We start from the raw sequence: 144,179 nt of genomic DNA on the forward strand, positions 1-144,179 counted from the left end.
GGAAGTCGGCTTGCAGAGAGTTGAATCAGGGCCAGAAGCTTTGACTGACAGCATCTTCAAAAGGGGAACAAATACATCACTTTGAAGAGGTGAAATGAGAAGCAGGAAGAAGTTTCTAGGAAGTTTGCATAGCAACTTTCTGCAATATTCATCAGCATTGGCAAAAGGAAACTATTTCTATCTTTCCCCATCCATCTATCAAACTTCCATGCTGGCTACAGGTTACTGGAGCTGGTGATCCAACCAAACTGAAGAACGCTATGTTTGATGGAGAAATAAATGTCCAGGGTTTGTTCCGTGCATTGGGACCTAATTTTCATTGCCTCCAATAACACTCTGCCATTTCTCCTCTCCTTTTTCACATAAAGCATACACCATGTTAGAAAAAAGCAAACAAAATCCATAGTGGAAATGCCCTTTGATAAGGGTCCTCATAGTGGAACATTTGAAGATGGGGAGTAGCCAACATCCCATCATGACTTCTCACAAGCAACTAGGATGTCACTAAAGCTTTGAGCTATAGTCTCACTTCACAGGCTTGATCAGAAAATATAGTGCAAAACAGAACTACTAATTGTCAAAATCTAAAAGCTAGAAATGCAGGAAGTTCATACTTGAATATCAGCGTAAGCCAGAACCTGAGGAGTGATATGATTGAGGAATCCTATATCGCTGTCTGCTATTTAGCTATGACCTCATCAGATGCTGTTGATCTGAATGCTCAGCATCCCTCACTGTATATTATGCATGCTGGGGCTTCTGGGCATGGTAGTTTAGCAATATCCAGAGGGCCACAAGTTGTGACACCACTTCAAAAGACCCCTGCACTCCCTCTATCTCTATGGTATCTAAAAATGAGCTGGTGGATGTCCCTTCTGCATCTCTCAAATTCTGGTGGCATTTTGCCCCTGTTCCTCATGTTTTCCCTTCAGATATACTGTATGTTTCTTTGGGGCATTATGATGTCACTACCACTATCATTCCTGTTTGTTTAATGTAGTGCAGTGCAGTGCAGTGCAGTGCAGTGCAGTGCAGTGCAGTGCAGTGCAGTGCAATAAAATAAAATAAAATAAAATAAAATAAAATAAAATAAAATAAAATAAAATAAAATAAAATAAAATAAAATAAAATAAAATAAAATAAAATAATAAAATAAAATAAAATGGCAGATGCCAAGGGCCTCTTTATTCCAGCTGTATTCCTTTTGCTTCTGCTGCAGTCATAGGCTAGCTACAGCAATTAAAGGGGGTGTGATACTTATTACTGATTTCTTTTTTAAGATTCAAATTATCAGGCAAACCAAATTTACTGGCAGCCCTACAAATCAGAGAAGCGCATGGCAAAGCAGAACACCCAGCTCTATTTCTCACCCCCTTTTTCTTTTCTTTTTTTCTGAAGAAAAGAAATTACTCCAAGCTTATTTGATTTCCAGGACAAAAAAAAAAGAATTGGAGGCTATTTTCGTGCAGCTATTTTTTGTTTTAATTTAAATAAATCTGAAGGGGCTTTTTTTTTCTTTTTAATCAAGATAGGGAAATGCCAGAAAAAATTTTCCTCAAGAAACCCTTTTTTAACCCCTTGACTGGCAGAGCACGTATCTGAAATAGCCCAATATATATCTCCATCTCAGTAATCTCTAGACTTCCTTAAATAAGTTGGGGGCAGAAAAACAGGAAGGGGGGGAAGGGGGAGCTAATGACAAAATATCATGTCAAATCAAATCTACCATTGACAGTGCTTATCCCCAAATCAGTTCTGTTTCAATCTGCCCCTCTCTTTTTACAAAATTTTTCTTTACAGAGGTCAAAAGAGAGCCATTTTGTCTTTAGGAGAGGGCAAACTCACAACCACGTATGTGCATATTTAAGGAGGCAGTAAAGTAAACACTGATCTGTTTGCACAATGACTTGATCAGCGACATTATTCCTTTTAGCCTGCAACCCCAAAACTCGCGTTTAACAGGATAAAACCCCATGAACACCACAGTCTTATTTCAGAGTAGGTATGGATAGCAGCCTTCTTGCTCTTCGCCTGTGTTCTCTATTCCACTATTCTCAAACTGCAGGTATAAAATGTAATTAATGCTGAAGCTCAAAAGAAGGCCAATGTGCAAATACACTTGCACACAAACACACAGAATATATTCATTTTTGGTTCTCCTATTAACAAGGGGATCATTCTGGAAATTGTTCTCCTTTTCCAATGGCTATTTTGTTCCCTAAATCCTCAACCTGATGCAGGATGAATGGATTGTCTGAAACGTTTACAATATGTGCAATGGGCATTTTAATGGCCTGTATTGATGGTTGCCCTGGTGCAATCAGCTTTTCCTGAGGACAGACATCTGTAACTCATACTTCCAGCTTTGACTGAATCAGCCAGCCTCTACTAGGGCTGGGAACGGACCAAACTGCCTTCTTTCTGAGGATGTTCCTTGCTTTTATTTCTTCAAAAATTACTAATCTGTAGTTGTTTGTTTCTAATTTGGACAGATGCAGTGAAGGCTGGTGAGACTTTTTCCTTTCTTTTACATCCTCTCAAACTCCACCAGCAGGAATCCAGGGGGTAATCTGAGAGAGGCATCTGAAGGTTAGAAAAATCTGAAGGTTAGAAAAGAGCAAGAGAGATGTGTTTCTGAAGCCACTGGAAACAATTCACTAGTAATTAAGCCAATGCTTGCAAAAAAATAATTCAGATCTCTCATCTTCCTCCACTATGGACATTCTGAAGAAATGGAGGGCCATCAGAACTGGACCCACACAAGTACAACTGGGTGAAGTTGATGGGGGAACAACACATTTCAGCAAAGCACCTGCAAAAACTACAATGGCCTTGTCCGTGCAAGCAATCCAAACTCGCTACCCTTCCTAACTTGTTAGAATGCCAGTGGTACAGTTAGTGCCAGGCATAGATAGGAACCTTTTTTTTTTTTTTTTACTACTACTTCTCATTCAGCTTGATGAAAAAGACTTTGATTTCAAAGGTGAAGAGAATTTTGGAGAACTCCCATGGGTGAAGTGGGATGTCCTTGCACAGATTTCATTACAAAGTGGCAGAAGGATGTGTGTGAACATCCAACCACATTCCACAATCATCCCACTAGTGCTTTACAGCCTACCAGGTGTCTTACACTTCCATTAAATTTACAGGGAAGCTGGCAGGAAGGAAATACTCTCCTTGAACTTTTCAAACAGGAAGTGTGGTTAGACAGGGAGGCTTCAGTGTGATGGAAGGAGGTGTCATAGAAAATAACAGCGTTAACAATAACATCCTCTACCATCTCCACAAGAAAGCTGGCTCAAAAACACCACCAAGAGAAATTCTCAAGCACCCTGAGAATAAGATAGAAAAACAGAAGTGACTTTTGCAAAGAAAGAGCACTTCTGAGAAATTGCAAGGCAGATTTCAGCCCAGCATTAAGTACAACAATCTGGGCCACCGGGCTACCAATGCTACATACAAACAACACAATACATGTAGTTAGTGCATTACTTATAATGGGATATTCATGGAATGCTTACCTGTGGTATGTTGGACTTACTTATTAGGCTATGAGCTAAGTTCATTGCACTGGGTTCTAAATAGCAAAATAAGTCATAAATAGGCAAAGTCAACACCTGGAAATCAAAGTTTGAGAGAAATGACACCATATAGTTCCTTGAGATTGTGAGAAAAAAAAAAGAAAGAAGTTGACCTCATAAAAATTTCAGCACATTGCACCTTTGCAAACGAGATACAGAAACAGAAGAAAAACCGCACAGTGGTCGAGAAAGGAAGAATGTAGAAGAATCACCTGGCAAAATGATCAGAAATCGGGACAGGACTCACTCTAAATTTTGCAGGTTCCCCAAGTTTTAGATTGTTGTTCATAGAACACAACCACAACCACAACTACAACAAGAGAAAAGAACCCAAAAACTTGAAAAGCCGTTTTTCCCAACACTCGACACACAGGAGTTTGCAATATCAAATACGATAATAGTACAGAGAAGCATGTGGCAGCAGAAAGCTCTCCAGATTTAGGGGTCGTTCATAGCAAAAGAGCACCATCTTAGAATATAAATTCAGCTCTGGATGCATGGCAGATTAGGAGCTCCTAGGATTGGATGTACACCTAGAAATGGTTTTATTCCCACACTGAGCCCACTAGAAGAGGGAGGCACTTTGCCCACATCAGGAGATCCCGAATGAGCAAAACCAAGTTCCTAGTGTGCAGATGCCTCCTGTCTAAATCAGAGGCACCACATTGTCAATATTAGAGATCGCCTAAGATGGAATTGGAGGGTGGGTTTTTCAAAATTCATTGGAGACCCAATTGTCAGCACATTTCTTGCTAAGGTTGGTTGATCTGGAAAAACACAGAAATTCAAAATACTTTGTGGATAATACTTCCGTCAACCAAAGGGCCCTACATCACTTTATCCCTGCTACAGAAGGAATAGGGGAGAAGGAAAATAAAATGGTGTTCATTTTGCTTCGATAGCCCCCCCGATGAACCATATGGGATTGTCACATTAACAACCGCTTCATTTAATAAACAATACATTTAAGGAAAGCTTCTAAATACAGCAACTTGGCCTGGTGAACCATCAGTAAGCTCTTAAAAACCATGGAACATGTTTGGTGATGCCGTTTCCTTCCATTTAGAGTACAATATCCTTTAGCCTCTTCATGCCAGGTGAGTCTTTCTCCCTACATTCTTGTAGAAGAGGGTTAACTTCACGCATGGTGTTCTCACTGTCTGCGCCCCTCGGCTCTGCTTCCATAGGCCTGGAGGGACCGTTGCTTACAAACGGCTCTAAGTTGCGATTGGACGGGCAGTGAAATATGCTGTAGGACACCGATGGTTTGCTAGATGAGGGACTCTTCAAGTGGACAGGCGATGTAATGGGACTGATAGCTTCACAACCATTCCCTGCCTCCCGGATGGCCCCATTGACCTTTGGGCTACAGATGGGTGGATCCAATGTCCTTTTACCTTTTGCACTGATCGGTCCCCGTTCCTCAGAAACAGGTTCACTCCTGTCTTTGCCAAATGTTGCAAAAGTTCTCTTTGCAGTAGAGTCTTCGTAAAGCTCTGTATCCACAGTGGAAGCTTCTATAGAGAGGGACATGACGTTCCTTCCGTGTTCAGGAGATTTGGCTCGGGCGGGGACAGGATTCCGGGGCATCCAGCACCGGTCAGAATGGCCAAGGATCCGACACTCTTCCCGACAGTGGAATCCTTCACTCTGATCTAAGGTCAGGAGACAAAAGAAGAAAAGAATGTTATTAGGCCGGGTGAAGAAAATGGAAATGGGATTGTTTCATATGTGAAACAAAGAGATCATGTCTCAGCAGCTCAGTCACACTTTTCTGGTGCCCTGTGGCTCAGCAAAACCAGAAGGTAGGACATTTTTTCTGCTCCAGGATTTGGCTGAGACAAAATCTGGAGGGTCTTATTGGGTATATAGAGCAAGGCTGGTGCCCTTTGCCCCTCTCTCCTTCCCTCCCCTGGACGACCTGGGTACCAACCCATCCAACAGTCTTTTCAGTGTCTTCTTCGCCCCACTACCCACTCAGTCATCACTGCCAATGTCCCAGTCTTCCAGAGCAGCAAATCCAATTAGCCCACCCATCTTCACCCATCTTCCCAGTGCCCTCCTCTCCCTACCTCTTCTTAGGGAAGATCACATTCCAGCCCACACAAAGATCACCTAGAATATTCTTCCTCGTTCTTAACCATTTTCCATCCTGGTACTAACTCAACCCTGAGTCTGTAGAGTTGACCTTCAAAAAAGGGTTACTATGTTATGTGCTTAAGCAATGCCTTGGAAACATTATATTTGCTCCATTAACTCAAGCCAGTTTAAGAGGCATGTTTCTCCCCACAAGGAATCCTAGGAATTGTACTTCTCCATAGAAGAACAGGATGGTTAATCAAACAGTTTGGCACACGGTGTCCTAGATGTACTGGAAGATTGGTATTCCAGTAAGCTAATTATTTGAAGCTGCAACTCCAACACAGACTGAAATGATTCCACAGCCCTGTCTTCCCCCTAACTATGTCATGGAAGTAGATTTCTAGAAGGCAGATGTGGGTGGGTTCTAGCCCCAGTCCAAACAGCCAGTGGAGGGGAATGATGGAATCTGTGGTCCAACAAGACCTGAAAGTTGCAGGTGCCCAGCTGTGCCATAAGAGTGCAGTGGGCTTTGAGAATAACCTTGGGAGACAGGAGGAGGAGGAATTGCAGCCAGTCAGAGAAGAGACATCTCAGCCCACAGAAGGAATGGGAGTGTGGAAAGCATCTCAGAAGGGACCCTCCCTAGTTCTCTGGAAAGTAAAGCCAGGGGAAGGGGAAGTGCTTTCAGACTTGCAAGGTTCTGTGACTGTAGTATTGAAGGTAGTGTTAGTACTCAGTTTTGGCTTCTTGTCTGGACTACCTCAAAGGGCTGACAGAGAGGCATCAAGATTTCTAAGAAATCATTATTCATATTAAAGTAGCGTTTTCAAGCTTCTTGGGGGAGGACTCCGCAAAATTGTACTGTAAATTTGCCTAGAGAACAGAGGAGTTGCCACTTGTTAAATCTCATATATAAATGCCCCCCCGTTTTCTGTAACAAGCTGTAGACATTTGTGAAATGACATTTTAAAGGGTTGTTTTTAATCCTAATGGCTCCCCCTTCTCTCCCCCTTCTTTTAACAAGCCAAAGTTCAACTTCCAACAGACTACGGTGTCAGCTGGCATTTCTACTGCTGTTGCTGTGGCTGTCAGAAAAGAAAAGCTGCAGGGAAACAAGTTACAATGTGAAATAAATTAAGCTTGTGTTTGTGAAGTCAGCATTTTCCCCCTTCCTGATGCCAGGGCTAAAAGGCATGGTGCTTTAAACCTTGCCTGATGTGAGAGATCCAGATATAAACTCCACACTAGGCAATTATGTTTACAGATTCTCACTCCTCCCTGCCCAATATTTTAGTTGATTTCTTCTTGAATTAGTACAAATTGTTTGCAGGTCTCTGGCTGCCTATTTTCACTGCAAGTGGCAGAACCTAGCCAACCTCGGTTGATCTGGAAAAGCTAAGGAGAGCCAGACCTGGTTCGTACTTGGATGGAAGATCAATAAGAAATCCTATGACTGTTGGTTGGGCCGGAAAATCAAAAAATCGTCCCAGAAGGTGGCTGTGCCTTACTCTTTCCATACTGCAGTCAAGAAAATGATATGGGCAGGTCCATAAAGTCATCAAGAGTCAAGCTCAACCCAAGGAAGTCTTTATCTTTGCCTTTTTAGCCACCTACTAGGTCTTTAGAAATCAGGCCAAATCCTATGCATGCCGTTGGTGTGACTGGAAAGAATTATCTGTTTTGAATGGTTGAACTCAATCATCAAATCAGATTCACTCAGTTGATTAAGCAATTGACTTTTTCCAAACCAGTTCAGAAAAAAAGCAGTGTATCTGCACATGCACAGAAGCATCCAGAGTGATTCAGGGCATCCAAATCAACAACCAGAATGGACTCTCCCATTTGATTCAGAAAAGCAATTGACTTCACAGGTTTTAACCATGGAACCCCATCTCCAAATTAAGTATCTGCACAGCCCTAGAGCCTACGCAGTATTTCTTAAATAGATTGCACAGAGGTGCCCACAGGATATGGTTAAAAAAGAAAGAAAAGTCAAGACAGTGGCTACAAGGATGCAACTGGAGCATTGCCCATTTTATATAAGACATTTAAAACATAAAAAACAGGTAGAGCTTTGATTGTATCGTCATGGCCACCATCTTGACTTTGTTGACCATACCCTGCAGGCACCCTGATAAAGGATATAGGCAGATGTTCATCCACGTAGTTGGTGGGTTGCAACAAGGAAGAGGACAACCAGGGTGACTGTTGTTCCCCTGACAATGCATACAATCCAGTGTATGTCTTCTCAAAAATACACCCCTTTGGACCCTTAAATGGGGCTTATGCTAGGCTAACCTGCAGAGGGTTGCAACCTATTTGTTAAACATATCCTCTTGCTTTCCATCCTTTCAGTTCTACAAGGGGGCAGAAGTGTGCCAGGCAAGGATGTAAAATGGATTAGGTAAAGGGACAGGGCAAAAGAGGGCATGGAAGTGATTAATTATGCACCAAATCAGATGCCACCTTAAAAGGCAGTTTAAATTCCATTAAAGGGAAAACCAGCAAATGTCCATTAGAATAGAGTAGAGTGGCTTTGCGTTCTACATTCCAGAAGTAAAGTGGCTGCATCACTCCTGTTGTCACACAACAGTACTCAGTTGTAAGAGCTGAACTCGGCCTGAAGGGTTGAGTGGCACCACCTAAGAAGCCATCCTAGAAAAAAGGTCCATGTTTCAGCAGCACTATAGTCTTCTCTAATCTGGTCCCCATCCTATTCATTTGAGCCATGCACATAATTTTCCAACCAGGGCTTTAAACTAGGAAAGGATAGTTTAAGACCCCTGCAATTGCTAGTATAATCTGTTCAACCATAGTCATGGTGCTTGTACACATTCTAGCAAATTGGGCATGGAGCCAATGTTTTCATGTGACCCCTACTGGAACTCTCCAGTGGGCTCCTGCAGACAACCACGTGGGTCTGCATTAGGCCAAGATCAAGAAGTGATATCCATGGAATTGCCGTTCCAGGAGGCAAACATAACAGGCAAAAGATCTAGAGCAGGGCTCCCCAACGTGGTCAGTATCGACCCCCAAGGGTCAATGAGACTATCCAAGGGGTTGATGTTATTCATAGTACTATTAATTAAAGTAGCATTTATTATTTTCATATAATAAATGTTTGCGGGGGAGGGGGTCAATGAACAATCTGAAACTTCATGAAGGGGTCAATGAACTGAAGAGTTTGGGGATTCCTGATCTAGAGGTATTGCTACAACTCCACCAACTTGGACATGAACAGAATCGTTGGCCCTTCAGAAGTCACTGAGTCACAACTTGCAGCAAGCAGCTCTACTTTCAGCATACCCATTAGGAAAGAAAAAGAATGGCTTCCCTTTTTCTTGCTCTAGAGGAAAAGCCAAAACAGCTCCTTGGGTGATTTTGGTCCCACCCAACTCCATCTCTCTCAGCCCATCATATGCCACAGGGTTGTTGTTGTGGGGGAAAATGCCTAGGTAGAAGGGGGACTTCTACATACTGTACAGTACCTTCTGCTCCCTGTGGGATATAAAGGTGGGACATAAATCTAGCAACTAAATAAACACTTCTGTAAATATGTAGCAACCAACAGATGTTGACTGTGAAGAGAATGGAATGGCTTACACTTGGGGGTTTGCTTGCCCTTCCATCTCAACCCCAGAGCAATTTTAAAAGATTCTTTTAAAAAGAAAACACAAGTAAAACACACATACACACACACATACACACACTTGTTTGAACAAAAGGTAGGCAATTGACCTGGGTCATCCGTTTTAGTATTGCTGGATGAAACAGCATTTATCTATGTTCAAACTACAAAGCCTGGAGAAAGTTGGATATTCTGGGAGGGGCCCGCGTGAATTTTTTTTTTTTGATACTTTATCTCCATCCTAAAGATAATCCTCTTCACTTCAGGTTGGATCACATGCAGAGGTCAACCTCAAAGGAAACAGCACATGATGGGACCCATTTCTGCATGAGGTTCCGAAAAGCCACTGTCAATAGTGGGATGACTGACCAATAGTCTAGCCCTCTCTAGGCACTTTCTGATGCAGCTGAAATAGAACATTTCCTCCTGGGCCATAGTAATGTTGGCATGCACTTTCCTCTTTTGGAATTCAGCCAAATCTTTTAAGAAAAGCTCTTTTCTTTAATGGGCCACTTCCTAGCTCCACTTCACCCTCCTTTTCCAAGCAAGCCGCTGAAAGCCGTAAAGAGTTAACACTAACCAAGCACAGTGGAATTACACCTTCAAGGTTTGACGTAGCAAACATCCAACCGTGCTGCCGACTCTGCTAAGGATTCGCAGCCCAACTGTCTGAAGACAGTTCATTTAGATGCTTGGTGTATCTGAGCATTAATTCCAGCTTTTCAGCTCCATTTGTATTTCCACCACACTCTAGCACCACCAAAAAAAAAGGGGGAAGCTAATAAAAATTCTTGGCACACAACACAATGCAGCAAAATGTGTATCTACAAGTGGCTTTAGCACTTACAGAGAATCCACTTGCTGAAAGGCAAACCCTAAGGAAGTTGTTTGGAGGGAGAAGGGAGGGAAGCAGCAAAGAAAGAACCAATTGATTAGAATCCCAAACATCTCAAAAAAATTCTGTGCTCCATCACGTAAAGAGCAGTCCAAACAGTAACACTAGAGGTGAGATTCTGAAGTCCTCGCTACAAGACACACACACACACAGCCTTCTGCACTAGGAATTGTTTTAATGTTCCTTAAACATACTGGTTTGTTCCTCTGAGCTAGAAAAGCACTGTGGAGGATTTGAGTTTGCCTGTTTGCTTGCAGACGTTTCATTACCCAACTAGGTGGCATCATCAGTGTGAGTGAGTGGGAGGTTTGGTGCCCGTTTATATGCAGTAGCTTGCCCTGCCAGTGTTGGTGGGCGTTTGGTTTCCTCCCTGGTGTTTCCTTGATTAGAGAATTGTTTTATTCCTGATTGTTACAGTCTTTTGGTTTCCTGAAAGGCTAGAACACATCCCCTCCAGCTGCCCACTTTCAGACTTGCAAGATTGATGTCAGCCTTACCAGGCAGACCAGACAAGAAACGTGACCAGATAAACGAATTCTACTTTATTGCAAGGCTACGTTAACAGAATCCTGCAAGTCTGAAAGTACAATTCTCCTGCTGTCTCCTTTGCAACCCAAGAACTTAGGGAGGGTCCCTTCTGAGCCTCTTGCCCTGCCCACTATGCAGCTGCAGGCTCTGCCCTCTCTTATCTGACCATTCCCCAGGCAACATCTCTTTACCCCATTTCTCAAGGCCTTTCTCACGTACTGTTACAAGGAGCCACTGGTTTTGTCTGGGGAAGCTGAATTTGGGAGCATGGACGCAGAAATTTGGAAACCTTGGGAAAGGGCAAACCTGACCTGGTGTGCAATTCACAGTTAGATACATTGGCCATTCAATCTCCAGAGATTAGGAGAGGCCTTAAACCGGTCCACTGTTCTGCACTTTATACAACACATTGTGAATCCACACTTCATATTGATTTGCCTTTACAGTGAAATAAATAAATAAACACAGCAAAGTGTATGGACTTAAAATAGCATTGACTGGTCTCTAAGCGCTCTAGATCTCTCTTCCTCCATTCACAGAGCATGATTCCATATTCACAGTGACCCAGTATGGGAAGAAAGTGATATAAAGATCGACCCATTCAGCTTTTCAAGCCTTTGAATCATTACTGATGGAATCTCCAGCAACAGCCTAGAGGTGAAGCTGAAACAGATTGTGATGTAAGTGCCTGAGGATTCCGTATCACCGCTAAATGTTCCAAAGGTGTGCATGGCGATGCATCCTGGACATTCACAAGAGATGCTTGAGCATTTCACTGAGAAAAGTGAAATCCCTTCCAATCAATGGATGCTTTTGTGGGGGAGGCATGCAAGTAGAAACCAACAGGGCTATTAGATAAGGAGAGGGCACCAAGCATTACAGTTTCTCTAAAAGATGGAGAGAGAGAAATCTACTTATTTTAGGGCATCAGCAGAGAACGTAGCAGGCCAATCCATTTTGGTCAAGGACTTACAGGTAGTCCTCGCTTAATGATCACAATTGGGACTGGAATTTCAGTTGCTAAACAAAGCAGTCATTAAGTGAATCCAACTAAATTTTACATCCTTTTTTGCAGTGACCGTTAAGCAAATCGCTGCATGCATTGAGCAAACCATGTGGTCGTTAAGCAAATCACACAGTTCCCCATTGATTTTGCTTGCCAGAAGCCAGCCAGGAAGGTTGAAAATGGTGATCATGTGACCACAGGATGCTGCGACACTCATAAATGTGAACTGGTTGCCAAGAACCCAAATTGTGATCATCTGTCCACGGGGATGCTGCGACAGGTTTAAGTGTGAGGGCCAGTCACAAGTCGGTTTTTCAGCACTGTCATAAGTCCGAACCATCATTAAGCGAATGGTTGTTAAGCGAGGACTACCTGTATAGCAAAACAGACTTCAACTTGGTTTCTGATCAACCTGACTTGAGCCTTTCTATTGGTAGGGAATTTCATTCACCAACTTGCAATGTTAGATACTTGGCATGCTGATCATTTAATCAAACCAGAGAGAGCTTTGCTTCAAAGGGTGGCCTATCTGCCAACAGCTTCCTGAAATATGTTAGGTGCTTCACCAGAAAGTGGTGGTACCCTGAGCGCAAAATGAATCCACAAGCCTGATCTGGTGCTCTGAGAATTCAAAACATCTGTTTTAAATAGGAATGGTAACTCAGAAACAGAGCCTTATCCAAAAGCAAGAAATTCAGGAAGAGGTAAGAATCACTCTTCTCCTGTCAGCAATGTCTGGGATTACTTCAGTTAAAGGGCAAATGCTTGCCTATTCAGACAAAAGTAATTCTGATGCAGGAAGTTTCCTCAATATGAGGTTAGGCAGTCAAATTTGACTGATCTGACCATACATGATCCAGCATTCATTGGACAATCTCCAACTAACTGAAATGAAACATGTGGCCTTTCTACCAGAAAGAAAAATATCTCCACAACTGAAGCAACAGTAGAGTTGGGACATGATGGTAGTTAGATTTATAAGAATGACTTCATTTCCATCCCAAACTATTTTGGATCCAAACAAATAAAAGAGGCACAGGCTTTAGGTAGTGCTATTTTGGGTTTACTACCATCCTAGGGTAGAATCCTGCTTTAAAACAAGAAAAGAAATGCTGAGATTCTCAAGGTAATGGTAGAATTTGGTGCACTTTTGGCAACCATATGGTGCTATCAGTAACAGCATCTTGCCTGGGTACCAGCAAACACCACGCTCATTAAAAAATTCATTTCAAAATCTTCCTGGAAGCTAATAAATTTTACAGCACTTTCTCATTGCAACAAAGGAAAGCTTAGTTCCAGACAAATTAAAAGTAAATTGATTGCCTTGGGGAAACATACTCAAATATCACTTTTCCATGTTAGAAAATCTCTTTCCTTAAAACAGTGAGAAAGGGAATGAGAGGGACTGAGTGATAGAAACAGTATGGAAATGACATAGCTTTAAATTCCTGTTTACAAAATTGGGTAACAGGTAGGAAAAATATCAGACTTAAAATAAAATGCAAATATGCCACTGGGGTGCAGGCCTAACATTTGTGCTTGAATGTATGAATAAATATGAATAAATAGTAAACATAAAGGGATCAAACATCACTTTCAGTGTTCACCCGTGGTTATCCATCTCTCCCAGACTATATAGACAGAAATGTTACATTTTGCTTCAGGGTGCAAGGGGAGAGGGAGGAGAATCAAGAGAGACCATTTTATTCTTTAGAGCCAATTCAATCAATGCCCACAGTTAGGTTTCCAAAAAGGTTCTCATCTCATTTATGACCATTTTGTACTCATGTTGATACATGTATTGTGCACAATGAATTGTCACATGTGTAAGCCCTTTTGAGACAGGTAGGGCAGGTTGTATGCATTCACACACACCCCGCCTCAACCTTTCTCTCCTCTTTAGCTCTGCCAATCTCTTGGTGCAAGGGCTGAAGGCAGGGTCCCTGTACATCTGTATCTGAACACCTGTAGGTTCCTCTGTCACATGAGTAGACGCTATACAGCCGATGTGCCCATGGAGATGTTCCTTAGTCCCTACCCAGTTCCCTGTCCCCTCAGAATACATCCTTTTCAAAGATTCTTGAATGAGATGCCACCTTCCTTTACCAGCCTTTAACATCATCTTTACTGGCCAGAAGCCTCTAAATTTCACATAGACCTCATAGGCATTCCCAGAACATAAAAATGAGAGATAGCTACACCCAGAGTCTGGATTGGAAGTGGCCCACCCTTCCCCAAAGCATGAAAAGCTATGGTGGGACATGTAATAGTTGGTTTCCAGACTGGTAAGGATTCAGGAGATGGTTTTATACACTGTTACCTGCATGCTCCTTCATTATCAGTAAAAGAACCTGCCATTTGCTGATTCACCAAAAGGCAGTAGAAAAAGAGGAAGTCTCCACACTACTGTATCTTGGAGAAATATTATATGTACATTGGAAGTATTTCAGTTGCAGGAATTCTCCTTAATAAATTGTTGCTTAAGACATTGGGGGGACATTGTGGGACATCATGCTTGAAACGGGATTACTTTATCTTATAGGCAGAGGCCAAGAGCCTCACAAAGGTGATACAGAACATTTGAAAGGACTACAGAGAATGCCTTCTGGTAAATGGATGCTTGGGAAATGGCCATGTCCATGATGTCAGTCATTCTGTCAGCAGGTAAGTGAACCCCATCCCATGGCCGTCATTTTGTGAGAGGCCTGACAATATACTCTCAAATTTCCGTAAGTAAATTTTTGCTCATCAGCAAAAAAATAAAAAAGTGCCCACCTCTGAAATATCTGATCAATGTTCTGTGAATGGAGGGTTCCCCTCAGATCTTTCATTTAATGGACAGGGACAGGAGAAATGGTGGTGGGCAGCAACCATGAAGATTGCACAAAACGAAACATAACAAATAGCAGTTTTTCCAGGTATTTGGAAGGCACAGAATTCTCTCAGTTGCTTTCTCAGCCAGACCTGCTGCATCGAGTTCTAGCAAAAAATAAAATGCACAACAGAACTGTACCAAAATAGGTAGATCCTATTTTAAGGATCTGGTTTTAAGCAGAAATTCTGGTCTGCCAAATGCTGGGAATGGGCTAAAGATGCATTCTTTTTTCTTGCTGATCTAATGCTATCTTGCAAAAGATACTGCTCGAGACTGGCAAAATGTTTTATCATGGAGGAAGACAGAGATAGATAGGTAGGTAGGTAGGTAGGTAGATTCATAGGTAGATAAGTAGGTAGGTAGGTAGGTAGGTAGGTAGGTAGGTAGGTAGATTCATAGGTAGGTAGGTAGGTAGGTAGGTAGGTAGGTAGGTAGATTCATAGGTAGGTAGGTAGGTAGGTAGATTCATAGGTAGATAAATAGGTAGGTAGGTAGGTAGGTAGGTAGATTCATAGGTAGGTAGGTAGGTAGGTAGGTAGGTAGATTCATAGGTAGGTAGGTAGGTAGGTAGGTAGGTAGGTAGGTAGGTAGATGTTTGTAATATGTAACTGGATTCATACATAGTTCCACCATCCAGTTTGCAGAGCTATTTTAACATGATGCATGGAACTAGCATCTCTTTGTGTATTTATATGAATGTGCATGGGTACACTTGTCTTCCATATAGCATTAAACCAGCCCTCTACAACCTGAGTGAAGCCTTGTATGTACTCAGCTACTTACAGACACCACACATACACACACTGCTGTTTAAAGATAAACGCCTCTTCACATGGACCTTTGGTGAATAAAAGAGCTCTGCAATCTTGGTGGAAAAATGAGTGCTCAAAGGAACACACCATGTGCATTGTTCATGAACAAATATCATATTCTTGAGTGTTTTAGAAAGAAACCTTCAGATAGTCAAACTCCTACATATACGTCATTAAAAACCCTTAAAACAAACCGGGGCAGTAAATTGATATGATTATTCCCATAGTGCAGATTGTGGGAAGGGAGAGGTGAAATCTAAAATAATAAAGTTAAGGTGAGAAGAATTCAGGACTGAAATGCTGCTTGAATATTCTTCAGTACTGTAAAAGAGAAGTATGAGAGAAGTGGATTTTCTTTTTTCTCTTTTTTTTTCCCTCTTCCCCACCTCTGTTTTTGTCCCTTAACACTGTGAATCATACAATAAAGTCAACTAGGTAAACAAAAACAAAGGATTATAGAACACATACTGTACATATCTCATCTTTGATCAATAAGTAGCACTCGTACATTCAATCCACATCTCTGAATGCATCTCTGGGGTCATTATGACAGAACACGTTGTACTAACAAATCATCCCCTATTTTAACTCTGTTTCATAACAAGGAGAAAAAAGATAGGTCAATTCAGTTCTTTTGGAAGTTTCCAGATCCTGGAAAGCTGCTATTTCATTCCAGGAACCATTATCTGAAGTTTGCATTTAACAATTAAGAGATTTCTCCAGTGTGACCCAAAAGGAAGGATAAGGATTCAGAATGGATCAGGAACTCAGCATGAGAAGCATTCAATTCATGGCCCAAACTACAGGACCCTCTCACTAATGAGTGGGCAGTTCCAGTTTATCTAAGAAAGAAGGTTACCACGTTTTTAAGGAGAAGGTTACATTTTTCCTATGTGAATTGCAAGAATCACAAGAGGGGACAAAGAATTAAAACCTCCCTCCATTAATCCCTTTCCTAGGGTCCCAATCCCCAAAACATCCCTGGTGCATGCCTCTACATCTGCAAAAAGAACAGAAGTGGCCACATGCTACATAATGTCATTTAATTTAGCCCCCAAACAAATCTATACTGCCAATGAATCCTCTGGCTAGCCCTGTTTTTTTGTACATTTGCAAAACAACAATAGTGTGGCTGATCTTTAAAAAAATTCAGCACCATCAATCCTGGATAGCACCCAGATGACCAAGAGAAATTCCTACAGCTGGAGGCTAGAATGGGAAGTAGAGAACATGCCCCAAAAGAAGAGACCACTTTAAGATGGTTGCCAAGAGCAATACATAGCAATTGAACTCAACCTGAGGCACTTCTTTCTTATAGCAGAACAACTGAAGCCTGTAAACCTCTGAAGTTCAAACAGCTCCAAGCTTTGGTTTAGCTTGGTTGTTTTTAAGTTTGAGTGTTCTGTTTTCCAAAGAGACGAAGTGGAGGAGATGTTTCAAGACAGGTGGATGGAGAGATGAGTACAACTTGCAAAGTCACCAACACATGGACACCCTTTGAGACATGCAAACCATCCTCAGCTGAAGATCTCCACCCAGTCATAAATTAAGAGGCACCTTCTCTTCTTGATCTCCTCACATGATTTAATGTCAGAAGACAAATTGGGAGGGGATTATTGTAGAATATTTCTCACCCCTTGGCCTGCTCCATTCATTTGTAAGAAAACCTGAGTCTGCAAGGCAACCAGTGCAACCCAAATTCCCTTATTTAAGATGATGCTTAGGTGTTAATAGCTGGGGACAGTGACTAATTGCTCACATAGCAATTTAAAATCTGGTGGATGGAACAGCAGCATGGGCAATAAAAACAAAATAGAATGCTATTTCTAATGGACCAGAGCTGAAGTTCCCCCACTCTCAGTTATTAACTCTTGGCAACCTAAAATAACTTCTGTTTGCTTATCACAGAGGTGGCAGAGGCCCGAAGAAATGGCCCTTCCCAACTAAAACAAATTTCAACTCTTGTTCCTTTTTTGGCCACCAGTAGTGATAACATTTCATGCCAAAAAGTTTTTGCCCAACAGCAGATAAATCCACATAGGCAGGTTCTGCAAACTTTTATTCATCAACAGCTCAGCTGCATGAATATTGCATAGATATATCATGTAGGGCACATTCAAAGATACTCTTGGTGTGTTTACAGAATTCACTGGTGGGCAAAACTTTTTGGCAGGCAAAAACGGAACAAGAGCCCTTTCATTGTGCTAAACCAGAAAGTGACCTGCTCAGTCTCAGCTTAGTATGATACCTGAACCCAGAGCCACTGTAGTTTCCAAGACATAGTTCATGGATTAACAACTTGCAGAAACCTAGTCAACTTTATTCAATACAGCATGGCAAAACAAGGCATGGTTTAGTTTGATGTGTGAATCCAGGCTGAAACACAGCTAGGGCCAGCTCTGAGTTTGGAGGGTCTTTGAGCAAAAGGGCCTTCGAGGGCCCCCAACGTAATGGTATGGAGAAAGAGCTGCAGACTAGACAACTGTCAGATAAGAGGCAGCTGAGCCCACAGAATGAATAAGGGCTTGGCAAACATCTCGGAAGGGACCCTCCCTAGTTTCTTGGGCTGTAAAGGGGAGGGAGGAGAGATGTACTTTCAGAGTTGCAAGATTCTGTTAATGTAGCCTTACAATAAAGTTAGAGCTAGTACTTTGGGGTATGCTTCTTGGCTGGAATACCTCACAAGGCTGATACCCTCTAACCTTAAATTTGCCCATATCTTCCTCACTGCTGTCACCACTGCCTACTCAGACTGCTGTAGTTACCCAAAGGGAGACAGACATTCAGGGCTTCCCTACTTTATCTTTTATCCTGACAATGCTCACTCACTCAGAGGGAGAGGCTGAGTGGGGAATCACAGGACCTGGGGATCTTCAAAAAAAAAAATTGCTAAAGAGGAGCTTCAAAAATACCCAACAATGCACTGGCCACTAACCACTGATCTGAATGCAGCCCTTGCACACTCTAGTTCAGACATACGTCTGAAATGTACAAAAGGGATTAAATGTCCTGCTTGGGGTAAAGCTCTGCTGGATTACCAAAAACAACATTATTGAGTCAGTTTATTTATTTCATCATTTATTCATTCAACTTCATTGAACTGGTGGATTTACAGCTGTCAATACTAATCCATCTTTTGCATGCGTTTTATGGGTTACCCCCCGCCCCCGCCCCAATGATGAGTCTGTGTGTGCATTTGCTGGCGAGTGCTTGCTTTTATTGCAGCAATTTTACTCTAAGTCAATACTGATTACGCCTAATAAACACCATCCAATTACAATAAATACATTTTTGTAAAAGGCTGGCTGGGGGGAAATTGTACTGGGGTTGCAGAAACAAGAAATTGCGAGAGAAATATATAGCAAGTAAGGTCAACACGCAGAGAGAATATAGCTGCTGTTCCGGCACCCAGGAATTTAAGACTCAATCCCTAGCTTAGCTGTCGGCCACTAAAGGCTCCCTAATCTTGCTTTACTAATAAGGAGTTCTCATCATTATTCATGAGATGCTCTCCTTCACCATCACTGGAGCTTGTATCCTCTGCCACCTATATCCTCAATGGCTAGATAATAGTGCTGCAAATGCTTCCACATCAAAGGAGGTACGTGAGTGGTGGATTTAGGAAAGGAGTCTCTCAATTCCATCAGTGGGAGCACCTAGCTGACCTTAGCTGATGAAAAACTGAGTTGGATAGTTCTTGGGTGGGAGGCCTCCCCAAAAAAATCCAAGGACTGTAGGCTATATTGGGAAGTCAAGTAAACGAACAGTGCGGTAGAGTGGTCAAAGTGTTAGACTGGCAGCAGGAGAACCTCATCCAAGTCCACCACTGGCCACAGAAGTTCACTGGTTGATTTTGGGCCAGTCACTCTCAGTCCAACCTGTCTCATGGGGTTGCTGCTGGGAAAAACGGAAGGAGGGAGTATACTGCCTTGAGCTCTTAACAAAAGGTAGGGAATACTGTAAATCTAATAAATTGACAAACTAGGCACTGGGAAACCTTATTGCTGCCAAGACCCAACATGGATGTGTCCACAAAGTCCTCAGGAAGCAAATTCAACTTGAGGGAGAGTTTAATTTACTGACTATAATCTATATTGACCACCATGAGGGAGGATGTGACTAGTTTCTTCCTTACTGGGAAGACATAAGACATAGGTAGCCAGATCTTATTTTAAGGGGTTCCTCTGAAAGGTGAAAGGTCCTCTGTGCAAGCACCGAGTCATGTCTGACCCTTTGGGGGGATGCCGCTTTCGTGACATTTTCATGGCAGACTATACAGCGGGGTAGTTTGCCATTGCTTTCCCCAGTCATCACCTTCCCCAGCAAGCTGGGTGCTCATTTTACGGACCTCAGAAGGATGGAAGGCTCCTCTACCTGGAATTAAACTCATGGAGTCTTGCATTTTAAATGACTATATGCAGTGCAGTAGCTTTAGGAGCTATCTAGATCCTGGAGCTTGGTAATGTTCAGGAAGGGATATACAGAATCTATCAGGATATACTGCATACAGTCCACCTTCCCTTCCCAGAGAGAGAGAGAGAGATACTGTATGGCCCAGCCCAGGAACAATGGAGAATCAGTCCACTCAAACTCCAGTTCTTTATTTGCTCACAGCAAATAGACAGAATCTTGCCAGACTAAAGCTACTCTACCTAGGTAAAGGTAAAGGTTTCCCTTGACGTAAAGTCCAGTCGTGTCCGACTCTAGGGGGCGGTGCTCATCTCCGTTTCAAAGCCTTGGAGCCGGCATTGTCCATAGGACACTTCCGGGTCATGTGGCCAGCATGACTCACGGAACGCCATTACCTTCCCGCCGAAGCGGTACCAATTAATCTACTCACATTTGCATGTTTTCGAACTGCTTGGTGTGCAGAAGCTGGGACGAGCAGCAGGAGCTCACCCCGCCGCGCGGTTTCGAACCGCCGACCTTCCGATCGACAGCTCAGCGGTTTAACCCGCAGCGCCACCGCATCCCTACTCTACCTAACCTAAGGGGAAATAACCTGGGAAGGCTCTAGGGCGGGGCTATCCTGAACCTCTTCATTTTCCCACCATTGCCCCCACCCCGGACTGTGCCTCTGCTTATCTCCTCCACCTCCTTGGAATGTGCTCGCTCTTTCCTGAGAACCAGCAGCACCGCCAAAATCCACCACAGATACAGATGTTGTGTATCAATATAAACCTCTCTCTTTGATTGCTTAAGGGAAGGCAGACTGTATATACCATTTTGATATATACTGATTATAGTCTGTTGCCTCGAAAGGATCTCCCCCTTTTCAGGGGGAGATGGGCAGTGATAGGTAAAGGTAAAGGTTTCCCTTGACGTAAAGTCCAGTCATGTCCGACTCTAGGGGGCGGTGCTCATCTCCGTTTCTAAGCCTTAGAGCCGGCGTTGTCCGTAGACACTTCCGGGTCATGTGGCCAGCATGACGACACGGAACGCCGTTACCTTCCCGCCGAAGCGGTACCTATTGATCTACTCACATTTGCATGTTTTCGAACTGCTAGGTGAGCAGGAGCTGGGACTAGCAACAGGAGCTCACCCCGCCACGCAGTTTCAAACCGCCGACCTTCCGATCGGCAGCTCAGCGGTTTAACCCGCAGTGCCACCGCGTCCCATCCGATGGGCAGTGATAGAAATTGGAATAATAAATAAATAAAATAAATTCCTCATCTTCTTCCAAAGAGGATTACAATTTATAATGCAGCATAGCTGCAGCTATGGTATAACTATGAGTTTCATTCCTCCAAGTTAGCCTATTCCTAACTTGGTTTCGGTAACCAGCACATCAAAAGGTGCTTGCCATCCTTGGCCATGTCCCAGGTGCATTAGAGCAACTGAACTATTGATGTGGCTAGTAGAGCAGGGTTTCTCAGCCAGGGTTCCATGGCACCCTCGGGTTCCGTGAGAGGTCACTAGGGGTTCCCTGGGAGATCACGATTTATTTAAAAAATTATTTCAAATTCCGGCAACTTCACATTAAAGAGGCAAGTTTTATTCTTTTAGTTGAAGAACACTGTTAATGCATATATACAGGCCTTCCCATGAAATGAATATAATAATGTTGTAACTTCTGGCCTGTATTTGAGCCTGAATGTGCAGGGGTTACCCCAGGCCTGAAAAATATTTCAAGGGTTCCTCCAGGGTCAAAAGGTTGAGAAAGGCTGTAGTAGAGTATTCTAGGCCTAAGCCATCACCACTGAAATTGCTTGGGTTAATCAGCTGGGCTTTAAGAAGAACAATGAATGTGATAATCTGATAGGGCTTTTTAATCTCCCTCCATTGTGACTCTATAGTTTGCAAACCAAACTCCCATTAATGCTAATGGGAGTTACTGTACTAGCTTCTGTTCACCAAGAAAAAAGTATAGGCCTTTGACTTCATTACAGAAATTCAAAATTCATTACTACAGGATACTGAGGGATTGCCCTAAATACCCTTCCTTTGTTATATATTTTCTCGTTAATGCAACCATTTGAGTGTACCTACCCTGCTGAGCAGGAAACATTTTTGAGGCTGTTTAAAACACATTCTCCTACAATTGGAAGTAAACTCTTTTGTCTCCATTTATGCCTTTGACACCAGCTGCCTTCAGCTTAATGGGACCAGAGTAGATAAAAGCAAATTAATCTTAAAAAGGTAATTTTTTCCTCTCCTATTGTCAAATCTCACGCAGACAAATTCAAGCATTCCTGGTTTTCTGTGTGATTCAATGCAAGCCATGCATTTAAATCTGCACTGCAACAATGAGCCCAATTATTAAAGCATCCTATTCAAATGTATGTGCTGATCAGAAAATGGCCATTACACTATTCTTTATATATATATATATATATCTCCATTAGTTCTTATTGCTGCTCTTAAAACTTTTAATAAAAATTATATACAGTACTTTTTTAAAAGTCTAGAAATTTGAGAATTTGAGGAAGGGTAATAATAAGAGAGAGTCCCAGTGGAGTTTGAAGAGCAGTGGGCCAGGATTTTAACTAGGGTGAACTGGAATCAATTTGCAAAAGATCTGAACTTTAGCCTATAGAGCAAGGATTTTCTGGTCATCTCCCATCCAAGTACCAACCAGGTTCAACCCTGCTTAGCTTTTCCAGTAAGCTAACCACCTAGCTGGCACCATTTAAGAAAGAGTAGAAAATGAACACCCTCAAAGCTGGTGTAAGAAATATAGTGATATAGTGCCTAGAAATTGTACAGCTATTCCATTTTAGGGTCTAGATTCAATCTTTTATATGAGAAGAAGGTAAAACCTGAAACCCCAGGGCCCTATGTAGCCCCCCCAAAGCATGAAAATACCTTAGATATTGCTGGCAAATTGTAAATTGTTACATTGTATTGTTACATTATCTGTGATGGATTTAGTGACATTGTGTCAGCCTTACCAGGTAGACCAGGCAGGACACATGACCAGATCAGCTCATTCTACTTTATTGTAAGGTTACATTAACAGAATCTTGCAAGTCTGAAAGTGCAGATCTCCTCCCATCTCCTTTACCCCATTAAATTAGGGAGGGTCCCTTCTGAGCCTCTTGCCCCACCCACTATCCAGATGTGAGCTATGCTGTCTCTTATCTGACCGTTTTCTTGGCAGTGTCTCTGGGCCCAGTCTCCCAAGGTCATTCCCACATACCATTACACATTGCTTATAATTTAACATGATCTTACAGAACTGGTAAGCTTTGTGGGGAGAGACTAGACTTCCTAGTTTGTGGATGTACAACTGCTCAAGATCTTAAAAACCTGGTGTCACCCAGAATAGGCAATCTAAGTGAGACAGGGCAATGGTCTTCTCAGGGTAAATTAGTTTTGTGTGTTCCACCATGGAGTGTGAGAATTCAGGGATGAAATTGTAGGGGTGGCTGTAAGCAAGGTAAGATATAAGATGGAAAAGACTAGGTGACACATAAGATGCTGCTTTACATCACAGATTTTCCCTGTTAGCCTGAGATTATCTATTTCAGGAGAAGATAAGATGGTACCATAAGATGTTTTGCGACAGACCTCTCATAAACCCCAGTCAGCATGGCCAGGCACCATGGTCTTTGTTATGGTGGGCACCAGTAGGATCTGGCATAATCTAATTGGCAAAGGTCATCCAGGGCATTTGGAAAGAAACTCTCTCCCTTCAGAAGAAAGAGCTGGTAAATAAGAACGAGGAAATGTAACAGCGTCCTGCTTAACAGTGCTCAATATAAATACTACATTCTGTCTGAAGGCATCTTGTATCTAAAGGGTCATCCAAAGAGAGGGCGCATTATGCAGATGAAGCCTACAAACAATCAGAAGGGAAAACTGGAACTCTGAAGTGACTCAGAGTACACAGAAGAAACAGATTTTGTACAGACACAGGTTCACCACTCACAATACACTAATAAATTCAATATTTACAGAGATACATACATTTTCTACATTTATGTAAGTTGGGCAAAATGTATTTTGGGGGCCAAATGTATTTACAGTTTCTGGGATACTCTCAAATGGCCATGCTTAGGGAAGGTGGACAAGCCCTTTGAGTTCACCATTATCATCATCATCATCACCACCACCAGCAGCACTGCTGATTTGAATTGCCCACTTTAAGGGGAGTCCTCAAATGCTGGAACACTCAAACCTTCCATTTAGCTCATAACCAGGTTTAGGAACAAAAGAAAAAGCACCTCGTCAGTTTATGCAAAACCTTCTTTCCAAAATCTGGATCCCTCCTGGTGCTTTGGCTAACAAATTCCAACATTCCTGATTATTTTGCTGAGAGTGATAAAAATTGATATCCAGTGTAGCTGGAGAGACCCAGGGCTCCATCTACTCCCAAAATTTTGTTATCAGCAGTAGATCACCCAAGTACCAACCTGTGAGTACTCGTCAAGTAGAAAGCAAAATGTGACAGGCTTTGTTTGACCACCAGCACTGGGTATTCAGAGAAGTACTGTTACTGTATTTGGCAGTTCCTTGGCTATAATGGCCAGAAGCTCTAGAATAGAAGGGCACTTCAGTGATTTGTCATTCTTCGCCTTATTGTGAATAGCAAAACATTATCCAAAACAATAAAAGAAATAGACAGACAGACAAAAAGTAGGGACTATAAGCTAATACCCATAAACACACAAGCTAGATCAGGGTTTCTCAACCAGGGTTCAGTGCACCCCTGGGGTTCTGTGAGACATCACTAGGGCTTCTCTGGGAGATCACAATTTATTTTAAAAATTATTTCAAATTTGGGCAACTTCGCACGAAAGAGGTAATTTTCATTCTTTATTTTTAGTTGAAGAACACTGTTAATGCATATAGACAGGCCTACCCATGAAACGAATGTAATAGTTTTGTAACTTGTGGCCTACATTTGAGCCTGAATGTGCAGGGGTTCCCTGAGGCCTGAAAAATATTTCAAGGTTCTCCAGGGTCAAAAGGTCGAGAAAGGCTGAGCTAGATATTCCTCTTTTTTGGGGAGAGAATTTGAATTTCACTTAAAAGGTCTATCTAGGACACACTAACTTAAGGTCCCTAATTTGTCCTGCTTCATCTTTGGCACTGCCTTAGCAGCAGTTCGATCTCCATCCCCCTCTAGACGCCTAAGAAAAGAGAGCCGCTAGAGGGAAAAATGAGATTTAAAAAGCTGGAGAGATTGGGGCTAAATCTGGGAAACTTTCAAATGCATTTATTGAAATAGAAAGGTAGCTTTTGCACAACTGGAGTTCATGGCAGGCCTTCTGAGTGATCTCTCCGCTTAAGCAACCAACAGGAGTTTTAACACTAGGCGCGATGATACTACCACATCCTGGGAACAGCAGGAGTTAAAAGAGACTCTCAGAAAGTAGGCAAAGAATCCTGGCTGGAGCAGCAGGATATTTTATGTTTGCATCCAGTCCTTCTGTATGTGACACGAGCCCAGGTCTCCGCTGAAACTTAGAGGCCAACTTTCTTCTTGGAGCAAGTGAATGCAGCCCTATGGAAATTATTCTGGAGAATCTCTGCGGGAAGCTTTCCCTACGCCTCCTCATTGTCTGGCGTGCACAGATGCAACGCCGCCTCTTGTCACTATGAAGTCTAAGTCATTTAGAAAACACTTAGCCATGCAGCAAGCAATGGAATTAAAAAAACATTAAACTTTGGAAGAGGGCTGGGGGAAGGGATTCGAACTTTGACAAGCTGCGCCAGATACTAAGTATAATTAATTAAATTGGATGGGGCCCAAGAGAGACAGGAGATGATGGCAGCCGGAATCAAGACGGTAAAGCACAAATGTTCTGCATGCCATTTAGGAAAGAAAATAACACGCTGGTGGCAATGCAAGTGGCAGACGTTTTGCAGGATGCAAGTCATGAAAAGGCTGCCAGTTTTGCAGAGGGGATGAAAGGGAAGGGGGAAAGTCATTAAGGGGTTTGGAAGAAAAGAAGCAAATAAAATAAGGAGGTCAAACACCTAGAAAATGATGAAAATATAGATTTACTCCATCCCAGAACAACAAGCACATTATACCTTGAAGAAGACAGCGGCAAAGAACTCAGCATCAGCACAGATAATTGATCAATTAGAACAGTCAGAAGTTGACAACGATCTGGCCTTGGCTGAATTATGTCCACAAAGCCACAAGGAGCTTTACACAGCAGCAAAGTCTTTCAGTAAGGGCTCATTGCTGGAAAGAGCAATCAAAGCCAAGACAGAGTTGGTGGTTTCTGCAACCCAGTGGGAGGAAAGAACCATGGTTAGATGTTATGTGGTGTTTATAAGCCCTCATCCTTGTGAAAAGCTCATGAAAAGCAAAATTACTAACAAGTGTGGGGATATAATCCTCATTATTCATGCATTCGGCTGCCACAGATTCACTTGTACACTTCTATAAAAGTGTAACTCGTTTTTCATCAAACGTGGTCTCAGCGAGGCTGTACATAGCCATGCACAGTAGCGATAAAAGTCTGAGAGCCTTACTGTGCAGCATTGACACAAGCTACACCAAGGGAAACCATGTTCTTGTTTTTGCCGTGTTCGTTGTAACAAGTCTTCATGTCTTTCTGATAACAGGTCACGTGATCTCACTAGGATCAATGCTTCAATGACCACGATTTCCGTTTCTGTGGGGGTTTTCCAGAACGCAACTCCCACGGATAACAAGGATTGAGTGCACTTATTTATTTTTATTCCTTCATTTGGTTTAAGGTAAAGGTAAAGGTTTCCCTTGACGTAAAGTCCAGTCGAATCCGACTCTAGGGGGCGGTGCTCATCTCCGTTTCTAAGCCTTGGAGCCGGCGTTGTCATAGACACTTCCGGGTCATGTGGCCAGCATGACGACTCGGAACACTGTTACCTTCCCGCCGAAGCGGTACCGATTAATCTACTCACATTTGCATGTTTTCGAACTGCTAGGTGAGCAGGAGCTGGGACGAGCAACGGGAGCTCACCCCGCCGCGCGGTTTCGAACCGCCGACCTTCCGATCGACAGCTCAGCGGTTTAACCCGCAGCGCCACCGCGTCCTTCATTTGGTTTAGACCCTACCTATCTTCCAAGATCTCAAAGCATCTTCCGTGGGAAAATTCTCCTCATTTTATCTCTACAAAGAGCAACCCTTTAGGATAGGTTGGGCTGAGAGAGAACAACTGATCCAAAGCCACCCAGGGAATTGCCATGGCTAAGGATGAACTTGAACCTAGGCCTCCCTAGTCCTAATTCAACACCTTAGCCCATGTTATGTCCTCAACAGAGAGGCCAAGGGACCAAAATGGCAGGCAGAATGGCCGATTGAAGTTCCACCCCCTTGTAAAGGCACGGGGGTTTTTTCTTTGTGATCGTGGAGAAGGAACAGACGTTTTAGTGACAAGATTTAATTTTGGCCTGGTTCTGAATGGTTGTGGTGTGGAAGAGCAGGCTGCTGGAACAATTGAACAATTCCTATGTGAAACCTCCTCGCCAATGCCAGGACGACAGAGCGGCTGAAAAGAAGTTTTGTTTTCCTCACAAAGACTTTGGAGTCCAGAGGAAAAAGAAAGAAGAAGCAAAGCCCAGCACAACGTTGAGAAGGGGCAAGTGCTGTAGAAACTGCCCAGTACAAAAGCTCTATACTAGCAGTAGTAACAGTAGGCTAGTAATAGTAGTGGTAGAATAAGAATAGTCAGAATACATCTGTAATAGTATAGCATAGAAGCAATAGTATAGAGTATAGTGAGCTAATAATAGAATAACATTGTATAGTGTAGCTTCATTAACAGTATAGTTTCGTTAGTAATAAGGTAGGATAGCAAGATAATAGCTCTAGAAAAAGTCACACAGATATTTCAAAGGTTCACTTTTGTACTGCAGATATTTTTGTTTAAAATAAAACATCTCCCCAACCCGTATCAGGAGTCAGAAAAACTCCAAGTGTTGAAGAGTTCAGGGTTTCGGGGGGATCTTTCTGAGCCTGAGGCAATCAAAATTTGGGTATAGAAAAGAACCCACGACATGTGGGCCTGGGTATTTAACAATGTTGCAAACTCATCAGATGTTGACGAAGCCCTATCCATGTGCACACTAAGGTCTACACCCCAGCGACCAATAAAATGCCACAGCTTTAATATTGTAAATATTAAATAAAATGATAAAAATAAATTGATATAAATCCGTTTGTACATTGGATAAATAAATAAATAAACGAATCATACCTTGCAGAAGGCTTGAGCACACAGTCATGGTTTGACACGGCAAACGAGGTCTCGTGCTAAATATGTATCCATTCATTTCCTTGAGTTTCCTACCACACAGCACCAATGGTTCCCCACTGGTGTTGACAGACAGAGCAGCCCTGTGTTCTTCTGACTCATCTGGCTCCATGGCAAGTACAGCCCATTTGCACCTTCCCCGAGATTCACCTAACATCCCATCCCCTGACAGGAATAGCCCAGTTTTTCATAGTCCTCATTCATTTCAGTGCAGGTGACAATGTTGAGGACTCCCAGAATGATAAATATGCATAGAAATTACAACAGGACTTATAATGAACTTATCTAAGTTCATGGAAGAAAGGCTATCAGTGATTATAGCTGGGGTAGCTAAATCCCAAAGCCAATTGACAGAAGCAGGACAAATATTATGTACTGGAACTGTAAGGCACACCACACTAATCTAAATTGCCCTTTAACCTGTGATTTCTTTTGAATTTCATATGGTACAGAAACCTATCCCAAACAGGAAGCCATGGCTTATTCATAAACAAACCACCATTAGAACTCCTGGCTTTTTGTTGATTTAGAAACTCGGCGCATTTGAACTAGAGCTTTGAATTATATCTGAACCTAGAATCCATCTTACTCCAGGATTGTTTTTGCCCTCACCCTGTGGAAGAAATGGTGAACAACAAATTAGGAAGTGGCTGGACAAATCACGATTACTTGCTTATCTGCAAGGTTGACTGGTTTATTATTGGCTTGTTCATCAAACTCCAATTAAAACATAATCTGACGTATCCATTTCCTCTTCCATTTCTACTCTGAATCAACAGACGTGACTCAGTTCCAACTGAAAATATCACAGCCCACATGGCCCACAAAGTCCAGAGCGTATGATGAAAATGGGAACTGAGTCATGAGATTCAGAGAGGTGGCAATGAACTAACATTGGCTGAATAGTGGGCATATATACAGTATGCAGACATTATTATTATTTTGACTTCCAGGGTCCACTTAACGTTTGGAAGGACATGATGAGGGCCACAGGAGATGGAATAGTGATGCAAAGTGGATATGGTCTTGTCATACCTATGGGCAGGCCCAGAATTTTCTGGGCTTTCCTGGACTGAGAGGAAGTTTTTAACCATGGAAAGTTTGTTGTGCAACATAGCAAGTTTTCATGAGCTTCCTATCCCAATGAGCTTCCTTTCTTCCTATCTCTTTCCAGCATCTATGGTCCCAAGAAGCTCCAGGGCTGCAAAAACATTTAGAGGACAGACAGAGAATGAAGCTTCAAGTTACCTCAACCCAAAAGAAGAGGAAAATTCAAACCAAGCTATCCAGAAGGACCGAATAAGAACCAAACGGTACATTCACCCACTGTGGCTATCTAGAAGCCTCAGCAGCTGGTTCTTTCACAGTGCTAAATTGGAGGAAGCAATGGAGGAGAATGTTTCCAAAAAAGATGTCCATTTCCCAGCATCCCACCAGAAACAAGCAGCCTGAGGGGTACAGCAGACACAAGAGGATCCCCCCAGTTGGGGGAGCTGGCTCACAGTCAGAGAGGCAGTCCTACGAGACAAGCATCAGACAGGTTTTAGCTGCAGGAAGCTGAGGCTGTTCTTGAACGGGGAAAACTGCTTGCACTAATTACATTTTTTCCAATTAAGCAGAAGGTTCCCAGATGCTCCCCACAATGAGAACGCTGCATTAAAAACCCTACCTGTAGGAATGCTTTCCTCAAAGCGGGGGGAGGGGGGGAGGGGATTCCAAGGAGAAGGGGAAACGATATTTCTCCTGCATTTTACGAAAGCATTTGGGGCACTTTTCTGTCAAACTCAGCAAGTTACTAATGCCCAGTGGCACACTGATGGGGAACAATTCCTGACACAGAAGTAGTAATTTCCTGGATGCAAAACACACACTAGTCAGATGAGTAACCTCAGACAACTATTTTAGGGGGAAGGGCAAGGCCTAGTAAACCTTGGATTCCTCCATTCCCAGCACTGTGTCCAGCAATGGCAAGAAGAGCTACATTTTGAGCATTTGCTTCATTCCCTTCACATACTAAACTTTAGGACATTCTTAATTAGACTGTAAGCCATCCTTTAAAACTCTAAGCTGACTGGAATACATTGGCAGAAAGCTAGCACCTTAACATTGTAAACAAAACACATACACCCACACCTCACACTTTTCTAGCCAATTATTCTCTCTAACCCCCCTGTGGCTATTGCGACTCGCTGACCCACGGGCAGCAAATGTGAATTTAGAAGGCTCTCTTTCCATCAGGACTCTCTGGACTTAAATGGTTAATAGAGGAAGCAGAGAGTTGTATAAACAAGCCTTTGATTCTACTCCTTGAGACTGGATTGTGTTTTTATTTTAAATGACATGAGAAGGAAAAATGGATAATGAAGGGGTTTGTGAGCTATTATTCAAAGTGAGCCATATCCTATAATAAATGTTTTTTCAGGACTGGATTCACACAGCCTGCCATAATGTGGTTTACTTAAGCCCCAATGAGCTTTACCTGGTCACCCTAGTTTCCAAGCCAACCTGGGCTTAGAAGCTAAGCAGGACTGGGTCTGCTTATCTTGGATGGAAGAAGGAACCCCAGGAACATAAACTAAATCAGGTAGTCAAAAAACATCCTGACAAGGCAGTGGCAAACCACTGTAGCCAAGGAAACTGCATGATTGTGTTCTTGTACAAGAGTCAAGATTAACTTGACAACATCTTGCTTTTTACTGTCTTATATGAATGCAACAATGGTGGTTTCTAAAGCATGATTTATAGGTTACTGGGTTCTGCAAACCTAGTCAACTGTGTTCAATTCAATGAAATATAATTCAGCAAGCCATGGCTTGAACTAGTCAATGAACAAAGGGAGCGAAGTGAGGAGCACAGGACTCAGTCTTGGCTCTTCCTATCCAGGCAAAACAATGCAACATTAGCACCTATGAATTCCCAAATTCATTTTTCCTAAGAACAAGGCATATGAATGCCAGTTGTTTTGAGTTTTTCCAAACTAGAGGGAGGCAAACTCTGGCTTTACCACTGGGTAGACCATGGTTGGCAACCCTTATACTTTGGAGAGTGAGATCTTCAGTGCTAGAGAATCAAGTCCTACTAAGAGCATAGTGAGATAACTACAACTAAATCAATACATTCAATCGCTTAGCCCAACATGGTTTATAGTGACTGGGTGTTTGTGTGAGGTTTAATAGCAGGTATTCTACCACTTAGCAAGGAAGGCTGTATCTCCAGCCACAGGGGGAAACATCACAGCTAGCAACAAGGGAGAAGCCTGCTGGAGACCTAGAGAAAAAGCAGCTGACACAATCTGATTTCCCCCTTTCCAATCACTGTCATTCATTCATTCATTTTTTTCAGGGCTTATATCCCCCTCTAATCAAACCTAACTCTGTCTTGAATCAAAGGGTGCAAGCTTTCCGTCAAGCTTTTTGGCAGCTGCTGGAAACCAAAAGTAATTTTCTTCCAAGAATGATTCTCAGAGTTGGGTTTAACAAGGCTTATTGAGGTGCATGGTATGAGGTTACAAGAATTCCAGCAGCTGAACTGTTTCCCATTTACAACCAGTATATCTCTGCATACACTGGGGGGAGACTTTCTGGTTTTCTTTCTAAAATCCTTCCAAAGATCCATCAGGGAGCTGTGTCTCTTCACTACCAACAGCAGAGGTTGCAGCTAGCTATTTATTATTTTCTCCTGAATTTTTTTCAGTCTGCAGACCAGCTCTTCAACACTATCCACACCAGATAAACAGGGTGGACTCTGTGTACACTTGGAAGTTTTGAAGGATGTTCTATTACAACAGCCTGTTATAAGCCTGGAGATGGTTGAACTCAACCTTACAGTTGAATTAAGCTGAACACAAGCAGGATGAGGGGGGCCATTTGCATGCGAGATGCTGCACAGAGAGAGCTGCTTAACCCTTCTCCACTCTTGGGGTCTTGCATTTATTTTACTATTAAGAGTTGGCACTAAAAAGGGGATTAGACAAATCATGAAGAAGCTGCATCAGTGATATTCAGACATAAGATTCAAGACCCACAATATGTTACAATATGCAAATCAAGGAGACTAGGATGAGAGTGAGATTATTTATTTCAAACTGAAGCTTCCACTGCAGCTGCCATACAGAAGGTAAAATGTGCAAGAAATACTGTAACATTTTGAGGGAGGGAGGGAGGGGTCATCAATTGCTCCTAGCTGATAAAAGGTAAAGAGTGTTAGTGAAAGCCGGGGTGGTGTAATGTTTAAGGTGTGGGCACCAGGGAGGCCCAAGTCCACCATCAACTTTGGGGTGACATTGGATCAATAATTCTGCATCAACTCAGCCTACTTTGGGAGCGGGTGCAAAGTGGGAAGGAGGAGAACTGTGTACTTCAACTTGAGTTCCTGGAGGAAGGGCAGGATATACATCCAACAAATAAAAGGAACCCATCTCTACTGAAGATTCAGACTGATCTTCCTTTACATTTATAGCTTCCCTAACACAGTACAGGTTTCGAAGTAGTGAACACTAACTGTCCATTTGAAATCCTTCCCTGCTAATCAAAATGTCTTGCAATTCTACCCATCTAACTTACATATAAGGCATTTGTCCCAGTCAGTGGCAGGACCTGGCTGATCCTCAAAAAGCTTAGCAGGGTCAGACTTGGCTATTACATGGTTGGAAGGCTTCCAAAAAATCTTAAGATGGTAGATACGTTTTTTTTTTAAAAAATCCTAGAAGTAGGCAGTTGCAAACATTTCCATTTGTTGCTTATTTTTATTAGGGAATATTAATAAGGGGACCAAGAATTCTGTGTGGTGACAACTTTTACAATGCCCTATCCCAACAACAGTATGGGCCATTTTGTTACTTGAAAAAGAAGATTCACCTTTAAAACGGGGAAAAAAGATCCAACTGACTGTAAACTATTTTCTATTAATATCAACATAATTTGCATTCCAACATGCACACACAAACCTAAAGACGAGCTTGTGTTTACAAGGACTGTTTCTTTAATATAGGGTCTGGGGCTTCAGAGAAGCTGCAAGACTGATCCAGGTTGCTATGGCAAATAACACATTTTCCTATTTAACCACATAATCAACACACTTGTGCAATTCACTGATTTCAGAGCAAACACATTTCTCATCCTGTAATGTGCTGCTCAGGTTAAGGAAGTCATCCTGTTATTAAGTTATCCTAACCATTTTAATTGGAACATTATTTTGTTCTTCCTTTATTTGTTTTGCAGCCCTGAAAACACAACACTTTCAAGCCATACTTCACCCCTTTCCCCAATTTGGAACTGCTTATAAATTACATTCAGGTTAGATACATTCTTTTTTTTTCCTGCTGTTTTCAACACTGCTAAACTGCCACGTTAATCAGCCACACTTCCAAGGAAAAGCAAGCGTCTCAATTAAGAACCAAACATTGTATCCAAAGGTGATCTGGAGAAGGAATCATCTGTATGAAAATTGCTATTTCAGCTTTGAAATCCACACAATGTAGTTTCGCTTCAGCTTTAATTAGTGTCATGGAAAAAAAAAACACCAAAAAGGTTAACAAGAGACTGTTAGTTTATAACGCATGCTTCCCAGTGCCACCTCTGGCAGTTCAGTCTGTTTTCAGACTCATTAGCTATGTAGACTGATCATGGTTTCAGATCAGGAATTTGCTTCCGTGCTGTTTTAACAGAAGGTCCCTTTTATTCACACACCTACCCTACTGCTAAATATGAAATGGATGTCTAGTTGTAGAGCCCAGGTCTGAAAGAAAAAGAGAAAGCCGCAATGTCCTTCAACTAAAGTGTGGTGGGGGAAGAAAAGCCTCCAATATCTAATTGGGCAAAAGTCTTCTAAGCAAGAGGCAACATGACTCAAGAGGCTTAAAACAATTCCAGATAGATTCTTAAATCTCAGACATAACAGGATGATTTCTGTTGGCGAACAGAGGACATTCATAGAAAGGTTTCACAGCAGCTTGACAACCAGAGATGAAGCATCAAGAAAATGGGAAGAGATGTGTTTCCCAATATGGCATCAGAGGTTCAGAACAAAGTGGAATTACAGCACCTTGGTCTCCAGAAGGGTGAAATGGATCTGTGACATCTGTAGAGGTAAAACTGACAAGACATTTCTATAGGCCTTAACATATCTGGTCAGTCTCCCCTCGCACTGGTATTCTATGAAGTGGAAATAGATGCACAATTTTACTTTTAACACAATTGTATAATGGTTCCTTGAAATCAGTCTTCCTCGATCAAATGCTTCTGGGTATCTTCAGACTAGAAATGCCAGTTGACTTGGTCAATACTGGGAATTCAGGAATCATCGTCTTAGCACATACGGAGCCTGCCAGATCAGGAAAGTCTGTTTTTCATCCAAACATAAGAAGTGAAACTTTTCTACATTAGGAAAAGGCATATTTTAGGGGTTTAAATGCATGTCTTTTGGTATAAGCATCTCATCAGCCCCAAAGGAATCAGCTGAGTCATGTGGCTGATTCACTACGAATGATGTGAAGCTTCTGTTTCATCCCCATAAAATCAGGTATTCTGTGCTACTGCTTTCCCTGATGCCAGAGAAAAAGCTGAACCTGTCCATTCAGAAGTTGGAGAGCAAACTACCTGTTACACAACTGTGCTATTCAAAACCCCAATACTTTTCTTTAAATTAAAATCATCCTTGGGAAGTGTCCATTCTGAGCAGAAGCAAGGGTTTTTCTTCTTTTTGCTTAAAATCAGGTGATGCCCTCTGCTGCTTCATCCCCCATCATTATCCGTTCCTAGGTGTTTGTACCTCTGATAATACGTAGATGATGGAGGTACTCTGGAGATGTTAACAAAACAAGAACATAAAAGGTGAGATTCTTAAATGAAACCCTGCATTTTCTTTCTAATTAACTGTTGTTCCCTTGATACCTGTGTTCTCTAAAATTATTCTCCACATTGTCCAGAGAGCCGGAAGGCAGACAAGGTGGGCCCCACAGCAGTCTTTTATTTTTTAAACACAGAGACACACATATAAGCAGAAAAGCATGTATTAAAACAGAAAACTATCTTCCAGCCAGAAAGGCCACATGCTTGATTTTCATTCTCCTCACCCTACCCAGTGGCCTTTAAAGAGATGGAGAAGTCATCAACATATTGCCATCTGGAATTCCATTTTCTCCCATTACCAGCATGAAGATGCAATTACATCTACCATCACTATCAAACTCCTGTTGCCTTAGATTCATTAATTCCAATGAAAGACACGTTCCAACATCATCTTTATTACTGCAACAAAGTATGTGTCCATAGCGGTGGGTAGGGGAGAAACAAACCGCAGAGCGCCTTCCCAATTTCTGTAATATTTAATAAGCCTCAATATTCAGAATCAAAGGACATGATACATTTTTTTACTTGTGTGTCCTTCAAGCCAATGGGGCTGCATGACATTTCTACAGACACAATTTTAATCCTTCTTTCTCTCCCCCACCCCACCCCCATAGTTTCTGCTGGTTTTTATTTTTCTTGAAGGCAAAACAATAAGCTACTTATCGTATACGATAAGCTACTTATCATGTAACTTCGCTGTCAAGATTCCTGTGTGTGTCATGATGCATCCCTTTTGCTCCAGGTGAGGATATACAATTCCATATTTAGAGCAGCAGAGCTCAGATTTGATTCTGCCCCTGCTGGTTAAATCTCTGCCCAAGCATCCAGTCCCTGACCAGGTTTAAACATTATGCTATGGTTGGTTCGATTTGAACTGAGTGTATTGTGTGAATAAATCACAAATAAGATGTGGTATAGTAAGATGTGTGGTATAGTACATGTGGTAATGCATGAACAGAAGAGTATCTTTTGGTTGGCAACCTACCACATAAAGCTGTTTAGTTTTAGACTGAGATGGATGGATGGATGGATGGATGGATGATAGACAGACAGACAGACATGCCATCCTTGGCTTCATTGCCTTTTTCTTTTTACATAGGGCCTATACTCCTTGGTCCTGCAGTTCCTACCTACTCAGACAAAATAGTTCAGACACTCGAACATGAATCAAGCTGATCTACTTGCCTATGCTCGAAAATGAGTATTTCTCAGCTGGTCTGAGTTGCTGTGCTAAGGCTCAGTCATAAAAGGCTATTGAAGATGTATTGTGTTTTCCATTCCTCAACCTCTTTGCACTGAGCTGCAATGAAGTATCTCCACTTGAGGAACAGGCAAGCTTGCAAGAGGGCATTGGCATACACTGTTCCCTGCCTTTTTTTTTTTTACACATTCAACGTGAGCGAAAGAGGAATAACTCCATGAATTGCAAAAGAGGATACCCAGCCTCGGAGATGCTAATTCGGCCCCTGAGGGATCTAATCAACCTCTTTGTAGAAGTAAAGATAAAACTTTCTGACAGCAAATGCTATTCTGATAAAATGGAATTTTCAATTATGCTCTGAGCATCTGGTCCACGCCACCATTTATGGCATACGGCGCCGCACAGCTTTGCGATGTCAGAAGCTATTCCAGACAGACAGCTTCCCTCGTGGCTCAGCAGCTAAGGAAGGAAGCTATTTGAGGCTGTTTGAATCCAGTTCACTTTCACAAGCCCAGCCTTGACTAACTGAAGCAAGTAGTCAGGATACACTGAAGACCCAATGCGTGCAAGACCAGAATGGTGGAGAAGGTCATGAGATCTCTGTCCCGCACTATTGAACTCAAGACGACTGGATGCTCTGCAGCATGGTCTACATGATCTGCCATCTTCTGGCATTTCTGTTGCCTCAGGTACAGAGGAAAAGTGTGTTCTGGAAAGACACTGGATACAGAGAGTGGCAATAACGGTCCTTTATTTTAGGAGGGTTGGAGCAAAACGTGTTTTTGTGGAAGTAGTTCTCCAAACGTTGCTCTGGGCACCATATTATCATTGTTATTGTCCATTCACTTGCAAAGTTGCTCTGGGCCTAATCCATTTCAATTCTCTTCCAGATATGTCTATAAAAACGGTTCACATGACACACTAAGCTACGATTTACCATGTTGTCTGAATCCGGCCAATAGGGGTGTGGTTTGCACTTGATTTATCAAATAAATCAGTCAATAGAAGCTTATTCAACAAGCTATCCATTTTCTAGATAAAGGGGGGAAAGGGCAGATGTTCTGAACTTTCAGTTTTTGCCAAACTGCACTCCTTTTTCTCAGGCATTGAGAAGCCATAACCTTATGGTTTAATGCAGAGATGAACACCTTATGTCAGTGTTTCTCAACCTTAGCTACTTTAAGATGTGTGGACTTCAACTCCCAGAATTCCCCAGCCAACACTGCTTTATGGTATTCCAGTGGTCTCTGAACTAAAGCTTCCATAAACCTTAGCCAGCATGGCCAGTGGGGAGTGAAACTAAGAATTACAGGTTGGAAATCTCTGGCTTCATGTATTGTGTAAACCCAGTCATATGAAGCTCCATAATTTGTTCTTCTCTTAACACAGAACCTGGTTAGGTAGAAGCACCATTAACTTCTCTTAACACAGAACCTGGTTAGGTAGAAGCACCATTAACTTCTCTTAACACAGAACCTAGTTAGGTAGAAGCATCATTAACTTTCACTGGATGAAACTAAGCAGGGTGAGGCTTGGATGGGAGACATCAGGAAATACCAGGACAGTAGGTTAGACTAGGAAGTTGAAAAAGCATCTAAAAGAAGGCAATGTAAAACCACTTCCATGTTCTCATCAAAAATCTACACAGAAGTTATCAGTGGGTTTGGCTAAGGTAAGATTGTTATCACTGTTGTTGTTTAAGATGCATAATTCTTTATAGCTACATACTCTATTGATAGATTTTTAATCACACATTTGTAACAGGCTGTGAGATCTTGAAACCTTCAGATTTCTGTGGAGCCTTGTTTACCTCCAAACTGAACCAGTCTCACGAAAGTTCAGAACAATGGAAGAGCTGATAAATAAAGATGCTGGGTACATTTGAAGTGGGAGTACTGGACCTTTGGAAATAAACAGATTATTAACTTGTCGGCAGGTGCCCTTCTGCTTGTACAGCCAAAAGAAATTAGCGTATGTGTGTGGGTTCCGATATATCTTCCATTTGATATCAATTAGGAAAAGGAAAACAATTCAGTGCAGTAATGAATTCCAAATTGGGTGCATATTACAGCAATTAAAAGCAATTTATCTGGCTGATGAAATTATCCTAATCAATCATGAAGACCAACAAAAAGGTAAGAAACCCTGGGCACAATTCTGACAGCTAAATGAGACCAGAGGCAGAAGTCAAGAAGATTCCCCATGCTCACTCACATGATGGTTATGGCCAGAGAAGGTGGTAGGAAACAGTCATAATATAGTTCTGCTTTGAAAGAGATTCCCCCAAGGGGGAAGAGGGAGGAGATGATATGAAGATAAGATGCATTCTCTTTCTTTTTATCTTCTCCTCCCTCTTCCACCCACCTCTTCACCCCACCTTACCCTTAATCCCACATCAGTCTAGTTCAGTATTTCTCAACCTTGGCCACTTGAAGATGGGTGGACCTCAACTGGGAGTTGAAGTCCACCCATCTTCAAGTGGCCAAGGTTGAGAAACACTGGACTAGCCACTCTATGCATCTGATGAAGGATGGTGTAGCTCACAAAACCTTATGCCGTCTAATAACATTTGTTAGTCAGAAAAGGTGCTACCAGACTCTAGATTTTAAGAGTGCCTAATGGAAGACCACCTGAAAATGTAATCGGCATCTCCTTGGACTCTAATGATGAATAGTGGAGACAAGCAAATGATAAATAAAAAACCATGTCACCAGGTGCCCAGGTCACACTTTCCCACTGTAGTAGCAAAGCTACGCTCACCACACTATGCAGCATTAAAGCAAACAACCACCATTCTTATTTAAAGACAATAACACACATGCAAACACACATGGACACAAACTGTATAACCTTCGACTTCTGGGGAAAAAATGGCAAACGAGGAGCGGAGCCAACGACCGCGGCTGAATGAAGAGCCAGCAAGTGGACCGGTTATTCGTAATTCCTCCCTGGACAAGGAGAGGACTTGAGATCACCCACAAGTGCTCCAGACAATTGCTCCTTGCAAGGAGACCAAAAGACAGCAGTCTCCAGCGGGTTTAGATCTCTGGGAGACGAGGGAATAGCCATCTTGTTCAAACTATGATCAGCACCTTTAAAAGGACACTGGGTTCACATACTTCCTTTTCTAATCACTTTTGGAAATTGTTTGTTAACTGCTTTTCAGCTATTAGGGACCTTTGGATCAACAAGTCTGAAAACATCAGGTGAGTTCCTTCAACCCTTAGTGAAAGAATACAAGTGTAAGGACTTAAAAGATTTGTTTTTAGAATAAACAACCAAAGGGTAATTAAAACTTTGATTTTAGAAAGTTACAAACAAACTAAGGGTCCAGATGAATTTGAAATAAGATTTTGGAATTAATGATAACAATCCTTCCCATGGGAAAATGCTTTTGTTTTGAATTCTTTAAAAAAAAATAAGACTTTAAAAATTGGACACTAGAGGGAACCAGAGGGAACTAAAGATTACAATTAAAGAATACTTAAATTTGACTTACAAATACAGAATGAAGCAAAATATTTTAACATTGGACATACTGAAGGATGTTTTTGAACAATGGACCCAGAAGTTAATTTTAAGGTTAAGATAGATATGTTATCTCTGGCAACCCTTAATGAACTTTTGCTGACACAGGACTGAAATTTCGAGGCTTTAAGGATTTGTTTATAGATAAGAGATGGGATACAGGAAGAAGAGATCATTGCTGTATTTTAAAAGAGGACGATAAGTTGATAAAATTATTTATACTTGTTGTGACGAAGGGAGAAGTTACCTTATTCGTATTTTTCTTTCTTTTCTGTTTTTCTTTCTATTTTTTTATGCACCTTCTATTTTTCTTTTTCTTTTCTCTTTTTTAGTTTGTATTCGTTTTTACTGCTGCAATTGTAATTTTTAATAAAATTGCTATTTTTTTTTAAAAAAAAAAAACCAAATTGCGTAACCTTCCATAACCACCATCACCCTGCAGACCTACTTGTAGGCACCTGTAGAAAGGATCTGAAAGTCAACACACTCAATTTGCATCTAGGAAAGCTAACAGGAAAGATTAGAGCAACAGGGGATCACCAGCCAGATATCTGTGAAAAAGCTAGCGGGGCCTGCAGAGCTGCAGTATATTTGCATATCTCATTCACACCTCCATATAATTTACATAACATTTGCACCGAATAGATTAAGGCATTTGGCACTTCCTCTATACGCTATTAGGTGAAAGACTAACAGTAGCAGCTCCTCTTAGGAGGACTTCTGGAATTAGCAGTCTCACTTTACAGGTATCTCTGCCACATGATAAAATATTTGTTCACACACAAAAATGGCAGCAAAGGGTGAATTTGCTTTGGGAGGGGGGCTAGGAACAGAAAGAGGAAGGAGAGGCCTGACGTGGCAGAATGGCAATTTCAGCTCTCATCGACTAAGCCTCCACCCCAGGAATTACAAATTCTAGACATTCACGATCACATTACGGGTAGTCCTTGCTTAACGACCACAATTGGGACTGGAATTTCGGTTGCTAAGCTAAAAGGTCACTGTGAATCCAACCCAATTTTACGAACTTTTTTTTTTTTTGCAGCGGTTGTTAAGCAAATCACCGTGGGCATTAAGCAAACCACGTGGTTGTTAAGCAAATCACGTGGCTCCCCATTGATTTTGCTTGCCAGAAGCTGGCCGGGAAGGTTGAAAATGGCAATCATGTGACCACGTGACACTGCGACTGTCATAAATGCAAACCAGTTGCCAAACATCCAAATCGTGATCACGTGACCACGGGGACACTGCGACAGTCGTAAGTGTGAAGACTGGTTGCAAGTCATTTTTTTCAGCATGGCCGTAAGTCCAAACCATCACTAAACAAATGGTGGTTAAGCGAGGACTACCTGTACATATATGTATATAATTATGAACTTTATGTAATTAATGAACAATGTTAATAAGCTACAACTGCTTAAAAACTTCCACCTCCACCACATTACCCCTCCCAATCATTCCTTCCCATAAACTTTTAGCTTCCAAAGTCGTTTTCTTCATCACTGGAGCTACTAAGCTATTTGAGCAAGGGTTGACAGTCTGAAAAGAATTTAAACTTTCAGAGCGCTACATCTATAAATGTTTAATCTTTTCATCTCTGTCCATGAGATGACTGTCCAGAAAATACATTATTGCAGAGAACGCCACCACTGTCCCATTAAGCATGGCTTGTGGACAGGAACTCCAAAATCACCACAGTGAACTCCCATTTAGAAGGTTTTGGGAGGTTAACTGAAATCACTTCTTTGAATATACCCAGAATTGAAAGTTTGAGGATTTTTTTCCCTTTGAAAAGAAAGCATTTTGCTACTTCAATACTAAAGGAAAGTAGTCCTTTATTTCCAAGGCTATGTCAATGCTCCTTGTTAGGCAAGGTCTATTATATTTGCCAAGAATTGGATAGAAAATGAACAAAATGGCTCATCGCACCTCACTGATGGTTCGAAAGAACAGAAAAGCATCTATGAATGGACAATATAAATAAAATCACCCCACATGAGCTGATGATTTGCCTCCCACCCCAAAAAAAACAGAGGACAGCTCTTTGTACCTGTGTGGAGATGCCAATTCAGAAATAATGATTGCAATTTAGAAAGCAATTCAACATATCCATCCATACAGGAACCAAGTGATCTGCGTTCCTACAGCTCAGTCTGCTGACAGCAGGCTAATGTTGAGTCACAACTTTAAGACCATTTTCCTCTATATTTTTATCACACTTCTTAGAAACCTAAAAAAAAAATCCTTCTCTTCTGTAAAGAAAGCCCATGAAAGCACCTTTGTAGACTTCTGGATCCTATGTGAGGTTCTAAAAGCTTGTTTGGAGGTCCTAGCAAGGGATGCAACATTGTTTACCCTTGAAGGAAGAACAATATGCTCCTATCTGGCTTGGTCCTCCCCTTCCACTGAATGTGCAGCAGTGGGGGAAACATGCATGGAACAGCAATGGACACCTGCCTAGCCAGCCAGATTACTCGAAACCACCCGCTGAAGTGGGGTGGCAGATGTTGCAGTCAGATCACCTTCATAGCTGACATGAGATTTCTGTCCTTTGTAGAACCTTACCCAAACCTGAGTGTTAATCATTCATCAATAAGTGTGTGTGTGTGTGTGTGTGTGTGTGTGTGTGTGTGTGTGTGAAGGATATATACTATCCTTCAGATCCAGTCTTGACACCTGCCTAGACAAGTCCATGCAGTTTTCTTGGCTAGAAGTGATTTGCCCTTGTCTTCTTCCTAGGGCTGAGAAAGTGGCCCAGTCACCCAGCTAGCTTCATCCCTAAGGCAGGACTAGAACCAATGCTTTAACTGCAATGCTGGCTCTCAAAACTCAGCTGTTTAATTTCAGGTGGGTGAGTTTTGTGCAAAGCTCAGAGACGTCTACAACACAAACCTATCGCCTGCACCTAACTGGGACTTTTTTATATGATGGCAAAGCATTGTTGAACCCCTTTCTTTAAATGAACTGGGAACTGCCCTTTTTCCCCATCTGGTGGTGTAAAAACTCAAAATGCCCCATTTCAAGTGGCTTCCAGGGCAAAACAGCCAGCTCATGTTTGAAACGGGCTGCTTCAATCCTTCTGGAAGTGTTTGAAATCACAGAGGCCCTGAGGCACCAAGATGCCCACCCTTGATCTAAAAGCCATCCTTTGAACCTTGCTGTGAATCTTGGCCTCTGATAGAAACTGCATAGGCTCTAGAATTGCAGTTGTACTAATTTTATTGAATGAAATCTATTCATGCAACTCATTGCAGAAAAATGACACAGAAATAATGGTCTACTCACAGGGAGAAAGAGAGAGGGGGGAGGAAAGTCCTCTTACACACTTGTTAAGGCTGTTCTTCACAAGGATAAATGATTAACACATACAAAGGCCTCAAGGCCTTTAAAAAGTCTTGCTTGGAGGGCCCTTGAAGGAAAAATGTAGAAGCTGATCTTAGACATCTCCCTGCCACAAACATTTTTGTTTCTCTCCTTTTGATATAAGACCATGCAAGTTTTGTTAAAGTTGAAGTATTATTATGAAAAGTAGAGAATCTGCAATTTGGACTGGGGGGGAACCCTCTATCTTTTCACAGATTGCTTTCCAGGTTTTTAGGAAATGCCTCACATTTTGGAGCTTATACCCTGCATGGAATGTTTGTCCAGTTTCTTCTGTATATTCACATTTGCTAAATTCCTGGAGTTAGGACGAGGTAGAATATCTCCCCTTGCACTCATACACACACACAAAATGTAAACTCCTGGAGTCAACTTTGGATCTGGGATGAGTAAAATATGAGGATTATATATATTCATAAGTTTCAGATTTGCTTACAGGGTGACACTAATAACATTTTTTTTCCTTTAGAAAAAGAAAGCAAAAAAACTAAAATGCAAACACTACACAAGAAACACTACACAAGGGGACGCGGTGGCGCTGCGGGTTAAACTGCTGAGCTGCCGATCGGAAGGTCGGCGGTTCAAAACCGCGCGGCGGGGTGAGCTCCCGTTGCTCGTCCCAGCTCCTGCTCACCTAGCAGTTCGAAAACATGCAAATGTGAGTAGATCAATAGGTACCGCTTCGGCGGGAAGGTAACGGCATTCCGTGTCATCATGCTGGCCACATGACCCAGAAGTGTCTACGGACAACACCGGCTCCAAGGCTTAGAAACGGAGATGAGCATCGCCCCCTAGAGTCGGACACGACTGGACTTTACGTCAAGGGAAACCTTTACCTTTACCTTTACACAAGAAAACAACCCTAAACACTGGAATATTTCTGCACTTATCCTTCAGAACTGTGCTTGCACCCACCTCTGCTAACATATTCAATTGACTCTTACATTACACAGTTTTAGGCAGTATGCAAAAACAGGGCTCTTTAAATAGGCATTTGGGGAAAACTTAACAGCCCCAAGATGTTTTATTTTTCAGACCCTTACTGCTGTTCTTACTAAAACTTCCAATTACAGTTCTTTATTTTGTTTTGATCGCTTTAAATATTGCTAATTTTGTCCATTACTTCCTCTGGGAAATAGGCAGTAAATGTTTACAGTCAACAAATACATGTGAATTCTGGTTTAGATGTCAGAATGTGCCATAAAACGAAGCAATGCGAACTTCAATATTCCAGCCAGCCTTGCTTTTTCTCCGTGGTACCCCCTTTCATTCCCCAACCAGTTTTCTCTAACACAAACCTAATATTCTTTTGCCTGCTCAGGTTCCCTTTCACAAGGATGTTTTGAGGTTCTGACAATTTTCCCTGAACACACCAATGTCTCTCTTCCTTCTCATTAGCCCCATTTTGACTCTAGCTGTGGTAACTCAATTAGTAGATTGTCTCAGCCAATTCACAACTATACCTGGGTAATAGATCAGCCTGGTAGGTTTGAGGAAGCAGTTAAACCTCATAAATAAAGAGACAAAGAGAAAAAACCTTATAAATAAAGAGATAACTCGCCCTTTTTTCAAACTTCAGCCAGATTCTACCTGAAGGGAAGAAGCAGCCAGAAATACATAAACACTTAAACACTGCAAGACATATTTATTGGTCCACACATCCTGCCTCTGCATGCATGACACACCTATTCAAACATGTGTGTACTGCTGTGAAATCAGGGTACAATTTCCATAACATCCCTAAATGCATATTTACTTATCACTTTCCCACCTTTGCTGAATTGGGTGCACTGGGATCTAAAGTTGTTAACAGCCAAGGGAAAAGAGTGAAGTTTCCAAATGACCTTGAACGGCAAAGGGGGAATAGCGCTGCAACAGGTAAAAATTGGCCATCTAGGACTTCAGTTCCAAGACAAAAAAATTGCAGCTGGTTAGAGCAACACCACTGATCAAGTAGCACACACAAGGCTTTCAAAACATCATCTCTGAATAAGAAACAGGAGAGCCATCTTTTTGTAAAGCCCCCTATTTTTAAATGAATGCTAGTAGTGTGATCCTGTTGTTGCTCAACCAAAATGTTTGAGAGACTTGGTTCTCAGCTAAACTACTGGGGGCAAACCAGGACTTCAAGGAGAACGGAGAAGAAAGAGCTTGGTTGGAGAAGTATCATCCAGCTATCTAAGAGCTCTTGTCAGAATATGCCACTAAGATCATAGTTACACCTGCCACATTTTCTGCACTGCCAAGCAACATGGGCAGGATGTGGTAGAAACAGTGTTCAGGGCACATAATCTTCTCCCCGTAGAAATCAATGTTTTTAGGAACTCTGAGTCTCTATGCAAACCACTACCACATTTGTTATAAGGTACTGATTTTTTTTTTCACATTGTCCATAAAAAGCGCAATAAGGACAGGAGATTCCAATATCTTCAATATATTCCTCTGGGGGGAAAAACTGAGTTAGAAGCTTTCAGTTTCATAAGGCACAAATGATAGCCCCAGTTTTATTTCACCACATTGATCTTGAAAGATAGGTCAGCAACATTAGACTGGAATTTGAAGCCAAATGCAGGGCAGGTGATTCTAAAGGTGACATTCAAGAGCCATTCTTTCCCTTAACCCCATTAGCCCTTCAGTTTCGGCCAACTTGTTCTCTTGGTTTCTAGGACGGCTTCCAAATCTCCTTAGGCCGCCATCTGCCCTCTTCTGACATTCTTGTTTAGTGACCTGAAATGAAGTTTTATCACATACCCTTCCCTTCCTTCTCAAGGATGTTGCTGTTTTCGTTAACATCCAGTGCTGGCACATCCCTCTTAAGCAGTTGAGATGTTCATCAACATTCCAAGACAGCAGCAGCCCATGGAAGAAGATGACATAATGACTCACCAACCTGACCATGTATTTTGGATTCGCAGGCTCCACCATACCATGCCCAGCATTTGCAAAATTGATGCAACCTACCTTGTTCAGGCACCTGAGACCCCATGGAGGTGACACTGGTATTCAAAACATCATTAACAGCTGTGTCACAGTACAGGCCTCGCTGAACATCATGCTCACTATCCGTCTGGTCACTCTCTTCGTGCCCGCTGTCCTTCAAGCTGTTCCCCTCCAAATCTTTGAATGTTGAGCTGCTGGGTGGAAGAAAGGTGAGTTATTTTTGCTCTGCAGAGCCAAATCTGAGAAATGCAATCACACCTTTCCTCCCCAATTTCTGCCCAGAGGGGATCAAAAGCCTTGGGCAGGTTTTGCAACACTTCAAGCTTCCCACTGGGAGAAAAATGCTGTCGCAAGAGAGCGTTTCCAGCATAACACATCAGCTGCTCTGCTCACTGACCTTCCTGCATGGTGTACAGTGAGGTGGCATGAACTGGAGGCAGCCCCAAAGGTTTGTAGGAAAAAACCAGTACAGGAGATTCCTGCTCCTATCATCCTGTGAGGACAGCTGCATGTGGAACAGAGTGAGAACAAGGAGAGAGTTCAGACCAGTGTTTCTCAACCTTGGCAACTTGAAGATGTGTGGACTTCAACTCCCAGAATTCTCCAGCCAGCTTGGAATTCTGGGAATTGAAGTCCACACATCTTCAAGTTGCCAAGGTTGAGAAACACTGGCTTAGACAGAGGAGAGTCAAAGGAATATTGGAGGCAGAATTGGAGGGAAGGAAGCAAAGACACTAGAAGACCTTTCTCAGAAAGCAGGAAGTAACCAGAAGAGACAAAACACAACAGCACGCCAACCTACTCAGCCCTGGGCAACAAAGAGAATCCTACATTCACACAATAGCACAGAAACAGCAGAGCCCCATGACTATCGCTGATGGAAGAAATAAACTTTATGAGGTTTACTTAAGTACAGAATTCTGAGGCCAGGGGATAGCAAGTACCTAAGAAGACAAAGCTGAGTGGAGGACCCACCAAACGGATGTCGTTACTAAGAACACACAGGTTTTCCAAGGTGTGTGAGACAGGAAAGGCAGCCTTACATTTCCCAAGCCGGCCATAGTTTTCAAACTACTGTAGTAGCCTGAGAATTTACTGATTGAATGATTTGATTTAAATTCAGCTTTTTTGGCCCAGAGGAACACTGATATTTATTTATTTAACATAGTTATATGGCCACCCAACTACCAAGGCATTATGAGCTGCAAACAAGTAACAAAACAACAGCAAGGATAATTTCTAGGTTTCCTAGCTGGAATTCGAATTTCCAAAGACACCAGTCGATGATAATCACCTGACAACAACAACAACAACAACAACTGAAATGCTTAAAAAAGCAAAACAGTTAAGCCTGCTAGCTCCAAGGAAAACTGGCTGGCTAAAGAGAAAGTTTCTTACCGAAAGACAGAAAGAATGGGGGCTGAGAACAGCCCTGGTGGGAATGCATTCCATGGCACAGGAGTCAACAGACAAATGCAACAAATAACATCCAAGAAACAAACCTCAGAAAGTGTAGGCATCATGAAGAGGATGATTCAGTTCTGCCTCCCCTGCTAAACATAATGTCCAGGCCACTTAGGTGGTCACTCAGCCCTGTTTAATATCAATGCAACTGCCTGAGCCTGGAAAAAGATGTAGCTGCTTTAAAGAGTTGTGGGCAGCTGCTATATACGTACCCTGGCTCACCTTGAAGCACCTTTTTAAGAAGTTAGAACTCATCCCAAAAGAAAGCCATGGCAAACTACTTCCATTTGTTAACAAGAAAACCACATGGATGTCTCCATGAAGTCATCAGGCATTGAGTTCAATTCAAAACAGATGTTACCTTTTATGTTGTGCAAACCCAGCCATCAGCACCACAAGGGTGCCCCAGCAGACAGCAAATAAATAATTCTAAGACGCTTGTCACAGCTCTCCAAGTATGACCGAAGACAAATCTCTTACTGATTATGTGACTGAGAGGAAATGGCTTGCTAACCTGGCATTCCAATAAGCTGCCACCAGGGTTGCTAATTAGCTAACTCTCCTCCCAATAAGGCAGCAGCTAATCAGTCAGAAATTATGTGCTTGCATGCACCTGGTGAAGTGTCTGACTGGCCTCGGTGGCAACCGAACCTTGGAAAGGACTCAGACTTTAAAGGCAGGATTCCACGCAGACAACCCCTTGCAAGTCTCCATGGAAACCATCAGGATGGGATGTCCTGCTGAAGCAAAAGCAGCATGCAAAGCAGAGGAGAAAAGCTTGTGCAGATGCAGACACACAAACACAACCTGGAACATCTTCAAACGTGGCCTTTCAAAGTAAAAACATCCCTGCCGAATCCCTTCAAATCTAAGATTTATCTAGCATGCATATACCACAGAAAGCTGGCATGAAATCAGTTCAGAAAAGGCCAAACAGATTAAAGAGTGAAAAGTTTTGCAATTCCATATCACAACCTTAAGGCAGCAATCACTTCTCTCCAAAAAATTAAAACTCTATCAGCTAATATCCTTTAGCATGCCAAGGACGAACCACAACATTTATAGACACAGCAGTACTGCTCCATCATGAAAGAACAAATATGTCACTATTCTGTTGTTCCATGGAAGAGATCTGGGCACCCTTATATCTGCCCTGTATACCAGCCAGCCTTCAAACTGTCTTTACTAAGGGAGAAGAGAAGAAGTAAAAGACTGTGAAGAAGCTAATGCTGTGGCTTAAGATCCAGAAAAAAAATCTCTAGAAGCTCTCTTTAGAAAATGAGGAGATCTTCTGAGGATTCCAACTTCCTCCTCAGGGTCACTTCAGAGAGAAGATACTAGAGCACAGGTATACAGTCTAGAGCCCAGGGCTGCACCACCCCATGAAACACCTTTTGGTGTGGCCCCCAGAGAAAGGAGCTGTAATGTGACAGACACCAGGCTTCTACCACAATCATCAGTAACTGTCCAGGATAGAAGTGCTCCTGGCATTCTCAGATGCTAGTTAATCCTTCTCTGCAAACCCACATAGGCTCTGATATTTTGTCTTGTGCCACAACACAGTTATGGTAATACACATGCCCGAATTCTTATCAGCATCGTTGGAAAGTCTGAGTTACAGCCAGAGCAATAATGCTTCAATGGCGAGATAACTGTTCCCAAGGAAACAGATATCACATACCCAATGAAGCAATGTATCAAAATTAAGATGGTTCCTTGGGCAGTGCTAAAGCAACACATGCAAGAAGCTGTCTGCTTCTTGGCTTTAGTCTGACTTCCAGTTCCCTTGTATCTTTTCCACTTCTGGATGTCTTGTTCTTGAACTTTCGACTTTTCTTTCCTATAAATACGTTCTTAAAATTAACTACTATCAGGGAACTGAGTCCAAACAGGGAACCTAAATTACTTCAACTTCCACAAATCTGGGCAATACATTTTTCAGTCTACGGCTGTAGTAAAGATTTGTTTGTTTGTTCAGTTCACACGTGCCTTCTAGCAGCAGACGACCCCCATAAGAAGAGAAACCAGTTCCTTACATAGCAAATCCATGTTTTCAAAGCGTGGTCAGATTTTTCACTAGTTAAAGACTTCCACCCTGAACTCTGAGTCTACATCATTTTCCCTATCCATTTTCCGTCATGATAGCTCTGGAGGAGAAAACCATGAATAGATTTCCTCCCTGGAAGAAATCTTTATTGGAATACAAGAAACAATACAACACAGGTGGCAACTTCCCCCCACTAGCAATTACAATTGTAGTTAAATATGATGAACAATCCTATTTAGCAAACACTTCCTTCTTAATGGATGCTACTTCTCATCACCTACTTGCAACCATCATACTCTAAACGCACGGGATTTTCCAGACAAGACGATAATCAGATCTTCTGAAAGAGGAGAATGAATTCCACCAACCCGTTAATAATAATTCCTCCCAGATGACCCATGCAATCTAATAGTAGAGCTGGGAAAGAGAATGCAAAGTAGTTACTGCAATGCTAATTAAGACTGCAGTCTTTGAACCAATTCATTGAACAAACTGATTACGAAACCGATTTTGATAGATTTTAAAGATGCCTCCAATCAATCAAGTAGCAGTTTAATTTTTAATGTGTATTTTTAGCAGCAGCAGCACCTTAAAAAATCAGGACTAGGTCCAGCACCAAACTCACTCACAATCCAACACACACACATGGCCCGCTGGCTCTATCAGTGTCATTTGCTCTTGGTCCCTCTTTTTTAAACTAAAACAAAAACTTCCATGCATCGAATGTGAGAGTTTATAAGGAGGCTGGGAAAATACCAGGAGAAACATTAGAAATAAACCACCAACAGGTAGAAGAGGAGTCCATTAATGCCTTATCTCATAAATGGCAGCTCACTCCAGGCTGCAAAAAACGTGGGAAAGGGAGTCAGGACATTCAGTGAGACTCCACCTTAATGAGCTCACTAATAAATGAGGTCTGGAGGTTCCTGACACGGTTTTCAAGATTCTGAACTGCATCCCTAATTCTTGCACTGAAATGCCTTTCAGAGGATTTTACTGCTGCTCCCATCAACTGTGCCCTGCAGTAGGGACTTGAAACCAGGTGGGCCTGTGTCAGTAGTTCTTGAACGCAATCCGTCTGATAGATAAGCAAGGTTAGCCCCCAAATAATTACTGGGATGGGGCAGGGAAGAGACAGTGGAGTATCTTACATTTGCTAGAATAGAAAACGTTGTTAAAAAGAAGTAAGTGAGCAGGAAGGTCCAATAGCTATACTTTGGAAGTAAAAAAAGCTAAGCAAAAGCAGGATTCACCTCTGCAACATTCCTAATTATTTGTATCCCTGTTTCACCTCATTGTATCCAGTTTCCTTCTTCCTAAAAATAAAGATGCTCCAGACCCCAACCACCACCACCACAAGATGCACTAAGTCACTCCCTGATGGATCAAAATCTGATGAATATCATACAGTTCAGCCACCCCCCTATCCTGGTTCTCCCAAGATGTGTTGACTTACAACTCCCATAATTCCCAGTCAGAATGGGCAATGTTGGGTAGCCTGCTTAGGAATTATGGGAGTTGTAATCTAACCCATTTTACCAGATGGGACAAGAATATAAGCAGTGTGTAATTCAACCATGCAAACAAAATCATGGCACATCAATGGTTATTCCCTTTTTGTGCATGGGCATATGGGTTAGAGCAGACACCTACTGTGTGAATTAAATGGAAGATTTCCTGTGACAACCAAGATTAAATTGAGACAAATTCCAGAGTATGTCACAGCTGAAAACTGTGAATAGTCTGCTGCTGCAAAGATAAAAACTGGGAAGATTTATGTTGACATTCTCACTCAGTGATGAATATTTTGCCATTCCCTCTCTCTCGCTCTCTCAAAGTCACCTACTTCAATGGGTTATTATAAGCAAATTTAAGCATAACATGAGAATGGTAAATCCATGTTGGCAAACTGAATTCGGTAAAAGAAAGATGGGATAAAATAAAAATACGATGAAAGTGATCTGGGTAGTGCCTTGGGGTCTCAGAAAGAAATCCATTTGCTACCTCCAGTCTGGAATTGAAGCAAGCAGCAGGCTATCACCTCAAAGTGTCTTCAGAAAAATTATCAGTTGATGGAATGATTATGATTCGGCCCAGAAAGCCAGATTAGAATTAAGTAAAATGTAATTTATTTAAATAAATCCATGCTTAGAAGGCATTAAAAAGTCGAGGAGGAAGAAAACTTCAAACTGCAAGCTTCTTACACTTCTGATGCTCTCTGAGCACATGGGCCATTAATTTACTTGGTTGCACGAAACAGCCTTTGCTCACCCCATCAAACAGCTAGAACATGAGATCTCTTTCAGGACTTAGAAACTTGGCTTCGGTCTGATTAAGCAAACACCCCTGAGAACCCCTTTACACCACCACCAATTTTAGACTAGGACATTTGGAATCCATGGCCTTCCTGATGCTGGACTGTAAGCCGCATCATTCATGGCCATGGTGCTAAGGCAGATTGTAGTAGGAGTTCAATCATTTCTGTAGGGCAGAGTTTCTCAACCAGGGTTCCATGGAACCCCAGGGTTCCGCGAGAGGTCACTAGGAGTTCCCTGGGAGATCACAATTTATTTTAAAAAATGTTTCAAATTCAGGCAACTTCACATGAAAGAGGTAAGTTTCATTCTTTATTATGAGTTCAGGATCACTGTTAATGCATGTATACAGGCCTACCCATGAAACAAATATAATCATTTCGTATCTTCTGGCCTATATTGGAGTCTGAATGTGCAGGGGTTCCCAGAGGCCTGAAAAATATTTCAAGGGTTCCTCCAGGGTTAAAAGGTTGAGAAAGGATGCTGTAGGGTCACAAGACATCCAGCCCTTTCAAATCATTTGGATTGCTGAAGAAGCAGACACCAAGTCCCTGGCAACTGAATCCTATTTCAGAACTTTATTTAATGATTTTGAAAGTGGAGATACAGGATGGATAAAAGAAAAAAGAATTAGAATGAATTCTAGTTCCAATGTTAGAGATAATTACTACTGAGATGTTAGTAATTATTATTATTATCAACGTATTCCCAAGGGACCACATTCATTTTCTAGTTTATGCTTGAAAGAAGCTGGGCAGTAAACAAATCCCTTTGAAGGAGGAGGGAATGGCTGAGCTATAGAGGAATAGTAGATGGGAACATGCAGTAATACAAATGTTGTTTTTCCTTGCCATTCAAACACTTCTTCAAAAAAGAAAAAAAATGGGTGCGAATTCCTTTTTTTGGTCTCTCTCTCCCCCTCCCCCTCCCCGTCCCTCTCCCTCTCCCTCCACAGCAGAGAACATTCTCCAGCCCCATCTACCTTATTTTTTGTGCAGAGAAATAAACCATTTAAATTTTTTTAAGTTGTCAGGGTAACAGGATTTTGTCTAACTCTACACCACTCCTGTGTATGAATGAAGTACTGTTCAGAGTGAGTTTTGGTTTAGTTTGGTTTATTAAAAAAGCCTTTAAAAGCCAAAAGCAGTGGGATTTTACTAAGATGCATCTACTGGTCGGTGTGGTTCCCCTCTACCACCACCACCACCCGATTTTGCATACAATAACTACATGGAAAATTGTAAGCCAATGGGAAAGAATAAAACAATTTGGACTTGGTGCGAAGCTGAGGTCTTCCCAGAAAATGCACCCAGTGCCACACCTACCTTTTGATTAAATGAGCTCTGCTGTTCACATAGTTGGAATCAAATGAGTAGTTTTCAGTCTGAAAGGAACGGAAGAAAACAGAGAGGGTTACACACATCGTTCGTTGGCAATTTGGAATAGCTAAGCCGGTTGGGACAAAAGGGTGCTTAATCAGAGCTCAGCCATGGGTCACCTCCAATGCAGTAATTTCAGTGCAACAGAACCAGGGTGAAAGCATGGAGAACCCCACGTGAAGTCATTTGCTGCATGTAACTGCAAAAGTTCAGACCAACTCATTTGTAATGCTGTGGGGTGGGTAGAGTATGCTGCCACCCCTACTTCCCTCTTCCCTGGACAACTAATGGCAACCACTCCATCATACGATCTTTTTCTCCCTTTTTAAGAGCTGCAATGTAGAGAAAAGTGCCTTTTCTTGTTGTTGTTTATTCGTTCAGCTGCTTCCAACTCTTTGTGACTTTATTTTATTATTTAAATTTATATCACCGCCCATCTCCCCACAACAGGGGACTTCATGGACCAGCCCACACCAGAGCTTCCTGTCGGTCATCAACACCCCCAGCTCCCCCAGGGACGCGTCCGTCACCTCTAGAATATCATCCATCCATCTTGCCTTTGGTCGGCCCCTCTTCCTTTTGCCCTCCACTCTCCCCAGCATCAGCATCTTCTCCAGGGTGTCCTGTCTTCTCATTATGTGGCCGAAGTATTTCAGTTTTGCCTTTAATATCATTCCCTCAAGTGAGCAGTCTGGCTTTATTTCCCGGAGTGCCTACACTTGCTTTCTTTTCCTCTCCTCTCCCCTTTCTTTTTTTTCTCATAGGCAACTTTGTAAGACTGTAAGCCTGACCTTTGGCAAATGACTTTTGTGAGACTTCTTGGCTCACGGAAGATGTAAAACTGTTTCAAATAAATAATTAAGCCACTCTCCTGGTAGCAAGTTCCACCGGCTGGCTGATTTCCCTGCTCATCTACAGCTTGCGTTTCTGCCTGGCTTTTCTTCCAGGACAACTCCACAAGATTGATTAGACCAGCAGCCCAAATTCACATCACAAGTGTTAGGGCTGACTGTGATTCAGTCTGGCTGGGTACTCTATAGTTGCAGTCCTACCTTATCTGGAGGTCACTAGAGTTGAGAAATGATGCATTAGACTGAAGAGAAGCAAGTTGTTTGTCGTGTATGCTCTTCTTGCAGTTTAAAAGACAGAGGGGGAAGGAAGGACATCAAGAACTGGGAGATCTTCATGGTCCCCATGCTCACATTGGGTGGGATTCATTACAGCCCTAACCAAGGGACTGCAGATGTGGCAGCTATCTCCAAGGGAGAAAATGAGAAGAGGGAAACATAAATCTAAGCTAAGTGGAACACCCTAACTCCTACAACTATTTTTTTTTGGAGGGGGGAAATTGCCAAAGTTTACAATTTGTATCTCTCAGGCTAATCTGTCTCACTGATCGTTGTTTTCAGCTCCTGCAATTGAAGTGGGAGATAAATACATTACACAAAGAAATCAACCAGTTTTTTTTTGTTTGTTTGTTTGTTTGTTTGCTTCCCTCCTGGCATTCATGCAGGGATGGAGAAAAACTACAACTCTCAATGAAGGCTTTGCCCTTTTGAAACAGGGACAGGCATTTGTCCCCTTGGTCAATAGCCATATTCGTCTGGAACATGAATTGGTAGGTGGGGCCAAAGCCAGTAATGGGTGGAGTCCCAGCCAAAAGTAGGTGGAGCCACACATTCTCTTTCATTTGGCCATTTTTCCCTTCTCTTGCTCCTTATTTATTTAAAAAACTGATATGGCCACCATCTGGCATAGCGATCCTAGCTGGCTCACAAAAACCATAGAAACAGAACAACCCTTTCTACCAGGCACCAGACCAACCAACTGTCCACCTCTTGGCTCAACCCCCATCCTAACCCAGTAATCGAGGGAAGAGTCAGATCTTCACAGCCTTCTGGAAGGCCAAAAGGGTGAAACCCAGTTTCTTCTTTCTCCCTCATCTTTCCTATGCAATAAAGTTGATAAAGAAGTGAAAGATCATTCTTGACAGAATTCCAATTTGGTTGTTTGAATAGGACTTTGGAACTCAGTTCAAGGGCCACAGATTTCCCTTCTTGATTTAAAGTAACAAGATGCCAGGCCTACATTTAAGTCTGGCCAAGATGTATTTGAATCAAGTTTTCTAACCATCTTCTTTTCTACATTAATTCGTGTGGGGAAATATGTATTACCGTAGGGCAAGTGGTGAGCCTTTAAGAGGCAAACAGATTAAGCAAAAAAAAAAAAAAAAAAGCATATCAGACCAGTGGTTTCTGACCTTTTCCAGCACAGGTATAAAAATACTTAAAAGTTAATCTCTTACTATTAAATAACATTGTATCTCTAAAATCAAACCATTCAATCATCAAAACCTAGAATCAAGACTTCATTCTTTTGTGTTACAAGCAAATAGTGCAACAGCGGCTTCCAGCTGGAAACGAATCTCGTTTCTCCTGCACCAGTTTAGCTTTTCCTGTTTCTTTCTTAGATTTGTATTCTGTCGGTCTTATATGCTACATTATGTGTCTTAATTATATCTCAATTACTAATTAATAAAAATTTAAAAAAATTAAAAAGAGGCAAACAGATGATGGTCCATGCAGTCCTTTAGAAGGGAGAACACTAGAAGTCCTACATAACAGCAGAGAGCATTGCTAAGCACTTGCTGGGCACAAGTACTTATGAATCCATTGAGGCTCCGTATAGTCAAAAGGTTAATTACGCATCTTCAAAAGAGGGGAAATACTTGATCACAACAGATTGTAAAAATTAGCTCTGGCAAATATTATGCACAAACAGAAGTCAGTTCAGAACAGCATCTATAACTCACACCTACTGAATATGTTGCATTTCACCAAAGTGGGGAAGGTCATTTTAATGGAAAGCTCCCCCTACAACTGAAATCTGATGGAAAATTCCCCGATGGATTTTTTTCCAATTTACTTCCATCTTTATTTATACATGCACATGTATACACACACCATGTTCTCATTGCTTCTTAGCAATGACCACATCTCTTGTTGTATCCTACATTGACTTGGGGATACCAGTCAAAACCACAAAACAAAATGACACACTTCTGAAGATGCCCTGTTTCCCCTATTACAGGAATGAAATGGGAAAACTCAATTCTTGATTTTAGAAGGTTCTTCTTTCTGCACATGTAATATGGTTTATGGTCATTCTAAAAAGATTGTGGCTTTTCTGCTCATGGTACCATCATTATTTAACTGTGTGGTTTGATACTACACTTGATCTTAGCCAAAAGGCCGAGAAGCCTTGTTTTAAAAATTATGTTTAAATTGAAATATCTTAATAAGTTGTTAGGGGATATATATATTTATTTTTATTTTATACTTACTAATGTTTTAGCCTCACACTACCTAGGTAACAAATGTATTAATACAGTAATAGCAGAGTGAATGCTATATTATTATGTGATATATTTTATTAGTTGGTAGTATATTATGTATTTCTTTGTTTTATTTTGTTTTTCTCCTTTTAAATTTTGCTGGTCATTGACCATATAAATATTATTGATCGATTGCTATGTGGTTTGTTTTTCCCCCTCTTTACAAAATCCCATTGTTTGGGCTTCTGGTAAGAACAGGTAGGAAATGCAACTTCAGAGTCGCAGTCTATTAGGCTCTGGAAATGGTTCCCAAGAGGACATAGGAAGGCATTCTGCATTGCTTGGCTCATTCAAAATAGAGCTGGACATGAAGGAATATCCAGCAAGGAACAGTATGTGTTGGCTAAGAAGATGTGACAGCTGTTTGGCCTCAGAATCTGTAGTTCTCTTAGCAATAAGAACTGTTTTCTCTCCCTTTCACCTAAAAAAAAACAAACAAACCAGCCCTATTAAATCCCACATATCAGGTTCTGGAAGAAAAAGATCCCAACTCCTTTTATCTTTATACATAATAAGCTAAAACCAGGCTCCCAACTGTTCTTTGAGCCACTATGATGTCACAGAATGTTCACAAACATTTAAATTTCTCAGGGGGAGGTATCAGCAACATAAAAAAGACAGAAACAGATCAGCTTATAGAAGGGAAAGATATACCCAGGCTGGAGTGGACAGGAACAAAGCAGCAGCAGATAAGGGAGCTGAGGAAAAAATGAATCAAAGCAGAGGACTGAGAAAAGGCTAAGAGATAAAGAGATCTGAAGACAAATTCATACAAACATTACAGGCTAAAGAAGGTCTCCGGGACAGGAATTGGCAAAAACCTGGAAGATGGAACACGGAAGCAGGCTGGGGCTAGAAAAGCAGGATTTCTTGATGGGGAAGTGGAGAGAAATAATTTGTAGTTCTAAACAACCACCCCACCCACCTGCCATTCATTTTGTCCATGAATTCAGGCACCACTCACATACTTTCAAGCCTATCTTTGGCATCTTAAGGACAAGTACCTGATAGAAGGGGGAGGCAGCTATTGAGGAATTCCAGCAGAATTCCAACAAAGAACCAACAGAAACAACCTGCTCCCCAGTCAGAATTTGTATTATTACTCATGTTGCATCCTATCTGAACAGGCCAAGAACACAACTACAGAGTCTCCTCACCTGAGGCCCAATGTTTACTTTTGCTGGGGCAGTGGACCCATTGGGTAACTTTTCAGTCTTGTTCCAGGGCAATTCCAAATCCCTACCCACACACACACAAATACAGGTAGTCCCTGCTTAACGACCATTCATTTAGCGATGGTTCAGACTTACAACAGCACTAAAACCTGAGTTACAACCATTCCTCACACTTACAACCATTGCAGCGTCCCCATGATCATGTGATTGCAATCCAGGTGCTTGACAACCAGTTCACATTTACAACCATCACAGCTTCTCGCGGTCATGTGATTGCCATTTTCAACCTTCCCAGCCAGCTTCTAGCAAGCAAAATCAATGGGAAACCACATGATTTGCTTAACAACCACGTGGTTTGCTTAACTACCATGTGATTCACCTAACGACTGCTGCAAAAATGGTCATAAAATCAGGTCGGATTCACTTAGCGATCGCATTGCTTAACGACTGAAATTCCACTCCCAATTATGGTTGTTACAGTAAGTGAGGACTACCTGTAAGACCATGCATCTTTAATGATGCAATAAATGAAAGAAAAAGGGCTGCAACTCCTCCCAGAATAATCACAAGCAGGACATGCAAGATTGGAAATGTACAGGCTATGCTTTGTTTCCAAGATATTAACACTTAAAGCAGTCCTGGCTAACAGTAACCTTTTTCAGAAAATACAAGCACATTACTAATATAAGAAAAACAGGCACTTCCCAGGGAGAAACACGTTATCTGGAGGAGAACTAGGGGGAGTTGGCCTCACCAACACAGCTCAGTTATTGCTCTCGCATTGTAATTGCTGCTGAATAGTCAAGCTGCAGATTTTGTGCAAAAAACCTTCAACCTCTGGCATGCCTGCCTTCTTGTTCTTGCAGGATGGTTTTGATAATCAATGCACTCAGAGTCTCAGCAGGAAAATACTCTTCCTTCCTTTCTTTCTTTCCTAAAATTATAGAGCCTCCACTTTATGAAACTGGATTTTTGGCAGCGCAGCCCATCTTTCTAAGACACTGTCATGGCTACAGCTGTGCTAACACAAGAATGAGGGAGCAAGCAAGGACATCAGATGCTGGCCCCAAGTCTGCTGACAGGGTGCAAAGCTGAGAGGAGATGCGGGTTAAAGAGGGTGCTTAACCCTGCCTTCCTCCTCTGGTTTTTCTTTGCAAACACTCAGCATTGCTCCCCCTTGGTCTCGAGTCATATTGCTATTAAGCATGGAAAAGAGGCTGAGGAAAGGACCGCAAAAGAAATGAAGGGTTAAGTATATGAACTTGCAAAATTCACTGCCACAAAATGTAGCATTAGCCAAGCTGAGAGTATTCCACTGAATTCCTTTTAAGAGTTAAGAGAAGTATAGGCTTATGTCTGTTCACACGGCATAGCCAGTACATGGATTAGTGCCAACATGCACAGGAACCATGCTGACTGATGTTCAGCAAGCAAAAGAAAGGTCCTTGCATGCATACCAATTTACAGGCATAGTATCAGACTCACTAACGAGAACTCAGTAGTAATGGCCAGAATCTCAGCTCAGCCCAGTTTGACATTAGTCTCAAGCTCAAATTCAACTACACACTCCCAGACAAAAGACATGTCGCAACTAGGACAATTTTGTTCCAGTCCAGGATGGGTCCACTTAAAACAGTTGATTGCCTTACAATCAGGTAAGAGAGGGCATAGTCCACAGCTGGATAGTGGATGGGAAAAGAGGCTCAGAAGGGACCCTCCCTAGTTTCTTGGGCTGTAAAAGAGATAGGAGAATTGTACTTTCAGACTTGCAAGTTTCTGTTAATGCAGCTTTACAATAAAGTAGAATTAGCTCATTTGGTTGTGTTTCCTGTCTGGTCACCTAGTAAGGATGAAGCTATTCCCTTGTATGCACATTTGTCAGCCCTTCAAGGTAGGCAAAGTCAGGAATAGGAGTCACTAGGAGTCTTGAAAAGTACCTTAAGGCAATCAGAGTACTATAACAGAATCTTGAAAGTCCATCACAACTCCATTCTACTTCAACTTATACCTAACACAAACCTTTTGAGTTTCTTTCTTACAGTATTTTCTCAAGACTCAAAGCTTTTTTCCTGTAGTGGCTTGCCATTCCCTTCCTCCTCTCAGTCAAACTGACATTTCATCGCAGCACTGTAGTTCAATTCCAGTGCTTCTTTCTCCCACCACTCCCATCATTTGACTTTTTGTTCTGCACTTCTTGGCTTTGAAGCCGTACCATTACTGGTTGTGTTGACATCACTGACATCTCTACCCAGAGAAACTCCGACCTAACTCCTACACATAGGGCTACTTCACATGAGGAAAGATTTAGGTTGATTGGGAATTCCCTACTGTTTGGAGGACCTTGATAGGTGTATACCAACCTCCAGAAAGGGCTTCCTTCTCATTCTTCTTACCAAATGCACAGCCATGAAAGCCCCTGTAATGGTATGTGGGAAAGACCTTGGGAGACTGGGCCAAGAAATGCTGCCTAGGGAATGATCAGATAAGAGACGGCATAGCCTGCAGCTGGATAGTGAGTGGCGCAAGAGGCTCAGAAGGGACCCTCCCTAGATTCTTGGGCTGTAAAGAAGACGGGAGAATTGTACTTTCAGACTTGCAAGATTCTGTTAGTGTAGCTTTACAATAAAGTAGAATTAGCTCATCTGGTCATGTTTCCTGTCTGGTCTACCTGGAAAGGCTGACTTACACATGCTTTTCATATATCAGCTGCAAAAATCCACCTTTAGATGGATTCAAAAAAGTGGCCAATTTCATGAGGAAAAATCTACCAATGATTACTAATTGTGCAGCCATCGTTGCCAGGTCATCTCCACATCCTACCTGTGAACTATTCAGAGGTATCTGGTAGGAAATATTATGCCCCCAGTTTTGGCCTACACTGCTGGATCCTGCAGATTTGAACTCCTGTTATCTCCTAAAACAATTCATATGAAAGGGCACCCTTCTTCTGTGCTGCCAGCTTCTGATACAAATTCAAGGTATTTGTGGCAGTCGTAAATCTTTAATCAAAGTAACACAAAACACCCAGCAACCTCCACATTTTCTGTGTAGCAAACAAGCAGCAGAGCTGACTTTTGGCAAAAGAGTTCAGAGACACAAATATGTCCAGGAAGATCCAAGAACAGTCCATTTCCAGTCCAAGGTTCCAGATAATGCAACAACAGCAAACAAGTAGAACCATAGGTAGGAAATTAAAAGTTTTTTTGCGATAAAGAGTCAATCAAGCTGCTTTTCTACAGCCCTGACTACCAGCTTAACTAATTTGCTGAATCACACTTCCAAATAGACAGGTTGGCTTTTCTGGTCCTCTCTCTGTCATCTGCAGCATGTCGAAGGGCTCAGGACCTTGCACACCTCGGCCTCTGTGCCAGCTGGTTCAGCCTGCTCCTGTGTCTCCTTAAATGCTTCTTTCACCAATATCCAAACTTCAGTTAATTCCAGTGGAGCAAGTTGAGAGTGAGTCTGGTCATTCTTCGGCCTCTGAATTTGAAGACTCAGGCAGATCCCTAGCAGCCATGGAAGCCAGGCAAAGTCTTAGGATAAAAAGAAAAAAGGTGAATCTCTAAGCAAGCCTTCTCCCACACTCTGCCATTTCCAAAGATGTTGGAACTGCAGCTTCCAGGATTCCCAGCCATGCAAGCTGATCATCTGGGGAGCTGCTATCTCAGTGCCGCCGGAGGATGCCACCTGGGGTAGGCTGCTTAAACACATGCTCTGCTATTTAGAGACCCCAGTTCTGCCATTTGTAAACATACTCCCAATGTTTCCCCTAAGCCAGCTCTCCCATCTAATGTTCTCAGATGTATTTAAGACTACAGGTCCCAGAATTCCCAAGAACCAGTTGGGGAAAACTGATCTAATCATTCTTCATTTAACTAATTTGCAGAACAGCTGAGAGCTGGAATCCTTCAGCTTGCAAATCATCTAAGATCTGCATCACTGTCTTTTGCTCTCTTCAACTGAGAAAGCAAATGGTCGTCTAGCCTCATCTTCACCAATCTTTTAAGCTTTTGCTGTTGCCAAGATAGTGAAGCTGTGAGCTGCATCATTCCAAGACTTCAGACAGGGAATCCCACAGGCGAATGTGTCTCCACACAAAGGAGAACAAGAGAGAGAGAAAAGATCAACCCTTTTCCCACAAATGCTCCTTGTCTACCAGCAGTGAAATTAAGGAGCATCAAGGTTCAAAACAGGAAGACAACCACATGCTTGCAGTTAGAGCAAATTAAATCACTGTTTGTGCTGTGCTTCATGCCAAAAATATTTATTTATTTATTTATTTAGCTTCTACCCCACTGCAATCCAATGACTCTTGGTGGCTTTCGGGTTATATAAGCATAAATTAAAGCATCCACAGTGAGGTTAAAACCAATCAAAACATGTCATCCTTACTAGGTAGACCAGATGAGCTAATTCTACTTTACAGACCAAGAAAATAGGGAGGGTCCCTTCTGAGCCTCTTGCCCCACCCACTATCCAGCTGCAGGCTATGCCCTCTCTTATCTGACCATTCCCTAGGCAGTGTTTTTTTTGCCCAGTCTTCCAAGGTCTTTCTCACATACCATTGCAAAGCAGTTGTAACAATGATAACCACATCTGCCTCCACAAAGAAACATGTCAGCCTTTCAAGGAGACCAAGTCAGGAAATGGAATCTACATGAAATACTGGAACTTTACGAAATGGGTCTTGATAACAGAAGCTTGAAAGCTTGGGACCATTTGCCCTTCCCGTCTTCGGATACCAAAGAAAGTCAAGGTGGGGCAACTTGAGTTTCTTTCTAACACATTCTTCCCTTCCTGGGCTTAGTTCCTGTCTTGCTAACCATCTCCGTGTAATGTCATCTCTGTGGTTCTCTACAAAGAATGGAATGGGAAACAGAAAGCAAGATGGCATCATGCACAGATTCAAGCAAAAGTTGTCCAAAACAATTTGAGTTTCTGGAAAGCTGACAAAGAGGGGGCCAGCCTGATCTCCATCAGGAAGCTGTTCTAAAGTACTGGCGCTGCCACCAAAAAAGAATAGATTAATGCGGAAGGCAGAAACAAAGTGACAAATTGGCAGGGCATTTTGGTTTAGGATCCGGCATATTGTCATCCCTGTGACTGGCTTAATTCTCCCATTCTCAGTTCTGCAGTCTTGAATCTTCCCTGGCACATTCCCCCACCAACAGTTCCATGCGATGGGTCTGAAAAGCAGGTGGCTTTAGTGTGTGCCACTGAGTTACGAAAACATTGTCAGAAGGGCTTCAGTGCATTTGTTCCTCTTCTGGGAGCTATTCAGATGATCTTGTGCTGGCTCTGGCGAAATTGGTCTACTCCCCATCTCCTCAGGCCAGCTGCTAATGCCCAAGCTGTTCTGCTCCCCATCTGTGCAAAAGCACTCTGAGTGCCAGCTCTGTATGCTGCCTGCACATACATTCACACAGATGCGCACACACGCCACTTTTTATCCTACTCGGGGTAGAAGGGATAGGGAAGTTCTCTGCATGAATGGCTGAAGCTGAAGGATGAGCAGATGGGAGTCTTCCTGGTAGGGAGGAAACCGTGCAATACACCTTTCAAGTTAAAGCATTTGGGGAAGGGTGTGTGTGCAAGACAGAGGGATTATAAAGTAGCTTTTGCCAGCTCCAGTGCAACTATTCTGCACTTTGGAAAGATGCCGTCTGATCTCTGTGTTTCCAAAGACTTCTGGGGAAAACATTAAACAACGAAAGATTGCAGCAATCTTTAAAAAGGGAGGAATCACAAAAGGCACGGTGTTTTTTAAAGGGCTGTCAGACAACTGACAAATTCAGTCCAGTACCAATATGCAGAGAGCCTTCTACAAATATTTGGATTTATAGGTAAGGATGGAGCTGGTGCTACTGAACAAGAGGTGATGGTCCTGTATGCAAAGATTGCATCAGAGTCCACCTACCTACTTTGCTTACCCCAGATCAGAGCTTTGAGTTTACCGCATCACTAAAGTCCCTCTTTAAAGCCACCCCCCCCCAGTCTTCCCCCAATAAAATCACTGAAGAACTTTTGCATCAAACAACCACTAACTGAGGTCTGAAGGCCATCTGCCTTGGTATAGCCCACATACCCACTCCCAAAGTTGTTGCCAACTGTTGAATGCCAGTGTGAAAGGAGAAAAGACAAGAGGAGTGAGCAGGGTAACTGTCTTCCATTATTAATCTGATTACATTTGAATTCAAAGATAGCTTTTGTCCTGGCCCGTCCCATTTTATCCTGCCATGCCCACTTTTGGAACGCAACTCCAAGCATGCTGTTCAAGAGCCAAGGGGGTCATCTTGGCCCCAAACCAGCTTATCAGTAGCAAAGTTTTTTAGGCCCTGCACCCCACCTGTTGCTTTTCTCCACTACAAAGGCTGTGCCAAGTTGATCTGTGGCTGGGAATGTTCCTCCTGCCAACCACAGCCTTGCCCATTTCACTTTTAAAGGGCTGTATACATTCAAGGTAAAAACGAGGGAAGTAGTTTTATTTTGGAAAAAAATAGTAATAAAGATCAGGCCATCACAAAATGTATGAGTTGGAAAGGGTCTTGGAGGTCATCCAGTCCAAGCTCCTGATCATTTCAGGAATCCATCAAACCATCAGGTAGCGATCCAGCCCCTGCTTGAAAGCCTCCTGTGAGGCTTAATATTGTCTGAATCTCCTTCTTTTTAATTTCAAGATGTCATTGGTCAGTTTCTGCACTGAACAGGTCCCCTTGGGTGCAATATCCTTTTTAATCTTGTATGTTTATGGCACTGAGTTTGGAACACCTCCAGGTCATCATGTCCAACAGTTCAGACCTTGGGGCACCATTGCTTTTGTGGGTTCTTATGAGGGGCCCAAAGTCACATGTCACTGTAGGTTAACCAGCCTTGAACCAATGAAAAAGGAGGAACGTCCTATTGATACCTCCCCCTCCCCACCCCAACTCATAATATACTGCCTGCACCTTTGTAGCCAAGGTCTCTAGTATAAGCAAATGACAGCATGAATGCTTCTCTCTGCTTAAAACTGAAATACAACCAAGTAAAATTCTCACAGGCACGCGCGCGCACACACGCCTGCAGAAAACTGTGCAGTTTGATTTCTACAGGCAGGCATTTTAACTGTCGCTCCATCAGCGGAAAAAGCCTCTGAGCCCCCATGCAGCTTACCAATATATAATTTCTCAAAGTGCTCTTAGCTGTTGTCTTAGCAACACAAAACACAAATATATCAACAGAAGCCCTCCGAAACAGGCATCCAGCAGGGACATTTTTAGACGGATTAATCTCTCTCTTTTTTATTTATTTACTTATTAACTAGTTGCTGCCTTCTGGGGAGAATAGGGTCGTCCATTAAAAAGAAAAGGTCCATTAGCCATCCACAGGAATTCTGCCAGAGGCAAAAGCTGTGGAAGGCTCACATGATATCCAAACAACCCTGAAACTAGAAGGAACCAAGGAGACGTCTTCCTGGTTCTTCCACCAAAAAAAGGGAGCATCTTTTAAGTGCAATAATGAAATCCAGTCCTGTAATTATTTTCTTCCAATACACTGGAGTCATAAGTCTGCCACTACACCAGTGAAGAGAAGCAAAGCTTAGCGCTGATTTCATCCACTGAATTAAACCATGGTTTATTTTCATGATAGGTTTCTGAAAAAGCCACAATAGCTAGGTTCTCCTAACAGGCTGAGTCAAAACATAAGTCAGCATGTTGTTTAAAGTAGCTATCAATTCAGTGTGTTGGTTTATCAAGCTTTGCATTATCTGCACCGATTGCTTTCCCATTATGGTGTCTTCTAGATCTGCTTCAACCCCCATTACAAATAAAAATAAATGAAAATAAATCAGAATTAGTTTTTGGCTTGGTCCTACTCACTTCTTGGGCTGTATTGCCCTTTGCCAAGAAAACATGGTCTACTCCTATGATCAGACTTTGGGTCATTTGATCCATAGTTTGTTAAATAAGCCATGATTACCTGGATTTGCACCATAGACCACACCTTGTGTTAGATCCCATACAAGCCAACCACAGGATGGCTTGGTCTGAACACAGCCCTCAAAAAGTCCTAGCAAAGATGTTTCACCTAACATAGCTCATATCTGCCTGTCTGTAGAAGAATTTAGCTCTGGCTATTAGAAGGAAGAGAGCCAGTCTGGTGTAGTGGTTAAGGCACCAGGCTAGAAACCAGGAGACCATAAGTTCTAGTCCTGCCTTAGGCACAAAGCCAGCTGGGTGACCTTGGGCCAGTCACTTTCTTTCAGCCCTAGGAAGGAGGCAATGGCAAACCACTTCTGAAAAACCTTGCCAAGAAAACTGCAGGGTAGTCTCTGAGAATTGGACATGATTGAATGGATTAAAAACAAAAATAGAAGGAAGTAGGAGAGGAAAAAAAGTTGCTCAGCTCTGGGAAAGTTGAAATCACAAGAAAGAGACTCAAGAGCAGCCCTGCCTTACCTTGTGGTCCTTAGAAAGTATTTGGACTGGCTTTCAAGATTCTGCTAATCTACCCTACAACAATAAAGTAGCATTCCTGGAATCCTGTGGTGTCTGTTTCTTGATGTGGCCTGCCTCAAAGGGCTGACACCATCAAGGGAGTCCGGGGCAGAGATCAAAAACTGTTTTGCCCTGCTGAGCTATCTAGGGATGTACGATTCTGCTGCTGTCCTGCCCAGATACCTCTCCCACTTTCCAGATTGGCTGCAAAAGATACATACATGACGCAACCATGTTCTCTGAGCAACATGCAAGGGTAGCAAAACACCTACTCTATAAATAGCAATAAAACAAACTGCATAAAAATTACATCTTCCCTTCATCACAACCATTTGCTCATCTGATGAAGAAAGCTCCCACATAACTCTTTGTCACTGAACAACACAAACCTTTCCACAGCATCAAACCCCAGGCCCATCTTGCTCACTGCTACGCAGATCTTCCAGAAGAAGTAATCCACCACAGCCATCTCCCTCACCCACATTTTCATCTTGGCATGCCCAATATGACAACGTCCACGTTCATCATAACCAGGTGCCTGAGCTTACATCAGACCTGTAGGCTTATTTTGAGAGACACAAAGGGAGAAGGGAGGAGGCAAAGCCCAGTGATTCAATCATGTGGCAAGAATACACAGTCTTCTCACTGGGGAAAAAGCCACACTTGTAAGATTACTTCAATCGTGGTTTGCTCTTTCCATATGCTGTCCATCCAGTACCCTGCAGAGCAAGTGATCAAAAACCCATAAAGACTAGTGCAGAATGTATTCCCACCTATTGGAATAGTCATGCCAACCCATGACTATTGGGTGTAATTACTAGTAATTAATCAATTACTATGATTATTTGGACTGTGGAAATACATGCCTACAATCGAAACAGCTGCCTTATTTAGAAAACACGGTAATTTCCAAAGGCAATTCAAGTCAGCTCTGGTTCCCCATCTTGACCATTGACAGGATTCAACATGTACCTAAGTGACACTGTGTTTCTCCACCTTGAGCCTTCAAAATCTGGCCATTCATGGCAAATCCAACCAGAATACAACAGATGGAGTTTATGTTAAATGCTTTTTATAAAATCCACCAAGCTGGGAGCCAAGGCACAAACCACACTTGCTAGCTAAGTTCACATATCATGCTCAACTATCATTCATTCCTTCAGGCATGTGTTTATTTAATGTAAAGATACCTGTCCCACCCTTGAATCACTCAGGGTAGCTCATGACATTTAAAATGCATACAATATTTAAAATGTTAAGGGAGGGAGGGGATAATTCTCAAAGCACTTTAAAGAACAATTGCAAGACATCCAGTAAAAATGGTTAAAGCGGCCAGAGGTGGGAGACAGGATCTTCTAAAACTGGAAAGAATTGCCTACTAAAAAAATCTTGAGATTGACCAATCTAGTCCTTCCAACACCCAGAGCTTCACTCTTAAAGCATGACCACTGAGAAAGCCTTTTCTGCCAACCAAATGTGGCTAATCAGAGTAGGAAAACAGAAGGAGCTCTCCATCCAATCTTAAGGAGTAGAAATTCTCACTCAGCCATAAAGCTTGTTAAAGGAAAAGGTGAGACCAACAGCATCCAGGCCCTAACATTATGGACCCACTTGCTATTTGTTCATCGCTTGTCAGCAATATCCCCTTATATTCAACTTAATCAAATTGGCCACTTTTAGATTCGGACACAAATCTAGTATCAGAAATGATTTTTTTTTAAGCGACAAACAATCCATCACTGACCCTAAGGTGGCCTTCTGTGAACAAAGGAATTACAAAGATTGATTTTCTTCAGAAACAGCCGAAGTGGAATTCATTAAAAGCTATCTGCAACAGCTTGTACAAAGACTAAGGGGGTTTATCACTCTGCATGTGTTCATCAGCTCACCAGTGCAAGGGTATCTGTTTTTGCATACAACAGCCCCTTTTATGAATGGCTACTGTTAAAATAACCATCAGTGACTCTATCTCCTGCATCCCGTTCCTTCTGAACAATGTTTACATCCACCTGACCACGAAGAGGGAAGAAGAGATGGATGCATGCTTCTAGATCAAGAAAACACTTCATGAATCTGATGAACTTGGTTCTAGTCCACAAAAGTGTATGCCATAATGAATGAGGTATTCTTTAAGGCTGGTGTTGCTATAGTTTAATCCAGCTTTCTTTCTGGAACTCAGTCTAAGCCATAAAGCACCTCACAGCCATGATCTGCTAGAAATTGTTGTAGAACATATTAGTAGCATTGAGAAAACGGCAAGTTCACTTAGTTAAGAACTCTAGAATGAAGACTTCTCCTTGAGAGCTGCCAGTCGCTCTTATTGACTAACAAGATCTAATCTTTTCACAACACAAACACCTTTTTTGACACTTCCAGTGACAAAAGACCTCAGGGAGCATTTAAGACTGCTGATACCATACCAAAAATGTCTTCAGATCCTTTTTTAGATGTTGTCTTTTTAATCTGATAGAATGTTTGTTTGCTGCTCTTTGCACCATAAATTTTGGGTGGATTTTTCATAGGTGGGATGTGCATTTTGGATGCTTACCTTTGATTGTTTGTTTGTTAAAGTTATTGGCCACCCAACTCCATCACAACTCTTGCTACAAGGTGGCTGAAGAGTGAGTGCACAGGCACTCTCTTTCACCGAACAATCATCTTTCAGTGACGTGCAACTTTCCTAGCTTCAAACACTTCCATTCACTTCCAAGGAAACTCATCACATTCCACCCAGAGGACTTTTTTAAATCAGAAAGCAGTAGCAGCCAGGGAAGTTGAGTGCACAACGGGGGGAGCAGGAGAACCCAATATCCTTTACTATCTTGCAGCAATAAAGATAACACCAATAATGATACCACCAGAAACCATTCTAAAGCAAATCAAAATAATGAGATACATCCCCAGAAACTTCTTTCTCAGAGGAAGAAGAAAACATTTTGGAAACAAGAAAAAAAACTTTGACAAGAGAATATGCCTACTCAAGTTCTGTTGCTGAGTGACAAGATGACCCGTGTTCTAGGTATGTGAATTAATCACCTGGTTCTCTATAAAGCAGCTTCTTATATTCTTCAGGGAAGTATCTCTATCATCTGGAAAGCTTCATTTCTTCCATGCTATTTGGTTTGGTTTCTTCCCTAGATGGATTAGCCTATCCATTTGTGGGCTATTTTTACAACATATGATGATAAGAAGCTACAAAGGCCCCAGTTTCATCTTAAGGCAGGACAGAAAAACAGAAGAAAGAAAAAGAGAGGCTGAAGGAAGGCATTTAGAAATTTCCATTTATTTTTGGTCATTCCATTCTGTATCAACAAAGATGAGCTCGTTGTATTTTCCAGTTCTGCAAAGATTAACAATAAACCAGACCACTTAATTCCAGTTTTTAACTTCCCCAGCTGCACTAGATTCTTGCCGAGGATGTTTCTGGACCAAAACATCCTTGGGTGCACTTGAGAACCATTTCAGCTCAACTGGTAAAAGTTTAGTGTTGCAAAAGTGCATGATTAGGATGACCTAATTAAATCTGGGGAGATAATAAGATAACTGTGCATGTGTTTGGACATACTTCATTCCTGCCCAAAGTAGCCAGTGATTCTGGAAATACTGAATCTTTGCAAGAGGACTCAAAGGCCTGGGATCCAAAGGAATCTGGACCAAAACCAGATCTTTATACAAAGCTAGCAGAATTCCACACGAAGTCAGTGATCATAATGTGTTTCCTGTTCAAACCCTTAAAGAAAACACGAGAAATTACAAGACCTGGACTATGAATTCTTTACCCTGAGGAACAACCATCAGCGCCTTCATTTTTTTCCAATATAGAAGTTGAGCAGGAGGTTCAGAAATTGAATAAATCATTTTGGAGGAAGACATCAGAATGGAAATATATACATACTAAGCCTTGGAAACAGTCATAAACACATGAAATGTCTGTTTCTCCACATTCTATGAAGCACCTTCCTGGTATCAATTCTAAAATGCAGTACTGTCATCATACATCTAAATATGTATGTGTCCTCCCTTACTTGTTTCATGTTTTTTCAAACCAGATTAGGCCAATTTTCCCAAAGCTAGTTAGGGAGGTTATAAGGCAAACAGGAACTCTGATTTCAGTTTTCTATGACCTCTAATTGAGTTTTATAGCTCTTACACTAGACCTCACTCAATAATTTTTCTTCTTAAGCCACCTCCAAAGCAGCAACATGGATTTATCATCCCAGCTTATTTTCACAACCACCTTACAACTTGACTTAGGTCCAAAAGTAGCCCATTAGCTTCAAGGTAGATGAACATTTGAACCTAAAATTAGTTTGCATCTAAGACTTTATCATAGTAGTGCTTTGTCATGGTGACAGACACCGTTCTAGATGGGCTATAGTGGATTTCACACATTACACCATATAATAATGAGTTTGGACTATATGCTTAGCATGATGGAGGAACCACCCTTGGATTTTATAAGCCATGTTTTACTGCTTAGCCCAGTACATGAAACCAATTATGGCTTTGCCAATAAACCATGACTGAACAAACCCTGGTTCAATGACTTGGTATAATGTGTGGCTGCAACATTACGATTTTGGTAACCATGATTTGTTGAACAAACCACAAGGGCTGGGTCTGTATAGCACACTAGACCAAAAAAGAATAAACCATATCATGGCATGGCATGTGAGCCCAATAACCCCATGCTACAGGAAGAAAGCAAACGGGGTGGATTTCTTTTCTTCCCTGATGAACCAAACCATCCTTTTCATTTCTCCTCTTTTTTCAAAGTGCTGTTTTCATCCAGTTAATGGCTGCAGTTTCCTGCCAACAAGCCTTTTCAGCCACAAAGTGCAGAATTGTATCAAATTCATTCTTATGCTCTCCTACTTTTCTTTTTTTAAAATACTGCCAGATTGTCAATCCTGAACAAAGTGAAGTTTCTGATTGTTCCAGAGCAGAGAGAAAAGCCACGTGCCCTCCCAAACAGACGCAACTGGGACCAGCGCAAAAAAAAGGACACTCCTCCTGCTGTGACCATTTTGGACCCCAGTCTCTCTGTCAAAACTGCCAACAAGGTAGCCAATTAGTGCCAGTCACGGTGGTGATTCACCACCACCAGAAACGCACTGGTGATGCTCGCCCATTATGTATGATGGAATCTGAGGCAGCAGAGCCCACAGATAGCTTTCCACTGGCATCAAAGGCAGCTGACTGCACAGACACCAATCTTACTGCAAAGCTTCCCTGTGGAGGATTTCAACTCCTCTACGTGGAAGCAAAGTGTCAGGAGTCGCATTCCATCCCTACCAATTTTACAGAGCAACGTTGGCTGCCTATGGCTGGCAGGGAAGAGTTGTAGTGCTATGTTATGGTACCTGCAGAAGATCTCAGTTGGAGCCTGGGGTAAGGCTGGAAAAACTCCCACCTAAAACCTGGAAAGCCGCTTCTAGTCATCGCTGAGAATACAAGACTCTGCAGACTCGTACGGGTACACAACAGCTTTTTATGTTGAGAGGGTCCTGCCAAATCTGAAAAGCAGCTGCTGGCAAATGAGAAATGGTTTGGAATATACATTTTATGCTGCTTTGAACGTTTAGCTTCTTCCACCTACTTCCCTTCTGCTTCACTGTCCTCACGAATTCTGTCATTTATTCATTGGTTATGAGTCCCACTGTTCTATCAGGACCTTAAGGTCATACAGATAGTATGCCCTCCTCCAAATTGATCTCCACAATCAATATCCTGTGGAATCAGTTGGACTGAGCCAGGGTGACAAAGCCAAAGTTATCTAATAAAGTTCTATGGTTGAGCTGTAGCTCTGAACTTGGGTCTCAAGAGCTTAATCCAATACCGTCACCACCTCACACCTTGGCTCTCACCGATCCATCATCTAGCCCTGCATTTTTTATAATCTGGCAGTGGTACTAGAGTTCCCTTACCCACAAAGAAGAGAGGTGGCCCAGCAATAAGAGCATCCAGATTGTATGCAAAAGGTCTCACATTCAATCCTCAACATCTCCAGATAGGACTGAAGAAAATCTCCTGTCCTAGGTTCAGTCTTCCCAAGTATCTCTGCCAAGTGGACATAAATACACCATTCTACCAATGGACTGATTCAAGGCATATCCACTGGTCCTACTTAGCCAGTCACCAGGACAGGTCATACACCTCTTCCAGAGGGTAGGAATGGAATGCAATGCTCCTCCCATTCCTAGCCCATCACAAAAGCCATCCCCACCCATGTGTTCCAACTACAATTCCAAAGCAGTGTTTTTCTGCCCAGGCTGCCTTAACACCTTCTGAGTGGATCATTTCCAGTGCCCCATTCCAATTTAGTTAACACCCACAAGTGTGGTTGGCTGCATAGCTTGCCACACACTCCTCCCCACAACTGGCCACTGCCCTGTGCAGCCATTTCCTCCTGGGCCACCAGACTGCTTGGATCTCTGCACCTTTTTCTATATATGCATCCAATACATACATGCATGCATACATACATACATCTTCACAATTCCAAAACTGTAAAATAAAGATTATTTTAAATCTAGCCCTCGATTCAAGGAAGCTCAACAGTGACTTCCCAGCCTCTGTAAAAGCTCCTGCTACAATCAGTCCTCATTAAGCCCCCTTTCAGTTTCTCCCAAGATTATAAGAAGTTTGCTCCATTTCCTCCCCTACACAAATACTGCGTGCAATGTTTCCCCTTGGTTCCTCAACTGATCTTTGGAAGACCTGAAGGACCAGGTTGAAGACAAATTGTCACAGAGAAAATCTATCTATGTGGTCACCAAGAGTCAATGCCGACTTGATGACACCTAAAGAATAATTCAATCTAGGGCCAATTAACGAAAACCTCTTGGTAGGAACAAGCATCAAGCTCCTAAACAAACAGCTGCCAGTTGCGAAGGGTTGCAAATTGGGGACACTCTAGCAAATATATTAATTGTTCCTTCAAAGGAATGATGGACCAGTCCACAGCCTCAGTTCTTTGGGGCAGCATTGGTATGATGTTTTAAAAAAATACTAAACTAAAAGAATTAAGAAATAAGGGGATTGTAAAAAATTAAAGTGGCAGAATGGAGGAAGGCAGGGGGAGGGCACCCATAAAGGAAAGCAAATATAGGGAACTAGCAAGGTGGGTCCAAACCCTAAAAAAGAAAAGGGAAGCTCAGAGAAAACCGCCCACACTATGACCATCCAATAATGCTTGACTTCTTGTACAGATGGGAAGGACAAGAAGCAGGGGAACAACCAATCAGGACCTGCCTTAGCCCTAGACTAGACCTAGCACCGGCCCTATCCGGTTGCCAACCCACAGCAATCCAGGCTGGAATTTCTGAAGTTGGCTTTAAGAAAAGCTAGGCATAGCAGAGGAAACAAGAATCTGAGGCTGCTGTGCAGAAATGCCCTCAATAGATGGCAGAGGTTTATTTAATGCTTTGATTTTATTCCATTTTAAACCCAGATGTCAAAGATGGACCCTCAGACTTTTTGCGTGCAGTGCCTCTGCTCTATAGCTCTACCTTGGATTCTATCCTATTCTATTCTTTCGGCTCTGCCTGGCTTTCATTTGGATCCAGCCTCACCCCATCTTTGCTCTGGAGGTGATCAGAGTTTTCCTCTTCCCAAAACCCACAACACCCTTCTGGGTTTCTACAGTACACTGTGCTGTACACTAACCTAACAGTTTGGCTTTCCATAACATGCTAACACTCAAAAGAAAATTACCAAGGATAAAACTAACCCAGGCAGGCCCACAACTAGGGTCTGTGTCACCCAGGGCAAACATGGATTCCATGCCCATTTCGGCGCCCCCCCCCCCAGCGCTCATTTTGGTGCCCCCCAGCACGGTGCCTGGGGCACATGCCCCGCTTGCCCCCACCCCCGCCCTTGTTGTGGCCCTGAACCCAGGTGGGCATGCCAGACTGCTCGGTTCACAATTCACCCGGTTGTGGGGAGACAGCCAAGGAGAATTCCTACTCCATCTTCAGCTCTGGACATAGCCCAGATACAACATTATCCAAGAGCCAGTCTTGCTAATAGCCCTAACCTGTGGCACGGCAGAGTAGCAGCAACTCATGGTCTCAAAAATGAGAAGGGTAGACAGAGGCTATTCAGACCGCCATCTATTATTAAAAACCATTTAACCGCCAGTCACCCGAATAGCTCAACAATGGTTGAAAGAGTTCTCCTCTCTCCCTGCTCCCCAGAAACCATTTTCCTACACCCCCCCTTATTGCAACCCCCCCCCCCCGATAGTCCCCGAGACTGCTCCTGTTCGCTTTAGCAATCAAGAGGGCCTCGTTTTCCCTCTCCAAAACCCTAGGTACCAGCTTTCTTTCTATCGATGTTTTGTAAATACAGTACAGTACAGTAGGGAAGATGGCTGTTCATCTCCTCAACTTTGATCAATGCAGCCTGAGCTCACTTTGGCTTTCATCAGGCATCACGGCGGCTGTCTCAACCGAAGCAGAGCGTAGCTCCTAGGGAGGCAAAGAAGGGTGGCCTGGACACAATGTCCATTTAGATTTACTGTCCAGAAATATAAACAGAATACTTATTCCTGACCTTTTAAGTCCTAATTCCAAATTTAATGAGCCACAATGAATGTTTCTCGGAGTCAGTCTCTGTGCCTGCTTAACTCCACTAACCTTCTAATTATTGCCGCAGTAACATAAAGGCCACTGGATTCTGATGGAGATTATTAAAGGGAGTGAGATGACTTAGATGAGCTTCTATTTTCTCCCAATAAAATAAAAAGCATGGAGAAAGATGGCGGGCAGGAGGGAGGGGAAAAAACAGCATCCTCCAGGCAAAAGAGTTGATGCCTTTGCATATTTGCTAATCCCTTGCAATTCAGGCCTTCTTCCCAAATAAACAGTGGCAATGGATGAGTTCGGGTGCAGGGCTGTGGGGATTTTCTGTCTCTTCAATTCATTGGAAGATAAAAGGCAAAAAGCCAAGGGAACCTACAAACATGCATTCTTGCTTTGAAAGGGGATGTTGGAAAAGAAACTCAGATCACAGCTGCAATTCATAAGGTCATAAATATGTTCCCCCGAAAATGGCAAACTATATCAGCTATTTGCCAGACTTGAGCTATTGGAAATCTTGTAGCAACTTCACTAAAGCAGCAAGGTTAAGCTTAAAATGTGTTGCCCCTTATGCTGACATAGTATTGGTCAAGTTGGGATGCAGAGAGCAATCTGTGATGACCCCACAGCAGCCTAACACTGGGCATAAACCCTGTATAGAGTCCTGGGCTCTTAAGGACTGACTTAAGTCAAACATGCATGAAACTGCTTTCCGACTAAAATAATCCCTTGGGTTCTCCTTAGACCAAAAGCAGAGATTACGAATGTCATCCTGGGTCACTGGTGGGGGGAAGGAAGGAAGGAAGGAAGGAAGGAAGGAGCAAAACAGGGTAGTTCTCATTCCTTTTCACTATAGCTGAACTTATTAAAATGAATATAGTGCTCAAGAGGAATATCGGAGTAAATTATATTGTCCTGCGCTAAATGCACTGAGGTGCACATGCGTAAGGACTTTATGAAGGCATGATGGAAGTAAATCCCACAGAAGCAGAGAATTTTTCCCCATATCCCAAGGACATCGGCTCTTGCTCTTGTTGATATGATTCTAATATTTTTAGTTGTTTAAGGTATGATGCGACAGGCAGGCAGGCAAAATGCTCCAACAGCCCAGCATTGGATTGGAAGACTCAGTGGGGGCAAAGAGGAATCCAGAAAACCTTCCTAAGCCCTTCTTTGAATTTTCTTTTCTTCTCCCTATAATTACATTCCATGTTAACCTTTGAATTAAAGATGTGTTCCTTCAACATCATTTTCCGCCTCTCATATAAGCCATGATCTAACGTTATTGGCAATTTACCTTGAAATAAGACAAAGGTGAGTTTCATAGGGACCAGAAACATTTCTGCATAATCGTGTCTTCCCCTCAGCTATGTTTTTCCCAGAATTTTTTCCATCATAAAATATGCTTTGCTTTGTGAAATCAATTAATGCAACAACAATGAATACAATGCATGTAAAACAGGCTGGTTTCAGATATAATTAACTTGTCTGCTAATAACTATGCTGAGAAAAGATCTATAGATTTAGTGCAGTTTGGGGTGCTTGCAAACCATTAGCATGTTAGCAATGTTTTGTACATTAAGTGTTTTCCTTACATTTGAGACAATGAGCACACAGCGTTGAGTTGTTATGCCTTGAAACATCTGCAAGTCTTTGTAAAATCATGCTTTAAATTTAGACTGCTTCACAGTGTTTGCTATAGGATTAGATTTTTCCTAACCTAATATTTTAGCACATATGATCCTGGAGGAACTTCTGAAACACCAACAGAGTACAAAAACAATCAGTCCAGCAAAATATTGAGACCATGCTATGAGCATTCACAAAAATGCCTGGCACTGGTACTGGTTTGCCCAGTACCAAGACATGAGTGTACCAAAAGACAAAAGCTTTGGGCTTCATCTTCTACCAGTGTCTCTGGGGTTCAAGAGAGGCCCAGTGATATTTCTGAAAAAACATGTTTGTTTGAGAGTGCTTTGCTTTGCATCTTATTGCTTTATATCCTGCTCGTAAAAAAAAATTAAGAGAGTTTTTTAAAAAATAGGTGGGTAGGGAGTTCGACAGGTGCACTGTCACCCCAGGTGTCTCACAGGGAGGTAGGTAAGTAGGTAGAGCCTTAACTGTGGGTATGGCTGGACTCACACCCAACGCTAAAACTTAAATTTGGGTTCAGAAAACATCGTTGCTATATTCACCATACATACACTGCCCAACAAATCAACATTATGGCTTCACATGGTGACCTGGATCATACAACAGGGTAAGACTAACCAATCCCTTTTTAGTTAATTCAGAACACTGCATAGCATTATCACTTGGCTGATCTCAAAAAGCAAAGCGGTGTCAGATCTGGTTGGCATTGGAGACACCAGGAAATTCCAAGACTAATGATTAGATAGAGAAATTGACAAAGCACTTTGGATTTTTTTCATCCAGTAGTTGACATCCTCATGTTGCCAAGAAAACTACTTACATGGGTCTATGTAATTATCAGGACTGAAGCTTGACTTAAAGGAGACTTTGACTTTACCTTCAAAGATGATCCTAGTTGGTTGCCAACATTCTATCTTGTGGAATGACGTTCCCCAATTTTACATTGTATTTTCCTTCTCCTGAATTTCCCATCCCTCAGTTTGCTGGATGACCCAGCCCTCCATTGTTATGAAATTATAGCATCCTCATTTCGCTACATTATCCCATAGACAATGGGGATGGGGGTCACGGAGTAGACATGAACTAGATGTCACTTTTAATGAAGCAGCTCCTTGGCTAGCTGCCATATTTAAGAATAATACAAGAAAAAGTGGGGCAAAGGACAAATGTAATGAAGGTGTATGTTGGTTCTCTGAATATCGATGCAGCTTACCGAGTATTGCGATAAATGCCTTATATCAGAGATATTATAATACATGACCTTGATGATGCTGATTTTTTTTATGTTATTGTATTGATTGTATTGATTTTTTTTTTTTTTTTGCTGTAAGCCACTTAGGGAGGAAGGGAGGAAGGGAGGAAGGAAGGAAGGAAGGGTAACATTAAAACTGTATTGAATAAATTCATTTCAATCACACCCTGACAATATGTTTTTGTAGAACACCATCAATAATTGCAAAGAGCAAAACAACAGTTATTAATTACCCTCAATTAACCTGATTCGTAAGATCTGTTTATGCAGCTGTTACAACTGCTTTGTCCAACCTGCCACAAAGGGGCATTCCTGTCCATTCAAATTAATCCCCACTCAACCATTCCTGCACAGTATCATTTGGGTAGGGGTCAATGGAAGGTGTTGATTAAATCCTGACTGTGCTCTTGCAGATAGATAGATAGATAGATAGATAGATAGATAGATAGATAGATAGATAGATAGATAGATAGATAGATAGATAGATAGATAGATAGATAGATAGCCTTCGAGTCATTCCTGGTGACTGCCTGGATGGACAAGTCCTTGCAGTTTTCTTGGCAAGGCCTTTCAGAAGTGGTTTGCCATCGCCTCCTTCCTAGGGCTGAGAGAGAGCTACTGACCCAAGGTTACCCACCTGGCTTAGTCCCTAAGGCAGGACTAGAACTCACAGTCTCCTGGTTTCTAGCCTGGTGCTGCTATATCCAGAGATTAATGTAGGCTGCCCCTATCTTAGCCACCTTGAAAACTCCCCATGGGGAGACAGGAACAGAGTCTTCTGGCATTACTCTGAGGATAGGACTGCCCCTTCTCCAAAAGAGACGAACTTGTCTTATTTGCATAAGACTTCTTGCTTTCTAAGCTCCTCTAATGTTCCAATTCAACATCAGCAAATGTTCTTGCATTCTTTGGTTTCGGAAGTCAGCTGGCCATGGAGTCTTCCCGAGTATGGTTCTCCCCCATTTTGTGCTCTAGAGACAGCAAAATAACTGTACTTTCTAGTGGCAAGCTGGTGAAATGCATTAATGGGCTCTTGGGCACAGCCCAGGGCAGAGTTCTTATGTAAGATTTAGCAGTGGCAAGGGAGAACTCTAAAGCAGGGAGCTTACAAATGTTCCTTTCATTAAAAAAGAAAAAAACTTTGATCTTTTTGGTCCCAAAACTCAGAGCCTTAAAGCCTGCTGGAAACAGGCAATATTTTTCCCCTCTTTAGATTTGGAAGCATGACAAGAAAAGCATCTTTTTCTCATCCTAATTTTGTCTCTCCTAAAGAGATTCTGTTGGTTAGCATTTTGGTAATTGCCAAGTGTGTTTCACACATAAGGGCAGAAAAAAATGAAAATGTATATCAAAACCTGCAATGTCTATCATAATATTTTCAAATCTCTTAAAAGTGATTGTCTGCTGTCCTGTTTAAACATCTTCCTTAAGCCATGAGGACTAGAACGCCTATTATTCTGACTTAACATGAAAGACTAGCATTACAGAATGAATTGGATTCTACACTGCACCAAAATCCAAGCAATCAGGGTTTTTTTCCCAGCCCACTGTAAACAGGCCTTTCTGTTTCAACTTCTCAATTATTCTGACAGCAAAAAGGTCTTTTCCTCCATTTCTTCTAAATCTTCCCAATTTCTACAACTTAAGCCTCTGGTTTATCCTTGATACTTGGGGTGCATTAACAGTATTGTAGCAAGTCCTCATAAAATCAAGACTTCTCATTTACATAACCAGGCTAATGCCCCAAAGAAATGTCAAAAATCCATTCAAATCCATGTTCATTGCTGGTTGCCTTCCAAGCTGATTAAATGTCTGCTTTGTCTACTCTCTCAAATCACAACAGTACATTTTTTGTGTAAGGAGTTTTTTCTCTCTCTCTTTTCCTATTACTAATCACCAACTTTAACTTTGCAAAGTGTTTTGTGACATTTGGTATTGTGTGCTATTGCCTCAACTGCCAGGAGAAAATACTCCTTATTAAAGGAAAGAGAGCCAGTTTGGTGTTGTGTTTAAGGCATCAGGCTAGAAACCGGAAGACCGTGAGTTCTATTCCTGCCTTAGGCACAAAGCCAGCTGGGTAACTGCGGGCCATTCTCTCTCTCTCTCTCTCTCTCTCAGCCCTAGGAAGGAAGCAAAGGCAAACCACTTCCAAAATCTTGCCAGGAAAACTGCAGGGACTTGTCCAGGCAATTTGTTGTTGTTGTTCTACCCTTCTTAATTTTACAATGGCCAGAAGTTCCCCCTCTCTAGAAACCAGCAAGCAGTACAGATCACCCATGGTGATGACACATTCTGTCAAATCATGGTGCGCTTACTATGATATGAATATAGCACAAATGTTGGGTTCATACAACACACTAAACCCAAAAGGCATGAGTTTAAGAGATCCAAAGATGGTAAGTGGCCTCCAGATATCTTGGGAGCAGCCCACAAACCCCTCGCTCACAAGTTGTCACCAGTTTGCAACTGTGTAGGTCATCTGTACAGCCAAGTAACCATTGCAGCTCCCTCCTTCTCCTCCTCCTCCTCTTCTTCTTCCTCTTCTTCTCTGCATGCCAGCAAACCCCCCTTTCAACATGGAAATAGATTATGGTAGGCCAGGGGGCACTTCAGCTATTTGAACTTGGTGAAACAGTTCTCTGAGCCAGAGAACAGATGGGAGAGGCCAAGTGAATTTCAGGAGTGTCAGGCATGTCAGTTACCTCCATTTCAGAAGAGTTCCATCTCAAAACTATTTGGAATGTCTGACAGAGGAGTCCTTTCAATTTAATTCCAGATGAGAATTATTTTTCCAATTCCACCAATCATGTGTTACAATCTACTGTATGTGGGCCCCCAGTAACAGTTGATACCATCTTCCAAATTTACTACTTGGCTTTTTGTCATGTCATCTTTTCCCATTACAAAATAATAATCATTAATAGCTGTAGTAATTTGGACTTCCTTTCTAGCCCTGATATGAACAACCCCTCCCAACAATTTTCCATTTTTTGCTGCTTTAATAGCATCTAGAAACTACCTTAACAACCAAGTCATTTTCTAAAATACACCTCTGTAGAAATGGCACTTTTGTGTCATTTTGAGTTTTTATTTTAAATGCAGGGATTAGAGTTCACATCAGATGGAAAGTGGATCCCATTAATGCCAAACCAACCCAAGGAAGCAGAAAAGTAGCTTGCTTGAACCACATGTGGAGGACAAACCATTGTTAAGGTGCCATGGCAACACAATCCAGCTGGGCTCCCACATCATGTTGAATCATGTTTTGTTTTACCAAGACAGGTTGACCAAAGCACAATTGGCTGGATTGGCACCATACTATAAGCCATAAGCTATTATTTGCAAACCACAGTGGCTGGGTTCACACTATGCATTAAGATAAATTGTACCATGGCTTAGCAGAATGTGTGAATTTACCCTCAATAGATATGTTCAAGAGTACAGATTTACACCTACAAATTACCAACCTGTCTGCCTTTTTCTTGCTGGCCTATATAGAGCAGAAATAGCCAACACAGAGCCCATCAGATGCTTTGGATTTCAATTTCCATCATCCCCAACCACTGACCACACTTCTTGAGGATTGTAGAAGTGAGAATATCAGATTGTCTATTCTTGGAATAGGATTACAGAATTATTTGGCATTTAAGTGGAGGTGTGAGAACGATTTCTCAGAGGGGCCCAAGCAAACAGCCTGACAGCATGTAGAAACCATCCTTCCCTGTCAAAACAGGTGGGAGAATTTGAGCCCTAACTTCCTTATAAATAGGGCTTGCCTCTGATACACAGCAGTCATAATAGCTTCATTGTTTTTTTTTCTATAATAAAGCTTTTAGCTTACCAATCATTGTCAGAACAAGACACATGTACAAACCATCCCTCCCTGCCAAAATAGAGAGGCCTCAAGCCTAACACATCTTGCAGGTGGGAGAATTTGAGCCCTAGTTTCACTATAAATAGGGCTTGCCTCTGCTACACACCAGCCATAATGGCTTCATTGGTATTTTTCTACAATAAAGCTTTCGCGTCCTTGGAAGTCTATTCTTACAGCTTCCTGACTAGCCAATCTGGAGCTATCTGATCGAGGGCTGGAGCTACAATCCAAAAGTGTGGGGGAGGGGCAATGGGAAGAGGTAAGCTAGGCCAGAACAAACACTAAAGTTGATTTAATTTTCCTTTCACTAAATAGTAAGGTAAAGCCTCCTTGAGTTGGGCTCAACCCTTCGTGACTTGATGGCTATAACCATCTGTAAGAATGCAAAAACCATTAGCTGTTTCCTTTTCCCAAAATGTTTTCCAATTTCCCACTGTGGCCCATAAGTCTTACCTAGATGTGTCCCATGCAAGTGCTAACCAGGCCCAACCAACTGAGATTCCAAGCCCAAATAACATCAGCTGAATGTTGCTACCCGCTGAGTCTTCCATATACTGTACATCACAGCCATCAATACAGTTCTTCATGTATTTAAACATCTGGCCTGCAAATCTCAGTGAAAAGTTACAATTCAGTGGCAGTTAGCCTACAGAGAAACTGCACATAGCCCTAATTTAATATAGTGTTTTATCATAAACGCAGTGGGTTTTGAGTCAGTCTTGCAGGTGAACCCAGGCAATTGGGGTAAACCACAGTTTATTTAGCCAAGAATAAACACACCATGCAAGCAGAGTCACCAGATCACTGCACCCAAAGGCAAAGATGGGGCAAATGTGCTGCAGGATCAGCTATACCATATAATCTCACAGCCACATAATACAAAGTTGCAGCCAATGCTTATATGAAATCACTCCTTTTGTTTGTTTGCCTTGTATAAAGCTTGCTAGGGTTTTTTTTGTTTTGTTTTGTTTTTTTGCTTATAGGTTGAGTTTCGCCCTGGGAGGGTATGCTGTCTTTTAAAGTTGCACTTATTTTGCCTTTGAGAGTACTGCGCTGATTTGCTGCAAAGCCACCCAGTGTACTTCAGCTGAAAAGCAGGCAACGAATTATGAGTTTCTGTCACTGACATCATCATTATTATTATTGCTACTCTTATTATGGAAACAACTGTCATCCATTCTGTAAGAGGCTTATTAAGAAAAGTCAGCAGTGGGTAGATCTATTCTGGGTACTAGGAGGAAGCTGAGAGAAAGACAAGGAAAAAGCAGCCCTTGATACCCTCAAAGGATGGTATGAGCAGGACCCTGCAAAGCTCCAGATGCTGCTGAACCTCAGTGTCTAGAAACCCCAGCCAAAGTAGGCAAGGGAAGCTGAGAATTGCAATTCAGTATCACCTGGAGGGTCATAGGTTCCCCCACTCTCCACCCATTGAACACCACAGCCCCTTCTAAGGAGATACAGGTAGTCCACATTTAGCATCCATAACTGGGACCGGCAACTTGGTCGTTAAGCAAAGTGATCGCTCAGTGAAACCGCAACTGTGCTTACCATCTTACTTCAGCTTTCCTTTGCTTTACAGACCTGCAAAGGTCATAAATGTGAGGATTGGTCACAAAGTTATCTATTCATCACTGTTGTAATGGCAAATGGTCGCTAAATGGGGCAGTCGCTAAACAGGGCAGTTGCTAAATAAGGACTACCTATATGCATTAAAGTGTATGTTGGTATTAGGAAGTACACCTAAAAAGAAGCCCTGTTTATAAGACCCAGCCTTCTCCATCTTCCAATCAGTGTTCACAAACTGGGCTGTCTCCAGCAATTCTTTTATTTATTTGTTTGTTAGATTTCTATCCTGCTTTTTTCTCCATGAACTCAAGGAGATATATGGGAACCTCTCTTCATTTTATCTCCACAACAGCAAGCCTGGGAAGGAGGTTGGACTGAAGGAATGACTGGCTCAAAGTCCCCCAGGAAGCTTCTGTGGTTGACAATTGGCTAAAACTTGGGTCTCCTCACTCCTAGTCCAACACCTTCACCACTACACCACACTGGTTCTGTGGTATCTCCTTTTTGTGTGTGTTCCCAGCACCATAAAGGTATCTGGAAATCTGTCCCTTCCCTCTCCACTTCCATCTATTCTATTCTTTCCCCACCTCCTTAGAGAGGCCAGGGTGTGAGACAGAAAGTGCCAGAAAACCCATCTGATCACAGAGAATGTCTACCTACACAAGCCTTCTTTTCATCATTGTCATAATGGCAAATGGTCACTAAATGAGGCAGTTGCTAAACAGGGCAGTTGCTAAACAAGGACTGCCTGTATGCATAAAAGGGTATGTTGGTATTTCTCAGTCATGGACACTCTCCTCATCTGAGGGATCTACTCTCTTCACATTCACCTAAGGAGAAGGATCGAAACAATACAAATAAACCAGAAAGCTAAATCCACTGGAAATATTTCCTGATATGATCAAATGCAAGATATGCTCTTTATCTCCAGCAGTACGACAGCTGATTCAAGAACATCGCCTATCAAGGCCCAGGCACCTCCTGAGGTAATGCAATGACCCCCAAAGCATTTATTTTCACAACGGCGTGCAGTGTTCTCGAGAACCCAGAAGAGAGTCAGCTTTCTGACATTCCTTACTTTCCTAGTCCTCCAGCAGGTCATGACACCCTTGGAGTTGTCCACAGTCTTCAAGATATGCTACTTATCTACTTAAAATGGAAAAGCCACTGACAAATCAGGTAAGCTGCCCACCTTTTCACAATCTCTTCCATGAAGCAAAGAAAACGAAGCAAAAATACAGCAATCCTGAACACAGCCATTCCTACCACTAGGAAGAGCGAAGTAGCTACCTTGGACAGCAGATTTGGGGTATCTTCACTGCCAGAATGCAGAGAGGTGTTTCGATACGCTAGTCAAGGAACTGCCAAGGAGAAAACCACACCCCCACCAAGACAAGCAGGGCAAGCCACTGTATATAAACAGAGAGCAAATCCCACTCCCTTCTCACACTGAAGATGTTGCCTAGTCGGGTAACAAAACATCTGCAAGGGAACAACCAAGCTCAGAGAGCACCAAGGACTCCACAGAAAGGTCTCGGTCAAATGTTTTGGCCACGTAAATTCGCCACATCCAATTTACTTATCTGGCTTTGGGTAAGGGACAAACTTGACTTGGGAGGGAGGATGCTACACCTCATCCCCAAGTTAATTACCTTAAAGGTTGACACTTCTCCAAAGTTATCTTTCTGCAACAGCTTTTGCTGCAATTAGTCGGAAATAAGAAATTTCACATAGCACCATTTAAATCTCTCTGCCTCTCAGCAAATTTAACAAGGGCAGGGTTTTGACCATCAGAAAAAAACACCCATCCCAATTTTTTCCACTCCCATTCAACAGTCACCCCATGCCCCTGAAAGCATGTCTGAACCAAGCAAGAAAATATTTGCGTCAATCATTGGCTTGTGTAACGTTTATTATGCTTCCACGCTCCCTCTGCTGGATCTACTATGAGCTACATGTTGCATGAAGCAAACTCCATTCCTCCAAATCGCAAATATCTCTTTACAGAGATTGGCAAAGAAGGGCACGACTCCATACAGGGCTTTATTTTTAGGGATGGGGCAACGGGGGAATGACTGATCACCCTTCACTCGTGCAAGAGAACCCATCAAAAGTAGAGTTTCAACTCTGAAATATCAGATGGATCGATACTTTCCAGTTCAAGGCACTAAAACTAATCAGGGAACATATAAACCCAAGTGTTATTTCAGTATTTTGAATTACCTCATGTACTCCCATTGACAGCGCCATTAACTTCAACAGACAAAAAGCAATGGAGAAAAATAGCGTTGACACATAACAAAGGAGAAGGAAAGAAAGGGGGGCCTCAAATGAACAGACTTCCCTTAGCTTCTCTAAGTCTGAAAATGTTCTGCTGAAATTGTAGCCTTCCCTTCAACTTTCGTCGGCTTCACCTTTACCAATAGGCTTCGCAAAGCAAGCATTTTAGTGTCACAGGGACAAAGGAAATCGAAGGCTATGGAAAAATCCTCCAGCTTCCAAACATCCCTTGTCTGCTTTGCTTCTCTGCAGCTAACAGCACCCATCCTCTCCCTCCAAGCTTAACAGGCCTATCTTGTTGAATGATTGCTCCATCAGCTTTATTATTTCATGATTCTGATTTTATATTGATTATAATGCTTAGAGCGGATGTTTTATTTGCCTGTGTTATTATTTACTGTGGGTCTTTTAACTGTTTATTTCTGACTGTGGACAGCTAGGAGTCCCTATGGCAGCCTTCCTCAACTTTTTGGCCCTTGAAATATTTTTCAGGCCTCGGGGAACCCCTGCACATTCAGGCTCAAATATAGGGCAGAAGTTACATAATTATTATATTTGTTTCATGGGTAGGCCTGTATGTATGCACTCAGAGTGGTCTTAAACTAAAAATAAAGAATGAAACTAACCTCTTTAATGTGACGTTGCCTGCATTTGAAATAATTTTTTAAATAAATAGTGAAATGTCATGTGACTGTGCTAACATACGATGTCTGTTCCAGCTGCGGTCATTAAGCAAGTGAGTGCGGGTCATTAAGTGCAACGTCATGTGACCATGACTTGCAACTTCCTGCCAGCTTCTTCACTGAACTTTAATTATCAGAAGCCAGCTGTGAAGGTAGCAAATGGTGATCCTGTGACTGTGGGATGCTGCAATGTCATAATTGCAAGCCAGTTGCCAAGCACCTGAATAGCGATCACATGACCACAGGGACCCAGCAACAGCCACAACTTTGAGGACTGGTTATAAGTCTCATTCTTCAGCACCATTGTAACTTCGAAAAGTCACTGAACAAGTGGTCAGTAAGCAAGGGCTACCTGTAGTAATTTTTGGTTATGATATAGAAGGCATTCAAAGGTTTCAAGGGGAGGTTGCCCAAGAATGTGGAACAGCACCAAATTAAAGATCTTCTTGTGGCAAATAAGAGCTATTGCAACACAAGATGGTTGGTGAAGAAATATGATAAATAAATAAATAAATAAATAAATAAATAATTAATTAATTAATTCTGGCAACCTAATCATAATTACGTTTATTTGAGGTAAGTCCCAATGAGATTTGGGTTCTTTTCCACTGAATAACAGTTTTTTTGTATTAAATATATATGTCCCATGGGAAACTAGCTTATCAGGAGGTTTTTTTAAAATAGTTTCATTAAAAGATTTTACATAGATAAGAAATACATTCAAAGAAAGAAAAAATATATAGTAAGTAAATGTGAAAAAGAAAAGAAGACAAAGAGAAAAGAAGATAAGAAAAAGAAACAGAACAGAAAACATGAATACACACAAACACATACTTTAAAAATTCCCTTCTCACCCCTATGGGTGGTATGTGTCTTCCTCAACCTCGGGTCCTCTACCAGAGGCCTGGGAGTTTGAGGGTTCTGCGCAAGAACTTAGCTGTTCCTAGCATCTGTCCAGAAGAGAGCTCTGATGTTGCTCCTGAGATCTGTAGGAGCCACCCTCCCAGCTTGGGAGTCATAGCCTCGAGTGCTCCTACCACCACTGGGACCACTTTGGCCTTCCCTTACCACACCTTCTCTAGTTCCTCCTTCAGGCCCTGGTACTTCTCCAGCTTCTCATACTCCATCTTCCTGATATCACTGTCACTTGGCACTGCTACATCTATCTCCACCGCTATCTTCTGATCCTTGTCTACTATACATACATACATACATACATAAATACATACATACATACATAGAAGTGGTTTCCAATCTTCCTCTGGGCAGTTATATATACAATTCTAATCAAACCTCTCTCTAGGGTTTCATCATAATTCCATTCTTTCTAAAAGTTTGTCAGGAGATGAGTCCTCACACCAGTGGCAAATATGTTTTATTTTCTAGCTGTCAAGAGTGTGGTAGAATCTATGTGGTGGCAATGTTCTATTTCAATCACCATGCATAATTCTGTGCCCTACCATCTGATCAACTTCATAATTCTATATCACAAGGGAAAACAGAAGCAAACATTTCCAAATTCAACAGCAGCACCATTCATATGCAATGCCCTGGGAGGTTGGAGTCTGAAATTTGCATAAGTTTCTTCTCATAGCACTGAACTCTGCTTCAGCTTATAGATAAGTAATATGGCACTCAAGGGCACCAATATGCCAAGTGGCAGGCTCCCTCCCAACCAAACTTCTTCTTTTTTTGGTATTGAAGATACTTTTAATTTTTGTAAACTATGAGAAGCTGGGCTGCTGCAGATCAAAATGTCAGTTTCTGAGCACATTTTTATTTACAAGAATGCCTCTGGGATGTTTTTATTGTTTTATTATTGGACAATAAAAATGGTGGGTTTGGGAATGGGTCCACCTGCCCGGAAAAGAGGAAAAGAGGAAGGCAGAGCAACTTGGGGATTTGGAGAAGACAAGGATGATAAAATTCACCATATTGATTTCTGGGGAGTGTTTTGCTACTGGCTCCCCAGGGAAGCCATTTTGTGAAAGCGATTACAACTTCCTTTCAAAGTGCATCCATAGGGTGTAATAGCTTGCCTACTTCTCTTCTAATGGAAAATCTCTGCATATTCAGACTTCCCTTCTTTGTTCATAGCTCTTCATATTTCTAAGATTCTAGGGCTGAACTCCTGCATCCAAAGAAAAAATGCCAGGATGACCCCAAATCGAGCCAGCCCAAATGACCTGGCCCCAGTTCTTCTGCAAATGCTGAAGCACTTTTCTAACCAGCAAAGAAAACAAGAAGAGACAAATTAGTAAACTGCTCACTTAGAGTCAATTCCCTAGATCGGAAATGTTCCTTGGCAGACCAATAATCAATAAAAGGATCACTATGGAGAATTCAACATTGAGTTTTCTTCTGTTCTGAAGCAACTCAGATTGCGCAATCACAAAGGCTGGTTGCTTTGTCCCATTCTTTAAGTCTGAGCATGTAAAAAAGCCTATTCCAAAAATTCTTCTGCATTTGCTTTCCTATCAGTTTTCACTCACACTTATGAAAATGGTTTTATGAATTTGTTTTTGAAATGCCGTTCAAAGGAGAAAAGAATTTTGGACACATTCTAGCCAATGGAGGCGGTGCCCTCATACTGACCTAGTGGCCAGGGGTAGATGGGTGTGAATCTCCTGTCTTTCATCATACAATTTTTTCCCCAGCAAACCGCAGCCTCCCTGGCTTCTCCTGGTTCCATTCAATTCCAAAGGATGCATCATGAGACTCCCTCCAGGGAGCTTTTTTAGACTGGGAAGTGTGAGCAGCCAGGGAGGCTGCAAAGGGATGGAAAGATGTAGAACAGAAGCACATTCTACCACCAAAGTCAGCTGAAGGACCCATTGGAAGAACAGCCAAATATATTCTCAACCATCCTGAGAATAAGTTAGCAAAACAGAAGTTTTTTTGCAGGGGAAGAATTGTCTGAGACATTGCGAGACAGATTTTGTCCCACCATCAAACTACCTTTAATGCATGCTGTATCAATGAAAATAGGCAGAATAATTATTTTCTAGACTAATGGTCAGTTTTGAAATTCTGGGCCATCTCCAAAATTCTAATGGAGGGATCCTCCAGAAGCTATACTGAATGCCAAAAATCCATTTTGTTGCATCAATTAACCTGGTGATATACATACAGTATATACAAACTGTGTAGTCACATCACATTAAACCATAGATCTCTTCACCCTAGTTTCCTAAATCAAGTATAATTAGCTGTTCTACACATCGTGCTAACTGAAAACCAAACAAATCACTTTATGGCATAACGTTCTATGTGAATCTGTCCCTAACAAATGATAATGTTCAATCACACAAATTGTACCAAGTGATGCTACAAGCAAATATATAGATGTACACACTGCAGGAAAAATTTAGCATAGATTTACCATTAAAGTATTGATTCTTTTTCATTCTTGCTTACAACCAGCCCATAGACATGACCTTTCAGTTCTATGACTCACAAAATCCAACAGATGTGTTAGGCATCAACTCCCACAATCCCCACACTGCATGATCATTTATATGTCATTAAAATTAAGTCTATGATCATGTCAATATGATCCCCAGTTATCTCTCTCTTTTAATTTCCATTCAAGCTTACAATTTAGTAGCAGGTTGCAATGTGTGGCTGACTCTGCTTTGGGTTTGAAAACTAAGTAAGGTTGGGCCTTGTTAGTCCTTGGATGAGAGACCACCAGAGAATCCCAGGGATCATGAAAGCAAGATTGGGAAATCAAAAAAACATTCCAGACAAAGGCAAAGGCAATCCATCTCTATACTCTTACTGAGAAAACTGCATAGGTGGGTCCATATAGTCATCAGGAGCAGAACTGTCAGCCTCACAAGGTAAACCAGATAAGAATCACAACCACTTGAACTAATTCTACTTTATTGTAAAGCTACATTGACAGACTCTTGCAGGTATGAAAGTACATCTTTCCCCCAGGCTCCTTTACAGCCTGAGAAACTAGGGAGGGTCTCTTCTGAGCCTCTTGCCCCACCTACTATCCAGCGGCAGGCACAGCTATCTCTTATCTGACCATTCCCTTGACAGTGTCTTCCAAGGTCTTTCCCACATACTATTACAAGAGCTGGATTCAAGGGCATCTTTACTTTCAGCAACATTTGGGGATCTTTATTCTCTCTCACTTACAATCAACCCATTGTTTGGACCTTAGACATAATCTGAGTTCCCATGACTCATGAAACCCAACTGATGTGCTGGATTTCAACTACCATAATCCTCATGCCTCATGGTCATTTACATTTCCTGAAAATCAAGTACAGTTAATATGGTCACTGTCCAATTATTTCCCTCTCTTAATTTCCTTCCAGACTTGAAAGCCATGCAGCCATGTAGGAGTTCTTAGCTAGATGCCATTAAATGGCAAGGCAGCTGACCTCAATTCCATCAAAGGCGGAGGAGAGAAACCACTGCCCACAAAATGGGATAAGATTAGCCTCTACGTTTTCATTATCTTGTTCATTTTGGACTGGTCACCAGAAACACCATTTTCAAAGAGCATTATGCAACCATAAAAAGATTCAGAACTGTTTGATCCTTCTGTCTAGCACTTAAGGCTACAAGCAATCTTTGTTCCCCTCTTGATCTACAATGAAGAACCATCTGCAAGGCTTTTTTCAGCAACCACCACCAGGAAAAAAAAAAGAGCGAGACAGAGAGAAGGGGAGGGGGAAAGTAAAGCTACTCTTGACACAGACAACTGCAAGACTACAGGGCAAAGACAAATGTTATTATTTTAAAACCATCATTTCCCTAATAGATCTGTCATCCCATCTACAGTTCTTTTAGCCTGCAAATCTCTTGCCATGATGAGAGGGAGAAATGCCAGAGGGGATTTAGCTTAATAGAATTTTGTATACCTGATTTCGGGTGAGTTAATGCAATCCACCAACACGGCAATTGTAAAGCCGGCCCTGTGGCAGACACCTGCCAGTACAAAAGATGGGAGATGAACAGGTCACCCTTGAGAATGAAGAGTTTGCATTCAAGCTCTCCCATGGCCAACATAGGTTAGGCATTACTCTCTCCTGCATGCCTGAAAGGGAATCATCACATTTCCAGTGTCAGACTTCAGCGCGAGAAGCTTTACAATGAATGCCCTCCATTGGAGCTTTTACTGGGTGGTGAAACCGGGGGGGGGGGGGCTTTTCACTTTTTCCTGCTGCCTCATCCATTGCCCGAAACACAGGGACTTGAGCCAAGATTCCAGAATTCCATGTTAAACAGAGAATTAATTTCAGGCCAAGTAATAATCACTTGTCTGGCTGACAGAAGCTATTAGTTTGCTCCAGATCGCAGGTTGTTTAAAATGCTACCAGGGCAAGAACAGCAATCCCTTTGTTTATACAGAAAGCAATTTTCCCACCAACCTCAGCAGAAGCTTTGCCTCTCTAGATGCAGTGGGGGGGTTCACAAGCAACCCAAGAAGCAGATTAAAATGATGACGGATGGCACAAGAATGAGAAAGTAGGAGAGCTTGCATTATTGGTGATGGCATGGATATTGCTTCAGACACTGTCCCATCTAAAAACACACCTAGCAAATCAGGGGAAAGGATCCAGCCCAGATCCTTACTTTGTAGGTTTTCTGTCAGTATTATGACCTTGCTCTTCCATGTTCCAAGTAAGCTGTTCAAAGAGCATTTGCACCAAGCTTTATACCTTGGAGTAGCAGAAAACACACAATGCAGAGTGCACTCAATGTTTGTGGTCCCTTCATGCTTGAAAGCAGGCTTGTAAATCAAAATCACCCTCAGAAGAAAAGATTTTGAAGCCAGATTTTATTTCTGGGCTCCCAACTTTATTTATTTATTTATTTCAAATTTAGTCACCGCCCGTCTCACTCTAAGAGCGACTCTGGGAGGTTTACAATAAAAACAAAAATAAATACCAATTAAAATACAATAAAACAATATTCTTAAAGAAATAATATAGACCAAGGCATAGGTGTTAAAAAGTTCTTAATGCATGAAAGCGGGTGTTTAGCTATGCACAGAGACTAGCTAGTTAGTTGCAAAGCTGCCTTCAGCAACCAGGGGTCCACCAATTGTACTGGACTATGTATGATAATTAAGAGTTCCTTTAAACCACAGAATTCCACCAAAGCTCAAACTGATACCATTTATTATGGTACCAGGAGCAAAGGACAAGCCTATAAAGGGAGGGGATACAATCCCTCTTTATGGAGTTATGCAAATTGGCGTATACATGTGATTTGATTGAAAATCGTGTGTCTAGTGAAGTCAGTGAGGTAGTTAGGATGGAACTTTGAGGTAGCAGGGCAGGACTACAAAGACAATGGTGGTTCTGAGAGAACAAAGGGGCACGCCTATCAGCACACCTTGGCCTTCTAGAGGTTTTATGGCTGAACTGAAAGTTTATTTTCCCTGGAAAAGTGAGTTTTTCTGACAGGGTAATTTACTTGCCTAACGTGACACTGTATTTCTCCTTCAACTACAACTCCCATTATCCTTGCCAAGCAGCAAGTGGTTTAAAGCACTTCACTTACATCAGGAACATTTGTGGCAACCTTATATCTGCTCCGACTCTTCATCTATCAAGCTCAGTATTCTCTCTTCTGGCAACTGCTTCGTAAGGTTTTGGCTAGAGATGAGTTTTACCCATCGCAGGACCTCCCAGATACAATCCTTTTTTCGGGAAGTGCCAAGAATTGAAGCTGGGATGCTCAAAGCAGGCATTCCATTGTAACTTTGGGGCTAAACCAGATGAGACCCGGGATGTCTACATAGGCCTCCTTTTGCAGCTAAATGGAAGTAGAAGTAAGTTTGGGAACACAATGAAACAAAAAAAGAGTGGGTTACTCTTTCCCACTTTCTATTTTTCCTCATAGGCAGCACCATACTTGCAGAGCGAGGGCAAGAATTGAATGCCCAAGAACTATAATTTTTGTAGCTTGGGCAGACAAGAGATGTGTGGGTAGGGCAGTGACACCCAAGTGGACATGGCTGTTAAATCAATAAAGTGAGTATATTTTAACCCTCAAAATCACTCTTCCCCATCCAAAAAAGGCCTAAAAATGTTGGAGCAAATTTAGAGAAACGGCCACTACTCAATTGTGGCAGGAAACCACATCGCCAACCTTTGGTGGTGTAATCTTGAGGGGTCTCCAAAGGCCCCAACATTGAGGTTCAGGATCTTTTCTGCAGATACATCTTTCTGTATTTATTTATGTATTATTCAAATTTCTATTACCGCCCATCTCCCCACAAAGAGGAGATGCCTCCTGCAACAATGGTATTCTATTCTATCGTGAAATGTACCACCGAAGCAGCTATCACAGCAAGCCATTTGTCTGACACTAACAAATATATTTATTTCTAGCTGACAGACAAGAGTAGATATGGGACAGAACCATCCAAAGATGGATTCCTGAGAGGCAGGAATCTGCACACATCAGAAAAACAATGATGAGCAGAAAACAAATTGTGAATGCCAGCTGCTATCCCAGAGCATGGCCAAAATAGCCACTAACTGAGGTCAGGAACTGCCTGGAGATGATCATGAACGATTTGCAGAGGCCTCCAAGAGAGAAAACAGAATAAAATTGGAGCCTTTAGGGGGAAAATGCAAAACATAACTAAAACACAGATTCCAGTCTGTTCGCCATCTTGGCCTTGACCCAACATTTTGGAAGGTCATTCTCAAGGCTAAATGAGGCAAGAACTTAAACAGCAAAATAGACATGCCTCTGTTGTTTGAATTCATATGAAAAGTTTTGGTCAACCAGAGATGTTGAAAGAGAGGCTCCAGGCTGTCTTAAGGGCTTCACAAGCAGTCTGGAAATACTTGGGAAGGGCTGTGGTGAGCCAAGGCAAAAATGTAAAATGCAAAAAAAAAAAAAAAAAAAGAAATAACTGTATTTTTTCCCTTCAGTGAGGTACTCAAGATGCAAAATTCAGTATGAAGAGCAAATGACATTATGGCTTCCCTGATCCGGTTAGGATGACCTTTGAATGGAATCAACAAAAGATCCAGGCTTTCATATTATTGGCTTCCGATGCAGCAAAGGGCAAGAGGCATCCAACGATTGATCTCACATGCAAATGGTTGACCAAAAGAAGGGACTGACCCAACAGTTTGCATTCAGAGGTGAGAGGGGCAGCTTTGAGATTTATTCAAAGGAACAAGGAGGGTAAAACTGATTTCCAAACTGATACAAGATACATACAGATAGCACCCGTGGAAGGGACTAACAAATTATTTACAGAAAGAGAGAAAATGAGATTTTGATATTATATCCCACCTTATCTCCAGAAGCTGAAAGCAACATATATAACATACCATCTTCTAATATTTCTCATAGCAAGACCCCCACTGGATAGGTTGGGTTCATGGGGAATAACTGGCTCAAAGGCATCTAATGAGCTTTGCATGACTGTGGGCAGACTTGAACCTTGATCTCCCAAATCCTAATCCAATACCTTAGTCACTATACCATGCTGGCTTTCCAAGGTGGAAACACAACTGGTTCTTAACTCCCCTTCCTTCATCTCTCTGATCTTTCTGTTCAGAGCCACTTCCCCTTCCAAGGAAATAGCAGAACTGGAAACATAACCTGTACTTCCTTTCTCCCACAAATTCTCATTCTAACAGGGAAAAAATGCACATTTTCAGTAGCAGCATCTCCTTTCTGTGGCTTATACTCAGAAGATATACTTTAGCAACAACATGGAGCCCTGCGTTTGGGATTAAGCTCCAGATCATGGACAGAGGAAACCCAAAGTGCTCATGTTTTCAATACACTCAGATGTAGGGTAGAGGAGTTCAGAGATACCCTTGACAAACGCAAGAGTCATTAGGAGAACCGTTACGAGAAAGTAAATGACAACCGAGTCCTGGCAAAGCAGGAAGCATGAGAAAGAGACTCAGAGTGCCCATCTTGATTTTGTTTGGTGTAAGGCGGAGCAAAGGGTAACTCTGGCAGGCTTTCAAAATTCTGTTATTATACCCTTTAGCCATAAAGTACAGGTAGTCCTCACTTACCAACCACAATTGGGACCAGCAACCCCAACGCAAAGTGAAAAATCACGTGACCATGCCAGAGTTATGACGTTCACCTCTGCTTCCATCAGTAAGCGAATCACCGCAGTCGTTAAGTGAGACATCACGTGACTGCAAGTTGCGAATTTACTTCCCTGTTTCTCCATTAATTCTGCTTGTTGGAAGCTGGTTGTAAAGCTCACAAATAGTGATCACATGACCAGAGGATGCTATGACGAACATAAATGTGAGGAGTGGTTGCAAAGCTGTATCTTTTCCAACCATCATAACTTTGAACGGTCACTAACGAGGCAGTCGATAAGCGAGGACTACTTGTATATTCCTGTAATCCTTGTGTCTGTTTCCTCACTAGCCTACATCAAAGGGCTGATATATATCTAGTTTTTCTTTCTTCACTGTACTATTTATCTTTTATCTCCATTGTTGATGTTCAGGTTTTTTTCTTATTTCACTATTAAAAATAAAGTTTTTAAAAAAACTAAGTCAACCATAGCATTCACTGTGTCACCTTGGGTCAAAAACTTTCTGTCTCTTTTTATTTTGCTCTCTCTTTCTGAGCTCAGCCTGCCTTATAAATCTGCTGTGAAAATAAAATAGCCAAACTAAAACCAACCTCACAAGAAATCTCTATCCTCATCGGGATCCCTCATAGGGATCCCCTGAACCTGATCCATGGTTATTCGCCCTGATGACAGTGGGACTACCTCTGAGGGCCATCTGCTGAGAGTCTAGTGGGCTTCCATGCAGGGCCGCAACTGGGGGGGGGGGGCAAGAAGGGCATGTGCCCCGGGCACCACGCTGGAGGGGTGCCAAAATGAGCACGGGGGGGTGCCAAAATGGGCACGGAATCTATGTTTGCCCCGGGTGACACAGACCCTAGTTGTGGGCCTGCTTCCATGTGCATTTGGTTGGCCACCATGAGAACAGACAGCTGGACTAGATGGGCCAAGGGTGTGATCCAACAGGAACTGCTTATATTCTTATGAACTGAAGGCCAGCAGCTCATACACCAGCCATTTTGATACAGGAAAATGAAATGTTAGCTTAGCTAAGCAAAGGCTTTTCTATAATCCTTGCATGACAAGAACCACCAGGAAAGTGGGGGGGGGGGGGGAGAGATATCAAGAACACCTTCTGTGGTTATTTTTAAAACCACATTCATCTTTTCTGAAGCTTTAAAAAGCATGTTCACCCATACACACAAATTGGCATCTGCGCATCACACAGCATAAAAGGCAGTCACTATGAAGCAAACAAAGAAGTGCTAATTGGGGGAACGACCTGTTGATGCAGGTCTCACTCACTGCAAAACTGGGAAAAAAAAGTGATGAGATATGGTGACCTCCCTTAAAAGAAAAATAGATCGGGCAGAATCTTGTGCAAGATAAGACTCCCAACAAGCTGCATAGCACTACTGATCATGATTTAATTACTAAACAGGAGCTCTAAAGCAAACCAGGAACACAGCTCCTCTCCGACCAATTCTGCTTTTACCTGCTACAGGAAGAAATAGGATCGAAAGAGGGAGAAAATGACTATGCAGCTGAGCCCTACCTAAATGCAAGAGAATTCAGTTGTTTTCTCTTTGTGGGCATTATAGCTCCACGGTAGAACCTCTGCATCACCTGCAGAAGATCCTAGGTTCAATACCCAGCATGGCCAGTGCTTCTGGAATAAACCTTGACCTAAAAATTCAGACTGTGTTCAGAATACTGAGTTACATGAGAAAATGGCCTGAGACAAGTGCCTGCAGTCCTAATGACCAAAAGCGTTTGAGTAGATGACGGCCAATTCAAACATCAGATTCCCCTACATTTAAACAACTTTAGTCCAACTCAGCATTAAGTTAGAATAGCCTTCCTCCTTGTGGTGCCCTCCTGTTGTGTAGAGTAACAAAACCCCCAGAATTTCCTTTGTCACACTGCCTGAGAATTCTAGCACGCCCAGCCCCAGGACAATTGGAGAGCACAAGTTCCAAGAAGGATGGATTAGGAAAAGCTTCCTAATGCCAGTGTGGTCCCCAGGGAGAAGCTTATGCTGGAAAGCCACCACATTCTGTAGCAAAGCAGGTGCCTGCAGGATTAGAGTGAGCAAGCATGCAACCCAACGCTGAGAAATAGTATCTGAAAACCAAGCTAAGGCATACGTCTTTTGCACGGCTCCATGTGGTTCATCTTCAACACCAACTTGAATGAGCCATTCTTGAAATAAAATCTGTTTTGATCACACAGTACACTGAAAACTGTCTGATCTGGAGAAAGCGCTTGGATTTTTAAGTTCTACAGACAGCATTACTCATAGCCAACCTCCTTCCAGTTCTTTCCTGTAGTAATTGCCTGGCATTCTTTGGCCCCTGCTATGCTTTTAAATGGCACCATTTGTTGTTGTTATTTAAACGTTCCTATGCCAGTTGCAAGCTGACTTCCACAAACTGAACGTATTAGAGGGAGTTACACTCACAAGAGCTGGAATACGCACCTTCCCCCCACACCCAAAATATGGAATTATTACAGACACTTTGACAATTTTTTCCCCTCAAGGCAGACAAAGAATAGGAGGACAAGTTGAAGGGAGAGAAAGGAAGCCCCACCAACTAAGAAAACGCCAGAGAAGCATGCATGCAACGGTGGGTTCTGCTTTCCTACCACTTAGCAATTCTTCACAAGCTGCAGAAATGTTCACTTCAACAGGACCAGAAAGACATCACTGGGGACGGATGATGGATGGCCAGATGAGAACAGGCATTCGTTTTGCTTAACAGGACATGTGCCAATTCATAGAAATTTGCCTATGAACAATTATTAAAGAAAAATAGGGCAAAGGCGTCTAAGATGCACCCATGTTAATGCTACATTCAGGAGCTCAACCAATAAAAGAACTATTTATCTATTCTTCAAATTTCTATCACTGCCCATCTCTCCCAAAAATTCTTGCATCACAGAACTGGGAAGGGATAAATTAGAAAGACTTGAAGATCTTTGTCTAGAGAAGTAGAAATGTGCAAACCCTAGGCTAGGTTTTCGTAGCCTGCAGAATTCTCCCTCCCTGTAATTATGTGGCCTAGGTGCAATGTTTTGCTTTTTCCACCAGTGCATTAAGCCTCTACCCCCCATTATTTTCTTTAAGAAAATCAACTTCTATATCCCCTTTTAAAAAGCCTTAAAAAAACCCTAGTCCTGCTATCTCTAGTGGCATCTGTATCAAGCTCCTCACTGCTTTCATAAGTCCTGATTAAAAAAGCAAATAAAGTGTATCTTCTAGCCAAAAAACACCACTGTCCACCTTTGTTCTAAGGAAACATGGTGGCTAGGAGTTCAGGGAGTTGCAGTACAATATGCCCAGTGGTATCTAGGCTGGGGAAGTAACCTTGATAATAAACTCCACCACCATTTTGATTAGTCCACTTGCCAATGGGGTATCTGTTGAAGAACATCCAGCAGAGACCAGCAACCTTGTGTAGAGAATCAGGGAGATGACCTTGAGGGACACAGGCAAGAACCATTACATCATCCAAGAGGGGTGAAAGATTCCTTAAGTCCTGGGAAACAAGACAGTGTTTGGAAGAAACTCAGGCAGGCTCCTCCCTGATTCATTGGGATATAAGAGGTAGGGGAGGTAAAGTACAACCAGGTTTGCAAGCGTCTGTTATTATACCCTATCTCAGTCAAGAAGAGTTCTAGTCTTCCAGTGGAGTCTGTTTCCCTATCTGGTCTACCCCAAAGGGCTGTCACCTTGCTAGAAGCCAAAGCATCTCCTACATAAGGACACATCACTCCTAATTTGGGCTGTATCTGCAGAAAGGCTGCAAGAAAATGGAAAATGTGCTGATAGTCTCCTCAAAAAAGGAAGCAGAGTGCCCTGAAAATAGAGCAGTGGACCTGGGGGATATTTTGACTGAACCTTGGAAGAAATACGAACACCAGGGAGGCCAGGTAATATGGTTTATCAGTTTCCTGCCACCGGGAGGGTCACCTGGAACCTATCAGGACACCATTTAGACAGGAGCTGCATAAAGTAATGGCCATGCACCCAATGACCCTCTGAGCAAACAATTATACACAGAAGACCACAACTATATACCAACTTTGTTCTGAATCCATAAAAATAGTATTGCATGCATCATATTATCAGCATGAGTTTTAGCATTTTCACTAAGGCTGCAGCACTTAAATCGATGAAACAGACTGAGTGGTTCTTAAAGGGGTTTTTTTCCCCCTTTGCAAACCACTTAAAAATTGCAAGGAGTCTCCAGAGGACACTTAATAAACTTTTTGTTGCTATTGCTCTATAAATCAAAGCATACCCATTACTTGTATTTCAATAATTTTTCACTATATTTTCTATCCATTCAGCATGGCTGTCAAAACCAAAACAAATACAAAAAAGCAGAAGCTTAGATCAGATCATTGGAAAGGAGCTTTTTAATTGTTCATTTTTATGTGGAAAAAAAATAGGAAACAGCTCAGTGTGGTTCCTAGACCAGCACCTTGTCCACCTGTTAAATACTCCAATGCTCACCAAAATAACTTCAGTCTCTTGTAATGCAGAAAATAGTACCGATCCAAACACCAACCTTTTTATACTGTTCCGCAATCAAAAAACGGATCTTCTGAGCAGAGTAAACATTTATATGTTCATTTTTTAAAAATGAAAAAAGCAAAAGATGCCACCAATTTGCATTAAAACTGCATATGCTCATTTAGGGGCAAATTTCTAAACTATGACAGTTATTAGCTATAGAAACGTAATATATCTCATCATAGTGGGAAAGATTAAGACAAGATGCCAACTCAATCTACCTTCCAGATGCTGGCCAGGTTGGGCAGCTTCAAGCCCTCCTACCTCTGGCTTTTTAAAATATGTCTGAACTGCCCTGCATAATATGGAACAAACAGCTGTCCTATAGCTGAACAGCAGAAGCCTCCCATCAATTTCTTTTTTAATTTTTCACCAGCTCCGAAGATAGCCTTGATTAACTGGACAGCCTGTGTAAGCATGGTGTGTGTGTGTGTGTGTGTATACAAACTGCAGATGGCAAGCTCCATCTTTAAAAAGACATTTCCACTACAAGCACATTCCATCCCTTTCACAGAAAAAGAAACTTGTTTATTTAATCCAACACTTTAATTTTACACTTTTTGGAGAACTGGGAAATCATCTGTATTCAAATGTGAATAAGGCAAGTGCCCTATCATGTATTGTTCTTCATTAACACAAACCCATCGCTACATTTTAATTAAAGGTGGATTCAATGTTTGAGGTTTGATTTTTTTTAACCTGGGGGTTGGGGTTAAGATTTAAACTTTTACAACAGATATTTGGCAAAATGGACCAACTGTGAAAGGGCAAGTTTTCTTCTACGTCAAGGATCGTAACAGTGTGTCCCAGCCCAAAGGACTCTTTTTAACTCAATCCATGCCATGGATGACACTTTCCAAGTCTTTTACGAAGATACACATAGGATACCTATGCAGAGTTAGACCACGATCCACTCAGCTCAATACTGTCTCCACTGACTGAACGTAACCCACCAGGGTTTGAGATTATGGGTTTTTTCCAGCTCTACCGAGAGATTCCAGGAAGTGCAAAGGTACAGAACTATTATGAAGATCTGGGTGGAAGTGGGAGGAAAATGCTTTTCCCCCACTGTTTTCCTCATTAGATATCCATGGTCCCAAACCAAATTTGTTTAAACTTTGATATGGATACAGGAAGCCAAGATAAGACTTCTACACTAAAAACATTATCTTGAATAAGGGAGTGAAGCGGATGACACACAGTGAGGCTGAATTCACACATCATGCTAAGCCACTGTCTGCATGACCCTGGCCTGTTGAAATAGCCTCAGAGGTTGGGTTCACACATCACCTTAAGCCTTCAAGTAAGAGACTGAGTTCAGGCAATACAGTCAAGTTCTATGCATGACATCACTGGAGTAAGTACGCTGAAACGACTCTAGTATTGGGGAAAGCATACAAATGTAAAGAAGGGGAAAAAATGCCACTAAAACTTGGCATTTTGCCACAGAAATTCCACAGCGTGACCCTGGTAGGGTTGTAACCCAGGGGTTCCCTGCAGGAAGCCATATTCAGCCTGGGAAAATGAGGAGTCCTGACAGACTGTACATATCCCCTCCCCAAATGCTTACAAAGAGACTATATTGGAAACTCAGTTACCAGCCTATTCTTCTGTAGAAAGGACCCCATCATGAGTTGCTTGAATTCAACCTGAGAACAGGATATTAAAAAACAAAAGCACCCCCTTCTAGCAACATTTGTTTATTGCTGTCCAAAAGGCAGTTTTCACTCAAATTGGACCATTCTGATCTACAACCCCCAACTACAGATTAAGCAAGAAAATTCCTGCTGTTGTGAGGAGCCTTACACTGGAGTAACTAGCCACCTCATTACTTTTCTGAGCTAGAGCAGGGAGTCGACGTAACAAGGCCCGACTGACATCTCACCAGTATCTTGTATACGTTTCAACTCTCTTGGGAAGCAACTACAAGCTCAAAAATAAAATTATTTTGTGTGTAGGCAAACATATTCCAGTTGTGTGTTAGGCATTGTGACTGTGGGAACACATTTGGAGCAACACGCTGCTTCTCCAGAATTCCTGGTTTTTTTGTGGTCAGCTTCAACCCCCAATGTCTGTAATTATAATTTTAAAAAATCAGATCTTCCCCCAAATGCAAATTCTCAGAACTTAGGGCAAAACCTGAAGAAAGTTTCCAATAGACAAATCAGAGACAGCTACCCATTTTAGAACAAAACCTGGTAAACAAGTGAAGGAAAAGCAGATGTCCTTGATTTGTGTAATGGATTCTGGCCATGGGATCTGGTTGTTCTTCAGCATCCACTTTGGGTTACAGTGGTTCAGAATTTGGAGAGCTCCATTCCAGAACAGAGGTTAGACATCACCTGCATTATAAAGCAATTTTAGAGCATATAATTCTATATTCCAGCCGGGTAGGGGGGAAGGGGGGTAGAATAAAGCCTGTTTTATAGAACAAGAAGTAAGCTTTACTAACACCTATTCTGCAGGGACCTTTTTACTTCAAGGTCTCAGCTGCTAAAGTAAAAAAAAGAGCCTTGAGATTTAAAAGACCAGCTGTCATTTAAACAACCCAGTCCTGAGCCGTTCTCTTCAATTACATGATTTTCCCTTTCCCTCTTTCTTTAAAGGCACCCACTCACTACCAAGATACAAAACATCTCCTGGTAAGTGGCATATAAAGCTCATTGCGTTTACTCATGTCTCATAACTTGCAGGGAGCAATGTTTTGCCTCCGGATCCTAGCAATAAGAGCCACATGTTCACCAGAAGCGTCAGGAAAAATCTCCCTGACACTCAAATCTATAAGTCTGTTGCACAACCTTCTCCCTAGGGAAACAGCAATGGCTTGGCTGCTACGGTCATTTAAAACAAAAATGCACAGAGCCCAAGAAAATACACCATAGAGAGAACACACAGGTGAACCCACGCAGTCTTCCCACCTTGTGTGTTATCCTTAGCAGCTCCACTCATATTTTCAGAATTCTTTACTAAAAAGTAGTACCAATTATATCAATCATTTCCACCTAATAAGGCTGGTAATGACTTGTTTTGTAAATAGATAAATAAATAAATAATTCACAAGCAGTTATTTAATTTTTATCCCGCCTTTATTATTTTTATAAATAACTCAAGGCGGCGAACATACCTAATACTCCTTCTATTTTCTTCCTCCTATTTTCCCCACAGCAGCAACCCTGTGAGGCGAGTTGGGCTGAGGAAGAGTGACTGGTCCAAGGTCACCCAGCTGGCTTTCATGCCTCAGGCAGGACTAGAACTCACAGCCTCCTGGTTTCTAGCCCAGCACCTTAACCACTAGACCAAACTGGCTCTATGAATTATCGTCATTTTTGTCGTCATCGTCATCTTCATCAAGAGTGCTGATGTAGATGAAAAAACAGTTCTCTACAAGAACTGCAGATCTTCAGATCTACAAGAGGAAGCAAGACATAGCCATGTAAAACTGGGTCTGTTTAGGAACACCAGTCATACAAAGTGCCATTCAGTTATGCTGACCACTTCCAAGTTTAGCCCACCATTCATGCCACAAGTAATTTTGTAAAGTGCTTAAATGTCATTGTTGGAACTATTCCAAAGGCCAACACAAGCTGCCATCTTCTCAACTTCTTGATCCATTGTAAGTTTTTATCTTTAACGATTTGCATTACGTAATTCAGGTACAGATGTAAGACACAAGTTATACATACCAAAAAAAAATCGCATGGTTCTGCTCGAAATAGACTGGACCACGCACCCTACAAAAATGATATTTTTTTCTCTACCAGTTCTTATTTTATCTGATGAATGAGAATGTGCTTTTGAAATTTCTTTCAGAAGAGAAGAGGATTTTAGTGATCTTCACATGGATAGAATGTGGTGCCCCTACACTTACTGCTTGTGTTCACAAAATACACTTAACCTTAATTCATCTATGTTTCTGGATTCGCACAAACAATTACCATAATCAGACAGGCTGGTTTTGCACAATAGTCCAAGATACACAAAACAAATCAAGGTTGAAACTAACCAGGTTTTGCACATTGTACAAATGCAAATACTAAGCCTTTAACTGATTTTTCTAAACCTGTTTTCCAAACACAGACATTGTTATAAAATGGCAAGGGGGTTGTATATCCCGTCTTTTACGATAGAATCATCTCTCCAGCACTCTGTAGCCTCCTTGGCCTCCTGGACTTGCATTAAATCCCAAAGAGGAGAACAGGAAGGAACACTTCCTATGGGACTTTTTCAGTCTGGGAAATGTAGGCAGCCAAGGAAAGTTCAGAGTCATGGAAAGATGTAACAGAAAACACTGCTGATAGCAGTAGCCCCCTTCACCATGTTCAGCAAGAAAGCAAGCTCAAAAATACCACCAAAAGAAATTTGGAAGAAATTCTCAAGCATCCTGAGAACAAAGTATAAAAACAGAAGCCTCTTTTCAAGGGAAGAAAATATCCAGAATATTGCAAAAGCAGACTGTAGCTGAGTATTAATTAGAGCCAACACTGGACGAGTGCAATTCTTCACTTCTTCTAAAGATGGAGTGTGAAGGAAGGGAAAGCAAACTCGGCACCCTTCTGAAAGGATTGAAACAATCCGAACATAATGGCAATTTACCATTAAAGCCCACCAAACCTGCACCATCATCAGAATATGACAAGTGCACAGATCACCACCAGATCCTGGGATAAACCTACAAGTGAAAAGAGCTGGATCAGATTCTGAATGCCCGTGTTGCCAAGTTGTGTCAGAGATCACGCCCCGAAGCCGTGACTTGACACTGATTTATCAGCACCTTCCTGCATTATACATGCTTCAGCTCCACTTCTTAAAGAATGCTGTGAAACTCAAAAACTGGCTCTTCTTCCATCTCATCACAGTTGTCAAATATAACCCAAGCACAAGACTGTTAAAAGAGCTACCCTTGGAATACCTGAATTATTACTCACAAGTCGAAGCCACTCAATTGCAGTTGAGAAACTTGATTATACTTCCGTATCAACACTGGCACTGACACAGAGCTTTAATTCTCTGGAACGGTGTGGTATCACATCTGCTGCATGCCCTTAATTGCATTTTTTTTCCACTCCCAACCGCTACAGTCTGCTGAGTTCACTACTGGCTCCAGGCACTTCTGCAGCATTCAGAAGTCGCCTTGGTGCGGACTCAGTGCAGGTAATCTTGCAAAGGCCAAGTACTAGGCCTGGCGTGTAAAACTCTGGGTGTGGTATGATGCAAACCGAAAAGAGAAAGCACATGGGAAAATTCAGTCAGACTAGCAGGGGGGTGGGGGACGAGGAATATTAGAAAACATTTCATATGGATGGATGGATGGATACCAGCAAGGCAGGCATTAGGGAGATAGATTCCCATATTTCTTATAAAACTCAAGGCGAAGGGAGACAGAAAAAGGTTGCATGGTATTCATCTCTGCCAACTTTCCATCTTCATCCCTGCTCACTGGGAAAATTAAGCCCCAAGCCACCAAGAGGTTGCTCATCCCTTCATAAAGTAATAAACCATTATTATCCCAATACTGCAGAGGGGGAGACTGAGATCGACAGGCAGAAAGGTTTACTTACAAGCATCTAGCACACAAGGTTCTGTGAGAAGTCACGGGGGTTCCCTGGGAGATCACAATTTATTCAAAAAATTATTTCAAATTCAGGCAACTTCATATTAAAGAGGTAAGTTTCATTGTTTATTTTTAGTTTAAGAACACCATTAATACAGGCTGACCCATGAAACCAATATAATCATTTTGTAACTTCTGGCCTATATTTGAGCCTGAATGTGCAGGGGTTCCCCCAGGCCTGAAAAATATTCTAAGGGTTCTTCCAGGGTTAAAAGGTTGAGAAAGGCTGATTTAGTAAGTCCATTGCAGAAATAAACTTCAAACTAAACTTGTACGAGCAACTGTCATCTTTTCCAGATTCCCAAGCTGCAGTAGGAAGCCAGGGTAGGAATAAACCACATCAACCCCTCCCCGCCACCGCCAGATACTTCCTTCATGGAGAGATGCCCAGGACCACCTCAGTTTAAGTTGCTATGCCAAAAAGAAAACATACTGCATTTACAGCCTTTGGAGCAGGAATGAAAATGCTGTGCTCTATCTTCTATTATGCAGTCTATTAAAGATGAAAAAATGTTGCCTTCCTTGACATTCAGTAATCAAACATCCATCTCTTTTTCTGCCTAGGTCCTGCTTCATAGAAAGGAACCCATCAGAGAACAGTGTTTAGTGTCACCTCCATTGTGGCACCAAGAAAGCTGGTGAGAAGGGACTCTAGCTGGAAATTTTTTGCAGTACCCCATGATCCATCTAACCTGGGAAATCAAGTAATGTTAACATTCTATTAATGTGTTCTTCTGTGGTTTATGGGTTTGATGAACCTAGCCAATGTGTCCTAAAAGCCACTGGTTTATGGCTGAGCATATTGTCGGACCCCAATCAATTCAGATTTGGTCGACAAACCATAGTCAAAACAAACCATGATTTAACACATGGCTCCCTCCCCGTTAATATTCAAGGAGGGTGGTTCAAGTACTGCTTTTCCACAAAGCCTTTGGGGAATTAGCATTATCGTTATGTCTAAGTAAAAGGTAGTTTTATCTTTTTTGATACCAATAATTGATCTGCTCATTCAGGCATCAGTGATTCTTATTCTACTATGGTGGCTTTCTGAGAGCCAGTTAAGGCCTCAGGCTAGAAACCGGGAGACTGGGAGTTCTAGTCCTGCCTTAAGCACAAAGCCAGCTGGGTGACCTTGGGCCAGTCCCTCTCTTTCGGCCCTAGGAAGGAGGCAATGGCAGACCATTTCTGAAAAACCTTGCCAAGAAAAATGCAGGGACTTGTCCAGGCAATCACCAGGAGTCAAAAACAGTTGAAGGCACCAAAAAAAAATGGTGAATCATCTGCACCATTCCAACATTCTGGTTCACACATCACATTAACCAATATCAGGTTGCCTGTCCCTGATTCAAACAGAGTAACAGATTGAGTTTGCCCAACACACATATCTTACATATCTTAGTTAAAGTTTATTACAAACATCGATCTGCATCACACATATCTTGGTTACTAAAAGGACTCAGTTTCTGCATTCACTCAATACACTGGAGCATAAACTAATGAATGAATTTGTGCAAAACTCTACCAAAAAGTAAATAATCAAAATAAAGGTAACCTGCCTTAACACGTTGTGCAAATGTGGCTTCCAAGTCTCCTGTGTGAGCCCAGCCACAGTCAGTCAAATTCCCATTTGCAAAGAAAACAATCTGGAATCCTTGTATTTATCCAGGTACCAAAAATGAAATCAAAACAAGCAGTGTGGAACATGTCATAAATATTTCACTGGCTTCTTAACTTTGTTATTCTGTGTAAAGTAGGAAATATGACAATGCCATGATAAAAAAAATATTACTTGATCTTTACTTAATGCCAAGTAATAATTCAAAGAGATGCAAACCCGTGTTGATCAAAAATGTCCAACAGCATTGGGCACATAGCCGAATGAGTATTTTCAACGCCCAGCAGTGAGAAAAAGAGCTTATCTTCTGATAAAAAGCTTTACTATATTACAGCATGTTTCTCCAACAACCCTATCGCAGGAAGATGGGAAAAAAACAAGGTATTTACACTTCAGAATTGAAAAGGATGAAGGAAAAGTATCCTTGGACTAGTGACTTCATTTCAAGGAAATCTGCAGTGATGTCAGTCATATAATCTATTAAATATCTTCTCAGAAGAAAGCGCCATTGCAGACAAATCTTAATTTCCTTGCTGTATGTTCAAAATTTCTATGGATCTTGCACCAGATCATGCAATTAATCCAGGAATTTCTATACTGTCTACCCTGATGGGTAGCTAATCCCAAAGGTTCAAGGAGAAGAGAACATCTCCCTGTCATTTGTTACCTCCAAGTTGGGGAACTGAGTCCTCATCAGCAGAGTCAATCATGAGAGATGCTTCAAATCATGGTTCATCAAAGGCTACACCAGCCCCTGATCTTGGAGATGCTAGGAGCTGAACACAGAACCTCCTGCATGCAAGGCAACTTGCCCTACCACTTGACCAGAGCCATATCCCTAAACGTCCTCCATTTCAAAGCTTGCCACCTCTCTGATGACAAGGCATAGAGGAGGCTTTGCCTCTTGTCTGAAGTCACACGTAGCACCAGCATCTACTGAGCAATCCTGTAATCAAAGTCTCACTGTCACTGTGAGAGATTGTGAGGAGGCTGGGAAAGGAATGGAAGGAAGAAGAACCATAAACCATCAAGAGACACTAGGCCAGTCCTTGGCAGCTTGTCTCATAAGCCCAGTGGAGAGCATTTCAGATCGTTTAAATCAGTGCTCATGCTGGCTGGGGAATTCTGGGAGTTGAGGTCCACACATCTTAAAGTTGCCAAGTTTGAAAAACACTGATTTAAAGAGACTCCACCTGAATGAGCTCGTTGTAAATGTGGGTTGGAGGCCGCTTTTGCTATTTCCAAGAGTCTGTATTTACCCCAAGACTGGCTTTAAGATACCTTACTGACGTCTCTGTAATTCCTGCTTCCCTGATCTTACCCCACAATGTGAGACTTGACAGGCCCCGCATTTGACAGTGACATACAGAAGACAGCTTCACCTTCCATTTATTCACTGGATAGAGGAACATTTTTCCAAAGATCTTTAGGGCAAACCATGTGCTTCCCTCATCACTATTATACCACGAAACAGAAGCAAACATGAGAACATTTCATATGGAACTCTGATCTTTTAAACATTTGCCTTCCCCCATGGATTCCCTGATTAAACTTTGCAATAGTAGCTTAAAAGTTATCTCCTAGGGAGGCAATTGCACATCACTAGGCTGTGCTCATAATATACGTAACTAGTTCAGATATACATCCAGTGGCTGCATTCATGCAACCTGCTATGTGTTATCCTTGCTTGGCTTGTTGTGGTTCGTGTGTTTTGCAAATGCAGCCAGTGTGGTTAGTTTATCACTCAATATCATGAGCAAATTTCCAGAAAGCCATTGAGCATGTGACCTGAATGTAGCGCACTACAGCCACATCTGCTATTAAAACTAGCCCTGCCTAAAATGGTATTTTAATAAGGAACAGCATGACCTCTTCAGGTTCCAGCCAGCCATTCATCCAGAATATCCATTCCAATCCTCCTTCTCTTGACTCAAAGCAGTTAAGGAGCATTCTCTGGCCATTGGCTATGTTCAGTCTTCATTGGACCATTCCATTCTTGGTAGAGACACATTACAAAGTTGACTGCATTATTATCCATTGAGGTGTAGGTGGCTTCATACACATTGGTATTAACAGCCCAAACATCAGAAAGAGCAGGAGTAATCCCCATGGTAATTACCAAAACCTGGAAGCTAAGACTACCACATGTGGCCATGTTAGTAGAGATCCTTTTCTGAATTTTGCGGGCTTTAGAGTTAAGACACCAGCCTGCTATCCCTATAGGCCTGTAACTGGAGCAGTAAGAATTGATCTCCTTTTTTCTTTTTACAAAGACAGATGAGGTCATGATGAAGAGTTTGCTATGTTTGGTGAATAAACAAAAGCACTTCAAAAGTTTAGGTCCCTTCCCATCTCTGGTCTGCATGGCTTCAACCTACCACCATCAATACAGGACTAACATGTACTAATTGCTGCTATTTATTCAATCTACCTTTACAACTATGCTGAACCATTTTAGTTACAGAAAAGGCTTAAGAAAGCCACAATAAAACAATAAATGCAATGCTCCTCCACAAAACAAACTCAAGTCAAACTAAGTCCATGCATCTAGGTCTACAAACAAGCAGGTGTGTGCAGATGCTCAAGACGTGGAATCAAAAGCAACACTTAGACAAGAAGTCCAAGTAAGCAGCAAATATAAACAAGCTCTGTGTTAATTCAGGTCAAGAGTCATTAAGTCTGTTTCCCACAGTGGCCAATCAGGTGCACCAGGGAAGCCTGTAGAGACAGCCGTAACATCCAGTTTCCTGCACTCAAGAACTGCCACTCAGGAGGAACCTGGACATAGCTAACAGCCACTTTCAGACCTCTCTTCAGGAGATCTGTCAATTCCAACTTGGCATTCTCCAAATACACTGGACTACCATTCTCATCATGAAGATGATGTGAATAGGAGTTCACGTCATCCAGAGAATGTCACATTTGGGGAAGCTGGTCCAATTTTTAAAGTCATCCAAGATGGCAGCCAACATCAACTCAGAACTGTTTGGGTTCTATTTAGCCCCAAGTGCCTACTTCCAACCAAAGCCCACTATTGCAATTTGGGGACTTTTGCAAGGCAGGGCATGAAGTGAGCAGCCCTCTTCAATCCAAGAGAAAGCTCTACCTTCTTGCTCACCTCTGGAAGAGGCATCCCGTTGATAATGAGATCTGGCTGCTGGGGACTCTGACCAGTGAAGGTGTGGTGGTAGTTATGGTTGGGGCCTGCATTCCGGTTGTTTTGGTTCTCCACGTTGAGAAAGGTGCTTTCTGATCGGCGGCAACCCAGAGGCAGAGTCTGTTGGTGATAGTCAAAGTAGTTGAGGGATGATGTCAAGGAGGAACAACTGACCACGTTCATTTTATCAGTCTCCTCTACATCCCGGGGCACCAGGCGGATGTCATTCTTGCTGATTTTCTTCTTGGAGGATTTCTTTTGGTGCCCGTAGGAGTACTCTGCAATTCTGCAGGACACAAGAAAGCAAAGTGAGAACCTTACGTCATCCTCAAACCACACACTAGTCAAGAGGGCATCCCAGGGAGACCGGTTCCCATCCGCATGCAGGGTCAAGGCTTGGCTCTTTTGACAGCGAAGGATCTTGGGTTTATTTCTCGTAAGCATAAAAAGTTGGTGGATCCGACACATAAGAACAACAAGTGAGGAATAAAGGAGAGGTAGGTAGGGAAGAAAAAATTCCCCTAAGTTTGTTTTGTTTTTCTGCTGCTTAGAATGGTCAGCAGCTAGTTACCAGAGATATAGTTCAGCCTGCAGAAAAGGGGGGGAAAAAATAATTATGTAAAAATCCATGCACTGAAAAAGAGTACGCAAATGCATTTCCTTTGGGAATAAGGATCAGGAAAATTATTTAAATGGATTCACAGAAATGGGGAGAGCTGAGAGAAAAATCAGCAGAGAGACTCTACCATGTCATTTCCCATTTCAGTAAACCTGGTATGTCCCTTCAGCTTGCCCAAAAGGTGTTCTATCTAGATAATACACATTTATAAACAACCAGTGGAGTCAATTACCTGGCATTGGCAAAGGACTTGTTCCCTGACAGCCAGAATTTCTGCAGGCCAATTATTTTGTGAACTCAATTTGCCAGATTAGTATAATCTTCAAACAGATCCGTCTGGTATGTTTTGTTCCTTAGTAGTCGTTCTTCCCGTGATATCTCACAGCTTGAAACACCCCACTTGACACACCATCCCAATTCATTCCTATTCTCTGTGCCAGCCTTTCCCTCCAGATGTGTGGACCATTTCCCAGAATTCTTAGCAACAGCTCTGAAGGTCAGGAATTCTGGGAGATGAAGCCCACCCATCTGGCCGGCTCCAAACATCATTCCTGCAAGGCAAGTCAGTTGTTACTAGAACGAAGAGCTTTGAGTTTTGAACGGAATGTATAAACACGCACACATTTTCTGACCTTTAACTGGTTAACAAAAATACACGGTTGTCTGTTGCACAAGAAAGAAATATTGAGGAAGGAGCAAGGAGCAAGAGGAGAAAAGTTATCAGTAAACAACAACCAGAAAAATAATTAAAGACATGGCTGCAATCAGTGTTATCTTGATGAGTTAGATTGAAGTAACTGTGACTTGGTATTACCACTGGGGACTGTGACTCGTTATCAGTGCCACACAGGCGTAGATATAGAAAAAAGATGTGAAGCACTGCGGCCTGGCTTTAAAAGTCAGAAATAGATCTGACTTGTACCAAAGGCCTGAAAATGTTCATTTCCCAAAGTCATGCCTGTTGAGCTCAAAAAAAAAAAAAAAAAAACCCACCACCACCCACCAAAGTTCACTGCATAGGCTAGCTTTGCAACAAAACCACAAGACAAATGATCCAGATGCAGCTTTCCTCCAGCTTGGATACCCTCCAAATATGTGGACTTTCATTCGCACAATTCCCCCAGCAGGGTCTCCATTGTGCAGAATTCTGGCAGTTCAAGTTTACACATCTGGGGGATGCCCAGTTCCTGGAAGGCTGTCTGTGAGAATCTTCATCTGACAGATCGACACAGCAATATTTTTGCTGAATGGGAAGTAGAGGGAAACATCCCAAAGACCTTTCTCTCTCTCTCTCTCCAGAGAATAATTAAAAGCACCCTTTTTTTAATGGCCCGTCCCATTGCTAGTTAATAGTTACATAGTGTAATTGCAGCACAAGATTCTTTAAAAAGGAATGCAAGACTGAAAGGGGGTTTGTTTGCCACTGATGATCATGTGGATTTAATAAGGAGAAACACAGAGGAAGAGAAAGAACAAATGGAAAATGCCTTCCTCTCATTATTTGACGCATCCTGATATCATCTGCTCAGACTGGCAATATTGCTCCAGCATGGCAGGCTCAAACAGCAATTCCTTAACGCCAGGAGGTAAAATTAAGGCACCCCAGAGAAAGAAGAGGACTGGAAGAGGTTGACCATTTAGCAACAGGTAGAGATGGAGGTCATCAAAATGCCTACACTGGATGCTCGAGATCAGATCCAGAAAGCATATGTAAATCAGCACCTCAGAGGAAGAATCAGCTAACTTGCCTACGCATGCCACACTTTTGCCCCGTACATGGAGAACAAAAGGTTCCATAAAGGATGGGCCTTCTGTATCACACCCTAAGGGAGAAGCACATTCCTATCCCTGATTTCAAATGCATGCTGGACAAATAACAAGATACGTTCTTCCCAGCGTGCCCCTCAGTGCATTTTAGAAAACCCTAGCGTGTTTCTGGGGAGGAAAATCTCCAGTGCACTTTCTGTAGACAGCTGACATTTCAAATGCCTTTTCCTAGACCTGTATTTACCTCAAAGGAAATCCTGCTGAACTTGATGAAGTTCCCTTCTGGATGGGCTCATAGAGAACTGCCCTGTTCAACGCATCATGGGTTGAAACGTTTCCAGCGAGGATCTGAAACATTGCCTATTCAGGCATTCATTTGTGCCTTATTTGTGTGTTTTTCCCTTCTACTGGCCAATTATTTAATTAAAGCGCACTTCATTAATCCCCCAGCCATCATGCTAAACCAACTAGTTATACCGAAGTGGAAATCTGTGCGGGGCGTTGACACAACTGAAGCCTTGCTTTCCTTCGAGCCTATTCTTGCTTAATGGGCCGAGCTGGCAAGAAATTCAGCATATTAGATCTCATTTAAAAGCTGAACCCCTGGAAATGCAATGGCTTTATTTGCAGATGATGGTCTTGATACGTTCACGCCCTCATAATATTGTATTGCCTGGAGGAAGAAGGCATTGTAAAACTCAAGTGAGACATAAAAACCCTGAACTCCGTTCATATTAACAGTGTAAATAAGTCACTAAAGAATGCCAGTTCTCAAATCACTGGAGGCATTGAGGATCTTTCAAAAGACAGGGCAACATTCATTTCCATCCCCTTCTCTCTGAAATGACTGAGAACTGACGGAATGGAGAAGTTATGGCTATCTCATTCGTAACAGGATTAAACCATTTATAGGCGATTGCAGCTGTTCCTTTATGGCACCCAATTGATATTCATGTGTGGTTAGCATTTGTCTACTAACTTGTGCCACACAGAGAATAGCAAAAGACAGACAATGATCACACGGCTGTTACATATTCAGGGGACCCAAATCCGTGTCTCAAGATTTCAAAAGCAGGCGGGGGGGTGGGGGAGAGCTGTACCTAACCCTCTGTCTTGGACAAACACATCCACAAATGCAGACAACAGGATGATAAAAATAAGACAGGGCGTCTTTCAAACACCGTTGAAAAAGCAGGGGAAAGCAACTTAAAAGCAACCTCTGATTCTTTTAGCAGATCGCTTGGTAGATAAAGTTGGTACAGGGAAGAGGATTAAAGGGAAGGATAGCTTAGTTATAATTTTCTCCTTGCAAGAACAGCAGCAGCGAAGGAAAGAAAGACTCTGCCTTTTTTCTTTTTCCCCCAAACAGTCAATTCAAAGAGCCTGGCCAAGATCATCATCTCTCTTCCCCTTTCTCCCAGAAAAAAATTATCTTAGTATATATTTCTACCAGCTTTCACATTTTTTTTTACAACCAACCCCTTCTGGAGAAAACAAGCCCAGTTCTAAAAAAAACACCTACAGTGACCTCATCTGGTGGGGACAGGATAGCAATAGGACTGCAGCCACTCTGAAAAAGCCTAGCTAGCAATGGCCAAAAGTGTGTGACCGTATTCACTGCCAAACCTACTCTCAGGCTGATCCGGGGAGGTTTCTCTTTTAATCCCTCCCTCCCTGGAAAAAAGAAAGAGACAAAAGAAATCAGTCCGAACCAGAGCAGAGATGCGTGACGGCGTACGTTCAAGATTGCACATAAAAGCCTGCGGTACCACTATTATCACATTTCCTTGTATTTTCATTCTTTCAGTACATTCATGGCATGGCTATGGGACTTGTTTTTTTCCCCAGTCCTGGTTAGGCAAAGAATACAAACCGCCATAATACATCCACAGTACCCCGACTGGAGTCGTGTTTAAAAGGAATTCATGGCTGACCTTTTACGTGGCCTTATCTTGGAAGCGAGTGAAACCTTTGCTGGGTTATCAAGGGATACAATGATTTAATGGCACGTTAAAAGGGTTGATGTTAAGCAGTCACATTAGGCTAATACCAAGACATCAGTACTTTACCTGCAGTTGTAGGTCCTGATTTCTTTGTTATCCCGTTTACACTTGACAGCTACGAAGATCATGGTGACAAACAGAATGGCAGCAATTGAACCCAGAGCAATAATAAAAATCAGGGACAAATTAACAGATCCTATGGATTCTTGGGCATCCAGGGCTGGAGAAAGATATATCAAAATCAAGGCAGATGCTGAAAGCGATGTTTTCCCATGGTCGTGGGCCACGACGATCAGCTCATACGTAGTCTTGGAATTTTCCCCAAATGCTCTAGTGGTCCTTATCTCACCGTTGACCTGGTCAATCTCAAAAAACCCTCTGTCCCCTTCGGCCATCTCATAGGAAAGTCTCCCATTCTCCCCTTCGTCATAGTCATCTGCCTTGACCACGGTCACCAAGTAGCCAACCCCAGCATTCCTGGGGATGTACACTTCTGCAGTCCCGTTGACTAAAGGAGGGGCTGTTATCACAGGGGTGTTGTCATTGACATCCAGGACGATAACTCGGATGGTGGCATTGCTTTGCAAGGAAGGGTTGCCTCCATCTTTGGCCAAGACCTTGAACTCAAAAGACTTGGTCTGCTCGTGGTTGAAGGATCTCAAAGCATAGATGTCCCCTGAGTTGGGATTGATGGAGACATAGGTGAAAACCGGCATATCCCTTACTTGGGATGGGACAATCTGATAGGAGACACTGCCGTTTAGACCGAGATCAGGATCCCTGGCAGAAACAGAAAGGAGGTAGGCCCCAGGGGTGTTGTTCTCCTGTACAATGACCTGGTAATAAGGTTTGGAAAAGTGGGGGTGGTTATCATTCTCATCTGTGATCTTGACAGTAAAGGACTTTGTGGCCTGCAAAGAAGGGACCCCATTATCCTTCGCTTGGATGGTTAGATTGTACTGGTCCCTCTGCTCCCTGTCTAAACGCCCGTCCACGAGGATAGTAGAGAAACTCTCATACTCCTGTAAGCGGAAGGGTACGTTGCCCAACAGTTTACACTGCACCCGGCCATTAGCACCAGCATCCCGGTCGGACACTCTCACCAAGGCAATTACATAGCCGGGAGGGGCATTCTCGCTGACTTCCACCAGCTCGCTATTAACAGAGAGCAAGTTAATGAGAGGGGGGTTGTCATTGGCGTCCTGCACAGTGACAGTCACCTTGCAATGTGCTGGGATAGAGTTGGGACCAAGATCTTTTGCCTGTACGTCCAGTTCATAGGCATGACCTTCCTCGTAGTCAATTGCACCAGTGACAGTGATCAGGCCGGTCTGAGGGTTGATTTGGAAAAGATCCCTGGCCTTTTCAGATACGTAGCTGTGGATGGAATACAAGACTTGCCCATTGGTGCCCTCATCGGGGTCAGTGGCATTGAGGCGGATCACTGGTGTACCCAGCGGAGCATTCTCCAGCACACTAACAGCGTACGATGGTTCTTCAAAGAGAGGATTATTGTCATTGGAGTCAATGACTCTGACAGTTAACTCCACTGTTCCAAAATTGGGTGGGTCACCACCATCCAGAGCTGTTATCATGTAGCTGTAATGAGACTGGGTCTCTCGGTCCAGGCTCTTCTCCACCACCAGCTCTGCAAAGCGAGAACCATCTCCTCGCGTCTTGGTTTCCAAGCCGAAGAGGTCATTGGGGGTGATCTCATAGCTCTGCACTCCAAAGCTGCCTGAGTCTGGATCATAAGCACTTTCCAGGGGTACCCTGGTCCCTGGGCTGGCTGTCTCGGAGATCTCCAGCGCAATTTGATCTGTGGGGAAACTGGGAGCATTATCGTTGAGGTCCTTGATCTCCAGCTTGATCACACAGATCTCCATGGAGCTTGACATGACCTCCAAAGAGATCACGCACTTGGGGCTCTGCCTGCAAAGTAAGTCCCGGTCAATCTTCTGCTTGGTCACTAGTAACCCTGATCCAGGGTTGATGTCCACCAGGTGCGGCGCCGAGTTGGACACCACTCGGAAAGCAGCGGGTTGCCGAGGATCCAGCACAAAGCCTGCATCTCGGGCATCTTTGGCAATGTTTGCAATCACAGTACCAGCTCTTTGCTCCTCTTCCACGGAATACTTCAAGTTGATCAGAGCTCCTGCACCAGTCCACAAGACAGCGAGCAGAAACTGGAGCAGGGGGCACAGAATATCCATAGCTCACCACTCCGTGCCACCCCCACCTCCTCCTCCCCTTCTCTCTGGCTGCCTGTTGATTCTGTGTCTGGGAAAGGAGGGGAAGCAGGAAAGCTTTAGGAGATGGGGTTGTTCCAGGGACAGAAGGAAGGAGCAAATCAGAGGGAAAGGAAGGGAAGGTGGCCTTTCTGGGGGGTTACTTTACAAGCCCTTTGCCTCTCATTCCCTCTCCACATCTCTCAGAGGCACACTGCCTCATACAGCCAGCGCTGCTGCCTGGCCCTAAGGAAGTGGGGAGTAAGTGCTTATCTTCCTCCCACCAGATCCAGAGGAGTTACAGAATCGGCAAATCTATTTTCAATTTTTAAAAAAAACACACAACCTGAATTGGGGAGGAGGGACCTCGGCTGACTTTACACCTGGCATGCGCAAACCTCTGCCCCCCCCTTTCCTTTACCCCGTCCTCTCTCCCCGCTGCTGCCACCACCACCCCCAATTTGAACAGACCCTTAGTGAAGAAAGTGGAGTACCTGGAGGAGGAGGAGGATAAGGAGGAGGAGGAAGAGAAGAAAGGGGGAAAGAATCCAAACTCCGGTGGAGGAAGGTAGCGAATAAATTACGCGGAAGGAGAAGAAATACTGTGGACTCAAGATGGAAATGGGAAGAAACCGCTGGGGAAACTAAGGCTAGGATACGGCGAAGGGGCACCCAAAGGGCTGGAGGGAGAAAGTCACGCAGGAGAAGTAACGGGGGAGGTTGGGGAAAGGGGGGGCGGGCGGAGGGAGGCAGGGAGGGAGGCCGGCGAGACGGAAACCTTTCCGGAGAGGCTCTACACCTGGAAGTCCGGCCGGAGAAAGGCGAGGCGGCGATCCCGGTCCCAAATCGCCGGGTGCGCCGGGGGAGGCATCGGAAGGCGGGGGACGAGGAGGCACGCCGGATCCCCCCTCCGCGCCAAGGAGGACCGGCGGCGCAGCGGAATCCCCGGGCTGGACCGGAGGCGAGGAGGAAGCGGCGGAGCGGTGGCCGGCGACGGTTCTCGGCTGGGCAGCGCGAGGCAGGTGGAGCAGGGCGGCGGGGGCACTCAGAAGCGCCGCTGGCGCAGTGCTGCTCCCGGGCGCCGCTCGGCTCCTCTCGGGGCGCCCATGATTATCTGGCGATCGGCATCCTCCGAGCCGCCCAGCGCCGCAGGCAACAGAGCGGCGGCGAGGAAAGTTTGCTGGCGCAGCGCATCGTCCTCGGGGCCAGCTGCGCAGCGGGGCAAAGCGACTCCGGGTCTCCGCTGGAGCGGGCGGCGGTGGAAGGAAGCCGCGGCAGCAAAACCGCGGAGCAGCTGCGGGAGCGCGGATCGCTGTCGCCTAGTTCCGTGGGTTTTTCCCTCCCTCCCTCTCCTCCTTTCTCTCTCTCTGTCTCTCTTTCTTTCTCCCCGGCTTTTAATTTTGTTTTTTATGGGAAGTTCTCAGCTCTCTGGACGCCAATCCGAGGAGGGCTCCGGACGCCTTTGCAGAGGCCAGCCCCGCACCGCAGTGGCTCGCAAGGTCGCCCGCCGGCGGCTCAAGCTCCTCGCCCGCCGGCTGCCCGCCCCCCTTCCTTCCGCGTCTTGCAGCCCCGCAACCTCCGCTCCGCTCCACCCCTCCGCCAGCACTGCCTGCCGGGCTCCCCGCGCGCGCCGCGGCTGCTGCAAAACTGCTGGCCGCACGCGAGCCGGAGCGGTACAGCGGCTCCGGTCCCGAGCTACGGCAGGGCTGCAGCCAATCCGAGCGCGGGGAAGCGCGTTCCAAGCCGAAGGGGCGGGGCCGGCGGGGAGGAAAGGGGCGGGGCCCGGCGGGTGAAATGTGGAAGCGCGGTCCCCGAAGGAATAAAAGCGGTAGCGGCGTTTGTGTGTGAATGTATGTGTGTGAGCCAAGGATGCGAAAGAGAAGGAGTCGCTTTTCGGAAGCATTTTTTTCCTCCTCCTCTCCCTTCCCCCCTTTTTTTCCTTCCCCTTTCAGACAGGAAAGCGTTGGGGGCAAGCGTGCACACAATCGGACGCTCCCCGCGGCGCCACCGAAGCACGGAGGAGGACCGAGCCCAGATGCGCGATGGACGCCAAGCTTTGAAGCTCCCCCCGATCCCCTCGTCACGCTCCGCGTTACTCCAGGGAGCTGAAAAAGTCCCGCTCTGATTTGTTTTGAAACATTCCTTTTGCGCTTAGGCTCGGCTAACGCGCGCGGCGGGGCGGCTGTAATTGGCTTCCCCGGTCCCGACGCTTTTCTAAAGCCCTTGGTGAAATGCATTTGTTCCAGTAACGGGAGATGGTGGGCAGCGTGGCCGGGGGGCGACCCCCCCCCAAGCACTTTTCCTTTCCCTAATCCTCCAAGATGTAACTTCTCCAGGAACCGGCTCCTAAACCCGGCTTTTGTTCCCCCGAAGAAGGGAAAGAGGAGGCTAAAATCAAGGAAGGGATTGTAGATTTTGCCAACAAAAATCGTGCATTGCCCTGCGACGCTGTGCCTTTTTCTGAGGCGGTCTGATTTAATGTACTGCACCAAGTCATCGTCTACTGAATAAACAAACCCCAACTGGGTGGCTTCATGGATGCTTCAAACTGCGCTGTTACAGAACTGGGTTCTTGCAGTGTGCTAGGCCAAGCTCAAATTACCCTATGGTTTAGTGCAATGTGTGAACCCGGTTACATGTTTAACGTGGTTTCCTCACAGGTCAGTGTGCGCATAGTAGGCTCAGCTACAAGATGGGTTGTGCTTGCCAAAGGCATTTAGCCATAATTCAGTTCGCCTGGTTTGGCTTGGCAAACTCAGCTGTTGAGATCTTAAACTACAATTCATGGCTTAGGGTGCTGGGTGAAAGCAGCCCACTGCAGTTTATTCAACAAACCATGAGTAAGCAAACCAGGATTTTATGCAACGTGTGACCCCACTCATCGTGAATATCCCAGTCTGTCACAGCTATTCGGGGAATGAATCTGTTTCCAACCCTTCAGCACTGCAGTACACAAACTTTCCCCTTTAATGTCATTCAAAGCAATCTTTCAGTAAATTAACCACTGCTATGAATGAAGAACTGAAAAGATATCTGAGCAACGACCAGACTGCTGCTAGAGAAATGTCCTGTAATTCTATTAAACTATAGTATGATGTATCAATTCTATCGTAGGTGCCGCTTCCTTCCATCCAGGAAGCAATCTCTTTAGAAGCCAATTTTTTCTTTAATCTGCAAAACTAAAACTCGTAGAGGCTCAGTCAATAGGGGAGAACACGAGAGGTCCGTGAACACCCCCCAGGCACACACGCTTGTCTGATAAAGTACTCAGGAAAACCTATACATCCGCATCTTTTACATTAACCAAAGGGGTCCAACAAAACTGATGAATTAACTGATTTCACTCCTTTCATTGCACTGAGCAAAACACTCCTGGCTTTAGTTTGCATATTTCTGTTGCCTGAATCTGTGTTAATCCCAAACATGGAATGTGCCTTGAATGAGGTCAGCTCCCCTTAATGAATTTAGCGCTATAAAAAGAAAGGGGAAGACTCTGCCTCCTCCTCCTCTTGTGTGTGCTTGTTAATTACAGTCACCAGATGAATAGAATGCCAGAGTTGTAAGGAGGTGTTCCATGGGTTCCTTTCAAACACACTGAATCCTTAAATCAATGAAACTAAAAAGTATGCTTATAAATCAATCAGACTGCCTTGAGAATTGATTTCCCTGAATAAGAGCCTTGTCCAGGGTTCTATTCTGTTTGATTTTAGTTTAGTTAGTCTCAGTATATTGCTTTCTGGGGTTTGTATACTTCAGCCCCGACCCTTTCTAGAAGAGCAAGCAAGAGAAAGAATGAAAGGGTTTAGAGGGGACAAGTAGGAGGGATAATGACTGCCATCTGCCCCACACTGCAGGTATTTTTCCAGACAGCAGGAAACAATCGCACAAGATTGCTGTTCTGGACTTGGAATGTACCAAGTTGGTTTCTGTCTGTCTCCATAGGTTAAGCTTTCTCTGGCACATAACAAAGAGTGACTCATCTAAAATTTAGGAAGCAAATAGATGATCAGAGCTTAAAAGGACACCAGCCACCGTGTGCTCCTTTAATTGACACAACCATGGCGCCAAGTAAACTAATAATTAGATATTGAGACAATATGGATGGAGCCATAACATTGATTGTATGGGCATCCTGAGACCAGTGAAATTTAAAAATAGATTCATCACTTTTTATACGCCATCATCCAAACCACTGCCTCTTAAGGAAGAAGTATCACCAGAGAATGACCCTGTCCTATAGAAAAGCAATGTGCCAGAGATTCAGAAAATCCACATATAGGTTCATATCTAATCAATAATCAATGTAATCAATGGCCGTATAGAAGGACAGGGCAACCTTTCAGTTCATTTCCATAGGATAAGCAACCATGAGTCTGAAGATGGATAAGATGAAGATTGAACATTTGGTTGAGTGGGCCTGCTTATCTCCACGGCCACAACGCAACACATGATTAAGTGCCCATTGATCTTAGTGCACTTAACCATGTGCCCAGTTAAAAAGTTTTTTTTATTATTAACTGCCTTCCCAACAACCAATTTCTCAAAGCAACCCATAGCAGGAACAACAGCAGAAATGATCCATAATATCCTGCAAATATTGTCTTCCTAGACCTAGTGGCCTAGGAGTTAGGCCCCCAAGGAATTCAGTGGGACTTGCAGTTAAGTAGCATTCTTAGGATTGGGTTGGCTCATAAAAATGGGATGGGACAATAATGAAAACAATGAATTTTATATGGCCTCACAATGCCCCTCCAATGAGCTAAAAACATAAGTGTTTGCTTCACATTACCAGATAGTCAAAGTATTCACTTTGGGTGCATTTGCACAACACAGCGAACCACATTTTGTTTTTTGTGTTGGATAACCCCAGCTTGTATGATTTGTTTTTGGTTTGTTGTGTTGTGCAAATCCAGAACTTTGGATTAAAAATTGAGCAAACTACTGTAAAAAAAAACTCAATTAGGTTAATCATAGGTTAGATGTGAAGACAGCCATTATCTCATTCTGATGTTTACAACAAGCCTGTAGGGTAGATCAGACATATTTAGGAGGGTAAAGGAGAGGGAGAAATGATTGCAAGAAGGTAGTTTTCTGACAGCCTTCTAAGTGTCAGCAGCATCACGAAAGAAATGATGTTCAAATCTTTTCATCTGGATTCCTTCTTTTCTCTGCAAGGAGTTATCTATGTTTCTTCACCTCTCTGAAAACTCAAGGGATGCCTGTTGGTTTAGATGTCTCCAGCAGCAGGCTAATCAAAAGGGCCCCATATCAGATTGCAAGGTCTCGGAAGCCAGGAGTGGTGAGCAAGTACGACCAGGAACTGACTTTTATTGAGATCTTGTCACATATGCATCATCCCTGAAAAAGTGATCCAGGAGATAGGAAACTATCTTACACTGAATCAGATCATTAGTTTACCCAGCTGAGAAGAGCACAGAGATGTCTTTGAAGAGACTGTATGGCAACTGTTAGTAAAATGTGAGCTTATTCCAGGAAAGCAGTGGTCTGCTTTGAGTGGGTCTCCTGTACCCATAAGTCCATTCATACTTTTACACAAATACAAATGGGCCAAGGACTATTTCATTCCTGTGTGTGTGTATATATAAACTAAAGAATGACATATATATATATAACTACATAATAACACCAGTAGTGATATGCTGACAAAGCATTACACAGTTACCCATCAATCATGTTTAGAAACTCACAATGACTTTGTTACGCAACACACTAAATAAAACCAAACCAGCCCCATTATCTTGATGGGTCTGGCTCATGCAGCACATTAAGGCATCGTGTTCTTTGCTTCTGGTGCACCTATTGTTATTTATCATCTGGGACTGATAAACACACAAAGCTAAAATCTGTTTTGTTTGATGCAGTGGATAGCATGAACCTAACCAGCGTGATTTATAAAGCATAAGTTATGCTTTAATGTGCACTATGGCCCAACCACATGGTTGATGCAACCAACTATGGTTCGATAACTTCAACGTAGTGCTGTAGGGGAATACGGCCATGCAGTAGGCTTCTGGGTATCATTTAAAGTGCTGTTTTGACTATGAAAGGTCTACATTGCTTGGACTTTGCGTTCCAAGTGGATCCTGTCCCTTCTGGATGCACATCCCATGTGGATATGCTGAGGATGCTTCCCCTGCAGGAGATTCAAGAGAAAAAGAAATGCGTGCTTTTCAGTAACAGCACCAACCTTTGGAAGCTGGAATTCTGGGAAACACATTTGCTCCTGAGCTTCAGGAAGGCTGTAAAAATGAAGCTATTCAGAAGGGCATTTGTGGGAGGGAGTTTAACATCTGCTCCTTGGATGCTGATTTATATTAGTTTTAATTTTATTACTGATGTGATTTTATACAAGTTATTGGTTAATTTGTTAGGCTGATCTAGTGTAATGCATTCTGATTTTAACATATGCCACCAAAAGTCCCTGGGAAATATGGCAGCATGCAAATATAGTTAATAAATAAATAAAGCAGGATAAATACATATGTCAAAATGCAATATTTGAACCTAAAGATGTGACAAGGGTGGCCATGCTTCACAGCGCATGAATATGTGCCAGGCTAAAGGTGCCAGAGACCTGAACTCAATGGCGCTTGGATTCTGGATACTCTTTGGGTTTAAAGCCATTCAAAACATTTTGGAAGGCCATGCAGTAGAGTACTCATGGGACAACATCAACTACAGAATATATGTGGGTTTTACTGTTTGAAAGCACCTTTCCATGTCTGGAAAATCCTTACCGATGAAAGAGAAAGGAACCTTGGAGTTTTCCCCTTACATGCTAGATTTCTGCTTGCTGTGAGACTTCAGCCCTGAAACTTCGGACAAGAGATCATCCATCATCCTCTAAATGATCTTATTTTCTTTTCTCAGTAAAACTAGCCACAGTTTTTGCTGTTATAAATTCGATACAGACGATACAATGGTAGATAAAACCAATGATAGATCATTTTTCTTTGCTTCTGCCTATGACCTGGTCCATACATCAGAGTAAGCCACTCTTAATGTAATCATGGTTTGATGGCTAAGCCACAACTGGCTAGATTTGTGCATGCCAAGACATAAATCATGGTTTTAAAACCACAATAGTTGGGTACACACATTACACTGAGCCCAGTCACTCTTTCTCAGCCCAACTCATCTCACAGGGTCGTTGTTGTGGGGAAAATAGGAGGAGGAAGAAGTATTAGGTATGTTCGCCACCTTGAGTTATTTATAAAAAAAAGTAATAAAGGCAGGATTGAAAATAATTAAAAATAAAAAAATGATTCTAGCAGAATATATACTCTATCAGAATGGTATATACAGTCCACCTTCCTTAAGCTCTGAGAGAGATGTAGATGCTACATTATGTATGAAGTTGTATATGATTTCCAATCTCTCTTGGGGGGGCAGGTAATTTATTTTTACACAATGAAATTCATGTAAAACCTTGTACACAGGGGCATGAGGTAACTTCTCTCTGTGTGTGTATATATATATATGTACAGGTATGTCTGTATGTATTTGTGTGTGTGTATGTATATATGTGTGTGTACATATGTATGTGAAGATAGAGACACACAGATACATCAGAACAAAGGATGCAATTATACAACAAAGCATGAGCTTTTGAGATAGAAATAGAGATGATTGATAGATAGATAGATAGATAGATAGATAGATAGATAGATAGATAGATAGATAGATAGATAGATAGATAGATAGGAGATGGAGGGACGGAGGGATCTGTCTGAGAGCTTAAGGAAAGGTGGACTATATATACCATTCTGATAGATTCTATATATCATTTCCTGCAATCCCACTGAGCACCAGGATCTAGATAGCTCCTAAAGCTAATGCAATATATATAGTCACCTAAAATACAGTGGGCCATGGGTTCAATTCCCAGTAGAGGGTTTGAACCCCATTGAATAAAATCTGGTTACTCTATGTATGTCTGAGGAGCCCCAATAGGGATGGAGCCAGTCACATACTGCCTCTTGGTGGCCACTATAACTCATAGCACAATATGTGGATCTAATCTGCATTTCTACATATAAGCTCTCTCCATAAATCCCTGACAACACTGTTCCATGCAACTGATCAAACAGGTACTTCAGAGAACATGGTGTCCGTTGGTTGATGGGAGGTGTATCCAATCATTATGGAGAGCAACATGTTGGGAAAGAATAGTTTAAGCCTCAGTAATATGGGTTTAAACTCTCAAGGTATACATGGCCAATCAAAGTGGAGGTATCCCGCTGAAATCACTTCCCACAGCATGCTAAGCTATGGCCTCCTGATATCTAACCTGGCATTACAAAATGATTTAGTTTTTTAAAAGTTTAATCTGATTATAATCTTCCCCCCAAGGCTTTGACCAGTCCATGACAATCCAGTCAAAAAGGTCTGGAAAGGACACGGAAAACATTTTCATGGCTGAAACAATAGGCTCCTTGCTGGTATGTTTGGCAGGCATGAAGAATGTCACTTGGGTCATTTCAACTAAATAATTACCTACTAGCTTCTTCACCACCGGTTTCAGTGCCTTTGTGTGGAAGCTTTTAAGAGAGCTCTCTCTCTCTCTCTCACTCTTTTAAAGGTCTCTGTCTCTCTTTCAGAGAGTCTTTTTTTTTTAAAAAAAAATAGCGGATGATCTTGCTGCTGTGTGCTTGTGGCAAACCTTGTCAGGAACCTACTGATCAATAAAAGTAAACTGGCGCCTTCAAGATTTGATTGAGCTAGAGAAAAAGTCTGAACGGGCTCTCTCCGCCATTAGCAATCCCCACAGGTTATATGAAATGGAAGGACTGTTCAGGTAAATTAATATGTGTGTGTGGGGGAGAAAGAGGTACAAGTCTTGGGCTACAAACCAGGATAAACTCGAAAGCAAATACCCCAACATTGAGAAGTTCTGAAGACTGAAAATGAAAGCAAGACACCCAGGTAAAGGGTTCAAAGAAGCAGAAAAGGAAAACATCCTGTTTGTCCCCAAATTGCAATGTTCCTGGCTTCCCAGAAGTTTGAAATCTCTTTTCCAGCCATCTTTTTTGGCACCGGAAGAGCCAGATATAAAACCCAGCTAACCCTGTGCATAAAAGAGGGAATTACATTCAGTTTTTCTCACCCTTTCTTGGATATGTCACGCCTGCCGAGATTCCATTTTCAACTCCACTGCTTCTGATCAGCTCAGTTCCTTTTGAAAACAAACAACCCCATCACCACCAGAAAGGAATAAAGGTGCCAACTTTTTTAAAGGGCCTACTCCTCTGCTTTTAGAGAACAACTTGGCACGAAAACAACTGCCCTCCCACCACCACCCCCAAAGCTGAGAAAACGTCTTTACCACCTTCCCTTCTCTCTGTTAATCAAGTTTCCTCTGCAGCTACAAGCAGAAGAACAGGAACAGAGGCAAAACTTGGCAATCTAAACATCCTACTCAAGTGTAGGTTAATTTTGAAGCTGCAGCAGGTGCCTCCACAGCATCTCTTTGATTTACAAGCTTAGTTCAATTTGGGGGATATTGTTGACACAAACAAAGGACAACATTCTCTTAAAAACAATCACCCCAAGATATTCCATCTCTTGCCTTCTGCTTCTCTGCCCTGGGGGCAGCTCCAGCAGAAACCCAGCCCCTGAATACCACGTGGGCAAAGCTGTGCAAGGCATTCCCCAGCACCAAATCCCAATTATGGAACCAACAGATCTCCACGTTATCGCTGAGTAATTACAGCCCTACCCTCTCATCTGTTTATATTATAATCATTTTAATAATTGTACTGAACAGTCACTGAAAGCACATCCTTGGAGCTGGAATTTATTGTGAAAGAAGGAACAAACATATTGTGTATTTGAGGGGCCTGAACACAACAGAAGCATCCTCTTCTCCTTCCTAGCCTATCAGTGAAAGCAGGAAGGAGGGAGGAGAGGAAATCTGGCGGCCAACCCTTTTAAAGACGCAAGGGGGACATCTAGCTGCAGCTCGTGGCACTGCTGACATTTCTCCAGCTTCGCTCCTGTTTCAGAGCTTCAGGCCTTGATATGCATTGGACCCACTTGAACTTGTAAATCTTCCCCAACCAGGACCTTGGGAATTCTAGAATGGAATCTCTTTGCCAGCTCACCCTGGAGAACTAGTTGCCAGAAACCCTTTGGAGAAATTCGGTAGTAGTATAGGTGAGCCACAAACACCATCAGCAACCCTTAAATTTTATGTAGCACCTGATCAGATTATAAGTTTTTCCTGACTCATTCTGGACTCAGAGAGAGAGAGAGAAAGAGAGACTATTAATACACATCCCTGCCTGCCAATCTCCAGTACTATAGGACAGCCATGTAACGTATTATTGTTAGCCGCTCAGAGTCACTGGTCTGAGATGGGTGGCTACATAAATTGAATAAAGAAAGAAAGAAATCGTAAAGAAAGAAAGAAAATATATCACCCTCTCCCGCCAAAAGAAGAATAACAGTCATAGGTGTGAAATTTGGATATGCTGATGTTAAGGAATAACTACTAAAGCTGAAATTATTGTCTTTCACATTGAAATACTTCTCATTGGACCAGTTGTCCTTTGTCCTTTGTGTCTGTTCCAATCTGCTGTCCATGAAATCTTCTGGATTTCATCTCAGCCTTGGCTATGCATTGATGGCTTTCATCTGCTTTTGTTTCTCCATCCTTTGCAGGACAGCAATTTGAGTAAATACATCCCATTCACGCCACTATCCTCACTTTTTGCTACCTATGCCTGATAAATCACTATCTCCTTATTGAGGGTGCAATTTGGTTTTGTTCATTTTAATGAAATAGGTTGTTAATGTAGTAGGAGTGGGGAACTTGTAGCCTTCACAAACTTGCTTGATACCTAACCATTAGCCAAACTGCTGGGCCTGCTGGAAGCTAAACAACATCTAGAGGACCACAGATGATCTTCCTTCCCAGCACATCCAGAAGACGAATCTTAAGAATGGGAACATGGTGGGTGTACCATCACTGGAGTCAAATTTGTACATGGACCTGCACAATTGCTAACATCTTCAAAGGAGTTTTCCTAGTGGTACCTCAAGATGCAGGAGGTCATCTGGAAGTTATTTGAAGGAAGGCCCTCTTCAATATGGTGTTCATTCTTTGGAATGCTCTCCCTTTTAGTTTCAGGAGGTAAAAACATGGCATATCATAGGTCCCTGAAAGACCTCTTGCATTGCCCAAGCCTTCCCTGTTTGAGAGCTGGAACGTGTTATTTACTCTGCACATGCATCAAGGCTGATTCTATTTCATTCTAGAAATTCAAGTATTATTGCATATCTCATTACATTTTATATTTTTAGCGTCTGTTTTATTTCTAAGGCCTTTGGGCCCTGCTTCATTTTTGAGATAGGAAGTTAGACATGGCTTAAAACACCCACTGAGTCTGCCACTTCACAGACCACAAAAACAAAGACGCATTGTTGGAATAATGCTGTGCAGTTGTTGTTTGAGGGCTACCCCAGGTTTTCCTTAATTTAAAGAGCAATCTCCTGCTCTTCCTGGGAATTTTAAACATAAAAAGAGGTACAGACAAAAAAAAGGCATACTTCATAGAACATTTGTGGTAGGACTTTAAGCAGCGTGCAGTGTACCAGAGAGAGAAGTGATCTTTGGCCCAAGAAAACTTACCAGTATATTTCTGATCTTGTTTCTGAACCAGAGCAGAGCATGGTCTCCCCCAATCCAGCCCATCGTGCTTTATTTAGACCACTTAAAGTACTTTACTTCACATACATACAATCTCAGCAATCTTTACAAAAGTGCTGAGGCTAATATTATTGCCTTCATATTGCAATTGAAACATTGTGACTTCCCAAAGGAACTTGGTGCCAAACTAGAAAGACAGGCTTTAGTGATGCAGAGCAGTTAGAGAGAAGCTGAGCAAACTTGAGATTATGGGAATGGATGGAGGGGCAGCAGTCAGTGATCTGTCACTTTTACACACACTCCCTTCCTCAATTTTGAGAAACATTGCTTCTCAGAAGTCGTTATTTGCATTTCAAGGGAAATCTCTACTACAGGTGTAGAAGAATTGCCGTCCAAATTCCTCTAGAAGTAGATTTGGGCATTTCACCCCAGCACAGTCCTTGGTGGTATACATGCAGTCTGGATAGTGTCTGTCCTTTCCTCCAAAACAATATCCAGAGGGGCCGGGAAAGTAATCTCACTTTAAAAAAAAATGTACAAAGTGACTGAAGGTTATCTTCCAGTGCACTTAACAGCAATGCTGCAGGACACATGATCATTCTAAGAAGAGCCGGATAAGGGAATAGGTCTTTCTGCAAAGTACCCATATGCATGCCAGACATTTTTAAAGTTAAACAGAGCTGGAAGCTCAACCACATCGTACATTTTTAAAAGCGGTTTATCTGCCCTAATTTGGTATGTATTTCTTTGGATTTTTAAAAAGAACTCGAATGAAAACAATGCTGCCAAAGAATGAAGCTGAGCACAGAGATTTTTGACTTACACAATGCAACCAACATAGGTAAACAATAATGTGCTCTCCATGGCATTCTTCAGTTCATTAGCTCAGACCTGAATGTAACTATGAACTTGCTAGTTCTGTCTGTTAAGCGTTTTCAACCCTGATGTTAAAGGTTCTGTATATCTGGTTCTTAAAGGTACTTCTCTGTAGGATGAAGTAACATTTCTGAGGGTTTAAGAGGAGGAATCAATCAAATACCCATGCACACATTGCAACCAATGGGATGTTTTTCTTTTGCGTCTTACATTTATGGTAATGCGTATTTAAAACAAGGCCAACTGAAGCCTTGAAACCAAGGCACATAGGAGGCAAATGTCAATGCTGCAATATCCTAAGCACTGGAGATTTGAGATGTTAATTCTGTGTGTTTCGTATCTCAGGTTCTTTACTATATGCTAGAAGGGGTGGAAAAGGGAGGCCTAGCTGGTTATCTGGCATGATAGCTCAGAAAGACATTTGGTGAAGAGAAACTAAAACTGGTTGAAGCACAGCGCAAAAACCAACTCCATGTGTGCAGGTAAGTTATGCCCTTTCTCCACATGTGGATGTTGGTGACTTTTCTTTTTCACTAAAAGCCGTTTTCTTTTCCCTGACACAAATCCAGATGAACATCTGACCAGCTGTGCTCCCTGACAAGACTCCCTTTTCTCATCTTCATCACTTGAACAAAACAAGCAGGTACAATGAATAAGCAGACTGAGATTGGTGATTAAAGAGGGTTACGATCCCACTTGATCCACTGCCCAAACAGCTGTTTCCATGTACCTAAGATATGTAACTCTGCGTGTAGTTTGCTGCCCATGCTGGTAGCTCTATGGCTGTATTCATACAACCTGCCTGAACAGATCAGTAACAGACCTAATGGCTCCCAATGTGCTTTTTTTTCCTTCCAAAGTAGGGAAAAAAGTGAATACAACTTCTGTTGGTGGAATTTTGGATTCCTGCACTGGCCTTACATACAACTTGGTCGAGGGGTGTCTGCAACTGCTCTAACTTGTTTAGAAGAGCTGGGAAGACCTGGATCTTCACCCAGGCCTTTGGTGAGGGAGAGCAAGACCCCTTGCTTCATCCCACCTGGTCTGCCTCACTTGCCATCTTTGATCTTAATCTTTGATCTTTGATTGATTTTGTTTGATTGTTGTGAGCCACCCAGAGTCAATCAGAGTTTGGCAGCAATCAGGCAGCATACAAGTTTAATAAATTGTGGTGGTGGTGGTTAATACTATTCGTACACTCATTGCTCCAGAATTCTGCAGCTTTTCTAGATTCTCATGTGTTGTTGTTTATTCGTTTAGTCGCTTCCGACTCTTCGTGACTTCATGGACCAGCCCACGCCAAAGCTTCCTGTCGGTCGTAAGATTCTCATACTTCCATTAAATGCCAAGGAATGGTGTTATGAAAGAGCTTTTCATATAGAGAAGAGTGGGCCACCAGGGAGGCTGCAGATCAATGGAGGGGGTGGGGGGAGTAAGAGCAACCTCCATTATCCTGGGACAATACAGCAATGTGGGTTCTGGGAGTCCTCTGAGCTTGGTTTTTCACTTGCAGACATTTGATTACACGTCTGGGTAACATCTTCAACTCAAAGCAAGCTCAAAGGGCTTCCACCCCTCCACACTCCATCCCTGAGCTTCATATATTCTGTATAATGGCAACAAGAATCCAGGCTCAACCAAGAAACAACATTATCCAGAGACCCTCAAAAGCACACTGACAAGGAGTTGGGAAAAAACAAAAGCCCCGTCCCCAAGGAAAGAGAACTGCCTCTGAAACCAGAGGGCAAGTTGCAGCACAGTATTAATTTGATATCTAGTCTGAAGCAGTTCCTGTTATACCAGATTTCCAGGAAGAAACAGCTGGCAAATCACAGGAGGGGAGGGGCAGCCATAAAAGACACAACCTTCTATTAGCAGTATAACCGGAATCAGCCAGCTAATCAGTACTACGTTGCACAAAGCCTTCCTTGAAAAATTAATTCCAATCACTTGATGAGCACCCTGTGGATTGAGAGCCATCTGAAGGGTCATAAACAAAGGTAATTAGAAACAGGGGAAAGCATTTATGGGGTGTTGTGGGGAGCTGGGTTTGGCCTGCTCTTATTTAATACCTTCATTAATGACCCTGGGAGAGAGTGTAAACAATGTGTTAATGAATTTGGCAGATGACAGTAAATTGGGAAGTGTTTTGGAACACTGGAGGGTGAAGAGAATTAATACCAACCGGCCAAGAGAGATTAGAAACTAGGACAGCTACTTGGATATATCTCAGATAATGCCTGGATATGAAACAGGAGCTTCAGGGTCCAACAGCAGTGCTAACAGAAAGAAAAGTGGGAACTAGCAAAGAAATCCTATGGAAAACCATGGAGAGGTGAGAAAGCATAGGAGGTGGTCATTCATCCTGGGATGTAATGAAAATGTGACTTCCCAGAAAGAAGCCCATTCGGTATTCTGGATAATGTTCGCAACACAGGGACTATGCAAGAGAAGAGCCTTAGTCTAACACTGGAGATGCACAAAGCTGGGTTGGGCCAAATCAAACAATCCTTGCCACATCTTGTCTCTATTTACTGTAGATCAGCATTTCTCAGCCTTGGCAACTTTAAGATAGGTGGTGTACTGGCTGAAGAATTCTGGGAGTTGAAGTCCACCTATCTTAAAGTTGCCAAGGTTGAAAAACACTGTGGTAGATGATAGCAGCCAGGATAATGGAGAGTCTTTTTTAATGCAGATTGTCATGGCTAAATCAAACACCAAGTCTTTGCTGAACAGACTAACCCAGGGAAAATATCTTTTTTTTTTAAAACATCAAGGCCTGTATTCCATTTAGGAATAATCAGTTGGAGACTTAAAGATGATGCTGAGCAATAGGCTAGGCCAATCATGAGTCCAACCAAAGCTTCAAGTGGATAAGATCTCCTCTTCTTTCTCCCTCTGCCACCCTATTCCCCCCGCCCCTTTCTTGTTTCCTTCTGAAACTCCCATAGTTGGATGTAATGATGGGCCTTGTGTTAATTATACCATTGGCGACTGACCTGAATTTGTTTCTGGCAATAAAACAGCCCTCACTAAAGGGAGATGCTGCAGTATAAATGCCAAGTTTACCAGTTCTGACGCAAAAGGACACCACTACTATTATAAAATTGCAGGGATCACAGTGATGTCTTTAGGAGATAACTACTGTAGTTCATCCCAGCATTCTGGCACATGTGAGCTGCTAGATCCAGTTAAAGTGCCAAGCTGGAGTGGCTTGTCACCCAGTTTGTTATTTGATTTTTCCACCCCTAATAAGGATGGGTTTAGATGGAGCCATTAATACCACATCCGCTTTGCTACTCAAAATAGATTTAGCAGCTTTGGATCTAAGGTCACCCCCATTACACAGCTGGCTTTATTGAATGTATGCAAACAATACATGCAAAATGGATTAATAATCTTATTGCCAATCCAGATAAACTAGGGGTGAAAAGGGAAAGGGTGGGGGGGACAAACAAAATCAAGACCTACAAACTGGCTGAAGTTGGGGTAAAAATAAAGACCACTAAGATAAGTAAAGATTGAGTTTTGATCTCTAAGTGACCCATTCTTTTCCCTTGACACATAATTAGTTTTACAAAAGCCAGAAAACTTGTTTATAACAAGGACACAACTTGTAGCCACCACCCTATAACCTGTTTTCCACCACAGGAAAGAAGTAATGAAAGAACAAACGCTCGCTTCTTGTTTTTCCTTCTCCTTTTTTTTTTTTTTTACATCCAGCAGGAGCATTTGGTTTCCTAGCAACCTTCCAAGGATGTTGGGTCAGCAACCAAGAAGTTGGGCTCCAATGCCAATGAAAGCGATGTTAGTCCCAAGGCTAGAATTTGCACCATTAGTCCAGGCAATTGTAGATGACCCATTCACACTGTTCACATATCATAAGCCAGTATTTCTTTTAACTGTGGCTTACTGAAGAAATCACCATTGGCTAGGTTTACACAATACCCTCACCCAGTGTTTTTCAACCTTGGCAACTTCAAGATGTGTAGACTTCAACTCCCAGAATTCCCCAGCCAGCGTGTAACATGGGAGTTGAAGTCTACACATCTTAAAGTTGCCAAGGTTGAGAAACACTGCCCTAACCTATAACTGACAGCTGGCAAATCACAGTGGTGGGTTTGCATGATATACTACATCCAAACTCTTAGGATTTGCAAAAGACCCTAAGTGGCACCCACCCTCTGGAACATCCCGCCCCCAGAGGTGAGGCAGGCCCCTTCGCTTCCGGCCTTCCGGAAGAACCTGAAAACCTGGTTCTGCCGCATCGCTTGGGGTGGGAGGAGCACCAGTTCATCTTGGGGTGGCTAGTATCATAGTTCTCTCCCCATCAAATAAGATCTGCACCGCTTGGATTTTATATTTTATATCTATTTTATCTTTTTATTGATCTATTTATATTGTAATTTATGTTTTAATTTTGATCTTATTGTAAACCGCCCAGAGTCCCCTTTTCGGGAGAAATGGGCAGTGATAGAAATTTGATTGATTGATAGATTGATAGATAAATAAATAAATAAAATGTGTGAGCCAGGTTTGTGTGTATACCTCTACATATGAGAAAGAGAGACATGGAATAATAACGTTGGAAAGGTCCACTACCAAGCTCAATCTTCTGCTCAGTGTAGAACCCACAAGTACAGCATCCCAAACCAAGGGCAGTCCAGAGTCTTTCTGAACACATCTGATAAGGAGGAGCCCATCCCTTCTGTGGGTAATTAGCCACTGCCAAATGGCTCTTCTCTGTTTGCAAATCTTCTGTAAAATTAAGTTAGAATCTGCCTTCCTGTAGCTTAAATTATTATTCCGCATCCGGCAAAGTGGGACAATGGAAGGCGGTGAAGACTTCTCAACATGACATCCTTTCAGCTTTTTGAACAAGACTGTCATATTTCCTTCCTGCGTCTTCTCTCAAAACTAAATACTCTCAATTTTCATCACAGAACTAATTTCTAGCCCCCTGATCATCCCCACCACCTTCTTTGAACCTATTTCACTTTGCGTGAATTTTTCCTAAGATATAGTACCCAGAACTGGACACATTGAGATGGGTCTTACCAAGAGTGGAGCTATTATTTCATACAGTTTGGAAATTAGTACTGCTGATTAATATTAATGTTAATAATGTTAACACTATTAAAAGTGTTTTTGCAGCCCCACCACACGGCTGACTCATATTCAGGTTGTGATTGACAAATTTTCCAAGATCTTTTTCACAATTATTATTGCCAAGCCAGATAATCCCCATTCTGTATTTGTGAAGTTGACTTCTATTTCTTAAATGATTTCCACTTCCCAGAAATCCTGTCCCAACAAAGCAGAGAAGATGAGACAAAATCAAACACATCTTTTTATGCTGCAAGTTTCATACTGATTCTCAGCTGAGGCAAATTCAGCTTTTATTAAGGTCATACAGACACATTCTATATTCATGTTGGCTGGGGAATTCTGGGAGTTGAAGTCCAGACGTCTTCAAGTTGCCAAGGTCTAGGCAGTGGTCTAGGATGTAGGAACTGACATTTATCAAGTTTATTAATATTATATTTTTAAGTCTTGTAATACAGTTTCTGTTCTGGACTAAGATCATAATAAAGATGTTATTGTTGCTCTTTTGTTTCTGTTGAATTTTGTGTTGTTATTTTCCACTCATTTTTCTCATCTATCAAAGTGGTTTTGAGTTTTATTACTGTCTTTGTAATGAGTACAGATGCTGAGCAGGAGGAGGCCCCTATCCAGGAGGGGAAACGCATGCGTAGTTTAGAGACTTTGAGCTGTCATTCAAAGAAACCCAGAACGGACCCACCGTGAGTTTTGGGGTTTATCTGTCTGGGTTTTCTCATGCTTCTTCAGTTTGGTAGGATTTTCTGTCTACAACAGCAGTTAAATAAAACACTAGAGACTTTCTCCTTGTCTCAGCGTGGTCTTTGCTTAGTCAGGACAATCTTTGTAGTTATTAGCTATCTCTCCAAATTTGTGCCATCTGCAAATTTAATAAATATTCCCTCTCCGTCTTCATCCAAGTTATTAGTAAATATATTGAAGAGTAGTAAGTCCAGGACTGGACTGCTCAGGTGTGTTTCTATGCCATCCAATCACGCTTATCTATCATGGTCATCAGAATATCATAGATACTTTGTCAAATGTTTTGCTGGAATAAGGCTATTTTAAATCTACAGCATCCCAAAATCTACTGCAAAAGCTACCTAATTTTAAAAAGGATGATATATAGTTAGTCTGGCAAGACTTCCTCTTGAAAAAGCCATCGCCACATTGATCTGCAAGCATCTTGAAAACAAACTCCTTATGTTCCGCATAGGAATCATCCCAGGTATTAGTGTCAGATTAACAAGTCTGTAAGTCCTTGTGTCCTCCTTTCCCCCTCTTTTGAAGAAAAAGACATTTGTCCCTGGCCAGTTGTCTGGCACTTTATCAATTCTTGACAATTTCTCATAGTACATCAAGATTCCGCCAGATGATTAGCAAGTTCTTTCAGTATCCTGGTTGTCATCTATCTGGCCTGGAGATTCATTCCAAGTAAATAATTATTCCCTGACCCTGCTTCTATCTGTCTCAAATTTCAGTTCTGCCCCCTCACCCTCTCTTCAAATAATGTTGCTGGTTGAAACCCATGTTGGGGAAGACTGAGCCAAAATAGTTAATTCACCTTTCATGCAGACTACTTGTTCTTTGAATTACAGACTGATTTGCAACACAGTAAGAAACACTGTAGTTTTGAGATTGAAAGAAACGTGATCAAGGAATCACTGTTTGTTTTGAATAATTTTAAATCTTCGGAGACAAACAAATTGCATCTGGCAATGGGATTGACCATATGTTAGGAAGTCTCTAATAAACTCTGGTGATTCATTGCAATATCAGTTCTAAAAGAAACCCCAATCCTTTAATTAACTCCAGTGCTAGAGTTGAGCTGTTTTGAGTTATTTATTTACTTATTTATTTATACATACAAATATGTCTTTGTTTTCCAAACTGTGTCTTATACTTATCTAGCATCACCTATTAAAAACAAACATCTCTAATTTGGAAATGTTCAAATTTAAGAGAGGAGTCAACCAGCGGTCAACAGATGGAGCTCCTATTAAAGCATTCATCGCCTTAAAAACCGCAATGTGATGTGTGCAAATAATAATAATAATAATAAATTAGCACAAGATGGTAGAGGGGACTTCCCTTGTCTGATTATCTCCAGCTGGGTTTGGATTATGATTCCCATCATCCCCAGCCTGCACAGCTGTGTCCTGCTACCCTTGAAGGTTGAAATAGATCCAGTCAGCAAATAAAACTCAACAAAGAACCAATTTCTTTGGGTCACAAAAGAGGTTGAAAAATTTAGGAGAATAAAAAGAGTTTGTCTTGGTAGAGAGGAGAATTCCAAAAAGGTTTTCTCCTGAAAAGAAACACTCTACACAGACAGGGTGAGCCTTACTCATATATAGAGAGGTGGCAGCTTGACTAAAACAAGGGCAGAAGATTCTTACTTCTTGGATTTGTTACTATTGTATTTTAATTCATGGAGATGGGAGCCAGAAACTGGATTTTCTGCTCCAGTTCCTAAAATAACTGGGCTGATTTGGGGTACCAGACACCCTGCTCACTGCAGTTCTTTTTCAGCTACCACTGCTACTGCTTAACCATGGTTCACTGAATAAACCACAATATGCCTGGGTTCCACAAAAGCTAAGATGCAAACAAGCAGACCATGTTCCATTTTACAATGCTTGTTACAGAATCTCAAACTGGATTTCCTGATTACACATTCTTAGAAATATCTATTTCTCCGTCAGATTTAAAACCCATATTTATTTCCAGCAGCTCATGGCCTATGCATATGCAGCAAAACTTCCTTCCATTTTATCCCCCAAAGCAACCTTGTGAGTAGGTTGGCCTAGGAAATATTGATGGGCCTGAAGTCAGCCTGTAAACTTACACAACTGAAATGGATATAAATCTGAGTTTCCCAGGTCCTAGCACAATGTTTTTCAATCTCAGCAACTTTAAGATGGGCAGACTTCATTGCTGGCTGGGGAATTCTGGGAGTTGAAGTCCACCCATCTTAAAGTTGCTGAGATTGAGAAAAAACCATCATAGCCCCGCACCTTAAGCACAGCACCACACTAGTTTCCAAGATAGAAAGATGATACCAGAGGAACTCATCAGAGCTGTAATAGGCTTTGCCAGATTCCTAATGCTCATTAATAAAATCAACTGCCTTTTGAGGAAAGAAAGCAAAAGATGACAGAAAAAATCCCACCTCCAGCTGCTGTTACTAGCCGAGCTAGAAGTTCCTTGATCCTCAGAATCAGTTGCCTTATAAAGAAAAGCAAGACCATCAGCTCTAGGAATTGTATGATCTGCCCACCCCAAAATACTCATTTCCACTACAAAAACATTCAATAGGATTTCTGTGTTTCCTTGTTGTCATTTTCCCTCCCCATCCTTTTTCATTATGCCTTTCATAAATCGATGCCTAAAAGCAAAAACTTCCTTATTTCTGTGATTTTGTAAGCTGTTCTGGGAATCTCTGCAATTGAGGATGAGATCTAAATACTCCAATCAGTCAATTGCTCAATCAAATAATATCAGCTCTCCAAGCACATACGGTACAACTCACCCTGTGTGCACACAAAGGCCACTACCAGCCCTTTTCTTTGATGCTCGCTTTTTTCCCAAAGCAAGAAGAGATCAGTCAGCAGGATTCTACCTGACTTGGGCTAAATCCTGTCCTGTTGCAGAGGTAGATCCCTTTGGTTTTATGATTTCCTCTCTCCTGGATGACCCTTAGCTCTGACATTCCTACCTGAAAGTGCAAAAGGAAAACAGATCACAGGCAATGCCAAGAAGATGGAGCACACAGGCCATTTCATCTGGGAGATACTGCAGCAGTTCTAAGAGGCTGATAACTCCAAATTGGATCCATCAGCCAATTTGTGCTGCTTTTAGCAAAACGAATGAAAAGTAAAATGGTAAACTCCTGTAATAAAGCTTCTTGAAATCAAGAAAGCTAAAAGAGTGCTGAATTATGGGGTGGGGGAGCGGGCTGAGATTGTAAGGGACACGACAAAAGGGTCAAGTTTACCAAACCGGTGCAGGAAACATGGCTTAGGTGGAAATGCCATGACATTTCAGGATGCATGTGGATCAAAACTTGGCAGCCAGCATCTGCAAAATTGCATGTTTTTCTAAATGCTGTTAGTTTATTATAGGTAGAGTAGTTTGGGTGGGGGGGAGGATTAGACCAAGTGCTCAACCATTGGTTGTTTTGAGCTCCAAATTATCCCCACCTACTGTTAAGTTCCAACATGGTTTTCTCAACAACAGTCAGCCTGGAGCAGTAAGGGCAGAAAACAGCTGCAGGTAACAATGTTTTGGAGAGAATCAGTAGAGGGGTTGAATTTAAGCATTCCTTTTATCACACCAGTACCCTGCTGTCAGTTGTTCCCTTCTGAACTCTGTTTTTCCAAAAACAGGCCAATTTTACATAACATGCTAGGTTAGGTGACAGTGAAGTTGGATAGGTTAAGGCCTAGCATGTTTCTCAGCCATTCTCTTAGGCTACCACATTCAACTATAAATGTATTTAGTTAACATTTGGGTACCCCCACTTTACATGAACACAGCAACTGTATTTTGTCAACCCAGTTTTATGGCTTGGTGTGTCCTGGAAACCAAGCAAGAATATTGAAAGCTTTTCAAATGCACATTTGCAGAGAAGCCAAGCTTAGCCTGAGTTCCAACCCAGTCCAACATGCTAGTCCTTGAGTCGTAAAGCCCTGCCTTTTGCAACACTATCTATTTCCGTATCATAGGGAATGTATTCACAGGACATATGATTAACTGAGCCATGGTTAAATCATTAGCTCAGGTTAATACACTGATCCATAACCTAACCACATAAGCTGAATTCCCCAACTCAGAGTCCAAAGAATAAAATTCAAATGTACACAGATAATATCCGCTTGCTTAATTTTTCCCAACTTACCTACTTATCTGATTCAGAGCTTATTTTAAAATGTAAGTCAATGCAAGTCAGAATGTTTTCTCTTCAAATTTCAAAGGTGGAACTTCTGCTCACTCTCTGACCCTTCTGTTTTTTAATCCCTTCTTTCTCTGATAGCTTTGTTGATCTTTGACTCAGCTTAGTTCAGGCTGCAACTCAAAATACTGAAGGTTAATCAAGGACGTGGTGGCGCTGCGGGTTAAACCGCTGAGCTGCTGAGCTTGCCAACTGGAAGGTCGGCGGTTCAAATCCGTGTGACGGGTTGAGCTCCCGTTGCTAGTCCCACCTCCTGCCAACCTAGCAGTTCGAAAACATGCAAATGTGAGTAGATTAATAGGTACCGCTTCAGCGGGCAGGTAACGGCATTCCGTGTAGTCATGCCGGCCACATGACCACGGAAGTGTCTATGGACAAACGCCAGCTCTTCGGCTTTGAAACTGAGATAAGCACCACCCCCTAGAGTCGGACACGACTGGACTTCATGTCAAGGGAAACCTTTACCTTTACCTTAATCAAGGATGGAGAAATACGTCTTTCTTGCTTCTTTCTCACAGAGGAGCAATTGAGAGCTGCCGTCATAGCTCATCAATGTCTGTACAAACCCATCCAGCTTCTCCAGGATTGGCCTCAGCACCCCCCGGCAGCATTTGGGCTGGATTCTGCTCCAAGCCAATGATTAATTGTCTGCAAGGATTGGTTTTGGCTTTCCAGCAAGCATACAGACCACACTGCTGGAAGATGCCAGGCCAACAGACTTCCTCTGAGGGTTCAGGCTAGCCTCAGTTCTGGTGTGGTATTACTTCCAAACCTGGTTGCTAATCCTGCAACAATAGGTGTAGGCCTGGAGGAACAACATGCTTGGCTGTTTGATCTGGTTCTTGTGAGGTAGGTGATGGCAATCTGGCTGGGGGTTGCCTGTTCCTCAAGGGCATCGAGAAGCAGTTCATTCAATTCATTCATTAAGAAGGAACAGTGGGAACTACAAAACTGCAGCCAGGAGAAGAGAAAGCATTGCTTACAATTAGAAGTTCCACCCTTGAATTTTCTTCTCAAGTGATGCCATTCGGGGCTGGTGCAAGAAATGAGCCCTGACCTAGCCCTTCTGCTTGAGCCCATACAGCTGTTGGAGGCCTGGTCTCAGCCTCAAGTACTTTGAAATGTTGAGGCTTTCACTGCTCTTTCTGCATTTGTACCATGCAACAAAATGCTCCCTTAGAGATACAGGGAGATATAGTCCTCGACTTACGACAGCAATTGGGACTGGAATTTCCATCGCTAAGCAATGTGGTCGTAAAGCACAACCGCATCACTTAGCAAAAGCGATCCCTGCAGTCCCAGTTGCTGTGGTTAACTGAATCCTGTGGTCTTAGGCAAGGCAACTTCCTGCCGGTTTCCCACAACCAAAGTCAGTGGGAAAGCCAGCAGGAAGTTGCAAGTCCCAGGTCCACAGGCAGGTAAGGGGCTGCTCCTGGGTGGGGGAGGGAGCAAGGGGGTGCATGGGGCTGTGACGGAGGGTGGAGGAGGGTGTGAGGGGGTGCAAGAGGTGCCATGCAGATCAGGGAGGGTTAGGGATGGTAGGCAAGAGGCGCCACATGGGTCAGGGAAGTGCATAGGGATGCACAAGTGGCCAGTGTGGTGTGAGCACAGAGAGGCTGGGGGAGGGTGCGAGGGTGGGGAGACCTACCCCAGTGACTTGTGACCTTCCCTGCCAGCTTCCCCTTTGACTTTCTGTGGAAGCCCGCAGGGAAGGTTGCAAATGGCGATCATGTGATCGCAGACCGCTTGGCAGTGCAAACAGCTTGTCAATCACCCAGATCACGATCATGTGACCACAGGGCTTTCGTAACTTGGAACAGTCACTGACTGAATAGTCGTAGGTCGAGGACTCTCTGTGTGTGTGTGTGTATTCCACATATACATCTTCTCTACCAGTTCTGAAGCCATTTGATGAAACAGAATTTGCTTTCCATACTTCATTCAGTGAAGAGCATTTTGGTGGAATTCCTATGGGTGGCACCTGTTAAAGTCCCCTTAGACTAGGGCTAACAAAGCTGGGCTTCTCCCAGACACCAAAGCAATTTGCTGCTACAAACATTATTGCCATTCAGGAACGTTCACCAGTCCAAGACCACTGACAGTTACTGTCAGCTGAAGCGGGGAGGGAGTGGTGTAGAATTCATACCCACTTCATGCCCTTTTCCCATGTCTCCTCCCATGTAATAAAGTTTTCCAATGCATTAGGAAAGCGTAATAGAGCTTTTTGGCCAACTTTATGTAGCATAAAGTTCAAGTACAGAAACTGTGGGCCAGAAATTCTTCGTGGGTCAATCTTTTCCATTTTGAGCCCCATCTCAAGAGATGTGTGACGTTTCCTTTCCAGGTTGTGAAAAACAGAGAGCGAAGCAGCAATTTCACCCTTTCCTTACCTCAAAGAATGTAGCCCAAATACTTGTGTAGACCATGTAGACCATGGATGTTGAGAGGAACATGCTAAGTGAAATCAATTCATTGCATAATCATTTGCCATTCAAAATCTTCTAGAAAACTCATCTCTATTTAGGTGATTTGTTCCATGGCCCATTCAAAACTCATTCAGCTAACTGTTGCCAGATGAACACAGTTTCCCAGCTGATTCTACATAGGATGCCCTCCAGATATATGTTGCAGTTCCTCCAAATGCCAGTGAGCACAGCCCATGCCTGTATCAACTTTTCTCTCCCATCAGTTGACTTCTTAATGCAAAAAAAAAAAATCCTCTTAGGATTTTTTTCTCCTTTTAATGGTAGAACCTAATAGAAACTACATTAGCTTCCTTGGTAGTGCAGATGAAGTCAAAGTTAATGTTTTCTTTTGAAAATTCTCCAGCAAATGGCTTGAGTGAGAGGTGATGCAGGCAAATTCATGTTTATGAACCTTAGTAATGGACATGAAATAGATTCAAAAGCTACAGACTGGCACAAAGCATGAAGATTTCAGTCTTTCTTTTGGACACTGCTCTAAACAGCTGGACTCACACATCAACCAAGCAATGGCTTGTTGAAGGAACCACAGTTCATTGAGTTTGCACAACACATTAAGCCATAAACTATGGAGTACAATGTATTGTGGCTGGGTTCAACCAACATGATTGGCCAAAACCAAATAAATCACATCTTGGCTTTGTGCAAAGTGTGAAGTCAGCTAGCATGTCATTCAGACATATCAGCCAGTTTGGAGCTCAAAAACTGCAATATATGAACTCATTTTTAACCATGTTTTCTTCATAAAGCTAGAAACTCTTGTATTCACATTGGCAAATAATACAAGGGGCTCTTTCCATTTTTAGTGCTTAAGATTTTAGTGCAGAACTGGAAAAATCCAGGTTCAAGTCCACCCTCAGCCATGAAAACTCACTGAGTAACTCTGGACTCGTCATTCTCTATAGAGGACTACAGAAATGATCTGGGGGAAAATATTCAGTAACCATTAATAAAATATGGGCTTAGTCTAGGAAAACAGGAAAGGGTGAGAAAGAAACACAAGATTGCCCCAGCATGATCATCTTTGGTATAAGAGGGAGGGAAGGGAAAACACTGTCAGGATTTCAAGATTCTGTTATTATAGCTTATCAACAAAGTAGACTTCTGGCCTTTCTTGTAGGGTCTAGCTCCTGACCTGGCCTACTGGAAGGGCTGACACTCTTTCATCCCAGCCCACTATGCAGGGCTGCTGTAATGGCAGGAAAAATGCCTTGAGGTTCTGTTGGAAAGGCAGGATCAAAATCTAACAAAATAAGTCAGTCATGCCTGTCTTAAGACCTTGGCTCCATTTTCATAAACTCAACCAAAAGTCCTGTAAACTTTGATAGCTTGCACAGTCCTAGCCCATCAGTCCCTGAAGGATATGATTTGACATACTTTGCATTTCACACACACACACTTTGGAAAGTGTGGGGATGGAGGAAATTAGACTTGTTACAGGCCACCTGTGCAGACTAAACATCAGATTCTTTTAAAAGAGAGCCTGCAAGTCCATTTTCTTCCCGTTGACATGCCCTTGCTCTTCCCTGATTTCTCTCCAGACAGGAGAAAGGAGCAGGAGAGCCAGACTTTGACCTCAAGGAACGCAAGCTGAGGTGGCTGTCCAGCTTTCAGTAAACAGCGTAAATAAGCTCCAATCTGGCATCCATATGCATCTTACAACACTCACAAATGCTAGAGGGGTTTTCTCCTCTGTGGACTGCTGCAACTTTTTCCCCATCCATTCAGTCTGTCTACTCCAGCAAGCATCTTTGAACTCGCCTTTGGCTCATTAAGCCCACCCAAAAAAGCCACAGGTCAGTTTCCATGTCTTTGCTGCCTTCAGAGCTGTTGGCCATTTATTTATTTATTTATTTGTTTGTTTATTTGATTCATTCACCCTCTTTGCTCTTCTTAACCTCTTCCTTCCCCCACCCCTGGCTGCAAAGGCTAATTAAGGCTACACAGAAAAATCAAGACATTCTCCCCACAACGACCCATGCTTAATCCTGATGGCCTGATTTCTACACAATCTTTCATGTGTATCCATTTTTTATTGATTCTTTTGCACCTTTTCCCACCTAATGTTTGAAGACTGGGCCTTGGCTCAAAGTTTATGCCCCACATTCAAGATCTCTTCTGGTCTTGCTACTGTATTGGAGGACCTCTTTCTCTTCCCTTTTCTTCTTTCACTTCCTGTTGAGGCCCATGGAGGCTTCTTTCATGCCACTGTTTTCTTATTTGCCTTTTTTGCCATTTTTTCCACCTGCAAAGAAGCCTCAGTCTGATTTGATTGCATGCAAGCATATACATGCACGCTCACACACCCACACACACACACACGGTGGTGGTTGA

General features: G+C 42.5%; 1 protein-coding gene across 1 annotated transcript; it reads right to left on the minus strand.

Moving 5' to 3' along the window:
- Nucleotides 1-4,643: 4,643 nt before the first annotated feature.
- On the minus strand, nt 4,644-116,746 carry PCDH19 (protocadherin 19). Its single transcript, XM_063313757.1, has 5 exons — nt 114,600-116,746; nt 110,106-110,430; nt 53,153-53,211; nt 46,023-46,195; nt 4,644-5,236 (listed from the first exon to the last, which is right to left on the minus strand). The coding sequence occupies exons 1-5, from the start codon at nt 116,744-116,746 to the stop codon at nt 4,644-4,646; spliced, it is 3,297 nt and encodes a 1,098-aa protein (XP_063169827.1).
- Between the last annotated feature and the right edge of the window lie 27,433 nt (nt 116,747-144,179).

This window comes from Candoia aspera, chromosome 12 (genome assembly GCF_035149785.1).
Source record: "Candoia aspera isolate rCanAsp1 chromosome 12, rCanAsp1.hap2, whole genome shotgun sequence".
NCBI lineage: Eukaryota > Metazoa > Chordata > Lepidosauria > Squamata > Boidae > Candoia > Candoia aspera.

Bases quoted from the DNA above. Each gene is read 5' to 3' on its own strand.
- PCDH19 (XM_063313757.1), bottom strand. From the start codon at position 116,746: ATGGATATTCTGTGCCCCCTGCTCCAGTTTCTGCTCGCTGTCTTGTGG. The intron at 110,431-114,599 runs GTAAAGTACTGA...TGTGTCCTGCAG, and splicing joins ATCAGGACCTACAACTGCAG to AATTGCAGAGTACTCCTACG. The intron at 5,237-46,022 runs GTAGGTTGCATC...TCCTGACCTTAG, and splicing joins GTCTCAGGTGCCTGAACAAG to ATCAGAGTGAAGGATTCCAC.